The sequence below is a fragment of the Ammodytes marinus genome (genome assembly GCF_949987685.1).
Source record: "Ammodytes marinus genome assembly, chromosome: 11".
NCBI classification, from domain to species: domain Eukaryota; kingdom Metazoa; phylum Chordata; class Actinopteri; order Uranoscopiformes; family Ammodytidae; genus Ammodytes; species Ammodytes marinus.
Window position 1 is genome coordinate 8,921,000 of NC_137215.1, and position 109,567 is coordinate 9,030,566.

The window sequence follows — 109,567 nt, forward strand, 5'->3', positions numbered from 1 at the left end:
TCAAAACAATTAGTGCAAACAGCAAAACCTAGTGGATAACCTGCAAAAGTACGTCACTTGCTCAAAATGGATAGTCTATTCCTCAAAAGCAAGTATTCATGTCAATGAAACTGCCAGTGTCATCAAAATGAGAAGTCTTGACACCATCGTTTATGAACAAGATAGTCAAATGGCTTTGTCATGTTTTCATTATGACAGTTTTATTGTCAGTGTTTTCCAATGCAAAAAAAGGTCAGAACTCGGTGACACTACCTGAAAATGCTCAAGACAGCACTATACACTACTTGTATAGCCATTTGAAAACTACAGTAAAGTTACACATTGCTGTAGTTAGGGGAGTAAGTGTGTACAAGACACTGAATACGTATGTTTCACATTTTTACTGTATATGCTCTTTGCAATTCTACAGCATTGTGCAAAATAAAAATACACTTCCGTCACTTATTTAGAACAAACATAAAAAAACACCCTTTTGGTAGAGCTGTGCACAAATGTGAACAATATAACAGGACATATTGTAACTGAACATATATAGGTAAATCATTCTGGCACATCCAGACGTTCCTGTCTGTCTGGCCACATATTTTCATCTACATCACAACGGATATTATCCCTTGCAATGCAGCGAGGAAAGTATCTATGATAAAGAAAAGGTATAAAATGTGCTTGACAGAATTTGGTAACTAGTTCAACAATTTTGTATGTAATGACTCAAGCAATGAAATGAAGACTATTAGTTTTATTGGGAACGACTATTCAGCATCCATAAGTATAGTTCATTTTGACTGACATGACATAAGCAAATTACAATGTTATAAAACAGCAGAGAATTGTATGAAAGCAACTACATGTCCAAAAGCATTTGCAATTAGTTCAGAGGAAGGAGAAATTGCTACTATGATGTGCTCAAATGACTAAATGTTGCGGAGGTTGAACTAATAGTTATGAGAATTTTCATTCTGATCTGAGAAAAGTGAAAAACTGTATTTGCTGGAAGCTATTAGGGATTCATTTAGGGCCAAGGTCTTCGAGTGTCTTTCCAAAAGGAAAAAAGATGAGTCAAGCTTCTCACAACCACACTGGAATTAAATAGATTCCGACACATTATCCTCCTGTCTTATTATCTCCAAAATGTGGCAGCCAATTTCTCCATACTCACATCCATTTCCTCTATTCTCCCTCGTCTTGAAAATCAGCGGGTAAGAAATCACAGAATAAATTGGGCAAACTGGGAACATCTGCGTAAATGGCTTTGATAGAATAAATGAGACGCAGGAAAAGAATGTTCTAATTTATAGTCATTTCCGAGTGCCATTCTCGTTATGGAAGCCACAAGACGGGACGGAATAATTCATTGTGTCAATTTGGTTCGTCTAGAAATGGGTCATCTAGGGGCCTAATTTGTGATGTTTGAGAGAGATTTTCGCACATAACACTAGGGGGTTTCATATAACTACATCTCCGAAAAAGCTTTTGTAGAAAACAGCATAAAATAATAATGCTATAACAATGTGCTTTAAACAAAATGTTGAAAGTGCAACAAATTAGGGGCTCTGTGTTTTGCACATTATAAAGTTTCGCTTTGAAGTAAAACATGGTACAACATCTAGGATGCTGCTGACATTAGTAATGTTCACAGTCCAGTCTGATATGTATTTTTCTATCTTTATCTAATTTTATGTCTAATAATAATTGGAAAAATAAATCAAATGCCCTTTACTTGCATCCAATGTCCCAGAATCATAAATGTGTTAGGGATTTACAACACACATACTCACACACACTGCTTTTCCCCCCCCAATCTTTCTCATGTATGCATGCCTGCACATACGTCCCACAGCCAAAGGCTATGTGTTGCATATGTGCCACACTCTGTCGGAGGAGCCAATTCATTCCCTAGTGTTAACAAGCTGACAGTGTCGGCACCTGTTCCCCACTCCACCCCACTGGGCGAGTCACATTCACTCACAGAGACCCATCCTGCAGCTCTATGCTGCAAGGCATGCTGTGCGTACGGGTCAGCGCTCAGGCCACTGCCTATCTGTCATCTCCTGGCAGCTACACCATACACACCATATAGCCTCAGGAAATGAATGAGCAGAAGTGGAATGTAGAAAATATTATTTTTAAATGGCACGGTTAAATGAAAAAGTGATGAATTTGATCTATATTGTTTTGCTGTACTGCTGAAGAGAAAATAGACTTAGCTAAAAGAAAGAAAAATATAACAGAACTGAATCTGTTGACATTGTTTGTATTGCAGTGTGCTCTTCTGACCAACAGAGGGAATTGATAACAAAACTTAGCAGAGGAAGCAATTAGGGCCCGACCGATATATCGTTTTTTAAGCAATCATGTTGAGTGAGATGCATTGCTGCCCCGGAAGTAGCCTACATGCATAGCATTGACCTTATAGCCTATCAACAGCAGCAGCAGGTGTGTTGTAATACATTGGATTCATTCACACTTGACAGTTCCCCCTGACACCAATAGCAGAGTCATTGGTCATCTTTTGACTGTTAATAGTAATTGATAGAATTTATATAGTGCTTTATTGGAGGTCATTCAAGGACACTTATCATACAGAATATCATACTTGTAGAAAAAGAAAACAACATACAGTCAAATTAAAGATAAGGTTTGGAATGGAGTCAGGTGTAATTATGCTTTCTTAAAGAGGCGAGTTTTGAGTTGACTTTTGAATGAGTTTATCTTGTCTGAGATGCTGATGTTTGGAGGGAGGGAGTTCCAGAGGGTTGGGTGCAGTTACATAAAATGCTTAATGTCTGAGTTTAAAAATGCGTCATGTCACTTTAGACATTTTTGTAACACTTTTTTTTTTATAGACAATGCACATTTCAATAAATAAAAAGTTCCTGTACACCTATCGACATTAACAAGTATTTATATATATGTAAGGGTTCAAAAAGTAATTTTTTTCAATATATATTTTGGGGATTTTTAAAAATAAATAATCGGCCGATTTAATCGTTATCGTAATTTTTCTCTGAAAATAATCGGTATCGGCATCGGCACTCAAAAATCCATATCGGTCGGGCCCTAGAAGCAATAGTCAACATCGTATTGCATAAAGGCAGCGTAGGCCAGAAGATGTCCATACATTTGTTTAACATACATACAAATGTCTTTTATTGTTAGCTCAAAGGGAAGAAGGTTTTTCCGGTTGTGGATGAAAGTATCTTGTATGTAAAGCTCTTCAGTTTCATCCAACAAAAAAGTCCTTTATTATAAACACAATTTGTATACCTTCAGCCTGCATACAGGGCTTAGAATTGCTGCAATTCTTCTGTTGCTGTATTACATAAAAAATTAACCAAGTCATGGTGACATTCACTGGACATGACTTGAACTGTTCTCTCTTATTAAATCGTCATGATCATATATTAATTTTCATGAGATGTCATGTACTATTATCTATTTATATATCTCAATGATGTCATCTGACCCTCTTATTAAGACATGATTTGCTGCTTTGACCCATTTTTAAACAAAAATACGCTACGGCATAATTGGCCTTTCCACCAGCTATTGCATCATTCATTCCAGATCCCTACTTCACGTCTCATATAACAACAATGCGATGACTTCAACCTCCAGCACCTGTTTGACATTAATGTTCCCCTATATAATTCAATTATACTGCATCACTTGAGTTGGGAGCGCAGAAGAAAAAGTCTTCCCATCCATGCGTGATGCAACGCTACCATTCGGTATGCGTGACATGCTGGTTGAACCTGGAGGGTAATGTTAATATTTTGAGCACGAATATGCCTTATTCAACAATCGATTCTGCTATGCTTTATGCTTGCAAACAGAGATGAGATGGAGATCAGCACACAAATGTGCATTAAATGTGAGACAGCTGTAGAAAAAGACATACTAGTGATATATATATATATGTGAAAGTACTGTTCATCTCTCAAATCGACTCTCAGCACCCTAAAATGAATCTGTCATGCTTGACTTCCACATCTCCCTCACCTTCGCTCTCACACGAAAACCATAAAATGAGACTAACAGAAAATAGACATCGGAAATAGAAACTCCAACCACGGGAATGTCTATCTTTCCCCGTGGGCGACCTGCAGCCTGGCCTGCTCACTCATCTTCATCATTAATTCAAACCACACTGTGCACGAGGAAGGTGATGCATTATCCATTTCCAACCACACACATATAAAGGTGAATGACCCAGGTGAGAGGTGTTTTCTTGTGTTGTTTATAAAATGACTGTCCTTACAGATTTGAACCCAGCTGCAGACGTGACCAGAAGACAGATTCCCCCCTTTTGCAATAAATCAAGAATCTGTTGGATTAAAAAAATGCAAGCACATCTGGGTTGCTGCGAAAAAATGCAAACATCGGTGCAGAATTATAAAACACTTTAAAACCTAATCGAATGAGTCAATGTCAACCTCCTGGCCATAGTTAATTGTCTCATATAAATAATGAATGATATGCCGGCTTCACTCAGAACAATGCATCATGATGTGTGCATGTGTAAGACATGCTGTATGGGCTACGGTGCAAGTATATCAATTCGTAAATGCACCTGATAAAATGTTAAGTACATAGCAGCATTAAATCAACGATAGATCTCTTAATAAATAGCTTTTTTAGATACTAACAGATCCTATGCTGGTAACAGTAGCTTCAAAGTGATTTGGCTCTTGTGTTATCTAGTCAAACCTGTAGGGCTTATCGTCCCTTCATGAGAGAGTTTGCTGATGAAATAGTCTCACAGGCTACGGCAGATTAAATCTAATGTCACGGTTAAGAATGGTTGTGTGTATCCTGATGGTAAGTCACAGAGATAACAAATGTATTCTGTGATAAACACATCCAACCTTGACTCTGGGCTCCTCCATCCCTCTCTTTAACAGATTGAGCGCTGAATTTGGAAAAAGCACACCGCAGTACTCTTGTGGAATGGAAACTGATGCTGTAGATTAAGGAGAACTCACGCTTTATCGTTGTGTTTCACTGCTGCTGAAGCTGCTCCTGCGATGCCGGGGCTAGCACAGCGCATATTAAAATTGTACAACTCATACGTGCTATTTTCCTCCTCCTTGTAGTCTGTCCCCGTGTTTCAGCTTCATGTTCTTTTAATACATGTGCTGTCACGGTCCATTTGGTTATATAAAAGACAATACATTATAGCTCTGTGTTTGTGTGCAATCCAATTCAGCTTCACAGCCAGGAACGTCAAGGGTTAGCTTAGCTTTCTAATATTTCTTTATATCTATTAACCTATAAAGCATACAGACAAAACATGGAACACCCACGAGATAGTTTTAGTCATTTGAAAAAGATAGACTTAAAATCAGCACAATGTAGAAAACAAAACACTGCCAATCATGCCTGTATCATATAAGTACTTTAAATGGCACAATCACTGACCCATGTAATGCCATACGTGTTTGTTTTCTGTTTGATGTGTCATATTTGTTAACAATCAAACTCTACCCTGAATCCCAACCTGCTTAAATCTGCTTTTTTTTTTTTTTTCAAAGGTTTTTTTATTAAATCACAAAGTGTCAAACAGCTGCAATACAATGGATTATTTAAATCTGCTTTTTCGTTTACATTATATCCATTATCATATCACTGCTGATCCTGCTTAGGGTTATGGGTTGCATGTAGCCTATCCCAGCATGCACTGTGTTTTACATTGCACATTTGAGTTAATGAAAGGGTTATGTAAAACTACATTTAGACACAGGCAACGCCAACAGTTGATTGCTATGTCATCTGATCTACATGAATGACAACTGTCTGACATAAATCTGGTTAAAAAACTGATCTTCTGCACTTCTGTCCATTTACTACACAGTTTTACGTTGTGCTAGTAGACACAGTGCAATAGAGTAAGAGTCTACAGCCACACTGATGCTTGGCAGGTATGTTTACCGTGTTCATTGGTATAGCATCTTAGAATGCTAATTAGGACTAACTATAAGGTAGGCAGCTTAAGTTTGATATAATAATTTTGCAGGTTTTTGGTAATAATCCAAAGTACTGAATCATTTGAAATTTTGACCTTATGATGGAGGTAAATTAAAGTCTAATATGGATATATATCTTTGACATTATTTAAAACATGGATAGCATTTGTACTGCAGGATAGCGATTTGCTCTCTGACAAAGGTAAATAATGTTCTGTTTCTAGAGGTATCTCAAACAGCAACAGAATATATCAAATAGATAGCGGTAATCCATCATGTCCCAGATCCCTCACAGATCAATACAGCCTCAAAGACGGATCCACGTTTTGTGCTTGGCACAGAATAGATGGCATGTCTTGTACACAAAAAATACCAAATATTATTTTTCTTTTGTATCTCGGGAGAGACAGAACAAAGGCAGTGAAAGAGAGAGAGAGAGAAAAAAAGGGAACACCAAATACAGCCACCACTTCCGCTGTCAAGTGCCAGGAAAAGAATGGAAGGAGTGCACACACACACATGTCAGTAAAGCATGGCAGCATAGAGGAAAGATAAGAGAGGAGATGAGATGACAAGAGAGGGGGGAAAGGAGTGAGCTGGGGGAGATAAATGTCTAGATTCTGGGTTCAGAGATAACAGCCATAATGGTACACAGACATCCATAGTACACAGAGGCAGTCAAAAGGAAGCTGTACAGTGTGGTACGACACTGTTATATCTTCAAATGCACTTCTCTATATTTCACATATGACAGAGGCTTTCGCAACAAGGCTGCCTTTCAAAATACACATGTCATACAATTAACAAAACATTGTTTGGCAACACATCCTATACAATAGACAAGATACCGAACACTAGGGATGCTTTTGCCTATCTCATCCTCAAGCCTTTCTCCGTCGGCTGGATTGTTAAGGTTAGAATAATCAATGTGGAGAAATGCTTAGAACTCCAGTTCCTCTCGAAAGTAGATGCCGCAATTATTGGGTAATTTACCCATTAATGGATTGGATTTCAATTGATCTCCCCCTGAAAGAGGATTGACCTGGTGTGTGGTCACATGGGTTATTAAAAGACTTACACTTCCAAGCAAAGCCGGTGCGATCCCGTATCAGTTGACCCGTCGGTTCATAGCAGCCATGTGGTCCCGATTCCTTTCACTTATTGGGGTTTCTACCCTCTCCCTCTCCTACTCACATCTTCTTTGAAAAAATCAATAACGGCACTGGACTGGATGGAGTGATGACTGAGGATGGCAGCGGTGTGTGAGCTCGTCGTGAGGTGTGTCAGAGCTGTAGATTGGGATCAAGGCGGAGATCATGGAAATCTGAAAGAATAAAGCAAAATACAAAGTTTAGAAATGTACAAAAGTTAAACCAAGGCCAAAAGCTATTCTACAGTTACTATTCTGTTGTAAAGCAGCAAGAGGCACATTTTCCCTGACTCACTGTTTGAGGCTGAAATGTAAAATCATTGAAATGCATGAATATACACACAAAAAAAGAGAAGTGGAATGAGTGGGAGTTTGCATCCGTGCAGACTATAGAGTATGTCTGAGAAGAGGACTCTGCGTTATGAAATATACATGAAACCATTTGTGCCATACACTTGCCCAATGTTTGCATTATCTTATCTCCACATTAAAACATTAACACTCTATTTACTTCCAACCATACAAAAACTTATACAAGTCTTGAGAAACATTGTTTGAGGCCTACATCCACAGCTTGCTTGCAACAATATAATTGTAAGAATCCGCTTTTCTGTCTAATAGAAGAAAACTAAAAAGAAGGGTAATCACAAACACTGTGGCTTAACTAAAGTAACTACTATGTACAAGCGCAATTCTGTCCATGAAATATGGCTGTAATATTAGACCAATGAATTGGGTATGTTTTGGAATTATTCATCACTATTTACACAAAGACTTTACTGTGATGTTATTATATGGCCTTGCTTGAGTCTGAGAAAGAAAGCCTGCCCATTTTGCCCCTGACTCCCACTCTCACAGAGACCCACTGCCCACAGGTGTGTGACACAAAGCCATATTGTTAACACTTGGCCGCTGTGACGCAGCCGAGCAGAAAGTAGAGAAGAAGAGGCAAATTAGTCACTGGGCCCAGCTGGAGTAGTCCCACTCAGTCTGGGGAAAAAGAATGAACAAGGTATGGAAAACACTTCTATTCCCCCGTACTTTGGGAGCCGTGCTCAACTTTTCCTAATGTCCTAAAGTCTTTGGCATTTGAACATAAACATGTTTGCCATTAAAGGCACCACCTTATTTAACCCATGCACTGTAAACCTGGTCAAAAAGATCCTTCATAAATGAGGCTTTAAAGGAAATGGTTAAGTACTGCCTCTCGTAAAAAGTTGCAAGAAACAGGTTACTATTTAGAGACAAAGGCCAGGTTTTGAGAGTAAGAGACAAAAACATCAAAATAGTCTGTGGGCTTGACATGATTTTGGTAGCAATTCTTGTGGCAAAATCTAGTTAACACTTTAAAAAACAAAAACAAAAACATGTCTTTGTGATAAAAATTGTGAATGGCAGCTTTGTCCGTGAAACAAGCTCTTGAATTTACCAATCCACCTTTATATTTTGACTTTTAACGCTGGTGGCACTTTGGCCAACTGTCATTTTAAAATGTGCTACGGTATATAAATAAACTTGTTTGATTTAAAACTTGATTTCTTCCTCAAGGCTTCATATATTTACCTTTATTAAACTAACACTAAACTATTCAATATTTTTACATTAGAAGATTGTGTTTCTCAAATATATGTCAAATAGTTTTGAAAATAATTGTATTAATAATGGGCTGTTATAATAATAATAATAATAAATAATAAACCTGCAGTCATTTAGTGGTGATAAGTTAAAATAAAAAAACTAATATTTTAAGTCTCCCTGACTTTAAGCAACAGATTAGGGTCCAAAAACACTGCATTGTACAGCTCAAGTCCCGGCCTGGTTAACACCCTCGTCATGAAAACTCCACACCCAAGCGAAGATGACTCAAGAGAGATGTAATTTCAGTAATTTTCTCAGACTTCACAAAGCTCCTCCATTGTACAGCTATTTCCACAGGCTGGAGAGCACTCCCTGTGATTAGTGAGATGACATTGACGGAGCGTTTCTTTAAGATAACATGTCTCCAACGTGGAAACTCAACAGCAGAGTAATGAGTTACACTCCGGTGCATTTTATATTATATGTGGCACTGATGAATCTACCAATGATACAAGAAGGTCAAGCTAAATGTATACACTAAGGTTGCGTTCCGAATCGCATACTTTCTACTATATAGTATGTAGAAAAAAGATTTAGGATGTCCCGATTCTTGTGGCCAGATTTAGGATGGTTAGAATACCCGGATGGTATACTTCATGCGGCCAAGATTGTTAGTGTTGAAAAGTGCATCCTATTTGGGCGATTCTGACCCACAATCCAGTGCGCACGTGAAGTGACGTAACATCGACGAAGCCTATAGGTCCATGTTATGAAAACAAACGGGGATGCGACGGATATAAAAGCAAGAGGCAAGATCAAGGCGCAATGTTATGATGAAATAAGAGAGTAAAGTATATCCCAATAGTATGCCTACTGCATCCTAACTAGATTCTTTTTATCGTCGGATGTAGTATGTAGAATAGAAAAAAGAAAGAGTATGCGATTCGGAACGCAACCCAAGAAAAAAAAACGTTACTGCGTACCTCATATGACCTTTGACCTGGCCCGTTAACATTAATCTCATTATTGAACCTGTCAATCAAAGATGAATCGGAGTAAAGAGGCCGAAATGGCACTGGTCTCCGGATCTGAGTACAATGCAGCTCCAAGTTGGAACTAGCTTCTAGTTTTTGTATAGTGGGTTTAAGAAAATATTAAATAACAAGCAGTGCTACCAAGGTATTTATAATAGGTGAAATATATAATGTGCTACTCTGAATAACACTTTTCGGAGAACTAGGCTAGGCTTTCTTCAATTTTAATATATTATCATTAATGGTAAAAAGCCTGGGCTGAACGATAATAGATATAAATAATGTAAAAAGTATGCTAAGTTATTCATACTGCGGTTCACTTGGCTAAAAGTCTTTTGGGAGACTTTTCTGAAACCATCTTCATCTTTTCGAGTATTGTTCCTCTCTCTCAGCCCTGCAGTGCAAATTCAGTCCAAAGAAGAAGTTAGACTTGCTCACGGCATACGATTACTTCAGGCACAAGCACTTCCTTTCTGTGCCACTCTGCCCATTGAGTAAGAGGGGAAACATGCAGGCCATTAAAGCTTTATGGGAGCGCAATCATCACCCAGAACTCTGTGGTTCAATGATTAATGCATATACCCAAACAGACAACACTGAGCTCATAGCTAAGCATGGCTATATATATTACTATTACCACTGATACTTTTTTGGGAAAAAATATTTTAATCATGGTTTACTTTGGTCAACATATTTGAAATACATGCCCAAAACAGTGCTATTTACACATGCCACATTCAATGAGTTAACTTAAATCTAAAGTTTGCTTTTCACGCTATTCACATGCTGCACTCCTGACACATAAATCCAATATCGTAAGTGGTTTCCTGAGACGACTCAGACAGGGTTTCATGCTTAATGGGGTAAACAAATGTAGGTCTTCAGAGAGAACAGATGCATGTAGTAACCTTCCTTCATGATGTCAACAGAAAGCTAAGACTGTATTATGTTAGTCAGGTTGGAAAGTTTGCCTAACGGATTCAATCAGCCTCAGCTGAAAAAAATACGTGCACACCAAGACGAAATGCCGCTATTTAAAGGTAGATTACAGTGATTCTGGAGAATGCTCTGTCAAGTGTTTTTTAGACAAAGGTTATGTAAACAAATCATGAGGAGATAATCACTGATTTTGATAAAAAGTGATTTTGACAACAAGCATTCCTCCGGAATCGCTAACTCCACCTATAAAGCACGAGATGTCAACATGCCATGCTGTAAATGTGGAGCAGTCGTGTCTTTTACAAAATATATTATAGTTCCGTGTTCTGACTGCTCTACTGAGCATGTCAAAGCCAGAGCCTTAAACACCCACTCAATGACACGAGTGACTATCGCCAGGGGAAAAAGCTGAAAAGTATTATTTGCCTGCCTTCGTATCGAAAGAGGAGCAGAGTAATCCAAAGCCTCAAGTTTGAGGACCCTGAAAATGACACTTTTGTTGCACAGTATAGGTGAAAACATGGGCACGAGATAATAATCACTGCAATTACAGCTCCACCACACGATCTACTGGAGCTCAACCAAGAGTAACAAGCTTGTTCCTTACACCAGTCCAGTTAAAGAAGGTTGAAACTTGATAGACTGTGAATCAAGCAAACAGTGCTACACTCAGTCCAATCCGGACTCTTAAACTTAAATATATGATATTATAAATGTTTTATTGGGTTGCAAATATTTAAAAAGTTTCGTGGCTCCAGTCTAATCTGACAAACCATTGTGCTTATTAATACGGTTATGTTAAGGTTGCGGTTTGCTACAGCTGCAAATCTCTGTGTCCTTCCCTGTGAGGGTTTTCCTGAAACAGCTCTTTGTTCATTTTAATGAGAGCTATACTGCCCTTAGACACAGTCACTTTCTTCCCTCTTCTCTCAGACACAGTGACAACACAAGCACTTCCTCTTCTCACATCCAGTTACACCATCATGGTTTACTTATGAAACACTGAGCTAGCACGCCAGGCAGCTAAGCTTCAAATGGATACTGTGCATTAATTAAATATGATACACAAGTGCCCGTCTCAAGCCAGGGGTTAAATGCAAGCATGAAACTTTTTGAATTGGATTGTGGTGGCAGTGCAGTGGCAGTATAACAAAGCAAGAGCATCCATGGTCTCGAGTCACATGTTTAAAGGGACACAATTATTTTTATCCGAAATGCTTTGTCATTATCAAGACTGCAGATACAGAGTGCAGTCCAAGAAAAAATAACGTCAGTGTTTGTAAATGTAAAACACTTTGACATTGACTCAATGTTAGTCATTTATTCAGTGTAATCCATATGTTTTGACTCCATGCAAACTATTTTCTGAAAGAAACAAAACAAATACTGTATTTCAAGTTTGAAAAAAATAGTTGTCTCAATTGACTGAAGTCCTTCCTCTTGTTTGGTGACAACTCACAACGCAACAGTCATCTGTTTACACAAGCACATAATAAGAATTGTGTACAGCAAAATTAATCTCTGATTAGCACACATGACTGAATGTGTCAGCCACGATAAAAGGAGTGGAATTAACATATTAAATGCTTGTAGTGAAGACTTGCTTTCCCAAACTGTACAACTCTTCCTTGACCTAAATACGTATGTGTCTGCCCGAATGACTAACTCTCAAAACCATCTTCAACTGTGACACAAATCGACAATGCAAATTTGAACCTTCTAACCCTGAAAACAAAACTCGAGGAGTGAAAAATTAATTCCCATCACTGCTTGTTTTGAAATGCATACTGCAGTTGAGGGGACATGATTAGAGTCGCACTGACCTACACATAAAACTTTTAAAGCAGTCACACCGACACTGCTTTTAGTTGCTGGATATCTTCCACCGCCAAACTCTCATTTCCCCCTCGTTGCTCTTTCTCCATTCCTCTTTCAGCCCAGGTATTCAACACCAATCTTACTTGAAGACGCCAATGGAAGCACTGAATCAGGTTTTATGACCGGCATGTGAAAGATTACCTGTTGCAACCTCATGATGAGTTAGCCCTCAAGCGGGCAGCTATCTTTCTGAGCAAGAGAAATGGTCATGTTGAATCAAAAATTACTCACCACTTTCTACACAGGCCGTTGTCATATCAGTCAGTGCGTTTCCATGGCACAACTAGATTGGATTAAGACATTTACCGAACTAGACACTCGAACGGACCGTGTTACTTGTCTGAGTATACATGGCCCTTCAGTAATCGGATAAATGTCCGATGCATGACTGTCTCCACTATGCTAGGTGGCGCTGTAGCCCTTTCAACAAGTGGTTAAGAGCCACGTCCGGTTCCCTTCCGGCAATCGTTTATATATATATATATATATATATTATTATATATATATTATTATATATAGGGGAGAGTGGCCTAAGTTGTGCAACTTTTCACTCAAAGTGACTTTAAAGTAAGGCCTTGACAGTAAAGTCTCCAACTCAAATATGTACATATAGTTCAGGGTGTTGTGCATCCCTGGCAATACGAACTTTGGATCTGGAATAAACTGTTCTGGAAAAAAAGTTGTCTTGTTGCACAACTTGCCCCCGGTGTGGTGTAAGTTGTGCGGTTGGAGAGAATACCATGGGGTAAATTGTGCCATTGCTATATATCTCATAAACTGTAATGCAAGACAAATCCATTAGACAATCACTTATTTAAGATGTATTTAAAGTAAATAAAGTAAATAGTTGACAAAGATTAAAGGACAATTTTCTTAAACAAGGCCTAGCAGATCTAATGGTTTTACCTGCAAAGCTCACAATGACAAAGTCACCATCATCATCTTTCTGGCCATCTGAACTCTCATCAGTGGTGTCGTTAAGTGGAATTGAGATGTCACTCTCTTCTGAGCTACTGTAGACAATCACTTTCTTTTGGTGACCAGCGTATACAGCCAAGCCACTGGCACAACTCTCAGAAATGTACTTTGCACTAGTTGCTCCGTGCTTGTGGAACCAACTGCTCCTGACAAATGTGATTCCCTCTACATTACTGCCTTTAAATCAAGGCTCAAAACCCATATGTACACCCTGGTGTTTCCTCCCCATTAACTATCTTACCTCTGCACTACTATCTGTGTTTATGTGGATGTATGGGCTTTACGTCTTTTATTTTGGTTATTGTTATTTTACCTTCATTGTTTACCTACTGAATGCACTATGTACAGCACTTTGGACAGTGCAAACTGTCATAAATGTGCTTTTATAAATACATTTTACTTACTTACTTACTTATAACTCACCTAGGCCCTTTGGCACAAATCACCCCAATCCCAGAAATTTGGATAATAAGCATGATGCAGCAATTTAGGGCTGACATCGTGCTAACTGTATAGACTCAAAATGTAGCACCAAAGCACTAAAACATGTGTCAAATGTGTTCAAACTTGTCTATAAGTGTTCAGACACAATAATCAAAAAACCTTGATCATGGAAATTTTACTTTGAAAGGCAAAACACAGTTTTTTGAGCTTAAATGTGCTTATATCTTATTCCTTGTGTCTCCCTTCTTTACAGGATGAGTCAAATGGATGGCTCTCCTTAAATATGTGGTCACATTTCCAATTTCTTCCACGGTTTTCTAGAAACAAGGGGTGGCACAACTTCCAAAATGCTCAACTTAGGCCACTCTCCCCTATATATAAATATTTATTTATATATTTTTTATTTTTTTCTATGCAATAACCCTACTATTTTTTTTATGTTGTCTCCTTCCACTTCCTTGTGAAATCCTCTGCAGGGATTCTCGAGCAGGCGCAGAAGCAAACTCCGATATGCGATGTCCGATCCCTGTATACATGCAGAGAGAATGCCGACTATGAACTAGTTATCTAGGTGTTCTTATCCGACTTGTCCGTTATTATGCCGATTTGTGTGCGAAGTAGATCGGATAAATGTGTTTACATGCAGTTTAAAAGTCCTGTTGAAGTCTTATTCGTTTAGTTACCCGATTATGAGCCTGCATGTAAACGCACTGACTATCAATGTTTAAATGGACTGCCCTTCTATTTCTGTGCAATATACAAAGCTGAACTTCTATGTTAATCCAGTCTAATGTAGGCCAGAGTGGATGCATCAGCATCGTTCTTACTGTAGGATATTGAAAAGTCATCATCAGGGAATTAAATTTTGTGTTAACAGCATGTGTCTAAATATAGCATGTGTATTCCCAAGGAGAAAAAAAAGTGGGCTATAAAGCCCCATATTCAGATCACAGATGGCTAATCTGAGGCAATTCTAAAATTAACATCAGCTTTTATTAGGCCATTTAATCAGGGATGGAAGGGAAGGTGAAGTTATGGTGGAGGAGTTTATGGTGAATGAGGGACATGTGTAAATCATGTATGAACACAATATTGCAACATACTGCAACAATTATGACAGAGCATCGTGATTGTCAAATTATGATCCTACTAAGATCAGAGTCTGAACCAATCAATCACAGCCATTAAAATGAAATGGCTTTACATATCGCTGACAGTGGTTGCCATTAGTGCCACGTAGCCTACACATGTTAAACTGAACATGTGTGGAAGGGAAATGTGTGTTTTAAAGATTTTATTTTGAAAAACCAGAAGATTTATGTAAATATGCCCCTCTATCTATATAAAATAAAGTGACACGTTGTTATCTATTCGGAAAACAACCCATATAGTGCATGCTTCAGCATCCAGGGTGATCGTTGAGTATGCAGCGTACAGGCCTGTCTACTACTACGAGTACTCGCCCCCCTTGCATTATCTGTCTAGACCAGAGAGGATGGATGCTGCATATCCAATGCGCACCTTTCCCATAAAATCTGGTCGGAATGAATATAAAATCATCACTTTCTAAAATTGCTTTAGAGGTTGATGTTAATAGAATGATGGGTGAAACAATCACACGGCGCATCCTGGGGGTCGGAGGGGGTGTGATTTGCTCCACTAACCCATATTTTGCTCTATGCAGTCCATGTTGTCTATGTTGAGGAATGGTAGCTTAGACAAAATAGAAATATCACGTCTAATCCCCGTGGCCTGCATTCGTTTTTCTTCGCCTCTCGGGAGAGGTGTTGTAGCAAAAAGCATTTTCTGCTTTCAGCGGAACGCATTGTGGTCTAATTATAGGAGAGAAGCGTGGCGCCTAATGCATCAAAGCTACACTGAGCGCCAGGGAGAGGTTTAGAAAATGAGGCATGGGTGTATAAGCAACAGAAAACAGTCGGTGTTTACGCATAGAAACCCAGATGGAGAAGCACCTTCTTTTTATTCTATCTTACCGTGGTACTCTGCGGTGACCTCGCCTCACACGGCGCATTGGCTGATGATGTCGGTTCGCGGTCTTTCATGCACGGACACGGACGCCTTCGTGTTCTGTTATGTCCTTTGGAGGATATCACCAAATCGAATCATCTGACCAGAGCCGAAGGATGTGTTTATGTTCCCCTGATGATCATGTTGCCGGCAGGTCTCTCTGAGGATGCGCGTACCCCTGCCTGTCTGCCTGCGCTTAGCCGAGCCGTATTATGGCAGCCAGAGTGTGTAGAGTATGGAAGGAGACCCTCCCCCGGGTGCAAAGCAGTGTATCAGGTGGACACTCAGCATCCCTCACATTCCTGCATCACTGGCCTATAAAGGGCAGGCCTGTGCATTTTAAAGCTCAGTTTGTTCTTGTTTTATCTCCCTCATGATAGTTTTTTTTCTTTTTTCCAACAGATGACATTTTAGCTAGTGATGTTTGTTCAATAGCCTGCATAAAGAAAAGCTTTTTTTTTGTACCGTGTTCCCATGGGAGGTACATTATGAATCGACATTGCTCGTATGTTATCACAGTATGTTGCAAACTTGCATTTACTGTAGTGGCCTACTATGTTAAAAAAAACTTGTTAATGTGTTTAAGTATCCTATCATATTTTCATATAAAAAAGAAAGATACACAATGAAGTTCAGAGTTATAGGTCAGTGCATGACAATATGGACACACCTTCACAGTAAAATATGAAGAACTGGCCAAAGGTTTTACTTTTAGGCCATTCATGTATGTAGAGCCATCTACTGGTAATGATGAACCTGTCATGCTTCATGCTCCCACACAAAGGTGTAAATAGGATGAGCAAACAGTAAAATTAGGTTTAAATGCTACCTATACATTTTATGGAAATATACATTTTATGAATCAAGAAATGAAATATTAGGTTTTGGTATATCTGTTTGGCATAGTTGGAGAGAATACAAATGACATGTATTTTATGTATTTGCTTCTTAACAATTACATTTTTGTTTTTAATGAATCATATGGATCATACGCACTTTGTCCACACAATGCCAGCTTGATTCTGCTGCTGCATCACAGGGAATGTGTACAATCACGTTTTGTCACCACTAAATACTTGTGCACAGCAAGTGGAATTTGCATGCGTGATTCATGAGTCAGACATAGTATGCCCTCAGCTTTTCTATCCAGAAAAGCTGAGGGCAGTTCTGTTAAAGGGCAGCTGTTAAAAGCTCCTCTGTTCCCTGGATGTGTAGCCATACAGGCCCATTTCAAGTATGCACAGGCGAGCGCATGCCACAATGAATACATTTTTAATGCGTTGCTAATCACTGTTGGAACACGCAATAAACAATTTGCTTCTTATAATGCATATGGGATCATCCTCTGTGGTTATTATTGACTTTTCAGAGACATGACAACAAATCGTTTAGTTTTGCCGACCTCTTTTGGAAGCTACAGTGAGCTAATGGAGTGGTTCAATCTTTATTTGGGGGGGGGTTGGGGAGAGGGGCGGGGGTAATCCGCTGTCAAATAAATACAAATACAAGAGGTGGAACGAATCATTTACAAACGACTGGGTAATGTCTTTGTAAGATCTGATAAAGCATTTAACATGCAGCATTTAAAGCTGCATTGATCCTGAATGGGATTTTTTAGTTCAGTGGAAATTAGTTCATAATAATTCACAAGTTCAAATGAGGTCCAGGGACTAATTACAAAATCAGTAATCGCATAAGGAACTCAGACCCTCTTTGAGTTTTGACTATGCATTTCTGACCACGTTTGAGTCCTAAAAGTGAATACAATACGAGTGTATGATATTCCTAAAGCAGGTTGTCCTTTCTTTGCTGTTTTTCAAGTCTGAATACTTTGTAAAAACTGAGATGGCCTTTAGGGGACTGAGCAGTTTGGTAGTTCAATTCATTTTTAATGACTAAAACAATCTAAAATATGATTCAGACAAGACAAAAAATTAATTGAGATTGATAAATAAACAGTGATTTAAAGGGTATGCATATGTTATTGAGAGTAATAAAATAGCGATAACACTGGTTCTATCACATTTCACTAAGAATTCAGCTAAGACTATTGCATTTACTATACACACATCTTAACATCTCTCCATAGCGGAGATAGTTTCAGACACATTTCCTTGGAATTGGACCATTAAGACTAAGAGAGTTTTAATTTTCTTTTAATGTCGTCCAGAGCCTCATGGATGGATGCCTGTGGGAAAATAAAGTTCATTTTGAGGGTGAACTGAATAACTGAGGCACACTCATAAAGGCTTTATATAAAATATAATAAAAACAAAGCTGAGCCCTTCAAAAAGAATACATAATAAAGTCGGGGTCATTTTAACATTTTATTGGAGGACTAACTATAAAGATGAATAAACTATAGACTGATTAGGTTTTCAGTTATAAAGAGTTAGCAAGATAACTGATTGTGTGAAAATGTGCATATTTTATTACTTGAACAGAATAGATCTATAATTCAGATGACTTTACGTTGATTCATACGGGTAATTTAATGTTTTCGGTTCCCACATGATTTCACACAAAATATTGTAACCACAACATCAATGTGTCATAGTCAAATGAAGTTAACCAAATACTGGAGCAATCAAAATAATTACAGTCAGACAATGTCGAATATTCACACAACAAACTGAAAATAATTTACAGAACAGTAAATATTTGTAAGCACCACGTGTTTGCATAAATATGCATTTTAAAGTAGTGTCTAAGGGTCTGTTACTTCTGCAGTTCCTTTTTCTTTGCAGCATATGCACTCCATTGAACTTGCAGCACCATGCAGCAGCACATACCACATTTCAGCTGGGGGCAGTGTTGCTCTATATATGCTGCTTGGAAGTCTACGAATGCTGCATACTGCTTAATGATTCATACAGTTCCATGTGTGTGCATGACTGTGCAACAATGACCCAAATCACTTACCTAATTTACCTCGTCATAAAATTGAATTGTTTTAGTTTACCCCCCATATTGAAGTCAAAAGAGATCCAGCCGTCATGCTCGGCACTAATTAACCAAAATGCATTGAGAGTGAATCATGTGGATTGCTCACCCAGCTGAAGTTGATTGCTTCAGAACAAACACTTGAGCAGGCTAAAATGATATCCTAAATACATCTTCTTCAAAGAGCATGTTTGTCCTTATCACTGTAGTGACAATTTGTGTGTTTTAATTGTGTCAGGATTAAATCATCAGTGTTTTTTGTGCGGAAAACACGTGTTTTATTCCAGATTGACATGAGGCATTTGTGTGTCAAAACTGTCCCTCATTTATGTGGTCCTCAGCGACCCAATACATTTACGTGGTTTCCAGATTGTATTCAAACTTGCTGGTTGCATAGGGAAAAAGCACTAAAGCTTTAAGCAAAGGGCATTTCATAGATGGACAATGTGGCACTAGGTTGTAAGTACTTTCGCTTCCTCAAGGCTCAGGAGACCTTTAGGGAGGAAAATGTTTTCCACCTGCATGTCAAATAGACTTCTGGCCTGAAAAATGATCCAAGCTGACCTTCATAACTTATTTTATCACATCTGAGAGAGGGAATGTTTCATTGTGCTTTTCAGCATTTTATAAGAACTGTTTTCCCATATCTTTTACAATGCAGGGATTGATTACACTACTTTGATTTATTAATGCTTACCACAGAGCAGAAATATCCGGTCTGCGATCAATGACAAACCCGCCCTACACATTGAACGATGTGCCCTTGTACTTGAAACATCCTTAGCTTGGCACTAGCAGGTATATTGTTCTGAAATAGGCCATGGTGACAAGTTGTTCACTATTGACCGCTGGCAGTGATATATATTTTTCTTTCCCTCCTGCCTGTTGGCGCTAATGCCAGACCAAGAGAAAAAGGTGCCACCGTGAGCTCAATGACTAAATGCTTTATCCCCCATTAACCTTCAAAGAGTGGATATCAGGAGGGGATTTCGGGGGGGTGGGAGGGGGGGAGCACCAGTGTCAATAGACAGGTGTGTCACCATACCGCGCTCAAAGGGGTCGACAGGCTAGCACAAGACGCCCTGCCTCCTTTATTTATCCTCTTTCTTTTGGGGTCATTCCTTAGCTGGGCTCAGACAGCAACGCCTGATAAGAAAATGATTAAGTATCACCGACTGAACGGAAATCCAATTCACGTTCCTGGTTGCTCTGAAGACTACAAAAAAAGCTGTGCCAGAAGCTTTTTTTCTAATCAAGAACTCCTAACAGCTTTTTGATAACTCTTTGTGTAAGCCATATCTGTGTGTAAGGCTGCCTGACTTACAGCGTGAAATTTCATTTACAGTACATTGTGTTCCCAAATGTAAGGTAACGTCATATTTTCGAGATTTCCAACATGGGTGAGTCAGTGTGAACGTGGACTCGACAAACTCAAGGTTAGAGTTAGGCTCAACTGTATATAAAATGTATCGGTCTGAGTTTGCATACTGTAAAACAAACCTATAAGTGAACAGACACACACAATCGAGCGGCCGCAGCCTACAAAGGCTGCATTTGAAGACCGATTGCGTCATAGCGGCGCGCAAAGGCTTGTTCCATTTGGAAGGCTCCTTCATATGCGGCCGAGAAATGCAACCTTCGTTTCACGGTTTTGAAGGGTCCAACAGATGTATCCTTCGCAGCCCAACATATCCCAAGATTCATTGCGTTTTTTTCAGAGATAAAATAAAATAAATAACAAAACAGCAACATGTTGCTCCATCTTCTTAACTTTTATCTTCCTTTCTTTTTTTCTTGTACTTTTTTTTCTTTTTCGTCTGGTAGGCAACTTATTTTTCTTTTTTCCTCCGTTGACAAGGCTGTTTCCGTTGGCAGCAATCAGGGTTGCTAGGCAGCACAGGAGCAGGGGGGTCATCACGCAAGGTAACGGCTTGTTACGCAAACCGGAAATGCTCGTAAACCGAGACCTGCGAAGAGCGTCTCGTTTAACAATGCTCGTCCAGCCTTCGAATCGGCCTTCACATTCTATGGCCTTCATAGACCACGTCCTTAGAAGGATGCGGCCTCTGGAATGGGATACGGCTTGAATGTGCAAAGGCCAATTTGGTCAACAGGGATCAGCAGTCGAAAATGGAAATGGCAGTTGCTGATCTGTCGATGGGGACCAATCCACCTCCTCATCAGGGCTTTTCATTAAAGTCAAGCACCGTCCATTAGATCGTGTAATCTTCCTCACCCAGGACCATTCTTGACCTTGAGGTGTAACAGTATACACTTACCACTCCAGCGTTCCCACAGAGTTAATGTCGGAGGCGCTTTGGCAGCAAGCTTTTCTTAGTAAAAAAGTCGCCTTTAATATATTTCTTTCTCAACCATTCCTCCAAGACTTTCAGTCAAATTACAACCACTCATAACCATAGTCATTAGTCTTAGATGCTGTAGTCTCACAGTTGTAATTTTTTTCAATACTTCTACTACAGAATGTGATCATTCCTTACTCACCATAGTAGCTGCTTAATTGAGCTGGATGCTCGTCAATGATTTCACTTTGAGGGGATCATCAAGATTCAGACAACCACCTGGTCTTTTATGTGCATGTAAAAGGCTGGCAGGAAAAACGATTACCAGCCTCATTTGTTCTCTATAGACAGTTGTGACCTTTCCAATTGGCACATCATCTTACGAATGTGACAGCTTTTCTTTCCTGAAACCAGGAGTGATACTGCATTTAATATGTGCATAAATTGCATTTTTTCTAGTTTTGGGCCCTCGGAGCCAGAACATATGTACAGTATGGAGGTGCTTTTTCACATTGGATGTGTCGGTCGTCTGTGAAACTTTGTAGAGGTCCCATTCTGGCCGTCTTTCAGCTACATTCTCTGAGTTCTCTGAAAAAAAGGTTGCCTCCCTCAGGCGAATGATTTCTATAGGTGGCTGTGCATTTCCAGAAATATGACTAAAATAATGATGAGAGTTATGTAATATCAACACTGTATAGTGGGGTTTTAAAAATAGCCACAACCCTATTTCAATTCAAACAGCATGTAGAACAAGTACTTTACCATGGCCATGCACAGCAATTCAATAGATGTGGTATGGATAACAATATATTGAAGTATTTATTTTCTATTAAATATGTTATATGCCAAATTGCTGGGCCTTTACCACATACAGTATACTCTTAAAATATAAATGCAAGACCAAGTACACAGATAGGAGATACATTCCAAAATATTAGAGTTCACAGTGCATACCAATCGAATCCCCAGTCTCCCTTTGTTCAATGTGATTAGATTGTATCATAAAATGCATTGCTGTGGAGGTGTTGGGGGAAGAAGCACACGGACTGATTGTGGAAATAACTGTTTACTTGGATGGATTACCTTACAGTGGAACTGTCAGGATGTGCAATCACTACGAAATATCAGCAGAAAGATCCAGCAGGACAATCAAAACAAAAAAGCTTGAGTGGATTGTTGATTTGGATCTGGTATCTCACCAGGACTGGAGCCACAGGATTTACAGTAAATTATGCTTTTATCCCTGACTAGCAATGGCTTGGTTACTTTACTTTACAATAATTAACAATTTATTTTAATTTGTTCAAACCTTTGAATTGCATTGTCCAGGCCTTTTAGTAAAACCTGTTATAGTGTGCATGTATTGGTTTAAATACATGTGTGTCATTCTTCAAACCTTTTTCTTAGTCTCAACAAAGTGTAATAAAAACTGAATGCCAATGCCAGAGCCTGGAAAATGTGGTGTGGCAGCGCTGACCCACAGAGCACAGGTGACAACTGGAATTACAAACATGATGCAAAGGCAAAGACTTGAGGGAATGTTTTCTCATTTTTGCATGACACAAAGGGAATAATTCAATTTGAGTAAAGGTTAGAGTTAGGGATTCGTCTTTTGACTGCAAAGAGACGGATAGAGAAAAGACGGAGATAAATACATTCCAGGCTCTCTCTCTCTCTAAGGGAGAGCTATGGGAGTGTTAATGTTTTTTGTTGTTGCATTTGTTTGTTGTTTAGTGCCAGGGTCGATCAGTGTCTGCCGCTGTGGAGGACATCTCTAGTGATGGGATCGTACGAATGCCCACACATACTGTCATACACAAATGCAGGAATGCCCACACAAAACAATTACTTTGTGGACTAACACAAGGACATCCTTAAACACACACACACACACACACACACACACACACACACACACACACACACACACTGGGTTTCTATGTCACACTTTTTCATCATTGCTTCTGTTTCAAGGTTTAAGCCGTGGGTCTTTTGAGTGAGTATTTTATCCGGGGGCTATTCTGTCCATCACTGCTTTCATATATCTTCAACAGGATTGGAGCTCAGTCTCAACCTGGACCCTTTGTAATGATGACCACCGGCACAACAGCCATCTGTAATGTGTCTGCGCCTCCCTTCCGGCAGCTGGAGAAGGATCTGCTGTCACTCTGGCAGGGGGAAACATCTGTTCCTGTTAAATTGCTGTGGCCCTGCCATGAAAGTTATCTCTACCGCATTCCATTTTACTACCGGAGTCCCATGCCTGTCGCCATTGGGATGAAACAAGATTAGTTAAATGACTGGCAACTGGAGAACTACGGGAGGGACGTGGGGGGAAGCCGGAGTCGGGAGACGTCTCTTCCCTTGTCGTCTGCTCTCCTATACCAATTAGAATCTGAGGACTGTCCTCGAGTGAAGAAAAAGAGGGATATAATCACCTCCATCCATCAGCTAACTTGTCACCACGCGGCCTAAACCCGCGGCCTAATTACATGAGTAACACCGTGAGTGGCCTGTGAGAAGACGCTCGACCACTTAGAAGATCCCTCAGCTTTTCAGATTTTGCGGTGACTGCGTGTATGAGCGTTGTTATGACATGTTCTCTTTCATAAGTGGTAATATTCTCAGGGTCAGAACTTTGTGTTTTACCTTCAAACTTGAATCCATGAAACTTGAAAACTTTAATTGAGTAGCACCCAGAAGGCAGCTGCTGCTTTTGCTCGAGGTGGGAATAATGTTAAATGAGTGTGCATCAAGCACCCACATCACTGTACATTAAGATATAAACTTGCAGCTGGGCATATGGCACACAACCCCAAACAGCTGTTATCTGATTGTAGCTGATGAAAGAGCTGTGACTGTGTCCCATCCAATTTTTGTTCTTTTTCTTTCACAAGACACATAAATAAACAACGTGCAACATCGTTTTGGCGGTTTAATACAGTCAGCATGAAATAAATATAGCAGAGAAAGGTTTGTGTGTGTGTGTGTGTGTGTGTTCATGTGTGGCTATGTGAGTGCTGTGTGGTACTGTAACCTTTGTATCACATTTTGTTGCAGTTCTGACATTTTCCTGTGACAACTAGCAAAAAGGCAGAACAATCTTGATATTTATGCATCTAACATACACTGCTTGAAGAGAAAAAGGTAGACTATTTTAGCGGCATCTGCTTTTGTTATGGAAACCTGTTTCTTGATTCTTCACACAAGGTGCACTCATTTGGTATTCCAACACTTGCGGATGTGAGCCAAATTAAAGGCGTCTGTAAGCTCACAATGTAACATGCCCCTTCAAAGCCCTTGCTCAAACGCTCACTCGTAAAAAGATCCCTGTGCTCTTGCCACAGGAAAAGACGCAGTGTTTTTTCAACACTTGCTAAACATCATAACGTATGAGCATATGTGCAGACATTGGCTGCTGATATGCATTGCAAACCACAACTCAAAGAATACGCTATCATGTGTATTGCATTTAAAAATAAATAAAATTTCTTTAGATGTCTGGAAAATAGAACAGCTTCCTTTATATCCCCTGTCATGTTGCAATAAAGACACAGTACAGAAAATGCTGTTAAATGAAAGTCTGTGAAAGATCAAAGATGTGTCTTTTAGTTTTAGCTATACATGGCTGCAAGTTAAGTTATTCTGTTTCAGCCTGACATGTGAAGAGTGCAGGTGAGGGTTGTGTGCAGGAAGGGGATGGGTTGATAAATGCAGGACAAGCCAGATAAAAAGAAGAAGAAGATATATCTGGAGGGCAAAACAGCAGGGGACGAGAGAAGTAATGAGGGATATTTGCTGAGAGAAAACCCTGCTGAGTGTCATGACAAAGTGAGGCGGCAACGACATTGGCTAAAAATAGACAATAGCCTCAAATGCAAGGACATAAACAAAATAAAGAAATCAAGTGACTTTTTTGCATACAACCCACAACACCCTGAACACACACAAACACATACACATCAGATGGCATACGTGTCTTTGACAAAAGAGAAACCAAGCACGACGGAAGTCAGAGATTGCCTCAAGGAGTACAGAAAAGGGCAATCTATAGATAAAAAACTTAAAATAATTTTGAAGGCTGGAGAGTCAATCCTTATTCAATATGTGGTACAGCCTGAGAGCAAATGCTGTAGTTTAATGGAGTAGTTCAATACTTTGAGAAATATTTGTTCTCTGAAGGAAAGTCAGAGGACGGATCAATACCACTCTCATATCTGTCATATACGCAGCTACAGCCAGAAGCAGGGCAAAGCTGTTTCCCTCTGCTTTCAGTTTTTATGCCAAGATATGCTAACTATGGTTGTTTAATATTTAATGGACATATATTAGAGTGGTATCATAGACTTACTGTCCTCCAGGAAAGAAAATAAGCGCGTTTCCTGAAAATAATCCTTTAAACTGTGGAAATGTAGTTTTTTTTAGGGTTTTATGTAAACTTCACTGTGTATATCCTTAAAAAATATTACAGCATTACTTTTTTTTAAACAATCTATTCCAAATCGGAGAAGCACCAGCACTGCTCCTACTGACCACACACATACACACACACACACACTAAAACTTACTGTTTATATCGTGAGGCTTTTAAAGTTTTCCTTTGTGTGCTGGTGTTATGGGTTGTATATGAAGGACAAAAACTGTCTTATTAACATAATTTTGTTCTGCTCCAAAATCAATAAAGTACAGGCACAAGACCTCTCAGTCTCAGTCTGGAAGAAGCGAGTGGTCCAGAAAACTGAAAAAATAATAACTCAACCCGACCATGCACATTCCAGAGAATTCTTAGTTAAGCCATCAGGCCAGCGCTATTATGAGCCTGCACGGAAAACAAATCGTTATTCCAATTGCTTCATTCCTCCAGCTATCAGGCTATTAAAAGGCAAACCGTTGACCTGTGAACTTGTATCACTGGCATGTTGATGTTTGATTGCTGTTAGTTATGTATTTGTTATTCATTTGATCTTCATAGATAGGATAGACTGTAAAAAATTAATTGCCCCTTTGGGATAATAAAGTATTTTGATTCTGGTTGACTTACTTTTGTACACACGTTTACTTATTTAATCGCCTGCTATTTATTTGCTATACATTTGTTACTTAATTTGTTAAATATTTTACCTAACTTTTAATAAAGGAACATGTTTTCTTATCTCATCTTATCTTTGGTAACATCTATACCATACAGCGGATGGAAAGAATGGTAGAATATTAATAAATAAGCCTTTTAATTATTCAGTGGAGATCAGTGGGTGTCATGAAGCTCATAGTAAAAAAAAAGCAGTGCCTATAATATTTCACCCGGATAGTTTAATTCTTAGCACTGCCAAAGTCTGATTAAAGCTCTGCAGCTCATTGCTATGCTTTACAATACAATATGTGGGAGCTGTGATAAACAACTTTTTAATTGCAAATGCCTGAAGTGTGACCAGTGTCAAGAGTTTGCATTTTACATCAGCGCTCTGTTTCCGTTCCAGTGAAACTCACCTCGCCTAAAAGATGGTGAAATGCATACACATTAAATAAGTGCTGCATTAGTAATTTACATGAGCGATTCAGTTTGATGTATCTTTTACGTATTTTACTCTTCTTCCCTCAATGTGATTTTTTTTAGTACTGTACATACTGTATACTTTACATACCTTAAGGCAAATACAACATAATTAAGATATAATAGGTACCCTTTTCTGCAAGTGCAAATGTAACAATTATTAATCTCTGAATATTCATTACAGAAGTATTTCCATCTTCAACATGTTATATGGCACACATCTTTCTTCTGACATCATTGTATAACACTGTATAAACAGTTGTGGGCTTCAAGAGATTCTCCATCTTCGCTCACAAAATAACGATTCACTCTTGGTATTGGACAAGGATAATCGATGGGTAATTATTCTTTCAACGAGAAACCAAATGAATATTCAACAACTAAAACACAGGGGGCTCAATCTTTCTGTCGAGTTTTAATCACTCTGATGAAATACTGTTTTGCCCCCGTTTCCATGTGTGAATACATCAATGACATGAAAAGAAGAAGAGGATCTCTCTTTTTTCCAAGAACCCTCCCCCCCCCGCCTTCCCTCCCTCTAGTCTATAATAAATATACTGGCCTATGACTCCCATCATCATTTAGATCCACATTACACTAAACTTTAACAATCAAGATATCTTGGCCTGTGACAAATATAGATTTTTACAGGTTTATAGTGTGTGGCAGGCCTCCTTCCCCGTCTGTGATAAACAACATTTTCTTATATGCATTTCACCTTGATTTTTTTTTTGCTACATCATCACCATACCTAAGAAATGATAACCCAGTCTGAAGCGGTCTTATCATTTCTCTTCATAAACAAAATCAAAGAAACAAAACAAGGATATGAATATAAATACAAAAAAAGGGAAACTGAAACACAGGTATCTTGATAATAAAGCAGCAACAGCTTTCAGATTTCATCCATATTAATTCACTAACAAACATGCTGTATCACGTTTGTGTAATACAGGCACATAATGGAATTGCTTTCAAAGCAAACAGCACGTATACCTTTGTGCCCTCGATGGCCATTGGTACAGTATAAGACATTTATCTTGCAAACAAACACATCAGCAGCATATATTTTAAAACATGTGCGCACACACACAGACACGCACTATCACATGAGCACTCTTTTTTTCAGTAATAAATCTCAGGGAGGGCAAACAGAGGGCAACCTAACCTGTGATGTGGCGAGTCTTTATAAATTGTTCCCTTTAAATTATTAATTACCTACATAGTTGCTAGAGCCTCATGTGTTGTTAAGGGTTTTAAATATTGAATAGATTTTCACATCTAATAACACCGGTCTACAAACTAACTATCAGGCAATGCATGTCTCATATACAGGATGTGCCGCAGGAGAGAATCCCGCTGCATATGTCAGCATCAGCATGATGAACAGTACACAGTGTGAGCAATACCATTGAATGTGCCTCCCACTCTAATTATCTCTGCCTTGTTTGCTGACCCTGTGCTGGTGCGAAACAGGGGGGTGGGGGGAGGGGGGGTTGGTCAGAGACACACTGACACTGGCACTTAAGAGGCCCCGAGGACTGGGTCTAATTGTAGCTTTTGAGAAAGGGGGGTTTTGACCTTTTTCGATGTATTAACAAACAAACATCCTAATCATTAGAGAAGGGGCTGGTCATTTTCCCTGTGAGGGATCCCTGGATCCAGTTCCAAATATACCTTATTTGTACAGGGCAAAGTGAGGATGAAATAAATAAACTAGTTTGAAGTTGCTTTAAACTTGCAATCTTTCTCAAGAGAACATTTTCCTCCAGACTTTGGTAATGTTTGCATTTTATGCAGGGCTAAAGATAACATTGTTCCACTAGACACTCCTGTGAATATATTGAAGTGTGTAGAGCACTCGATAAATAACTTTCAAAGTAATGTTCGTCTGATGGTATCCCCCCAAATAGAAACTTTAATTTCCGTTTCAAAGTTTGCTTCAACTAATTTGTGTTCTTTGTTTAATTTTACCCAATAAAAATTATTAGATTAGTTCCTTTCATCATGTTACCGTATATGACAACAAATGATAAAACCATTGTATTCCATTGCAGTAATATTAAATGAATCATGGCATCTATTAAAGAGATACCCCCTTAAAGTAAGAGGAAAAAATTTAAAAAGAAGCACAAGTCAGCATTTTTTTTATAGCAGCAGCATTGTTTACATTACAACATAACTCTGCTACAGCTTGCTCTTGATAATCAGTCATTACAAGTGAAAAAATCGTTGTTTACTGCTGTTAGATTGCAATGCATTGTATGTCATTTTGATGTCCTGACACCAGTTATGTCCTTGGTTGCCGATGTACGCATTTCCAACCAGAAACACATTACTAGATGGATTGGCGGTAGCCATTAATTGGAAGACAACAATAATCGATTAAAACTGTCCACTGGTTATATTAGAATGTGATGTTGTGGCAGGATGACAACATCATTTAACGTTGCACGGTTTCATGGAACATTCTCTCTGTAAACTCAATATGTGCTTTAAGGACATCCATATCCTTTCTTTCTCATGTTAAGGTTGACACTTTAATGTCAACATTACATTTGCATATAATAATTTTCCCTGCAGGACGTAGTGAAAACCTGATAAATCGGATTTCTGGAATTATTGTACTTATCCTCTTTGTAGACACTGAATCATATTTAAAGACTGTGTGGCGACATGAAAACTGATCAAGAGTTATGCCAAGATGATACATTGAATACTGGTCATGCAACGAACAATTTTATTGGATCAGGTAGATATGTTGCAAAAATTATTCATTCATTAAATTACAGCACATAATTAGATACAGAGGAAAACCATTGTGTGCTGATAAATGCCGGCAATAGTCTAATTACACACATATAACAATCTTGCTCAGAGCAATAATTGTGTGTCATCTCAAACTATTTGCCATCAGTGAGATGAATATTTAATCACTAGAGATCTAACTTGCAAAATATTACACTGAGATACCAGCAATGAGTTATATTGCCTGTTGGAGTTAGAGAAGAGTCACACATTGTCATAGAAGCAAAAGGCCTTTTGATCTGTCACCTGTAGGAACCCTGCTCATATAAATTAAATTTTAATTACCTGGTTTGCCTTTTATGTTGTGAAACTAATTTGTGATATGTAAAAGTAATAACCAAACTATGTCATGTTGGGAAGCATACTGCTGTAGCAGAAGCACTTTTTATGCTCATGTTTAAATACAGAAAAAGTAACAGTAAAATGTTCTTGTGGTTTAAGTCACTGTCTATTATCGGTAAAAACAAAACACCAATGTCAGAGAACATGTTACTGAGGAGTACCAACATACTGTGACTTTATGGTAATTGATGTGTCCTCAATGTTTCTGATTTAAGAACAGGCAACAGTACATTTCTTTCAAATGAATAGTGCTGTATATAGACATAATGCCCTTTCATACCATAGAATAGTCCATACAGGGCTTAAAGTTGACCATGAATGACTTGATCAACTGATGTCTTCACTGGCTGGTTATTATAAAGCTTGAACTCAAAATAAATCATTGGAAAATGTGTTCTTGATAACGGGCGGTCTATCCCTGTGAGACATAACCCGAACAGATCAAATTAACAGGCAGTATTCTGAGGCTTTCTCTGGCGTTGCTCCCCCACTATGTGTGGAGCTGCCACAAGGGACAAAGTGAACAGCAATAAAAGAAGATGAGTGAGAGATTTGGATAAGTCACCCAGGATCACCACATTATATGAGCTATTTCTTTTTAAACCCTCATCAGCATAGCAGGGCTTTACTACAGCTTGGGCAAGACTACCGTCTCCCAAGAGGGGGAGAAATATGTTATGTCTGCATGAATCATTTGTCACTTAGCAGCTCATACAAATAAAGGCCTATACACATTTGCAATTAAATACATTCCTCAAGCATCAGGATATATTAAGGTGAAATCTACAAAAACGTCCAACGTGAGATGGAACGCTCAATGTCCTTTAATGTGCCATCCGTGCAGTGAGAGGTGTTTTAGTAACTTGTTGAAGAAATTCAATAGGTCTTCCCTCGAACAGTGTCAAAAAGCTTTCAGTGACAAGAGTATCTAAACTAGGGAAAACAACTCAGAGGGCAATGGGGTCAAGTGTTTTTGTCAGACAGTGTCAAGTGAACAAGCTTTGGAGGTCAGAAAGTGACAAAGTTACTGTGTAAAGGGTGTACAAAACAAAATGATGCTGCTCTAGGTAGAAAAAAAATATATTAGCCTGTACTTTCTCTCCTCTGTTCTCATCTGAAGCCAATAGGTTTTTCAAAACATGTGTCCATCAATGTGAAAGTGCACCCTCCCCTTTCCCCCAACTCCCTCCCCCACACTTCGCCACTTTCCCCTTAAGCTACACTATGCACTTTATTGATCACAAGGCTGTTACTTGGATTGCTGCTGTAGTTAGATGTCATTGCTTGGGTCAGCCGGAGCAGCCTCACAAACAATAAAAAAAAAGAAAGAAGCACACTATACTGTAGCTGCATGAACATTCTCATTTTGCAGGGTGTCCAAAATGCAGTCCATTATGGCAGTATTGTGAGTTATAAGCCGGTATAAGTACGTCTGTGTTGTTCACTTAAAATAGGATGTCTTAGTAAAGAGGGTTTGCATTATACTGACTGTATACCTAAATAGTGGTATTGCTCACTTTGGAAAAAGGAGACTTCATGCCCAGACAAGAGTCCTTGACATGTAATTGAGGTGAACTTAAAACATGTAAGACAAAAGAGAAATGCAATTAAATATTGATTGTCTTCTTCAAAAGGAAATGGATGTAGTTGAATGTTGTCAGCAGAACAAAACATGCAGATACATTTTGCATGTTTCCTTTAATAAAGTCAAAAACAATTAAATAAAGCAAGCCATCAGTAGAGGGATGTCTTCATTTAATTCCACATGAATAACCTATGAACTGATCCATTGCCAAGTCTGTAAAGTAGAAGTGTCTCTCTGCTGTCTTGAATTAAAACTAAAAGTCAATGAAAAGTAGCCTACTGATCTTGACCACTGCCTGTTTTGGAAACTGGCCAATTACACATCCAAGCAAACTGATATGTTTTGTTGGATTTTGTTCTACACCCACGACAGATTGCCATTTTCTGTATGTTTATGGTCCTGACACAGAGGTTTGATAGGAAAATATCTACAAGTTGACTTTGTTATTCAACAATTCACCTTTAACTGTTGCTACGCCTGCCAAAATGTTCATTATGGCACTGAACATGTGCACTTAACAATAATAAGTGGCAGGTTCCCCACTTGAAATTCATGGTCATTTCTACAACAACAGGTCCTTGATTTCAGACAGTGATAGACATACGCTGGTTTTTCACTTCTAGCTGGCGGCTGTTGATTTTTTCCTGCTGTCGCTAGCCAGAAAATTAAGCTAATGTTAATTCCATGAGTTAGTTGAAAGCGCTGTCAATGGCTGGCTACTTATCGTGTCTAGCTGACTCAATAATCTTGTAAAGTAATACATAAAATGGTGCTAAAATACTAAGACTAAAGCTGTATGTCCCCTGCTAAAGGTCTACATCCTCACCATTAAAAAGTGAAAAGGTTTTTAGAAAGTGCTTGGCAAACGGGACACGTCCTCTGACATCCTCTCTAATTTTGGCTGGGGTTGCTGAAGATGAGATTTGCAAGACAGAGCTGCTAAAGTAAGCCTATTCTGATGTAGTATGATCCAGTGCCAGCATACCTACACTGGGGAAATACTACACTGTGGATGTGCTGGTTGTGACATCATTTACATAATGTATAACCCCACAAACTAATGTAAAACAAATGTGTTACTCTGCTTTAGAAGTAGCCTACACTCGATTACTCGGTAGTAGACAAGTTAGCATATGCTAACAATCTGCACACTACATTAGGAAAGAATGTCATTCCTCCCACTTCTGCTCTGTCTTTTTGGGTTTCGAATGGCTTCAAAAGGAAAAAACCCTCCTAACTATCTTGCTTCAGCGTGTGTAGAAAAACAATACTTGACAGACCTGTGTGCCTACATCTGTTAAGCTGTGATTGGACAATATTTCCTCAGGGGTGGGATATAATGAGCTTATATTTACATAGATCACTTGAATAAATAAATAAACTAGTTCCACGTGGTACTCTTTCTGATAGATTTGCCTCAAATGTGAGAATGTGAATTAGATAGGTAGGTGTCATTCTGACAGGCAGCACAGTGAGGAACAGGAGTAGCAGGGCTGGGATCTTAAAGCACCTGCTGCTCCCACAACAGCTCCTCAGCATGAAATGCGGAGAAACGAAACATTAAACACTTGCTATGCGGCGAACATATTTTTGCCTAGGCGCTTCGGGTAGAAAGCCTAATAATGGCATTAGATGTGTTTCCAATTCCATCTCTTCTGAGACGGTTATCATATTATGCATATGGCCTTTTCCCATCTAAATACAACTGGCTCTTTTACCTGCAAAGCGGGACATCACATTGTATGAGGCTCATTTTGCACACATCAATCCTGCTCTTCTCTCTCAACCCAGGGTAACCTACACACAAACACGGTAACATATATTTTTGTGCAGTATTACATTACATGTAGTTGCAAATAGCAAGGGCATGGGATACTGCAAAGTCAGACTATTTAAACCATGTTAGCCCTATGTTTGAGTGAGATAAACAACACAGCATAGGATACACCTCCAGAGTGAGCTCACACGGTTGATGACCGACAGACGCATTAAGGGCATTTTCTCCTCATTGTGTGACCCTCCCACAGTACTGTACGTGTTTGTTATGCACCCTAGGCACATCACTTTAGTGGGAAAATTGCCACCGATTCCTCAGGATCATCACCCGCAACCACTTTGTTTTAAACTGTGCCACCGCCCATGCATCACAGCTGCTGCATTAATCAAAGGGGAATGACTGTAGGGCTTGTGCGGAATCCCTAAATGTTACATTAGTACTTCTTTCAAGTCTGCCTCTCTAAAAAATTTGAGAAATAATGCTGATTGCTGATTTGAAGCTGAAAATGATTTCAGCCATAGCATAACATGTCAGTTTCCGTATGAATAAAATATGTTTGGGTAGACCATTCTTAATTTAACAATTATATATGAATGTAAACAACATAAAATCTAGTTTCTTTAGGCAAATGTAGAGGCATCTAAAAGGGAGCAGCCTTATTTCACAAAATATCACATCACATGAAAACCCTTCTTGGTTATTTGTGTGAGTTCAGTGACCATAAGGCAAAATGAGGGTCTGAAATGCACCATGAACCTCCAGTTAATAGACTCCCATACTCAAAAAATTACACACACACACACACAGTTTACACAAGTGAAGCTCCGGCTCGTCAGTGAGCGGACTGATTTTGTCAGTTTGGTGAACAGTCAGAGTGATGTTGTTCGCTCATATCAGCACTCCTTCAGAACGCATAGAAGGTCTCTCGTCCAATCAAATCACTCGCTCAGAACCACTGCTGTATAATACTAAATTATCAAGTCCTGCCAGGTATTGATACGACTTAAAACATAAAATTAAGAAATTAAAACATCCTTCAACCTCATCCCGCTGATAGGATTTAACAGTGGAAGCGTTCGCATTCACTGTATCCAAGGCAGTGATAAATTCCAAATTAAAGTCTTTTTCGGAATATGCTTGCACATTAGGTTCATTCCATTCAACATACCATCCCCAGGAGAATGGCTTGACAACAGAGAACGGCAGCATTATTCTGTGTACTGTACATACCCCACTATCCGAGCTTATGCTAATACATCAATGCAATAATATTATAGCTTCTCAAAACTGAGATTAACTAAACTCAGAATATAATCACAAGGACCAATTCAAATATTGAATGTGTAGACTCAGACTGTGATAATATTTGTTAACAACAATCAGCACAACTTGAACATCTTTATAACACAAGTTAAGTTATGCATTTCGTGTGGTTCTTGTTTGACTTTAAAAGCAAAAAAGTTTTACAAATGAGGATCCAAAAAAAACTGTGGTAACACTTTAAAATAAAAGTACATTAATTAACTGTTAGTTAATGATTAGTAAATGCATACTTAATATTAACTCATCATTAACTAAATATTAATGAATGCTTAGGAAATGCTTGATAAGCCTTAATTAAGCACTAACTAACTGTTCATTAATGTACCCTTTTTGTGAAGTGTTACCAAAAAAAGTTTGGACTTCAGGGAAGTTCAGCCCAGATATCGCCAATTCATAATTGATGTGAATAAACATAATGTCCATATCAATTAGAGTCAAATGATTCTCACATCAGCTTCACTGTATTAATTCACTGCAGTCACTAAATGCTCTCGGGGTGTTTGTCATGTGGCAGCTTTCCAAATGGCCCCTTTGAAACAATGGCAAGAGGAAGTCACTGATGGTTTTAATGAAGTGAACGCTCCGATCGCAGTTTTAAAGATGTCATCGACAAAGACTTGCCAATTGTTTCTGAATAGCTTTTTTAAACTAAGTTGAAAGCACAGAGACAATTAACGCTACTCACATGTCATTTGAATAAAATTGGGGACAATCAATTCCCCTCTGTGATGCCTCAATGGTTAATGAGAACCCCACCATGGGTTTGACTAGTCAATTTTATGATCGCTGCAAAAGTGCAACAAAGAAAAAAATTAAAGTTAAGGTTTTAACCAGTTCATATAGTTTTTGTGACTACATACAATTCATTTTATACTATAAAACCGTTTTAGTTAGGGTGAAAAGCAAGTTAAAGAAGTTGTATTTGAAAGTGATATTCATTTGCCTCATCAATAGAAGACATTGGAGTTATGGATGTAACTCATTTCAGCTGGGATGTGCTTCAACAAACCATTAACAGGCCTGCAGTTCAAAACATCCCTTGTGAAATGTTCTACATTTAACAATTGCTTAATCTTGTACATCAGTATTTGTGTGTGAAGTGATTTTATTAATAACAGTCGACTGTTTTTTTACAGGTAGTCTACTCACTAATTAAATAGCTTAAAATGTCAGTTTTCTCAAATAAAGAATTGATAGATAAAATCACAAGGTGAAATGATGGGATACAAAATGTATTCATATTGGATGGACTGGCTATATTTGGTTGTTCAGCCATCACACTGAGATATATAGGATTATTGATATATTTAGCAAACTAGCCTTGGCCTGGTTTTTAATCATGCCTGACTATGAGCTGCTGAGATCTGTAGCACTGTGCATTTCCACTGGGACTGTGCTGTGTATCGACCCTGCGCACTGGCTCTGAACACACCCATGACTAAGTCTTGCTTGTTTATTTTCCCACTAGCCATTCAACACTCCATGCTTCATTGCTTCCTACAGGATGTAAAAGATTATTTACTCAAATTTGAAAAAGAAAACAATTTCCTCATCCAATATAACTAATACATATGTTTAATTGACCCATGCATTTTATTATGTATTATACTAAAAACACACTTTTCTCTATTTTAAAAAACAATGTATGACCAGAATATCAAGTATGAGAATAATGGCCTAAATTTTCACTTTGAAAATAACATTTTGCATTTTAGTGTTCGAGGTTCCGGTGTGCCGGACCGTGATAGCCACGGCCAGAAAATGGGTCAGAGCCACGGAGCTGGCCGCACATAGCTCGTGCCATTGTGGCAGCGGGATACGGTGTAGCCCGCTGAATAATTTAATGATTATTTCCAACTTAACAAATGAAAATGCACAATTTTTACATTTTCTGATTGTCTCATTTCCCACAGTCTTTGTGTTAAGGGAGAAATGGAAAATAAGAAAAAATAAATGGCAATCAATTCATGTTTTACAGCCATATGTTGAATAAAAGAGTCATTTTTTGTAATTTTCTTTTAAGAAAAAAATTATTAAAAAATTCAATCAAACTTGTTTTGATTTCCAAACGGATATGGATTGAAGGGAAGATACACATAGTTACCAGTATGAGCCCTGTCCCATTTTCATATGCAAAATATGATACAGTTAGCAGACAGCAGGTTTTGTACTTTGTACTTTTGACTTAGATCAAGGTCCCCCCGAATTATTTGGCGTAAGGAAACCAGACAATTTCAACATTATACTGATAGTAACAAATGATTTGACTGATTACGCAGAGCAGCACAAGTACTCAATGTATGCACCCTGAGTTTCTAGTGAGTGGGTTGTTCAGTTGCCCCCGTAAAATTCCATTGTGGGTTTTGCTTGTTGGATGTTCATTTCAACCCACGTGTAAATCTATATAATAATAATAATAATAAAATTTTATTTGACAGGGACAATACATACAACATTGCCACAAAAAAATGGGAAAATGTGATGCATATAAGACGTCTAGCTTCAGCTAATTTGCAGTCTTTGTCCCTGGGTCAGGCTTTAAAATACAATCAAAGACACTAAATACAATAAATGCAGTGATAGAGATACAGTGAATAATACAATTAATAGGTACCATGAGTCAATACACACAGCTGTAGTTATACATTTCAGATTAAAACATAATTAAATTTAGCATTAAACATTAGTAAAGTGCTCTATTAAAATAACTTGAGAGACGTTAATGTTCACATATGGACTTTCTGAGGTTTATTCTTTCACTGTATAACTTACCTCACCTCAGGGACTGACTCCTCTGTTTCCTCCTCTGTGATCTCTTTGTCTCAAGTCAAACACATCTTATCTTTGAAAATGACGTGTCTGTGCCGAAATAAAATAGGCCACATATCTGAATCCATATTTATCTGAAAATAGCCTCAACTTAAATGAACATCAGCATAGACCTGATTCCAAATGACCATGTGTATTTTGCATGCACTTTGCACTTTGTGTGTACCTTTGCACGCAATAGCTGACCAAATGCTGCAAGGTGTCAAGAAACACCAGCCTCATTTTGACGATACTGAAAAGGAGCTTCTGTTGGGGCATTGGTTATAAACTATAAGGACATGTTTGGATAAGTGTCTTGTCTCAACCTTATAACATTTCCAAAGAGAATTATATCAGTTTACCAGAATTACTAAACCCTACTCTGTTACCGAAGCAAAACACAGTGGCTGAAAAGAGAGGCACTTAAATATGTGGCACCTTTGGCTTGCCCAATTTTTTAAAGTGTATTAATAAGGGCAAGAAGCTCTTCCTCTGGATGCACAAGTTATTAGGGTCGAGGGAGAGTGGTCAGCTATTTTTGATCCACTTGGAAGACCCAAAGTTCAACACTGCAGCTGTTCATATAACCTGATAGTAGTGGCCACAAACGACAGTGTAGCTTTCAGGTTAGTGGCCTAGTATCGGGAATGCATTGAGCGAAATAATTACCAGAGCGTATTAGATATGTGAGTAGCCTATGTCATGTTAGGGTCGCAGCAGACTGGTGTTGCGCTGCCTGAACTGGCTTGCAGGTTTCGCTTCATTTCAGTGAGCCAGCTTTATAGATTATTTATGTAATTATAGACTACTGTACATCATTAATATTTGATGAATAGGCTTTGACCTCATAGCTGCCCACAAGGTAACATAAGCCTATAAGGATGCAATTTACTAACTTCGCCCCAAAACCAGCCCAGCCACTTCAACTGACTCATGAACTGGGGTTATGTGATCCGCTGACATTCGAATTTTGAACTAGAGAAGACTGCGTGTTCGTAACAGAAGTGTTACAAAGAAAAGCACGCATATTACTTGCTTTAACCTGACATACATGCTTATCTTTGGCCTGTTGAGTTCCTAAGAGAATACATGGTCCCTCCTGACATCTGGTTTGTCCCTATTTACACGCCGTTACTGCCACGTGCATCTGAACTCACAGACACAAGCACAACTGTGTCCAAATAAGGTCATAGTTCAGTGACATCTCTCTCTCTCTCCCTCCCTCATCTGGGCCATATTTGATCCGTGTTACCTGAGCCCATATATTTCAAGAATAATTTTCTCCATTTAACATCTTACAGTGACATGCTGTAAGGAAGCAAATTAAATGGTACAAATGGTAAGAAGATGAATGACATGAATGATGGATGACTGCAGTATAATTTATTTTTGAACATGTTTAAATATGATTACCTGATCACATAAATCACTAATTATTGTGTTAATTGTATTGTCCTTCCTGGATTAGTGACAAAATTATGGAAACGTTACATTACAAACATTGCCATGAGTGTCAAATTATTTTGTAAAAATGCTGCTGAATTGCCGCCACCACGTTTCACATACAATCTCCATTGATCTTGTAATTTTAACTGCTCAGAGTGTCACCCATGCGATATAAGTGTGTTTGCCAGGTTTTTTCAGATGGAGAATGAAAGCGCAAGATAAGGCGGATTCCTGACTTGATTACAGTTTTTCTCAGTCGCTTTGGTGCTTTTCTCAGATCAGAATGAAAATTCTCATAACTATTAGTTCAACCTCCGCAACATTTAGTCATTTGAGCACATCATAGTAGCAATTTCTCCTTCCTCTGAACAAATTGCAAATGCTTTTGGACATGTATCAGTTGCTTTCATACAATTCTCTGCTGTTTTATAACATTGTCATTTGCTTATGTCATGTCAGTCAAAATGAACTATACTTATGGATGCTGAATAGTCATTCCCAATAAAACTAATAGTCTTCATTTCATTGCTTGAGTCATTACAAACAAAATTGTGGAACTAGTTATCAAATTCTGTCAAGCAAATGTTATACCTTTTCTTTATCATAGATACTTTCCTCGCTGCATTGCAAGGGATACTATCCGTTGTGATGTAGATGAAAATATGTGGCCAGACAGACAGGAACGTCTGGATGTGCTAGAATGATTTACCTATATATGTTCAGTTACAATTTGTCCTGTTATATTGTTCACATGTGTGCACAGCTCTACCAAAAGGGTGTTTTTTTATGTTTGTTCTAAATAAGTGACTGAAGTGTATTTTTCTTTTGCACAATGCTGTAGAATTGCAAAGAGCATATAGAGTAAAAATGTGAAACATACATATTCAGTGTCTTGTACTCACTTACTTCCCTAACTACAGCAATGTGTAACTTTACTGTAGTTTTCAAATGGCTGTACAAGTAGCGTATAGTGCTGTCTTGAGCATTTTCAGGTAGTGTCACCGAGTTCTGACCTTTTTCTTTTGCATTGGAAAACACTGAGAGAATAAACTGTCATAATGAAAACATGATAAAGCCATTTGACTATCTTGTTCATAAACGATGGTATCAAGACTTCTCATTTTAATGACACTGGCAGTTTCATTGACATGAATACTTGCTTTTGAGGAATAGACTATCCATTTTGAGCAAGTGACATACTTTTAAAGGTTATCCACCAGGTTTTGCAGTTTGCACTAATTGTTTTGAGAAATGCACTAACTGCTGTGCAAATGTTAATAGTGATGTGAGAAAAGCACCAATGCGACTGAGAAAAACTGTAAGTTGACAGCAAGAAAATTTACTTTTACATGCAAAATACCTATTTTGGTGAAAAAAACATGCTTACCACAGCACCATGAGGGCCTCTCTTTCAGGGCCATGGGGAAATGAGAGGGGCTTGAAAACATATATCTTACATGAGCACAAATGTTTTCCGTTGCCTAGATACAGGGGGTGGCTCACATTACCCGATTTCCCCCGTTCTCCCCTATATATATATATATATATATATATATATATATATATATATATATATATATATATATATATATATATATATCCACAGCCTAATATAAGCTTGGCATTTTAGTGTGGTGAAGCTGCAGAACAATGAACGATGTAGTTTTCCATTGAGAAATACCTTTTTTGGTATTAAGAACACACCCTCTGGGTGGTACAACAGGCACTGCCAGCACTCAAGGAGGACAGTTATGGAAAGTTTACCGACAACTGGCCAATTCACGACAGTTTGTGCAGGCCAAAACCACCACAGGTCAGACTCATCCCTGGAATATTTCAAGGACTCAAACAGGGAACATGAACTCAGGGATTACAATACCAAAGGAAATGTGTTAATTCAAAAAAAAATTTAAGCTGTTGACGTGCCAATTTTGATACAAGAAAAGAAGAAACTCCAACAGGAACTGTTTACGCAGATCAGGACGCTATTTAATCTTTTTTTCAAATCTAAAAAAACGGACAACCCTGATATTGATTGCAGTTTGCATTAAGAGAGTTTGCATGCCTTCAAAGTGCACATGTCTTTGGTTGACTTCTACCCTTAGCTAATCTCTAGAAAGCAGAGAGGTCACTAACACACTCATGTACACGTATGGTTGGAATAATAACTTTTCAGACCAGCTCATCTGAAAATCATCTGTTGATGCTTACCATTCCTTTTGGGTTTCCATTTGCTGTTGAACGGGCCGAGCAAACTTTGAAGGCAACGGTCTTCTGAAGAGGAACTTTTTAACATGACAAAAGCTAGAAAGCTTTTAACTGTGACAAACACATCCAGCCAAGTAGAGGTTAGCAAAGATGTTATCAGTCTGCTGACTGCTGACAGAGACAGAGTGCAGGCCAATTTGCGCTGAGAGGCATCAACTCAGACAGAATCGCCACGCTGGAGCTAGTATTTCTGAAGATGCCCAAGACCTCCAGACACAAGGGCCAGTGTTGATTCACTTCTCCCTCTCCCATCAATATAGTCATGATCATGAATTTCTTCAGTGAATTTCACAATATGTAAAAGCTACCAAACATTAGTTACACTAATGTGTTTCCTCAAGTTAATTAATCTTCACAATCATTAATCAATTCATTGTTCATCGCATTTATTCATGGTTGCATTATACATTTGTTGTAGGCTAGCTCAAATGTGCAAATAAGCACTAAACACAAACTACAGCGAGGGCTGATGGGATTGTTATTGGGTTTACAGCTGTCTTGTCATAAATCAAAATACTGCCTACTGAGTATCACATGCACAAAAATCAGACAGTTTAACCTTTTTTCCCCATGCAATTTCTTCAATAACCCATCATCAAGATGTTGATATATGTCTCTGAGTACATTTGACCCACTGGTGAAGCTGGAGTAATAGTCAGTGGATCACCTAAGTCGGAATAGGATATATCCTCTAGGTATCACCGATTTCTGTTTGAAATTCATGGCAATCCACAACAGTTGTGGAGACATTTCACTAGAAAAAACTAAAATGTTAACACTATGGTGTTGCCATAGAAAAAAAACAGTTTGATTTTGTGCATGTAGTGTATACTGGATATCCAATGCTGCCAACATCAAAAATGTGTAACAAAAGCGAGCATTGCATTCTTGGAAATTGAACTAAAAATTGTATTGTCAAAATATTTGGAAAGGTTACTTTTGTTAAACCTTGAAGCAGCAGAAGATGAATATGATTACTGAAAGTTCAAGGTAAAAAAACAGTGCCTATTTAAAGCAAGGGTTGAATATTTGTTTCGAGCTGCCTGTTTGCGATGGAGCTCTCAAATGAATCATACACAAAAACAAAGATGGCCTAATGTGTGGCATCGACTGTAAGTTGTAATTAAATTAAATGTACATTTGTTTGGAAATGCCTGTTCAACTTTGCTTTCTAAAAGCTATCAGAGGGTCCCGTATTTTGGAGCGAAGCTGGTGGAAGGGGAACAAATATTCTATTGGACATTTTGAAACAGATTATCACAACCACAGAGTTGTCTAGTGTGAAATTGCAGAGTGGTATAGTTTGAACGATTCGGCAACTGAAAAGCCCTTCACTCAAATCCACTCGCCTTCTTATCCTATAGAGTTGCTGAAAGTAAAATGTTGGCAGATGCTTTAGAAAATGAGTTCTAAAATATATGAAAGCATAATGAAGCGCAAAAGACATCACTCATTTTAAAACTAAGAGTAAAACCTGTTTCACTGATCCTCAGTTGTATTTCTCATACCTAGAAAAGGGCAGGGTCCTCAGGGACAAAAATCACCAGAAAATTATTTAAATGCCGATTACATTTTTATTTTTTCCTAATTTTAAAATTATGCAAAATTGCAAATGCAAAAATAATATATAATCATTTGGACCTCAAATAGGACTTGTGACATGCTACATGGAATATTTCGTTTTCCAGTTGCATTAGAATAATGGAACACAGAGTTGTCTTATTACTTTGTCATTAGTTTGCTTAATTATTCGTAGAAATATAACTAAACAAAACATGTACGTTCCACTAGGGCCAAACTTTCTGATGAAGACATTAAACTGGCGTCTGTCCAGCAATTCCTTTTTTGTCCCTTTGAAATATACACCTGCATCAGTGCACTTTACAAAGAGTGAAAGAGCAAACCAAAGTATTGCATACTTTTCATACCTCAACGTCCCGCTATCTTCTTTGTTCTTTTCTTCCCTCTGTACAGTTATTTGAGTGTTCAATTTTATGCTTGTCTGCATTTGACAGAAAAGCCAGCCTTGAAATGCACAGATAAAGACTACGAAATCTGATGTCCTATCGTCATTGCCAGAAGAGTGTGTAAAACATTGGTAGAACTTAAGTGAAAACCCTCTCAGCTGCCACAATTTTTGAAGACTTTTGAGTTAAGTGTCAATTGTTGAGTAGAACCAATACAAACATATAGACGTCCATGATGTGTCACTGAATAACCGGTAAATGCTTTATCTGTAGTCTTTCCACACGTTAACTGACAAAGTCATAGTATGTAATAGTCAATGGGGATACCAAAATGTTTATCTTTGTATGAGTTAATTGGTGCTTCTAGTAAATGTGGACTATTGAAGACCATTGTTTGAAACTAGAAAACACACTTATTTATATTGGAGATAAAATGTAATTCATATTTGAGAAAAGGATGAACGGAATTAATTTCATTTATATTGGTAGTTTCATAACTTGATCTGTAATTTAAGGTAGAAACTTGAACATCAAATTATTGTTGTTTCATATGGTCATAATATGTAGGCCTATGTCAATGCCACGTTATGTGGCCGATATCCTACGATGTGAAATATAATTTTTACTGTATTTTTGCTGCTGGACGCGTGGCTCGCAAGAAAAATAGGGTCAGTTCAGCGCGGCTCAGCTCCGAACTGACACGGGGAAAGTATTGACGGTCCCTCTCCTTCAACAATTGCGACAACACCACTTTCCCATAGCCTAATGAGAAGCTGACGGTGAAAATAAAAGAATGAAAAGGCACAGTGCTTCCTGCATTTGGGTCGGATCGTGTTCGGCAAAATTCACACCACAAATGAACTGCAGCAGAGTGAATTTGGTAGCGCACCGAGACCACCTCTTGGGTCTCGGTGCGCTTATATATATATTTGTGTGTGTGTGTGTGTGTGTGTGTGTGTGTGTGTGTGTGTGTATTTCGTACAATGCTTTAAGGCTGATGATATTAACTTCTACCTAGCTGGTTGCATATTTTTGCCTTATTTTTGCTAGAATAGGAGATTGCAGCATGGACTTGAACTTAATTAGTGCCTTTAACCAAGCGCTGAACAATTTAACAAACACAATTAACCCTGTGCTTTTCATATAGTTCACTTTATTGCTAAGTAATTGATGATAAGACCAAGAGAGCTTTTTATAGCCTGCTTAATGTTAATTATAGTTGTAGACCAGAATCAAAAGTCATCAGGGAAAGGCAAATGAAGACAGACAAAAATCCTAATTTTCCAGAGTAGTATTGTTGTATGAGTATAGCTTGACATGTATGGCATAAGTAACCTCTCAAAAACAGTGTTGTACCATTCATTAGTCATGAACTTGATTGTATTGGGGAAAACATGGCTTTTTTTTACTGTGTCATGTTGCAGGTTGCATTTATATTTCTACAATTTTGCTTCTTCCTTGTATCAAAGAGTAAGTGTTTTAATATAGCGGTTATTATCAATTCATATTCAAGGTGTCCTGTATGCACACACATCTATCAACATCCACAGGCAGGCTTTTTGCCCAGGTCCCTATGGATGCATTGTCCTTGTAATTGCCTCGGGTGGAGTCAAAAACAATATGGCAATCATCAATTTTCCATTACAATTTTGATGCCAAGAAACATAGTTGAGTGGCTGCATTCATACCAGTGCACACCAGCTGGTGCCTTACACAGAATAAGCATTAAACCATAGACAATCAGTCCATCAACAGACTCAGGACTCTCTGGCCTGTATATTAGCATTACATAGAACATGAGGCAAATAATCCAACTTGATGAAAGCAATGTGAAAAGAGCCACCGTTATCAAGAAATATTAATAATTTAATCAAACATCTAAAACTCACAAAAAAATGCTTACATTTCTCCAATATCTAAGTTTATTGCTCATCTGAAAATAACTTCAGAGATGATTATGTGACATTGTAAAGTAATACAATTCACCATACATAAAAGATTAATATACCCATCTCTCAATGTACAGTATATGTTAATGGGAAGGCAAATGGGTCGCCTTTAAAGAAGTGGTTTTACCATTCTGAAATATCAAAGACTAATGCATGATTAATGTCTGTCAGAATAAAATTATTGTGACTTGTTTAATACAGTCAGCTTGGCAGCACAACATTCACTGTCTGTATGTGGTGTGTACTTTAAAAAGTAATTAGTTATAGTTACTCACTACTTGTTCCAAACAGTAACTGAGTTAGTAACTGAATTACTTTATAATAGAAGTAACTAGTTACCAGGGAAAGTAATTATTTGCGTTAGCCTACTGTAAAAAAAAAAAGGTTGCTATAGCCTAAGTCAACAAATTTGGATTTTTCACAAGTCAGTTGAAATGAGTAGAACACAGGTAGGCCTACTTGTAGGCTACATAACCGTCAATATGTATTGCACATCAAGAGACAGCAAGAGGTTTATCTTGCACTTCAAGAATTTTGTTCTCAACAAAAGTAGTAGAGGAAACTGCTGAAAATAGCCTACTGTGCTGATCTGCTATATCACTGGATTCACTTCAGGTGTGTCGGCTAAAACACCACTTAAGGCCAAAAACGTCAGACTATGAAGCATGAGACGATGAGGAGGAGTAAGGATTTATCCTATGTTTATTTCCTTCTTTAACATGCACAGCAGCATACAGATCCCAGGAAAAGTACAACAGCAATATTCGGCTCGTGATGACACACGGCCGTTTAATAACATGCATAAATTATAATTTATAGAGATCGGGAAACTCAATGCACTTACTCACAAGAGCGATGCAAACAAACTCAGGGAAAGCACATTTCAACCGTGGATTGATAGGTGGTTACTGCGGCAACGTGCACGCTCACACAACAGAGAGAAAGAAAAAGAAACTTCACTAAACAGGCACTCCGTCTGACTGACGTGATGGCGCTAACTGACAGTTATAATGTCATCCACACTGAATAAAACACAACTTAAAACACACCGGTCTCCGCCATAATAACTTTTGCGTTATACGCAAACTTGAAAAGCACTTTGTATTCTCTGGAAGGTAAAAAACGGTATTGCATAAACAGACAAAGTACTACAAAGTGGTGCTTTATGTTATAAGTATACATATTGAATAATTTTTTGCCTCTGAATAATGTATATGCATTGATCATGGTTTACTGTATTGCAGCCCGTTTGTCCAACAGGATTAAACAGGTTAATCAAATATGGAATATCTGTCAAATTGTATTATGCACATTCTGCACATTATTGATGCTATACAACTAGGGCTGTCAAGCGATTAAAACAATCTAATTAATTACAGGCTCTGTGATTAATTAATCTAAATTAATTAATATCTTGCGGGCCGTGTCCGCAAGATACAGGTGCAGCTCCGCTATCATCTCACCTCTTTTGCACCGGGTCAAAGGGCAATATAGAAGTGCGATTAATCGCGTTAATTTTTCTGTGATTAATTAATCGAAATTAACGCGTTAATTTGACAGCCCTATATACAACGCAGTCGTGGTGTGGACTGTGTTGCCTGTATGGAATATAAGGCCAACTACTGAGCTTTAATAGCTAGGTAAGTAGCTTTTCCTGTTTTGATTTTGTTTCAAAGAAATAAGTCTTTTGTTCTCTTTTTTTCCAGGGCCTTTGTGACTTTGGGAAATTATTAGTTTTACCTGAGCAAATCCATTACAAAAAAAATATCTAAATACCCCTGGGGAGGCTGATATGACCGCCATTGCTCTTAAGAGACCCCAGAGCTCCAATGTTGATGCTGCTCAACTCTTTGCTCTTTTTATTTAAGCAGTATCTTGAAGGTATCTTTAAGATAATGCAGGTCATACCAATTTTTTGTTGGTGTTTATATTTTTATTTCACTTGGCGGTTAGTGATGAGTTTCAACCCAGCAGCTAAAACACCAACTTCAACATCATCAGAAAAGGCATCCAATAGCTTTGTTCACAATTGCATCAAACATACTTGAAATTGAGTCATTCAGCTCTCTTTGGCTGTCCAAGCACATGCCTGTCTCCAGGAGATGGTTTAAGGGGATTTTTAGAAGTTGTTCTACCATTTGGTATATAATGATAAAAAGTAGGCTCAAGTTTGCAGCAGCTTATAAAAAACAAGCACATTGAGTAGGAAAGCTGTAATGAGAAGACTAGCAGATACAGTTATCCATCCTGGTTGTCCAAACTAAAAGGTAATAGCTTAAGTGTTTGGAAGAGAAAAACTGACCTGCCACAAACTGTCTGGGGCAGCCCACGGCCTAACTTAATTTCCTGGCTTCTAATCAGGATGTGATTGGATCAAAGTAATTTATTGTAGGTCAAGAGAATAGCAATTTAGGGCCAGTGGTCTTTATTAGACCCCACCTATAAAGGTGCAATCCCACATGGTTCCATTATTTAGATATTTGTTTCCTATCCGATTATTGTTTTGAAATATAATTAGGAATCACTGATCATTCATATTCAAGCAGTACTTTCACACATATAGTCAAGGAGACTGTTGATTTTGGGGGTGTATTATGATTTCCAGCGAGGCTTAGCCCTTTGTTAGACTTTGTATACTTTACATTGCAGCAAGCTGTAAATCAAATATTTGGTTCTTAATAATTAACATGCCGCTCTTCATTTACTGTTCCAATTTTATCTTTAGAAATTTCAGCATGACTAAAGACATGATGACATTCCTAATTAACTTGAATTATTCATAGTAAATATGTATCATGTCGTTTGAAATTATGCTCTATATCGATACAAATATTTAAACATGCATAGTTGTGTTTTTGTTGCTTATTCATGGACATAGGCCATTATTATGCCTTATTGTTAAGTTTCATGTGAATACATTTGTAAGAACATACTAAGCAAATTGGTGTGTTTGCCACATCACTACCACTGGGTTAGGTAAGAGATAACTGGCACGTACAGGCTGTCAGGAAAGGGTTATGGTTAAGTTGCAGCCCTATTAAGCATTATATGGCTCCCTCCTACTTAATAGTGTTGTACCTAATAGGATTATACAATAAGAGTCTACATGTGATGGAGAGGAGGGGAGACGCCATGATTTACAATCCTGACAGTAACAATTAAGAGGTTACGCTCAGTGTGCTATTTCTCAACACAGACTAAATGAAAAGCCTGCTTTTCCTTTACATCAATGCAGCCATCGGGAGAGCAAGGATAGCTGAAATAAATGCTCTTTGTTTGCAACTAGAGAGCCTATTAAAAGCTAAAAGCCCCTGTGTTCATATTTTGCATGATACAGTCAAGCATGTTTGGCACAGACATGACCACTGCATATCATGATGCAAGTGTAAAAGTTAAACAAATAAATGTTCTGTTAATTTCTGAATGTGTGTTATTTTACTTTGCACTATAAATACAACTTGTGGGATGATACACTGCCTTTTCGGTGAATTTTAAAGCATTTGGAATAATACACTGGATTTTAAGTAAAATACTTAAAATCTGATCTAATTTAAATTTAAATACTTAAAATGAGATGAGAGGAGTGTACTCATGCTAGAGAATGATTATTAATTTAAAATGATTCTGTATTCACATATTTTAGCATCCTTTCTATACAACTTTGTTTTGGCAGTTTTGATTTCTGCTTGAGTGAGGGCAGGTAAATGAAAATCTTCAAACAGGACAGCACAGCAAGAGGCAATTAGAGCAGCTGCAGTATTTCTAGGCTGGCCTAATGGGTCACGTGTGTATGCAGCAACGAGGGAATACCTGCGGCTCCCGTCCCCACATCTGCTGAATAAATAAACTGTTATCTCCAAAAAAGCACAATGTTCGTTGACAGCTGATCATGTCTGTATATGAATATGTGTGTGCCTGTGCCTCTGCTTGCTGGCAACCTACACTCAACAAAAATATAAATGCAACACTTTTGTTTTTGCTCCCATTTTTCATGAGATGGACTTAAAGATCTAAAATTCATTCCAGATACACAATATTACCATTTCTCTCAAACATTGTTCACAAATCTGTCTAAATGTGTGATAGTGAGCACTTCTGCTTTGCTGAGATAATCCATCCCACCTCACAGGTGTGCCACATCAAGATGCTGATCTGACATCATGATTAGTGCACAGGTGTGCCTTAGACTGTCCACAATAAAAGGCCACTCTGAAATGTGAATTTTTTTGCTTTATTGGGGGGTCTGGGGACTCAGAACCAGTCAGTATCTGGTGTGACCACCATTTGCCTCATGCAGTGCAACACATCTTCTTCGCATAGAGTTTATCAGATTGTCAATTGTGGCCTGTGGAATGTTGGTCCACTCCTCTTCAATGGCTGTGCGAAGTTGCTGGATATTAGTGGGAAGTGGTGCACGCTGTCGTATACGCCGGTCAAGCACATCCCAAACATGCTCAATGGGTGACATGTCCGGTGAGTATGCTGGCCATGCAAGAACTGGGACATTTTCAGCTTCCAAGAATTGTGTACAGATCCTTGCAACATGGGGCCGTGCATTATCTTGCTGAAACGTGAGGTGATGTTCATGGATGTATGGCACAACAATGGGCCTCAGGATCTCATCACGGTATCTCTGTGCATTCAAAATGCCATCAATAAAATGCACCTGTGTTCTTCGTCCATAACAGATGCCTGCCCATACCATAACCCCACCACCACCATGGGCCACTCGATCCACAACATTGACATCAGCAAAGCGCTCACCCACACGACGCCACACACGCTGTCTGCCATCTGCCCTGAACAATGTAAACCGAGATTCATCCGTGAAGGGAACACCTCTCCAACATGCCAGACGCCATTGAATGTGAGCATTTGCCCACTCAAGTCTGTTACGGCGACGAGCTGGAGTCAGGTCAAGACCCCGATGAGGACGACGAGCATGCAGTTGAGCTTCCCTGAGACGGTTTCTGACAGTTTGTGCAGAAATTGTTTGGTTATGCAAACCAATTGTTTCAGCAGCTGTCTCAGTGGCTGGTCTCAGACGATCTTGGAGGTGAACCTGCTGGATGTGGAGGTCCTGGGCTGGTGTGGTTACACGTGGTCTGCGGTTGTGAGGCCGGTTGGATGTACTGCCATATTCTCTGAAACGCCTTTGGAGACGGCTTATGGTGGAGAAACATGATGATGAACATTCAATGCACGAGCAACAGATCTGGTTGACATTCCTGCTGTCAGCATGCCAATTGCACGCTCCCTCAATGCTTGTGGCATCTGTGGCATTTTGCTGTGAGACAAAACTGCACATTTCAGGGTGGCCTTTTATTGTGGAAAGTCTAAGGCACACCTGTGCACTAATCATGATGTCAGATCAGCATCTTGATGTGGCACACCTGTGAGGTGGGATGGATTATCTCAGCAAAGCAGAAGTGCTCACTATCACACATTTAGACAGATTTGTGAACAATGTTTGAGAGAAATGGTAATATTGTGTATCTGGAATGAATTTTAGATCTTTAAGTCCATCTCATGAAAAATGGGAGCAAAAACAAAAGTGTTGCATTTATATTTTTGTTGAGTGTATGTTATACAAAGACCTGGGCATACTGATCAGAAGTCAGTGCACGCATTCCTGTTAGTCATACTGTAAATAGAGGAGATAGTAGTTTAATCAGGACGTGTTTTGTTTAATCCCACGCCCACTTGCTACTGCAGGATTTTGGACTATTACTTCCTGCTCTTGCAGAAGCCCCATTCCATTACCACATGTTCTTGCTGAGATTTTGATCACTGACACCTTGAAAGGGTTTTGATCAAAATAAGATAGTCTTCATGGATTGTATTTATATTTATAAATTATACAATATTTTAGTTAATGAGTTGTTTAACAAGTGACCTTTAAAAGATGTGAACTTAAAATAAGCCTAAGCAGTAGTGAGAAAATAGAAAAATAAAGTGGACCTGTAGGCCTACATCATGAATCAATTCCTACTGGGTCTTGTATTACTACAAGATACTAAATATTTTGTAATAACATTCATGTTTCACATAGTCATCCTTTTTAATATTCAACATCATACAGTCAATATAAAAATACTTTGGATGTAATACAATAGCAATAACTAGCAAAATTCCCATCTTCTTCGAAATGTTAGCATGCGAACATGGTAAACTTAGAGTAAACAAGGTATAGGCTATTCATTATACCTGCTAATCATCAACATGTTAGCATTATCATTCTGATCATGTTCAGCATGCTGACATTAGACTTTTGCTCAAAGCACTGCTCTGCTTAAATATAGCCTTACAGAACTGCTAGCATGACTGTAGTCTCTTGCCTTGTTTTATCATTGGACAGAGCAGGGTTCTGTTTAATCCTGCCTTCACTCCTTATATGAAGTTAAACTTCCTGTCTCCTGGCTGTAGTTTGATATATTTTCATCTAACTCTAACTAATGATTATTCCTTTGAAGTATGGTTAGGTTTAGGCGACCAGGTAGGTAGGAGATTACATGAAACACGCAGAGTACGGTGTCATCGCATCAAACATCCTCCCTAACAGATTTTGCAGTTGTATGCTAGTGTCACTCTTCTTACATCTTAACAACTAAAAGAGAAAGTCATTACTCATACGCAACAAGTCACTTAAGAAAATGGCAAGATAGGTTGTTTGAATAAAACGATGAGAGCCTTCAGGGAGTGGGAAAGGAAATTAGTGAAGCGCATGCAGAGGGCGCTGCAAGTGGGACCTAGGGAGAGTTAGGAGATATGCAGGAGCTGGAGAGAACGCTCCAGCATAACAACATACGGGATGTGGGCATAGGAATGAAAAACGATCACATGCTTTGTTGAAGGGGAAGTAGGTTAGGGACAGAGCCAATGAGCTGAACAATAGATTAAATAGAACAATAGATACAGCAATGTACCCTCAGCATGCCTGCTAGCAAGCCACACAGACCCAACACCCTCCTCTATGTCCCCACAGCTCCTTCACTCACATACCTAACAAGTGATCAGGTATATGGACTTATACTGTACCTCAACTCCATATACCCGACATGGACTTCAATACAGCCTTGTCAGTGGACACAGGGCGCCAAACTCTTTCCCTGTTGGTTTCCCGCAGTCAGCTGAAGAGGCAGCTGGAGATACTGCACCTGAAAAAGGCCGCAGGGCAGGATGTTGTAAACCCAATGGCCCTGAAGGTCTGCACGGACCAGCTATGTGGGACATTACAGTGCCTCTTTACTGTAACTTGAGTCTAAGCCAGGAAAAGGTTCCAGTGGTGTGGTAAACTTCATGCCTTGTTCCAATACCTGAAGGTATTTCCCATCTGCCCTTGTTGACTATAGACTTGTTGCTCTAACATCCCACATCATGAAACTCCTTGAGAGACTCGTACAACCAACATCTCACATCTCAAATGGGCACCTCTCTAAACCCATTGCAGTTTGCCTATGGTTGCAGTAGACGGTGCAATAATCTATCTGCATTAGTGAACCCAATCTCACTTGAAAAATGTAAAGAAAATATTTCTCTAGTGCCTTTAACACAATCCAGCTGACCATGATCTGTGGAAAGCTCCAAAGTATGCAGTTGTGGGATGGGATCAACCACCTCCTCTTAAATGTAAGCAAGACAAGGGTGATGTTGGGGGACTAAGCTGGACATTATATGCATGCATTCTGAGTGAAGAGGTTGAAGTGGAGGACTGCACATACCTGGGCTTTGACATTGACAACAGACTTGACTGGAAATGTAACATGGAGGCTGTGCAGAAGGCACAGAGAGGACTTTACTTCTTGAAGAAGCTTAGGTCCTTCAATGAGTCCATGTTTTACCACATCTTCTACCAATATGCAAGTATATTTTCTTTTGTGCAGCCATGTGTTGGGACAGCAACATCAGAGCCTCTCTCTCTCTGTCTGTCTGAGTACCGGGCCCAAGTTTACCGATAATGATTGATCGTTCTCTAAGTGTTTTTGCGGATGCTTTTAAATTTCTACATTTGTTTGTGAAAACGGTACCAAAGAGAGTGTGTAATTGTACGCTGTTAAGAGCACCATGAAACATTGCTTTAAACTTTTTAAAGATTTTCTTGCATAAAAAAGTGCTGCCATTGATGACCTGTGATGCGAATTGAAAGAGAGTATATCCTTTAATTGTGATTAAATTTGCTTATGCCTTTTCTATATAAAAGGTCATTTAAATTATGGATGTAAAACTCTGTGAAAGCTAATAAGTAAATATAATTCAACTAAATCTACAATGCGGACAAGCATCAAGCATTGTTAAATGGGGAAGTTAATAGTCTGAAGCACTGACATTTGATGTGCAGTACCTGACAGCTATAAAACACCAGCTAAACTAATCGGATTATCTTGTTGAAGGATTAACATTATCTCTCTTTCCTCAACTTTTCACTCAATGACCTGCTGTGACAAACAACCATATTCCCTGCATGGCAGAGCTGGAGCATATTATTAATAATTTGCAAGGTGATTTAATTTTAGTTTTGTGTGTGTGATTTGAATTGTATATTTTTAAATATCTGTGCCATCTTTGCCAAAGCTCAGAAAGATCAAATCGTGTTTTTTGTAAAAGAGAGCAAGACCTAAATCTGCATGCACAAGGATCAGCTATACGGGTTATAAAACGTTTGACGATGATATCAGTTTTTCAAAAGAACGGCCGAATCTATAATGTTGTTACAAACGTTTTAATTTATTAGGTTTGAATTACCATAATTATACTTATTTAATTTTTTTCACTAGAATTAATATCCACAAAGTATGCTTTGTAACGTAGTCTATAATGAACTCAATCAATACATCAGTGTTATATTTTTTGGGATTTATTTTTTTACCAAGCTACAGTATATATTTATTTTGTTCTCTATATCCGCACACTCTCCCATCCCAGAAGCGCAAGAGCAATACTTCAAATCGGTATGACAGCAAAGATGCTATAATTTATCTACTTGCAATCTGCCTGCAGATTTAATATACAGTATAACTTAATCTTTTAAAAAAAGCCATCATTGCTGAAATCCAACTTGCAACAACTATCATTGCCTCTCTAACAAATGTTATTTTTAGATACATCAATATTTGTATACAGGCTGAAGCTCACACCTCCCCGGTTTATATCTCTGTTAGAACAAAGCTTACCTGAAGCACCTGTTAGCAAGACTCTGATCTCTTCTGCTTTTTCAAACTGATATTTCATCAATCAGGAAAACCTGAAAACTTCTCAATAGTGTATACTGTATTCTTTCTCTTACTTGATCAATATTGTGTGACAGACACTGTCTAAAGTTATTGGTTAGAATATATTAGCAAAATTGTAAATACACATTCGGGTAATGGGGGGGGGGGGGGGGCTAGAATAAAGAAGCAAAGGCTGGGGAAAACACTGCATTTATAGTTGCATAATTGGAAACCTCCTGCTTCTCGTGCCGAAACAACCAATTTACCCGTGACCTGTGTCACATAGCTATAATTACCTCTGTCCAATTAGAGGCTGATATTTAGCTCAGCCTACAGCCTCTACCTTGAATTTACTTTTGCCAGGAATATTCCCTTTTGATTTTAGATCTCCTTGCATCTAAATTGCACTTCTATAAAAATCATGGTCGCTGAGCACAAAAAAAACAATTGGTGAATTTCTGCTGAGTCACAGCAGCTGGAAGAGAAACGCGTACAGCATGTGTGTGTACATGTCTTGTTTGCAAGAGATGTGAAGCCAAATAATTATTACTTAAGTATTAGAATTAGAATTATTTGTTACTTGTTATTGACATGAATATCTAATACTGGCTGCTTTTCCTCTGTGCAGACGTGGCAAACAAACTACATACAGTTAGGCATCCTAAACTGCCATAGAGTGTACATATGTTCGCAAAATAAGTCAATGGGCATTTGGATGAAGCATTCAACGAGCAGTAGCCTTTATGTCCAGTCTGTAGAGGGTTCAGCAATGGGTGTTTAAGGGCACAGTGTGTAAACTTAGTGATGAGTAAGCACATCGCTAATGCTCTTGACAGATCTGACAGCTTCTCTCCAGTAATACCCAGCTGCAGCTTCATCTCAAGGGTGTATTGAATTGAGACAGATTATTTGGAAAGTTATTCAAAACGGCCATTATTAAGTCCTCAATGCAGTCTGCTGAGATTCAGCGGTACCACCTTGAACAGTGGGCAAGATAAGTCCAAAATGCAGTTGCCTAATAGCATTTCCAGGAAAAGCTGATGTTCCACTACATATGGTAGGGGATAGTGCGTTGTAGTACACAGAGAAAGCGATCAAGCGAGTTGGGTGGATTAGAAAATAAAATTAAGAAATGTAAAGTGAGTTGAAGATGTGGCGGGGAAGTGGTTTGAACACCTAACGCAGCTGATCTTTATTCATATCACTGTGATTAGAATTTCTATTGTGCTGTCTTCTGTTCCAGGTAATAGTTTGTTTAAAGGTCTGTGCATGAATGTGAATCATTTACTGCATACAGTGTATAAAGTACACAGTGTGTGTGTGTGTGTGTGTGTGTGTGTGTGTGATGTTCACCACGTCTTAATGGCTGTGGAGAAATATCACATTGGAACATACATTTCCAAATATCACATTGCAACATACATTTTGAGTGTATTTTGAGTATGTATTATTATTTGAGAGCCATCTGCTTCAACACAATATGGTGCCACTCTCAACACTCCATTGACTTTAGTTGTTGTCTATTTTACAATGGACAATGGATAAGCTAAGAAGCTAAACTTCCTTAACGGTATAATCTACCTCTAATGTGATTGGCCTGCTTTATGTCAGTGAACAGTAATGGCGATTTGCAAACACATAATTTAAAATGAAAGAGAACTTTTGCACACAAGATATAGATCAGTACTGGGTCCATGCTAGATAACAGTAAACATAACAACTGATCAAGAAAAAATATAGCTGAAATAAGTCAAAATACAGATAAATAATGTTTAAAGAAATACATAAAATCATTAAATATAGGCATAACTACTGTTTAACATTTTTTTTAAAGAGATGTTAGAATGTACATTAATTTAAAGGTTTGACAAAGAAAACTGTAGAGGTTTCAAAACTCAATTTCTGAAACCTACTGTATATATTACATATTCATTACATTAGTTTAAATATATGACAAAAAACTGAAAAGAAAATGCCTGAAATGTGTGTATTGTTTTGTGTGATGTGCAGATTGAAATACAGATGCTCATGTCACCTTCATTGTTAAAAACAAGAGTTGTATAGGAATCATAAAATATTGCATTCTTTATTCATATTCTTCTTTCACCTCTTTTTACTAATTCTACTCAATATGTTCTGTTCATCACTGTGGATTAATTGTGGGGTACATAGAGAATATAGGATAAAACCATTGCAAAATGACTTCATATGTGAAAATATCTGATTAGTCACAACAATATCGGCTGCCATGAAAACAAACATATTCAGCCCTGCTGCAGAGACTAAACCAAATATAAGTTACTATCAAGACCATTATAGGCATAACATGCACATAATGTGGCTGCTATGGATTGCCATTTAATAAACTAACATTTGTCATCTACTGAAAATGCTGGCGCATTACAATTACAAGACAATTAATCATTCAAAAAAATCAAACCTCAAGAGTAGCAGCAGTAAATATGTCAATCTGTTAATCATGTTATGGCACTAGGGATTACAAAGTTCGTTTATCAGTCTGTCTGTCACTTTATTGATCCAGACAACAGCAATTCTATGCATGTTTTGATGAAATTGTGTACATATATGTATGGCCCCCACAGGCTGTACTAATATTTATGGTCTGAAAATAAATTCTAAAAGCTTTGAATCTTTAATTTAACGGTATCATCAGAATCGCCGAAAAAACGCTTCAGTTTGTGCAGTGTTTTTTTTATATATATATCTGCAAAACTCAGTCCTCAATGCCTCAGCTTTGTGTTTAGTGCTAATAAGCACAGAAAGACAGCATTATCACTGTAAGCATGCATTAAGTGTAGGTCAAATGACCACTTTGCCTAAGTACGTCCTCACATAGCAACTATAGCCGTAATCTCTAGTCTTGTTTATGTGTATTAAATCTGAATTGAATGGTTATCCGTGTATGTATGCTTTGAGAATGTGAAACCCACTGACTCCCTATAAATTAAAGTGTTCCTGAAATAAATGCTTTTTTAATAGTGTGCCCGAAATCGCCCCAAATTATTTTAAAGTAAAAACAATCTTGAAAGCTAGTATTTAAATACATCTGTACTGGTGTGCACATATTAGAAATCTCTCTGAGCGTCTCAGAGTTACAGTGTTACAAATAGGCTTGTCCTTACTAACAATGAACATCATAAAGATAACGGGTCCTCATTCCCTGTATGTCGTTTTGTTGATCCAATGAAAGCATGCTGCTCTCAGTCCCCAGCGCCAGATTAGTTGTGTTTGAATGTGGCCTCTGGAGGGCTGGGTGCACTGTGGATATGCAAGTAAGATTTCAGACAACTAATTACACTGAAAACTCTTCAAACAAAAGTAAGAGACAAAGAACAGACCTTTTATTTCTGGACACGCATAGACAATGCATAAAGAACTAAAAGACTGAAGCTGGGAGTCAGAGTCGCAGTGAGAAGAAATTCTCATTATAAGGGTTGGATAAGATTATAAATTGGATTATATTCTGCTTGACTGGTGGCTCTGGGATTGGCGAGAAGGACATTGAGACTACACTTCAAAACACCACTATATGATTAATTTGTAATTATGTTTTTACCAGTTAAAAAATAGTTACCCAGTGATCATACACTGCCAATAATGCAATTAAATGGAATAGAACAATTCCATATTACACTGATTATTTGTTTACGTGCCTGTGTTGTGTAATGGGAATGAGTGAAACCGCATTAGCGTTGGCTTTAATGTGGGAGGTTTTACAGATAGTTGAGCCAATGTTCCGCGGACATTTATAGTGATTAATGGTGTTGTTTTTAATGCTGTTTACTAGGATAAACTGGAGTTGCAGTGAAAGATGACTAAAATAGAGCAGGAGTAAGTAAATAAAGAACTGTTAGGACATACAGTATCATCTATGGCAGTTTTGAGAATGACCTGTGTGTGTGTGTGTGTGTGTGTGTGTGTGTGTGTGTGTGTGTGCATTCATGACTGCTTGTGTTTTAAATTATGTCATTTACATTCTGTACAAACTCATTTAGCCAATAGCTGATGAGATTTTAGTCTACACCAAAGGGATTGACCTTCATTGCCATCATTTTGCTGACCACTAGCATAACAAAGAACTAAAAAATCTACTACTATCATAGTGCTAATTGTCTTCGAAGTGTACGTTTATGTTCAATTTGTCCCACAGGCTTCAAATCGTCCGCCAAACAACATTTTGAGCAGGTGCAGCCAGCATGTGTGATAATGAAAGTCCCTGTTTATTCACGGCTGTATCCAGTGATCTCACTTGTTCCGATACCTGTGTTTTTGCTGTGTACAGTGGGAAAATACTCATTAATAAGTTAGATAAAATATAAAAATGTGTGTTTATCGCAGTGGCTGTTTCATATGCTAATGCCAACAGTTCTCATTCACCTAGGGGTGCTCTGTGGATCTGAAAGAAACATTTGCCACTTTAAAGTCCCTGCATGTACAGTGGCCCAGAGACTCAAACTGTCATCGGTGATCCAACCATAATGAATGGCTAAGCTGACAGTCATCGTTGAGAAGTGAGGGCTTTTTTGCATAAATCTGGACACTCCCATCACAGCCTTTGGCAGGTCAATAAACGGTGAATAGTAGAGAAGGGATTGAGGGAAAGTGCTGGAGTGGGAGGGGATTTTCCCTTGTCAACTAAGTGAAGTTCCACTCATTAAGCACAGTGAGATAAAGCTGGTGTTGAGACTGAGGGGGAGCTGTGGTTTGTGGTGGGTTGGATCAGTATGCATGCAGTGGGCACAGTCAGAAGCTAGTCATAGCCCTAAGAACGGGGTTGGGAGGAGAACAGACAATTAAATCAATAAAACACCAGTAAGCAGATCACTATGCCCGCTACCTCTACACCTAGCCGTTTTATAAGAAATGGCGAATTTGCAAAAACTGTCTCCCATTCTAATTATGGTTGCTCGCATAAGCAAATAATGGTTCAACTTTGTTCATATGTTGGATTCATCTTGTGATATGTTTTATCCGAACGTCAGTGTATAACTCCAAAGTAATCAAAGTTAATTAAAGCTGAATAGAAATGACAAGATGGGTTTTTAAACGTATAACTGACTTTGAAAACGTCAAGGTTTTAGAGCTCCATAATCTTCCTTCTGCAGTGAATGACTAAATTAGAATTTGTTCTTGTATAAACTATTACTGTGTAAGGGTACATTGGCAATATTTAAATCTATAACAGGCTTCAATCTCTAGGGTGCTCTTATGAAGCAGGATGCCAAATAATTAAAATCTGTGTGACTCCCAAGGAAATTAAAAATATTTAATTTACTGCCAACTGTCTCATTACTTCTTAATTAACTTAAACTTTTAACTCAACATTCAACTTTTGAACTAAGGGTTAAAGTGTGAGTACTTTTACAAATGTATGTCCACAGACTGTGCTTCGGTATATGCATAAAGGAATATACAGTCTACAGACACAACAGTATTTATGGTGGATGCAATAAGGCTCTATTTCTTTACTTGGTTTTTGTATCCAGTCAGTCATCTCATTAGAATATCGAAGTTTCTTTGGTTAAATAGTTGACTTTCTTCACCAGCCAAAAGAGTTATAAGACTTTTGGGATTTCATCAATACTAATACAGTTTTTCTGCCGTGGATCTTAGCAAAACTTTTATTTGAACACCTTTGCATTAGTTTGCTACATTTGAAAAACAATCAGCAACAATTTAAAGACGTGTGTTTGTCTTTAAATGTACCCGTGCCCCCTTCTGTGGAATGTCTATGCAATTTAAGTATCTCAAATTAATGTCCTGGCATATCATATTATTTTTCCCACTAAAACTGGTAGGGGAGAACGGGGTAAGTAGGCACACTTTTTACTCTAGTGAGAATTGCTCATCACCAAAACATCTGTCAATAGCCATTCCTACATTAAATTGAAGCTTAAGGTGTTGGCTAGAAATGTGTGTCTCTCTTTTTTTCCAACTTATTGTAATGAAGAAGTAATTTACCATCAAAGACACTCTGACACATTGTGACAACCAACCCCATCAAGGGGTCGGTTGTCACACACTATGGGGTTGTTTGTCACAATGTTATCTTAATGGGAAAAATCTTAAAAAGAAGGCAAGGAGGCAGAACCAAATTTGAATGTTTAATTGCATTGTCAAGTTGACAAATAGGCCTACATAACGTTCTGTAGCCTTGGCAGCTGGTCTAGTTTGGGATGCACTGGGTTGTTTTGATTTTGTTGCCCTTTTTTCTTTTGCTTGCTAGCTGCCTTTTCCTGCTCTATTCTTTCCCTCTCTGGGGTGTCAGTGAGGATACAGCTTGACAATTTATTTCGTTATTGGGTTCCTTTTCTGGCTGCAGCCTTGAGATAACATGTGACAACCAACCCCCCAAAAAATTTGACGACCAACCCCAACTTGAATTTCTTGCTAGCATCAAGGCCAACAACCATCTGACAACTAATTAGCTTGCTAACCACAATCTAAACTATAGTTTACCCTTCACACTTTCTGAGGGTAACAAGTGTTTTGTTATAAACCCATTGTGTAAAAGCCTAGAAGAAAAATACTGAGAAGCAAAATATTTTGAATTTGACATGAAAAACACAAAACATCCTCTCACCTGAAATGCAGCTGTCTTCCTCCAAGGAAGTCTATGTATGTGACCTCTGATCCCAATTCTGGACCTTTTTTATATCAACATTTCAGAGCTAGCGCGCTCTGGTGGCGAGATATAGCGAATGTGACATCCAACCCATGTGACAAATTACCCCGTTCTCCCCTACTATGTAGTTGCACATTTCGGGAATAGATAAATAACAGAAAAAAAGAATATTCATAGACGAGCAAAGATCAAAACAAACTCATTTCGGCTTCAGGTCAGTGGTGTTAGCTACACACACGAATGTATTGACTTTTGAAAAAAAGGCTATATTAACCTAATATGACATCAAATAAGCTTCTTATCACAATCTGATTATTTGTTTGTTAAACTAACAAACAAAGCCTAATACACACAAGATAATTGCTTTTAGGATCGATTATTATGTCAATTCCCTGTAATACTTGACTTTATTGAGTGACAAACTTCTACGCAAGAGGCAGAATATTAGAAATTCAACTTGTGCGCAAAATCAATATTCCCTGTTTTCCAGTGAAGGACATTCCTCTCTGCGAGTCTCTCTCCGTATCGGTGTCTCCATTACTCCCTCTCGTCATTTCATTTTCTCTCTAATCAAAGATTCTCATTAACACGGCTGCCCTGTTGGCTCTTCGCCTCCCTCATTCCCCCTTTTGTGCTGCTACAGAGCCACTTCTCTTCTCCTCCTTTGCGCGATTCAGCCCTCTTCACCACCTCTCATAAACAATGTGAAAGATGTATCTAAACGGGGGCCGGAGACATCCAATTAAAAGCACAATGCATTATTATTTCACAGCTCCCCCTCCCTGCCGTCTCCCGGAGCCCTTCGGATTATATAACATCTCAGTGTAAACAGAGCCAGCCTCTGGATGGCAAGTTGAGGGGGTCTTCGCCGATGATGCAGCTCAGCGACTCTGGACTTTCCCCAGCAGCTTGCGTACAACCATCATCCCTCCTCCTTCTATCCTTCCTCCTCCTCCTTTCGACCCCTTTGCTATATCCACCCACCCATCCACCCACCAGCCCACCCTCTCTCTGCCTTCCCTACACACACATACACACTCAATCACGAATGCACAGGGATTGCAGCAACGGCAGCAGCACCACGAGATGGAGATCTCCACTGCGTGTGTGAGTGCCTGTTCCCGGTGAGTGCAGGGACAACAAGAGCGAATGAGTGTCATTGATGCTTGAATGAGGTGTACACTGGCGAAGAGGGGGGAGAGAGCAGAGTAAAGGCAAGAGTGGGATATATCTGAGGAACCAATGAGGTTTTGAGGCAATGTCTTTCTGCTTTTTTCCCTCTCCCTCTCCCATCCCGATAACCTGAATCTTTGCCGGATGTGCCACAACTACTCCAGCTGTCACTGCACCGGCCGCCTGTCTTTCTGTCCTCCTGCTGCCTGCCAGAGCTGCTCCAGTGGCTGGACGCTACCCTGGCGCCCCCCGTATACATGGATGAACACTGGCTCCGCAGGGGATCAGTGCTTTCTTGTCCTTTGCACCTCTGAGCTGTCTCTCAAGGTAAGTTAAGCTTCCTCTTTTTGGAGTTGCACACATACACACAGGTATTGCAAGAAAGAGTATGGGGCTCATCCTGTCTGCATTTTAGAATCTCAACTGAATCAAAGCAGATATCAGAAGCAAGCAAGAATTCTGATAAAACTACTGTTAGAAGTCTTAGGTTGGTTACTGAGGCGTGCATGTGTACGATCCCTCCATGCATCAGATGTGGATAAATGAGGGAGGGGGCAAATCTGCATCAAAGCATTGAAAGGTTCAATGACTAATCAGGAAGATATATCAAAGGTTTTTCTTCAATATTTAAATGAAGACGAAAGGTGATGTCATTTGCACTTTGATTTATACACCTAAAATAATGTGTGTCTTTGCAGCCTTTGACAGACGTGCAGTATTTATCTGATGAGGCACAGGCTGATTATCGACATGGCTGTACCTGTGAATTGCCTGGGCTTAATAGTGAAGATTATTTAGGAGCGCTCACTAATAGACTATTGTATATTATACAGTAATTGACTGTTCGAAGGAAGATAATTCACTGCAAAAACATCCATCGTATTGAGCACCGTAGACTATATGACAAATTCATATGCGATGAGGGATGTCCTCCTCAAGGCTGAATTTTCATAAAAGGTGGATTCAAACTCATCAAGGCTAATGACATGTGTGATCTGGGAAGCTCTAGGGTACTGCATCACGTAGAAAGCTTCACTTATAGTCATTGCCGCCCCCCCATCCTCTCTCACAGGAAACACACATAGGCTACATCTCCCAGGTGCCAAAAAACACTGTGGCGTGTCTATCTCAGTATCTTTTTCACTTATAAATCATCTTCTAAATTCCACCCCAGTTAATCATCAGATCGACCTGGGTACACATGTATTCCCGTAGCCCAACCCCTAATTAATCAATGAACTCATCAGGGTGATGCACTATGTAAGGTGTAAAGTGCCTGCCTGTCTTCTCCATTTTTTTCAGCAAGACCACACACACACACACGCACACACACACACACACAGCGTAATGCCCTTCTGCATATCAGCTTCTCAAACTTACTCTTCCTGAAGATCCATTTCACAGCCAGTGCTCTCAAACAGGAGATACAGGGATGGGAGCTTTTTTAATCCTCCAACTTTACCCCACAACTGCAAGTGCTGCTAAGTGATAAATCTTTTAAGCCAATGTCATAAAGCAAACTTTCACAGGTGGAGCCGGAAAAGATAGCTGTGAACGACAACTGGACTAAGATGGTGTGTGTGTGTGTGTGTGTGTGTGTGTGTGTGTGTGTGTGTGTGTGTGTGTGTGTGTGTGTGTGTGTGTGTGTGTGTGTGTGTGTGTGTGTGTGTGTGTGTGTGTGTGTGTGTGTGTGTGTGTGTGTGTGTGTGTGTGACTTTGTGCGTGCAGGGCTGGGATCGATTTCAAATATTGAACAAAAGACAATGTAAGAATTGTGGACTACAGGGGGCTTACGTTGTTGCAGGGAACAAGTTGCTGATGCTGTATTGGGAACAAGATTACTGCAACACAGAGTTTGTAAGGGCAGACTCATACTGTACCACCCTGCTATAGGAATGTATTACTTCACGCACCCGCAACCTTATGGATTGGACAACAGCAGTGATATCTCATCCTTTGCCTCGTACATATAAAGACACTGTTGGTGGTGCAATGTCACATGTATGCAATATCACTTGCTCAAACTAATTCCTCATTAAACATGGATGAAATGCACAGTAACAACGCATACATTCAAATGCATGGTGGATTCTGTGCACAGCATGAACCCGTATCATTGGTTGTGATGCATTTACTTGCATTACTAAAATGCTGAGTTACAGCAGTGTAGAGCATCTCATGTTTATGATGTAATCAGGCCACTGAAATAACATTACTTAACCATTAACGAGAGTGGCTAGACAGTGTTAGCCATGTAAAAATCCCACAGATGCACTTCAGTAATTATTGCGTTGACGTCAACGGGGATGTAAGGCAATCTAAGGAAAGCCATCTTTCTCTCCGCTTTGCGACGAGGGCTTAAATCATGAGTCAGCAGTGTTTTAGAACAGCTTTTGCATGGGAAAAGAGATCCTCCATCAAAAAAATTTACAAACCGCCACGTTTCCACAAGATTGTGGTCATAGTATATCAATCAAGATAGTGTTAGCTAAAGGTGTTGTATTTGTTCTCATACACGCAGCATTTTAGCTGCAAGAAATGAAGGGCAATTGGAATAGACAACATGGTCTACCATGGTACATAAGGAGATTTCAGAGGATTACTTTTGCAATTTTAGAGTCAATGCATTATTTATAATCCTTTGGATAGCTGAGGCCAAATCAGGGAAGGACTTCAGGTCATTAGCAGAGATATAGCTTGCTTTGACAAGAGGCAGAGGAGATTCTCGTTTACCTATCTGAAATCATCCATGAGACCCATGAGCCTCTCTGTCACTCTCTGTGTATCTGACTACCAGCAATAATAGGTCATTGAGGAGCTTATCCTGATTCCTGGTGTGTGAATTACCATTTAGCTGCTTTACATGCCTTACATGGCTGTATAGGAAATTGTATGCTATAAGCAAAGACTTCCTGCAGATGCGATTACCTTTTCAGTGGTGTGAGATTGGTATTTCTGAGTGTGAAGCAGTGGGATCCCATTTCAATCAGCCTAGAAAAAAATCGTTTTTATCTGTGGAACCTCTTCTGACAAACAACTCACGCTAAAATCAGAGCTATGTATTGGAAGAAATACTGTACCACCCCACAAAGAAATGTAACCGCTCCAAATTCCAAAACAACTGTGTATGAATTCATGACACATCATACCATATTGCTTGTGTATAATGAGATTAGGCTAGCTGCTTGTGAAGTGACACTAGAAGCTGTTGGCATGCAGTGTAAGGAAGTAAGATGAAACATATAGTTGCCTCAATATATTCCATTTCATCAACAGTTTGAGCTGAGGGGTTAGTATAGGTTACAGTGGACAGTCTGTAAGGTGAAACACATGACAGGACTGTGTGTGTGTGTGTGTGTGTGTGTGTGTGTGTGTGTGTGTGTGTGTGTGTGTGTGTGTGTGTGTGTGTGTGTGTGTGTGTGTGTGTGTGTGTGTGTGTGTGTGTGTGTGTGTGTGTGTGTGTGTGTGTGTGTGTGTGCGTGTGTGTGTGCGTGTGTGCGTGCACACACGCTTATTAAGATCCTGACAAAGGCCTTTCTTTGAAAATATGACAAAAAGGCCCCCACACACTAATCATAATACACAGAATCATCATACAGTAAGTACATAGAGAGATAGACAACTATGAAGTTCCCATATGCATGTATGTACAGTACACTGACACACTCAAAAAACAAAACACATTTCATAGTCACGTCACTGGAACTCTGCACTGCAGATGAAGATCAATGTCACACCAGAAATTACTATTAATCTAATCTAGATAACTTTCCTTTTGCAGATTTAATGGGAGTAGTGAAATTGATAGTAAGGAAATGTCTATTCAGTATAAATTCCCCACCAGAACAATCACGTTGATGGATTTACAGTGTATCCAAATGATAAAACATTGATTACTTTCAGAAAAGCTGCAGCACCATGAATAGCTTGCTTTTGTGCAGTGATAAATGATTCATTGTAGCTTATTTATTGCATGGTGTCTTGTCATATGAAAATTATTAACTAGCTCTTTCTGATGTTTCCTTTCAACCATATCAGTCATAATTTAATTTCCTTGTGATGATTGATATAGCTTGTGCTCTAGCTATGTGTTTCATCAGGCAATATTTGATGTTATAGACCTTAATTTGAAACTCTGCATGGGGAGTGACTATAATCAAGCAGCACTTTGTTGTGTTGTGAAAGTGTCACATTAGGAGGTCCTGTGTGTGATCAGAGCAGTTTGAGGTTAACAACATAATCCAAACAAATCAAGCTATGACTTTGGATATGTGTAAAAATTAAGGAAATACTTTCTACTTTCTTATAAAAAATAATAAATTGTAGCTCACCATACATGGTATTTATTTAAGTAAGGATTTTAATTAAGGATCTATGAATGCTGTGCTAATCATAAACATCTATAGTTTGATTTATTCAAAGCAATTCTCCCAATTTATATCATTAAACCATTTGCTTAAACATTTGTTAGAACAGAGGCATATCATACTTTTTGGAAACTCCTAGTGAAAACTGTTTATCATTTACAATTATGTTCAAATGATTTCAAAGCATTAATGAAGTCATTCTGACACTTTTGGTTAAGTGCAAATGTTCTTGTGAACTGTTATAAAAGCCCTTAAATTGTAACAGACAGTAATATAAACATTTAAAGTTGAATTTCCGTTTAGTGAGCCAACTCACATGGAACAGATTTATGATCTGGACGCAGAGTACAGTATACAGGGTTTATAATGGGTGTCTATACTCTGACCTCATCACTCCACTCAGCGCAGCGGAAAAACCTATTTCTTTGAGTTGGAATGTTTCCCTAATGCATAGCTAAATATGATCAGTGTGAATAAAATATACAGTAAATGAGAATCCCCTATGTGCTATAAAATAGACTCTCCCATGGAATAAATACATTTCAAAACATTTTATTTGAGGGTACACCACTTGAGATGTAGCATCTCATTTTCGAGGGGGTCCTCAGAAAAACATACAGTACCAATACATTACACAAAACAAACTATTAAAGACAAACACATACAGTACACAGGCTCTCACAATTATCTCCAAAAATAGAAAAAATAATAAAACAAATAAATATGTACATTCAAAAACAAGAGCAAGGTGATTTAAGATAAACAAGCAAAGAAGTATTGAAGCTTTGTGAAGAAGTGATTGCTCTGAGTAAAAAAGGCAACTTCAATTTGAAGGTGCTTTAAACTTAAATGCTCATCTCCCAACGTTTTAGAATATTCTAGAAACAACAAAAAAGGGTTGTTGAGTGTGTCTAAGTGAATATGATGAAGTAAATGGAACTAGAAGCTGCTTGAGGTAAAAAGGCAACCAATGAAAATTACTCCTCGAGTCAGGGGGAAGCCACTTAAGTCGACCATACATGAAACACTGATGTGTTTGATAAGGACACCTCAGAACATGTTGATGGGCTCTGTGCAGGACAGCACTCTTGTTTGAATCACAAAAGATGATGTACACTGCTTCTCTCTGAGAGAGACCTGAGTGTGCAGTGATCCAATGGGAAACCTAAAAAAAAATGACATAAGCCAAAGGGGAAATAAGCTAAAAGAGAATGGTGCCCAAAACACCTATAATACTGAAACTCAAGTATTGCTATTTCACCACTTCACAAATCAACAGCACAAATGTGTCATAATGCATTTGTAAGACAATAAAAATAAGGTCTGCTTCTCAATGTTATCTTTCACAACATAGCACATGTAAAATAAAGCAATAACAGCCAACAGCCTTGGATATACTGTAGTTCAAGAATATTGTCAAGCACACAAATATTTCATGCAAATGAAAATGTATTAAATTCATGTACAAAAGCATAACTAGCTAATATTTGGCTTGATGAGATAAGATCTGCCATCTCAACAATGATACCATCCAAGTTACAATGAAACTGTGTTTCTAGGTTGATGTGTATATATGAACCCAACAGCTGATACAATTAACAGTTTGTCAATGTTTAAATAACAACAAATGAAAAACCTAACTACAAGTTGCAAGTTTCAGTAGAGTAGGCTAGGCAATGTAAGCAATGGGCCATGAGGCAGAAATGCTTGCAAAACAAAAAAGTGGTCAAATTATACAGTTCGAATGTGGAAGGAGCTATTTCATGGGGCCCTGGTTCTGGAAGTTCCATTCACTTTTTCCATAGACAATGTCTAGGTTTCAGTTTGAGCACCTTCACACCTTTGATGCAAATTAAACTCAGGATGAGTCATCAGCACAGAAAACGAGCAACAGGAGCAGGAAACTGACTTGTCAAGGCATAGTTTTTTCAATAAAGTCAAATACCAAAATGATTGCCCAGTTAGCTTTATACGGGACTTCTGTGTCACTGACAACTACTTGTAACACATGTCTAGTGCATCATTTGTAGCATGACAGTGAAACAACATATCACAGCAGCGTTTAGAGAATTCCTCCTACTGATCCAATCATCATACCAATAACCATTATTTTAACCTTGAATTCAAATGTTCTGTTGAATCACAATACAACCGTTTTTGTCATCTGAAATGTTTTGGCATCTTAAATGTTATTGTTTTGTGATATGTCGTGTTTTTTAAATGTTCTAATCTATGTTGTAATTTGACCCTCACGCCACTGTTTGCAATGATTAAACCTAAAAGCTAGTTACATAATCAAGGAGAGTCTTGTATTACTATCATCCCCTTCTGTCAGTAATCAACATTTTAAATGGGAATACAGAATTTGGACAAATACATCAATAACATCCTAATCAATCATTTGTGTGGGAAAGATATATAGGGGAGAACGGGGTAATCCGAGCCACTTTTTACATTTGCTCCCCTCTAAGTGAGCTAAAATGATTTATCACTCAAATGTACACATTTCCCATTAATTCAGGATGTTTCCTAGACATGGGCATTAGCAGATTTTTTTCAAGACAAAGGGCAGTGAAAATATGATTGTTTTAAAAAAAGTTGTCATGTGGCTCACTTTACCCCAGCTGTGGGGTAAACTGATCCACTTACTTTTTCCACTCTGAAACTACCATAACAACACATATTGTAACAGTAAGAATCCTGAAAGCTAGCCACACATTCCAGAACTAATGTCGGACTAGTAAAAGAATGATGGGGTTTGGTCAATTAAGCAAAGCAAATTTTCTAAACACTTGAATGTAACTCTGAACAAAATCAAATACAACATATTATAATTCAAAAGGTTTTAATAAGATTCAAATGAAAGATAGAACCAGTTAGATTAGAACACAGTCTGGGGGTCAGAACACAGGACCCTTAGAGCCAGCTAGTGTCTGGGGGCCAAAGCATAGGAAAATCAGAACCAGCGAGAACAGCCTGGGACTCAGAACACAGGAGAAGACCCAACTGGATTATAACATCAGCCTGTCATACTCTACAACTAGGCCTACTCTACATTCCAGCCCTGAAGGTTACAGGGACAGATGAGAAGGTGCTCTTTCCGTGTGGTTGCCCCAGGTCGTCTTCCTGGTGTATTTCCTTGGCATGATGGCTTTTCTACAATGTGTATGACATTAAAATAAAGGATACGTCATGTAATATTAAGAAAAAACTACCTCTCTTAGCATTCCAGGCTAATCTTCAATTATCAGCATCACATGGTTTCATTTGTTGGTAGTTCATCAACACGTATGATAGAAGTTTTTCTACGTGAATACATTTGCTTTGGCACAACAGTTGATTAAGTTGACAGCAGGAAAATTTACTTTTACATGCAAAATACCTATTTTGGTGAAAAAAAACATGCTTACCACAGCACCATGAGGTCCTCTTTTTCAGGGCCATGGGGAAATGAGAGGGGCTTGAAATCATATATCTCACATGATCACAAATGTTTTCCGTTGCCTAGATACAGGGGGTGGCTCACATTACCCGATGCCTCAGATTCCCCCGTTCTCCCCTACACGTTTTTTTTTTCACACACATCATTGGAGGGTTGTGAATCACAGATCATGCCTTTTATAGAGACGTATGGTGTATTACCAGAATGTAAAGTTATGCTCCCAGACCAATAAAATAACCCAAACTTCTGCTACAGTATCTTATTGGATGGATGGTAAATCAAATGTTTTCCCACTACATAACACAGTAAAGAACAATAATTGCTTTCTCTTTTGCCTTTTTCAGGAAATATGGTGAGCAAAGAGGACACAAAATGTGTTATTTCAAACTCAGATGAATCAGATTCAGACGCAGGCCCATCACAAAATATTGATGAACAGTCCGGACAAGGCAAGCAGCAGGTGAAGAAGAGAAACAAGGCCTTACAAGTGCGTTTTAAGGATATCTGCGAAGCTCAGAATGATCTTCGAGGAAGGCGTTCAAGATCCATTTCCTGCAAAGTGACACACAGAAAGTACATGACCATGCCTGCCAGACGCTCTATTCCAAACGTGACCAAGAGCACTGGTGTGCAGACCTCGCCAGACCTCACTAAGCGATACAAAACCTTCCCTTTTGAGAGGAAAAAAGGACACACGTTTAAACATACTGCCTTGGTGGAGGATTACAGAGGACAAAACAATGGGTTTTTAAGTGATATGAAAGCTGGAGGAGAGGACGGACATCCTATCGGGGAGTCCTCTAAGTACAAGGGTAAGATTGTGGGACAGACAAAAGCCTTGCTTCACCACACTGATGATAGCAGTGACACAGATGATTTGCTTTCCAGTGCCAACTGTTTGGATGGAGTGTCTTGTCCAGACTCAGAAGACTGTCATCCACGCAGCCCTGTTTCCAAAAAAGAACCAGAGTACCAGGTTTGTGGGACAAGGACTAGACACAAAGGATTACCCAAAGAGGGCATGGATGCTGGCACGTCGTCAAAGCGCCAGCTGGCTTATTCAGAATTTTCACAGGACAAGTCAAAGGGCACAGGCCCTGTTGCGTGGAACTCTTTGACACAGGTGGAGTCTTTAGGCAGCCCGTCTGTGAGCTGTAAACGGAAAAAGGGTACACAGCTACACGAACAACAGTCACAGACTCTTCCCCATAGTGCCAAATGTTCTGTACAGTCACAAGGGCAGTGTCGGGCAAGGCATGTGTCAGCCTCCTCTAAACTCCAGCAAACAGTTGGGGGGGATGAGAGATTGCCTTTAGGAGACACACGAGCCCCAGGCATGGGCAGAAGCCAGCAGATAATGCCCTTATCTGGAGACAAGGATATCAAAGCACAGCTGCAGGCCATGGAGGGCCTCATCAGCTCAAGCCAGGAGACTATCAAAGTCCTACTTGGAGTTATTCAGGAATTGGAGAAAGGGGAAGCTCACAGAGAGGGGTGAGTACAAAAAGTTTTTAAGCGCATCCTTTTATACATTTAACCAAACATACATTATACTGTACACTATAGAGTGTGCCTTCACCCGCAATCCCAGCTTTGGCCATCATTTGTGTTTATGATAACGTTCTCACCAAAGTACAAGTAATTGCTAATATCTGGGAACATGGCAAAACCAGACTTCAATGCCGAGAAATACAAGCAGAAAATCTGGTTGTAACTGGTTGTAAAATTAAGATAAAACCAAAAGTGTAGGCACATGTTGGAAATAATGGATTGGATATATATATATACCTTTTTTAGGAAATAGTAAAGGTATATAATGTGAATTTCACAATATGGTATTTTTAATTGTTTATTATTAATCAGAATGATTTTAAAATGTGCTGTCCTCCAGATAAGTTTGGCTATAACCCTTAACTAATATATGTCTGATTGTTGATGTGAATTGCCTCGTCAGTTTTCTTTTAAGCAATACAGTATCTGAATTTCAGCAATTACCTTGGTAAGTGAAATCCAATGCACAACTCTAATGATAGGACTAAAGTTGTAAAAGATAGGGATTTTCCTCTATGAAAACATTGCAACTGTGAGGCTGCACAGCGATGTGTTGATCTATAAATGCTCACATCAGCATGCACAATGACAATTCCAGGACCTTGATGTTTTGCAGGTATAATGTTAACCATCTTAGTTTAGTATGTAAGAATGCAAAAATGTGCTACTTATCTCCAAAAACAAACTAATCGGTTATGCCGGTATTAGGTAACCAAAGTATTGGACAAACAGAACATTTGACCTCATGATGGAGCTAAATTCATGGTCAGGGGATTCATTATTTTCTTTCATCATACCATGAATGTCAGTCCAAAACTGAACAAGTGAAAACTTTGATCCACTGGTGGCACAAAATGAAATTCATAGGTTATCCATCCTGTGAAAGTGTGAAATGATAATTACCTATCAAGGTCTAATGGGGCATTTCAAATACACAGTACATTACAAGTGCTGTCTCTTTGTGTAATTTGAAGGCAAAAGCAAACGTGCTTACAACAATTCTTTATGTGTCAGATTTCATTAAATATGTACGTCACAGGAGAAAAAACATTTTATGCAAGCGTCTTAAAATGGAATTGTCAGAAGCAATCTACTCCATCTCTAAAACCCATAGCAACACAAAGCAAATTGTATTTTATTGCTTTCCTTAGCCAGTGGAGAACAGGGCATCCTAGAGTGGCTCTGTAAAATGTGGTCTTAAAGGCCCAATTAGTTCAGCCTCATAGCATTTTGCCTTTCATCTTGGCAAAACAGCACTATGGTGCCTCCACTGTTCCATCAGCATTAGCAGAGAGTTGCAGTTACAACAAGGAAAGCCAGCCTTCCATTGTACACTCCCAAATACTCCTCCCTTTATTTGCATGGCTGGATAGTGAGATAGCATTTACTTGGAATGAACAGAAAAACACCTAAAAGCCTCCCTGTTTCGAATGTATATATTAACATACATACAGTGACAAAGGATACAATACTTGTTTTGGCCCAGCAAAGGTAAAGGCCAAAGTTTATCGAGAAGGCCATTGTGCATACGGTATGAGTTATCTCAGTTCACAGTTTACATTGGAAATAACATTATCTTACTAATCAATTCAATTGAATTGTAAATGCTTTCCCTCACATATGACATGAGCCAATTTCAAACATGACAAATATTTCCTTCCAAAGTCCAACAGGAACTCAAAATAATGTATGAGCTTGTCATTTGTTTCACATCCCCAATGGTTTTCCAAACGTAAGCAAAAGTAATTCGGTGACATTTGATAATGTGTAATGTTAGGGGCGATTATTCACATGCCAATATTACAGCTCTAGTTTCCTACACAGACACAGCATAACTTAATATCTCACAACCAACCCAACCATCTTTTATGCATTGAATAAACTATGGTGTGTGTTGCAAGTGATAAGACAGAAAACAATTTTCAGTTAAACATGTGACCTCCTAACAACAGTCAATAGTGTATGCGTCTCATTTCTACGTTACATTACGTCATATTGATACAATTGCAATAATGCAAATAATATGAAGGTCTCTATCGACGCTTGTCATGTTCCCGCATCATTAAGCCAGTTATTGTTACTCACAAAATAACGATTTGAAGTTCTCTTCTGTATCTTTTATAAACAAAATACAGTATGTGTACAACAAAATTATGACATACAGAATTAACCCTAAATATAAAGCATATAATGCCACTTGAGATGCTGTGGCATAATCTGACTGTAGCTTTTGTTGACATGGATATTAGTAAATCCAAAACACTACGCAGTGTTCAGGCAGGCAGGCAGAGCAGCAGGCACGTAGGCAGGGGGGTGTGGACAGTGGAACCAGAAATGACGAGAGCAGGACATATCCCAGGACAGCTGACGTTTGCAAACATCACAGCAGTGAATCTGTGCCAACAAACATTTAGCTTAGAGAAAGACTTTCAGAAGAGCAGCTTTCTCTGCTCTCCATGAAGCCTCTACAAAATCATCCTCTGTGACGTTCTCTGCTTTAATACAGTGCCACTATATCGGATCATGAATTGTTTTTCTTGAGTGGGGAAAGACAGTGTTTTCCTACATTAAATACAGTACACACACTGATTGTCAATTGAGATGAATACGCTTATATTATCAGATCACAGCTCTTTCGATTACAGGGATACATGACAAGCCAGACAGCAGCACAGCACTAGTGTAGATGCCTGCAGATGGGTATGTGCATTGAGCTACTGTCCTTGCACACAGCTGTTCATAGAGACTTCATTTGAGAACAGGGCTCGAAGGATGAACTGGCTGACCTTGAGCTCACATCAGCATTTTCGATCCACACTGAGGCTGTTCTCTCCCCCAATGAGGTCAACTTTTATGTCATGGTAGACAGTTGAGGTCCGACCTCCACATGTCATCCAACAGGGTGAAGGGCTTCCATGACAGCAAGCAATTACATGTGCAGCTCTAACACATCCCCTCCTATCATCTAACATACCACTGCAGTCTGCCAGTGCATGCAGTGACATATAACACACATTATGCACACTTCCATGATTATGTTCATTTGGAAATGTGCATGGAAAACTGATTATATGATAGACGGGAACGCTACAACCAACAAAAGCCATTGTATACTAGTGTTTCCCCCAGTGCTTTATGGCTAAGGCAGCTGCCTTCACAACTGCAGCCCCCTGCCTTGACAACTGACAAATAAAATTTATATATATACAGTGGAGGAAATAAGTATTTGATCCTTCACTGATTTTGTAAATTTGCCCACTTACAAAGAAATTAACGGTCTATAATTTTAAAGCTAGGTTTATTTTAACAGTGATAGACAGAATATCAAAAAGAAAATCCAGAAAATCACATAAAAAAAAATATATAAATTATTTTGCATTTCTTCGAGTGAAAAAAGTATTTGATCCCCTACCAATTATAAAGAATTCTGGCTCCCACAGATTAGCCCTCGTGTTTTAAAAAAGTATTCCTAATCTCAACTAGTTTCCTCTATAAAAACACACCTGTCTCAACTTGTTAGCTGTATAAAAGACACCTGTCCACAGAGTCAATAAATCAAACTCCAACATCTCCATCATGGGCAAGACCAAAGAGCTGTCTAAGGACATCAGGGACGAGATTGTAAACCTGCACAAGGCCAGAATAGACTACAAGACCATTGGCGAGAAGCTGGGTGAGAAGGAAACAACTGTTGGTGCGATTATTCGAAAATTAAAGAAACACAAAATGACCATCAATCTCCCTCGGTCTGGGGCTCCATGCAAGATCTCACCTTGTGGGGTATCAATGATCATGAGAAAGGTGAGGGATCAGCCCAGATCTACACGGGAGGAGCTTGTTTATGATCCCAAGGCAGCTGGGACCACAGTCACCAAGAAAACCATTGGTAACACACTATGCCGTAATGGATTGAAATCCTGTAGTGCCCGTAAGGTCCCCCTGTTCAAGAAGGGACATGTACAGAACCGTCTGAAGTTTGCCAATGAACACCTGAACGACTCAGAGAATGCTTGGGAGAAGGTGATCTTTCAGCAAAATACCCCCACAAATTTTTAAAAAATTATGTCATGGCAAATCGAATTGATCCTATTATGTAAAATCAACAGGTCTACACACTTTATTAACATCTCAGAGAATGGCAGGATCAGAGGTCCTGCTCCACTTTCCACTGTGAGAAATAAACAACACGAATTAAAACATTTTAAAAATAAAGAAAAACTGAACAAATCTGGCAGATAGCTTATGCCTGCATGTGTTGAAATGTGTAGCTAAAACCTGCCACTGGAGATCACATATATCTTTTCATCTCTCTGTTCACAGGCTCTCCTATCGAACAGGACAAGACACAGCAAATTGTGACACTTGTCGAAACAGCGCATGCATCATTTACAGGTGGGCCCCTTTCAGTGCTGCATTTAATGCCGCTTTCTGCATGATAATCTGGTTCGATGTGAAACACAAGAGATGTTTGGTTCGGTGATGCTTTTCTGTACTGAATGTATAATGCAATGTGGTATATGGAGAGTATTGTATTTGCAGTGATCTGATAAGACAAGAGAGCGATTTAAAAAAACTAAAAAGATAATAAAAAAGTTGAATAAAATGTCAAAATTAAAGCTATTGATAGAATCCAAAAGAAAAAGAAACTGGGGAAAAGTAAAAAAAGTGCGACCTTCGGCAGTACTGTGTTTCACTAAAGTCTTTTTTTTTACAAATGGATGATGATACATTTGCAAGGGTTTATGGGGTGTGAAATGTAATCGCAAACAGCAGTGGGAAGTGACAGGATAGACAGGATAGGAAACACCCACCGTCACGGAGTTTCAACTGGCAACTCGCAACACAATAATCGTTTTATTACGATTATCTTCTTTTCATGATCGAGGAAAGCCAAAATCGTAATCGAAATTGAATTTCAATTAATCGCCCGGCCCCAATTTGCGCTGTACTTAAAGATCTCCTATTATACTACTTTCCTGGTCTTAATTTCTTGTTAAAAACTGCTATAGAGCAACCTGACACGAATCACATCACAAAAAACAATGTAGATTTTCGGGAAACGTTTCCTCTCATCTGGGCGATTCAGCATGCTCTGTCAACACTGCGCTTCGGCCATCTCCGCCCCCTCCCCCTCCTGCAAACCCCACTCCATTGTGATTGGTTACCTTCCTTCCGGAACACTTTCAGCAGCGCATGGGCAGATTTGAGAGCAGGAAGGTAGGGGCATGGCCGGAGCGCGCTACCACGTTGCAGCATTACCATACATGGAAAAATCCAGGAAAGTGACGACACGATGGCAGGAAATTTGAACAAGTGAATTCTTGACCGGCTGCCCTAGTGTTTAGCGCTCTGCACAGGCACCCCAGACGGTCAGCAGGGAATACGTCTAAATGCATGTACGTAATTATTTGATACGCTAGTATGGTTAAACATGACTATAAATCATTATAACAACATTTATAGGTCATCAAAGTTGAAAAAGTATAATAGGTCCTCTTTAAATTTAAAATTATTATTATTTATTTTTTAAAGAAACGTACATATACCAGACAACCATTTGTGTGGTGTCAGTTAGGGATGGGAATTGATAAGAATTTAACGATTCCGATTCTGCTTATCGATCCGATTCCTTATCGATTCTCATTGGGTGAGAGAATAAGTACAAATGAGTTTGTTTGTATTAAAGCAGCTCCGAGTAACATTTAAATATCTTTTAAACAGCCTCATGTTTCCTCTGATAATCATAAATTACCTTTAACAGCAAACAAGATCATCAGTGCAAAGAAAGACGTTTTTATATAGTTTGTATTACTGCGTTTGGTCTGGTCGCACACCCAGTCCGATTTTCGGCTCGCGCGTGCAGGCTCTTTGGTCACATATCCGTATTGGTCGCAGATTTCAGTGTGGCGCAACAACGCGATTTGAGAAGCCTATCCCTCCAGATGAGGGAAGGGGAGCGGGAGCCTTGTTTGAGACAGTTGTTTGTTGTCATAATGACTGATAACGGGGCTGAACCATCAAAGAAAAAAAAGAAAATGCAATGAAGAAAAGCTAAAAGGGAGAGTGGTAGACGAGCGGGAGGGCGTTGCCAAGCAACGTATACACAATTTCACGGGAGCGAACTGCAGTGTTTACTCCTAAATGAATGAGCGATAGCCTACTAAAACAAAGTTTACTTTGCCTCACCATCAGCGCTGCCAAGTCTCACTCTTTGGCCGTGAGACACACGCAAATCAACCAGTTCACACTCTCACACGCCACACCTCAAATTTCTCACGCGGAGAAATTAATCCCCAAAATAACATTTGTTTTGCGGGACTTTTATTTTAATTCTTAATTCTTATTTTGAAAAGCTAACAGACATGAGTGCCGTGACTTCCTCTTTCTGAACGCGCATTCGAAGCGGGAGGCGAGCCCCCCTACCTGCACCTTTTCTTCCGAGGTGTGTGTAGCCTGCCAAGTTACCGTTGATAAGAATTGTGTCCCCGCCGGCCGGTGAGCGGGCGTGCATCAAACATATTAATCATCATCAGATGAGTCGGCCATTATTCATCTGAAATAGTCATTATTTACAACAACATAAACACATTACCTCATTGTGATCCATACTAACTGCAGTCTCTCGTGCATTCGCTTTCTGTGAGGACACGGAGTCTTTCAGCTCCGTGAGAGTACTTTGGTGACACTGCATCAACGCAATCAGGTGTGTGTAGCACTTACTGGCATTAGTTGATGCTGTGTCACTAACCACTCTCACGGAGCGGAAAAGAGTCCGGTGCACTCACACTTTCAACACACGGACATACACTATATTGCTTCCTGATCATTTGAATCTTGCACGCCCGGCACGAGCTAGAAAACAGCTTCACGACAGCTGGCGTCGTAAAAATACTACCGCTTTTGTCCAAAGGGGCCGCCAAGGGACCAAGTTACTCGTAGTGGCTTTAACTCTCTTTAATATCTGATCAGAAGTGTGTCTAGTGTGTGCCTTGAACGGTTATCAAGAGTAGGCCTATTTTAGGATTAGGAAATTGTCAATTTTCACATTAATTGGTCCAGACAAAAAAATATATTGTTTGGCTTTTAAGCCCAAATTCCATTATGTGCATTAAAAACTAAAAACACAGACTTAAAACAGTCAAGGAAGTGCCTTTTGGAATATTAACAGTGCTCATTTGCACTTGAAACAAAATTCAACTGACATAAAAAAATACAAACAAGTATTTTATGCAGAAAAATCATCATGTTTGCCCTCTCAGGAAGGATACGAGATCTTTAATGTATGTTAAGTGTTATTATATGATTGCGCCCTTACTCTGAAAGGGCAACGTGATGATGTCACTACGTTCCATGGAAGAAACGCCTCAGGTCAAACTGTCATGGTGTACGTTGTTGTTGAACTGACTGCACAGTATAGTCAGTCATGTAGGTTATTCAAGAAGAGAATAAATACGTCATAAAGGCTAAAAGAGAATGTATCGCTTTGCTTATTCTTCACCACGCCAGTGACGAGGAGTCACCGCTCCATCTCAGCTTTACGCAGTTCTTGTGTGCAGCGCGCTGTTTATTATTAATATAATGGCCCGTCATCAGACACACGTAGCGGATGGTTTTATACACATCGATCGCTCCATCAAGTAATCCAAGGCAGAGCTTTTTGTATCGGGCAGAGAGCGTTATTTTAAGTGTGTCTTACTGTCTTTAGAAAGTGTCTTGTTAAATGTTTCCTTATCACTGGACCGCCGAGTCCCGCTGTGTGTTGTTTTGGGTTTGTCTCCACCGCCGTGCGTAAAGGCAGCATGATAACAGCTGATGAACGAGAGAAAACAGCGGGCCTTAAGGCAGCGGTCACAAAAACGTTTTTGCTTTGCTTTATGCTGCTCTCGCCTTTTTAGGTATCTCCCTCTTTTATTAGCCCACACTTAGGCTTACACACACGTTAATTCTCATACATTTTATGTTCAAATCCAAGTGATGGGCAATTCTGGTGCCGACTAGTAAGACAGCGGACGCTTAAACGTTTAATCGTCAGGATCGCAGTCTGTGCGCTTGCTTGTGCGTGTGTCGTTTGACAAAATAAATCATTTACAATTGTTGCAAGTGGCCGTATTCGCCTTTTCGTTTGAATTACAACCAACATTTAGAGCGCTTCTGCCTCAACGCCATGTTTGCTGCGTGAGTGTCAAGTCATGATGCATTTGTAACGAGCGGAACCGTGAAACAGAACCGTTAAGCCGGCATGTTAACGATTCCAAGGAATTGGTTCACTAGGCACCGAACCGGTTCTCCATTCCCATCTCAAGTGTCAGTGTTGTCATATGCTTTGAGCTGAACAATTACTTACAAACCTTGTGTCATATTTGTCACATCCATCCAAAAGCCTGTATTGCTGAACCTGCTTGTTACCCCATTCTCTAAAACAGGAAACAGCTGTTTGGAGAATTCTCTCAAGCTCAGGTTATACACTCAGTGGGATTGTTCAGGTGTTTACACTTAGGCCTGAGTGAAAGTAAAACACAACAAGTAAAGTTATAAAACACATTATCACAAATAATATTATTTCTGAATGAGTGGTTGCTATATGCTTCCCCTTTTCACAAATTAGCAACTCAAATATACTAGAGAGTATTTTGTACATCAAGATAGTATCCACAAATACTTTACAAAAACATTTATTCACTGCTGAAAAACTTTGAATGTCTGAGAGCATTACATTAAATTCCTCAATTACGCTAATGGTCAAATGATAAACGCACCTACAAAGGCATTATTAATCCTGTTAAAACTTGGAACCATTGTATGAGCAAGTCTGAGTGAATTGTTCTTGCATGAGGCCCATTGAATAAGGTTCACAGAATCCTGTGCTGTGGAAACTGAAGGGGATACACTTAAAAATCACAAAACAACTGACATCAAAGGTTTGACTTTTACCCTGACTCGGGCAGCACACTTATCAGGACCCACTGGATATGAAGACTTCAACTGACCCCAAACATCAACAAATAGATTGTACCGTCTAGTGCATCAAAACAGTAGGTTGGTCTGAAATTGGTTTATGTAGAGGCGAAAATAGAACCAAATACGCTGCCAATCAATATCTCTTCAAAAATACAACAGGATAAAAAAGACAGGATGCTGCAAACCGACAGCCTCACTTAGTCCTCCATACCATGAAATACAGAGAGCAACTCTGGACTAGACTGGCAAAACGCAGACGACCTGTCATCAGCAAGATAGGAAAAACTGACATCACACCACACTGTTGGTAAGGCAAATCAAACATACAGGTCTGTAGAAGATGCAGTAAACATGGTCCTCCACAACGTCCTGCAGCAACTGGACTTCTTCATGTTTTTGGATTGGCTCCACTTTCATCCAGGCTTTCCAGGATAACAACATACTTCCTGTCTGACAGGAAGCAGCCTATGAAGCTGGGAAAACATGTCTCAGACTCCCGGACCTTCAGCACTGGTTTTCAGGGCTGAATCATTTCTCCTAGACTATTCTCCAAGTTGACACAGCACATTCATTCATCAGCCTATCAAGCTCAAGAAGTTTTCTGACATCGATTGTGGTGGGACATTGACCATTTGATGAAGTGGTGTAGACAGAACCCTTTGGAGCTCAATACTCAATGGAGATGGCAAGGATGAATCCAGCCCCACGCACCTACTTCCTTCTGTCTGATTTCCCAGTCAACACTTTGGAGTCCTCCGACTTTCTGGGCACCATCATCAACAAAAAACCTCAAGTGGGACATAAACATCAGCGTGAAGAAACCGATATGTATCCAGCAGCAGCTGAAGAAGTTTGACCAAGTTACTGATGGTGCACTTGTACACCAACATCATTAAGTCAAACCCACCTCCTCCATCACCATCTAGAAGCTGCTGCCAATGCCAAGGACAAGGGCATACTGCAGTATATCATTCACTCTGCAGAGAAGGTGATTGGCCGTAATCTGCCATTGCCCAAGGACCTGTATGCCTCCAGGACCCTGAGGTGTGCAGGGAAGATTGTGGCTAAATCTTCCCACCCTGTTCACAAACTCTTTGGGATACATCCCTCTTGCAGGAGGCCACGGTCAACCAGGGCCAAAACCTCTGTCACAACAGTTTCTCCCCGTCAGTAGCCACTGACACTCGTATACCCTCCCATAGACATGTGATATTTATCTTCACATATGTCTCAATGTGTACATTAATGCTCATATGTTGGATCAATCATCTCTTTAAACTCCACATATTCTTTAAACATCATGTTGCACAAACTGTACATATTTTCATTTTTAAAAACAGATAATTGCCCATTTATTTTACAATATTTTTCATCGTAAATATTTTTTTAATTTTCTGTTTATAACCTTGATTTTGCAATGTACCAAGGGAAATTCCCTGTATGCAACAACCTACTTCGCAATAAATGTAATTACTTATTTCAGATTATTTTCTTTCTTAGTCCCAAGGACTTCACTTAGCCAGAAAATTGCAGAGGACAGAACTGAAAGGGATCTCCTTTAAAGGCAGCTCTCCTTAAAGCAGTAAATTGCATCAGAATGGAAAGAACAGCTATCATAGCACTTCTTGATTTCATTCCAGCATTGGGTGCAGTTTAGCCTAATCTCCTTGACACAGATCATGACTCATTAGGTCAAAAGGATACTACTTTGTCTCCCATGGGGACATCATTTTGAGTAAATATTGATTGTATTGTTCCCCAAGATTTAATCCTGGCGCCATGTTTTTATGTTAGTACATTATCACATTATATTATTATATTTTTCAGGACTCATGCAAAGATTGTGTGTTTTTTTTAAAATGTATAGTAGCTAAGCTATTGTAGCTGCTTTCTTGTGTTTCAGCAAAAAAGGTTAACATTCTTTTTGGCCTAGCAGTTTGTTGAATTGTGTCTCTATCGATCCAACATGCTTTTTCATTGATTTTCTCCATGGTTGTATAGGTGATGTCAATATGGTAGATTAAGCACAGTGGGTATGTAAGAACATTTATAACCATGCAAACAAATGGATTTGAACTGGTCCCATTGTTTTAATTATTCCTTACTGCAGATAAAGGGATCATCTAACATGATACTGTAGATGCAATTGTGATATCAATTTTAGGACTGAGGCAAGAAGAAAACTGCATCGAGGAGCAAAACAGTCTGAAAGCTTATAACCAAGTTTCCTTTTGTATCACTGATTTTATCTTAATAAGACAAAGTGTGCCAGCCAACTCTGTATGTTGTTGAAGCGACTTGGCTTAATTAACAAATTCTGAACAAATTATTTTGGCAAAATAAGTTATCTCAGTGTGTTGTCAGATCTATCAGTCTGTTCTCACTAAACCAAAGCATGTGGTATGGTAAGATGCACTCTACAGAGAAATATAAATGAGACAATAATCATTTCATCTGTGCTCTGTGTCATTAAATAGTAATTTATTTCAGTTCTCCCAACTGGTTTTTAACAGTCACTGAATAGAGCAGGGCGGTAGCTGGCAAGCAGGGTTGTAATCCATCATGGTCCTATCTAACTCTGCCAAAGCAGTTGTCATAAATATCCTAAATTCTGCAAATAGTACTGTTTGATATTTTTCAGCATATCTGCTGCACACCGAATGTTTTTAGATGAAATAAATACAGCTCTTTTAATTAGTGCTGTCAGTTAAACGCATTATTAACGGCGTTAACACAAACGGCGTAAATCTTTTTTTTTATTGCGAGATTAACATTCTTTTTGGCCTAGCAAACTTTGTTTCTTTTTCACATGCTGTTGCAATAACTAGTATCATTAGACAAACAACAACACCACAAAGTATACATGAAGCTCGCAGTTAAGTTATTGTAAATTCAAACTCAACATTTCCTACAGCGTAACTTCACATTAAAATCATTTAACTAGCAAAACGTCAAGTACATTTTTACTTTTATTTTGAAGCAGAAACCAGAACCTAGTGCTTCCTAGCCTGGCTGCACTTCGATCACTGGTAGCGTCTTCCGTGTGTGACTCTGGAACTATGCGGTGAAAGAACAGAAAAGAAAGCCTGTCATTTGCAATAAGACTACTTGTTAGACTACTTACACCGAAAGCTTCATGAACATTGGTGACAGCCGGCAGTCGTTCATTTTCACTTTATTTTTTTCGCTATGAAGGGTGACTAAAGTGCCTCGGCTGCAGCAGTGTCATAGCAACCACCAGAGTGCACAGATGCATTGAGTCCACACAGAGTCTGAAATAAGCCGTGGATGTACAACTCCCAAAACATGTAGGCATACAACAACCAGTTTAATCTAGCCTTAATATGTTATACTAATTTGTTTTATATAGCCTATGTTTTTTATAGTTTGTTTTTTTAAATAAAAAAGGAAGTTCCACTTAAAGCGGCTACGAGTAACATTTAAATATCTTTTAAACAGCCTCATGTTTCCTCTCATAATCATAAATTACCTTTAACAGCAAACGAGACCATCAGTGCAAAGAAAGACGTTTTTATATAGTTTTTATTACTGCATTTGATCTGGTCGTACACCCAGTCCGATTTTCGGTTCGCTCGTGCATGCTCTATGGTCACATATCCGTATTGGTCGCAGATTTCAGTATGGCGCAGGAACGCGATTTGAGAAGCCTATCACTCCAAGTGAGGGAAGGGGATAGGGAGACCAGATCCCAATTCACCAGATGTGGGACAAAGACTACGTTTGTGCGGGACAATGCGGGACAAAGTGCCATTTTTTTAGCAAAATAAACTTGTGTCACCACCGGTAATGCCAGAGACACGGCTTTCTATATTAAAAAAAACACTATCTTTAGATCAGCGCGCAGCAGTTAAGTTAGCTACTGTTAAACAAATAGAGCATTAAGGCTGCGGCTTCACATTAAAAGCATTTCACTGGCTTCACATTAGCATTTCACTTGACAAACGTGAGTTGGCTTTTATTTTGAAGTAACAGGAAAGTAAACGCTGAAGCACTGCAGGCAGCACCTTCACAGAGCCACTGAGCCCAGCAGCCCGATACACACACTGACAACCACACACACAGACAAACGGAGACTGCTGTCTCCTCACAGCTATCGGATAAATGCCAGATTATAAAACACGCATTTAAAAAGGGGGGCTCACTTTTAATAACAATGCGGGACAACGTCTCAATTTGCGGGACGTGTGAAAAGTAATGGAAATGCGATCTGGTCACCCTAGAAGGGGAGCTGAAACCTTGTTTGAGACAGTTAGGCTATTTGTCGTCATAATGACTGATAACGGGGCTGAACCATCAAAGAAAAAAAAGAAAATGCAATGAAGAAAAGGTAAAAGGGAGAGTGATAGGCGGGCGGGAGGGCGTTGCCAAGCAACGTATACACAATTTCACGGAGCGAACCTAGACTGCAGTGTTTACTCCTAAATGAATGAGCGGTAGCCTACTAAAACAAAGTTTACTTTGCCTCACCAGCATCATCAGATGACCATTATTCATCTGAAATAGTCATTATTTACAACAACATAAACACATTACCTCATCGTGATCCATAACTAACTGCCGTCTCTCGTTCATTCGCTTTGTGTGGGGACACATAGCCTACTCGTTTAGCTCCGTGAGAGGTGACAATGGATCAACTCATTGCAATCAGGTGTAGTTGATGCTTTGTCACTAACCACTCTCACTGAGCCGAAAAGAGTCCGGTGCCCTCACACTTTCAACACACGGACACGCACTATATTGCTTCCTGATTATTTGAATCTTGAGGCCCTGCACGAGCTAGAAAACAGCTTCACGACAGCTGGCGTCGTAAAAATACTACCGCTTTTGTTCAAAGGTGTCACCAACGTGCCGACTTACTCGTAGTGGCTTTAAGTATGTGTATGCTTTATTGGAAAGTATGATATTTTAGAAAAATACACTGAATTACAATGGTGTAGAGCAGGGGTTTTCAAAGTGTGAGAGAGTGAGCCCCCCCTCAGAGAACAAATTTCAGCGGAGCCCCCCCCCCCCCAAAAAATGTTTTCAAAATCCCTGTGTGTTTTGAAAGATCTTATAATTATTTTACACATTTTTGAAACATTCTAAACATCTTTGTGCGTTTTTAAACACATTTCTTTAAACATTTTAACATCTTTATCGAAGTATGTTTTTGTTTAGCTTTTTTAAAATACATTTGAACTTTATCCAGTGGTTTAATCCTGCTTCCTTTAAGCATGGATAGTAGTGACTGAGTGTGCAATGGAGTGAGAGATAGGCAGAAAGACTTTTGTTAAATGTCATTCACCCACCCAGTGTTTTTTCACTAGTGCCTCCAATGTCCTGCTGGGTGAAATTAGTAGCCAGCAGAGATCCTGATCCTCCTATGGGGGTCCGGGGGGTATGCCCCCCCGGGAGATTTTTTTATCTTTTTGAAGTGAAATGCATGAATCTGGTGCACTTTCAGAGGAAAATAGAGGCTAAATCTGAGGAATTTTGTGTGAACAAATATTTTGGAGACACTGGGTCGGATGAATTAGAAGCTATTGAAGAAAGACACATGGATTTTCCCTAAAAATATTTATTTAAAATAAAATATTATGCAGGGTCCTCTGGGTTGGGCTTGGAGCTCTTTTTCTTTAACGAGACATATTTCTCTGTAATATAGTGAATGCATTTAAATGCAGTGAGAGGAACTAAGCAGAAGAACTCTTGTCCAGCTATCTTTATTTCCACAGACAAGGCTGAAATAGGCTATAGACTATACACAGTGCATGGGAAACTGAGGGCAGCCCCATTTCCAAATGTTTTAAAATCAACTCAATACACACTGTGCATGGACGATTGGACGTGAATGTGACGTGATCAGTTAACCTCGGATTATCTCCCAGATGATCTGATTTAATTATTAGGCTATTAACTATCTAGACCAAAACATTGTATTCCTTTTTTGTAAGATAACTTACATTTGCTTAATATTATGTTAATATCAAAAACACAAACAACATATTTTTTTATTTTTTTTCACATATTCATCCGCACCCCCCCTGCCACAACGCCCCACAGTTTGAAAACCACTGGTGTAGAGAATGTGTGTGATAAGAGCATTAAAATGTGAAAAAATAATGGGACAAAAGGAAATCAAGGGACAATTAGAATAGATAAAAATGTGCGATTAATTGCGAGTTAACTATGACACTAATGCGATTAATCACGATTAAATATTTTATTTGTTTGGCATCACTACTTTTAATGTTAATATCTGTGCTTTATGTAAAATTTACATTTAACTGTCATGTAAAACTGCCTCACCTCTCAAATTTAAATCCGACAACCAGCATCCTGTTCATTATATTAGTTAATTAATCCAGACAATTAGGGCAACACTTATCACCCTACTGGACACACAACTCTGTGTGACACCTTGAGGTGGAGGCCTGAGAACAGTGAACCAAATTAAAATCATCAATAGTATCAAGTTTGGACCAAAGGACCAATTACGCCTCCTCAGTAACTGCATATTGCCCGAGAGATACAGTCCTTAATTTCCGAGCAGTCCAGCATCCCCACTACTGTGTGTCAGAACTTTGGCAGCGGCGGAGCGCAGGTAGTCAATATGTGGGTCTTATCAAGACTGCAGCTCTCCCCTGCCAGTCTCCGATCACCCTCAGGATAGTTCAGCATTTCATACTTAAAAAAAATATATAGGGCAATTGTTCAGTAAAAGAGGGAAAGAGAGGCTGAAAGTATGGACGATACACTGAGGGATGTTATACTGTCCATCATGTTATATTTCAATGCAAATAGTTTTGGGTTTATCTGCAGATTCAAAGACAGTCGAGATCAATGTCTTTCCAGAGATTCCAAAATGGAACAAGCTATAATGTTGCTTCATATCTAGCTGGCAGTAAGCTAGTTTGCTAGATAACATGAGTTGCAAATAATGTGTAGTCTAATGAAAGGAAGCTCAGTTTACAAAACATGGTCATATGAAAGCATTCAAGGAATTTATTCCATTCATTATGTTTTGAATAAGAACCAGCATTTGAATCAAAGTATACAATGTGGTGTTTCTAACTTGGAACTAAGAACGACTTTGAATAACAGTTAAGTTCAAGGAAAGGAAATGCAATGCAACATGATGAGAAGCAAGCAGCTAATTAGTACTTGAGTCCCATGCTGAGATGGCAGGGCTATGGTTGTTTTGGTGAACAAGTGTCATGATTGCCTATTCTGTTTTTCTCTCATTAATGAGATTGGGTTTAACTTTGTGTTTGTGATGCATCAGCCATGTAATAAACTACATCGATGGCTTTTATATCAGAGATACACAACAGGGAAGAATTATTCGCATTCGATTTACATAACCTGTGGAGACGTTCTGCTTCAACTGTTGCCTGTCAGTGGAGGAAATCAGTCACTCTCTGGTGATTTAATCTGCTATGCCCCGTCATGTAGTTCTAAAGATGTAACAATATACTGGGCCTGAACCACTCTTCTTGTCAGACAGACAGTTTGAACTATGATTGGCCAAAGGGGAAAGCATGGGAAGGGAGGTGACTTTACACTGAACGGTGCCAGTAGCAAAAGGAACAGAGAATAATAGCGAGCAGGTATACACTAGGAAGGAATAGGATGTACCATGCTAAAAAGACATGTCACAGCAGCAGAATCCCTCCCAGGAGCAACAATCATTGAATGGTGCCCAGCACACCACGACCACAGATGAACAAAGGGCACACCACTGATCACGGTAACGGCTACTCACACTGCATAGCTAAAGAGATAATTAATCCGCTCTGCTTAGAAAAGCCTCCCTGTCTCCAGCCGCTTCAATCGGTTTGTGCGCAGAGATGATCTTAGATATAGGACTTTTGTTTGCCGAAGCACCTGCTCCCCAGTGCCACCCGCATAGTACAATGCTGCCGCTAGCTTCCCACTGAGGCATTTGTCCACATCGTACAGTAATTGCAGTGATTTACCAAGTGATTAATTGCTTAATAATTGCTGAGGCTATTCTGTTGTACCATGCTGATGTGATTCCACTCTGCTTTTTGTCAAGTCAAAAAAAATGAAAAACAGCCATTGTTAAAGACACAGCGTTTTTAACATAAAACAAAAGATACACATAGTGATAAAAAAGCAGGACAGAATGAAACAATGGACGAATAAGAGATGTAAAACAAGTGCATCACATACTGCAGGAAACAGCAGTTCTGCCAAGATAAAAGCTTCAGTGTTCTAAAATCTGAGCTCCTCTTTGTAAAGACTTTCAGTGTTCAGAAGACCTGCATGAAGAAATAAGAAAATGGCACATAAGAAATGACGAATGAGTGAAGCAATGTGCATTCAGCAAAACATGATTCAACATCCCCTTTTATATCAATAATGATGTTTATGTCTCAAGCAGCCACAAATGCGACCCCTGTAATGTGTGACTTACTTCTCATGTAATCTAACACATTGATTAATTGGCAAACCCAGCCTGCAAAACTACTTTCCAGCCTTCCATCTGGTATCTCCCTTTAAGGCTTTAATAGAGCTCTACTCTTAACTGACACTTATCTTAAGGGTGAGGACAGTTCCTAGGATTCATTATGTCACTTTGAGTACAGCATATCCTTCAGCGGACTAATTACACTGCCCATCAAAGCTTCCGCCTATCAGGCCAAGCTTTGGACCATAACCTTTATTTGGGTGTTTGCAGACACAAAAGGAAGGCTCTGTGTTTGACCTTGACATGTCCGATGTCATCTCTTTTGGCAGCACCCATTCACCGTCTTTTTAATCCTCTAGATTTTAAATGACAGATATTAGCTTTACAAGTCGTACTATTCACTGTGGTATTCGAATACAATGTGTGAGGTAATTTTGGCAAATAAAAAAGTGAGGGTGAATCATAAATAATCCCATACCAAATCGCAATAGAATATTTTCAGAACATTTCTTTATCAAGTTTGCCTTGAGGACTGTCATTTTGGCAGGTTAAAAGCAGATGATTCATTCTCTATTATTTCCACTGTGAAGCTTTCAAAATGTATTGCACACTTCAGGCATAAATACATTAACAGAGCACTAGAAATCAATAGCAATAAAGTGTAGGGAGATGGTGTATTATAATGCATTTATCCCTTGCTTGAATACAAGCAGTTAATCAGGGTCTGCTTGGCCCCTCAATGGTTTCATTTGGATGGGATTAAGCCCCACATCTCTCCCAGGCCTGAGAGATTTAATCAGAGAGAGTTCAGCTACGGTGCCGGAACAAAATCAGACGATGACCAGCCCGGGATTATACTGGCGCATGTGCAAGTCTGATGTCAGGAGTAACCCACATTTTGGCTCTGCTTTGATACAAATAATAATAATCTATGCAGGAAAAGCCCTCTTACTGCATGCATAACAAATACAGAGATGATGCAATGCAACTCTATTACCCAGAGGAGTCTCTAAAATGTCGATATGTGCGGCAAGAGGTATGTACTGCCAGGGTGTATGTCGGTGCAGTTGAACCATGTGCCCCCACCCCCCCATCAGTCTCCATCTGGAGTCCAGTCGATTAATAACCTAGAAAAGAAAAAGTCTAAAATGTGGTCCTTAATGACCACCCAAAAGAGAAATTGCTAGTTTTAATAAAATTCAGATTAATGTATATAATCTTATGGGCAGTCAAGAAATGTGAAATCCACAATCAGATTTATGTTCTGTCAATATTTTACCTAATATTCTAAAATTCTACTTCACATGCTTCTTTGCAGTGTCGAGCTGGACTTCAAGCAGCAGGAGGACAAGCTACAGCCACTGATGAAGATACTTTGTCCCCTGGACAGCCAACAATGCCCAGCTCTGCCTTACTCCAATGAAGTGTTCACATCCACCCCGAAACGCAAGTCCAAGACGGAGTCCAAAAAGCATGCTCGGTGGAAACTCTGGTTCCTTTGAATAAAACATGAAGGCTTTTGAAAACTGCCTTTTTCTTGGGCACATTAATACCCCTGTTATTCCCTAAATGGATAAAGGAGTATTCTGAGGGGGCAATCAACCTAGGAAAATGGATAACGACAGGAACTAGCCCATTTGGGGTTCTGAGTTGAGACTGCATTTCAAGTCAGCTGGGAGACAGCAGAGACAAAAAACTAAAACAATTCAAACTTATCTCACAACTTTTTCTGGCATGTTTGCTGAAGAGGATCGACACACACCTGCAAAAAACAAGGTGAGCTTTGGGATTCATTTTTGTACATTGTATTTGTTTAAGCTGTGTACTGGTGGATGTTATCAATATACTGGGAAAATGCACCTCTCACTTTATATTTATGTATTTGTATTGCATTCTCCAATGCAATGCGCCTTCGCGTGTCCCCCATCACCCCAGAGCATATTGCTTGGTAACAAGACGAGGCGCCATGTGGAGGGCCTATTCATGAATCAAGCTATAGTCTTTGAATGGACGTCAACCTCACCTCCAGCAAAGCACAAACATTTGACTTTTTGAGAGGAACACGCGTAAAAGACTTTAACACAGTAAAGTACATGGCAGTGTGTCAGTGCTGCTCCTATAACCCTGCTACTCTCTCCTATGCCTCCTTATCTGTTAACATCCTGCTCAGTTTGTCTGTGACTGAATGTCTGCCTGCCTTTGTTAATAACCTGTCTCCTCCCTCTCTTTGTAACTCTGTCCCTTTATCTCCCTCTGTCTTTTATTCTTTCTCTCCATTTAGCTTTCCGTGCAACCAACCAACTAGCCAGCCGAATTTGCTTCAGTCGTTCCCTCCTTTTCTGTTGGATACACTGACACATAATGTTCAGAAACTATTTTGGACTTTTTCCATCTCTTTTGCAAAGTACTGTGAAAGGATAAAATAAAATACACGTCCAGGCCACTCGTCTTGAAGCAGGTACAAGAGTTGAAAATAATTCTGGGTTGGGTCAGATTTTTACAACATATATAAAGTTTTGACTTCTTCTAAGGCAGAATATTTCTTATTATAACTCATGTGTTTGAAAAAATAAATTGTAAAGGCTATTTTGACATTTCTCTGACTCCACCAAGAGTTTGCCATGCCTCGCAGTAAGTGCAGTCTTTTTAAGTCATTTGTTTTGTAATTTGGATTAATCTTAAACTTTAAATGTACAGTGTGTAAAGGGAATAGGCATTTTTTTAGAACAGACCTGGTAGAAATGGAATATAATATTCATAAGTGTGTTTAAATTAGTGTATAATCGCTTGAAAGAAATGGGTGTGTTGCACCGTAATGTTTCTACAGTAGCACAGAACGAACAAACTTAACAGCCTTAAGGCCAGGACACCGGTCCGACTACCAAACGTCGCCAGAAAATGGAGTCTGCCGATGCAGGCAGCTTCATTCTCCCTGACGCGGTCAAAAAAATGCGAAGAACACACGGAGCTGACTACCGACTTGCCATAGGCTACGTTTTGCGCTTGCGCCGGATGACATTAAGTAGCTGTTATCATAATGTAGGCTGTCATTATAATTGAGAGAATGTATGCTGCAGACACACACAGACACACACACACACACCCGTGGCCACTCCTCGCCCAAACTACCTTGACTATTTCTGAAAACATGTGAAAACGTCATGCACGGACAATCTAATGCTATGTGCTGATTGTGTTTAGCCTACATAACAATCCGAACATTCTCCGATTTTATCGATAGCTTCCTAAATCATGTTTGACAAAAGTGAAACTAATATCTGCTCCGCTGCCATGGCAGAGCAGAGACGGGCGAGCCCTCCACCTATCAGATTGCTCCGGCTGAAAGACTGCCCGACGCCGATTGAACATGTTGAATCGGCTGAAAAAAAGCCCTACGACATCTATGACGGCCGACTTTACCGAACACACCAAACAGATGTGTGTCCCCGCCCCCTCCAGACTCTCCGACCATGTCCGACGCCCGATTATCGGGCCGGTGTGTCCTAGCCTTTACACGTTTTTAAATATTGTGGGTGTCCACTGGAAATGCACCCGTTGGAAGATGAAGAATAAGTATTACAGAATAAATAACTCCACCTCATCACTTGATATTTTGGAAAGACTTGAGACAGTGGTGGATGATGCCATTTTAAGAAACTACATTCTTGTCCTTGAAGGCCACCATAACTCCCTGCTTATTACACACTGTACCTTTAACTGAAAGTTGCATGGTGTAAAAATCTTTTTTTCTTTTTCGCTTGAGAGAATTGCAGAACATCAAACATCTGTCTACCAACCCACACAAACAACTGTGCACTGAACTTGAGAACTTGAAGAGTAGAAGGGCTATACACAGTGCTAAAGGAGTATGGTAGCAATCTTACAGCAGTGAAGTAGCCACCAGCTTTGGTTAAGTTAAAAACAATGATGATTTAGCAATGATACTCAACTTGCACATTGTTAAAAAAACAGGTATAATGAATTATCAGAGTAATTTTATAACAGCAGCTCTTATGTAGATTATGGTATTGTTACGTCCAAAAAATGTCAGGAAGGCACATACTGGCCTCCCATCATTAGAATAGGCAGTATATTACATAATTAAGTTCATCAATGTCCATGCAAAGATATGTTCCTTGAGAAAGTGCAATTTAGTGATTACGTGCAATAATATGCATTTTCTACTGTTTCTACTACATCACAATTAAAACATTTTCAACTGCATATGATTTTGTGTGCTGCTATGTCTATTACTAAATGCTACAGGTTGTAGAGTTTTGATATGGAGGGATCTATTATGGGCTCTCCTGTTCCCAGAATTTTCATTCCTTTCAGTTTTCCTATATACAATGTTACCGGACACTTCTACAGTTATAGCCGGTATTAAACTCTCCTAGTTGAATCATCAGTACAAGAGATTTATAACAAATGGGTACATGGTACTCCTGCTCCTTTCTAATGTGATAAGTCCTCAACAGCAAGAAGAGACACAACCTTCAAGAGAAGACCAGTAGTGGGGAGTGTGGGTTCCAGTCCATCAAACGGAGTGACCCGATCCCAGATCCATCCCTCTCCCCTGATTACCCCTATTGTGTCACTTTCGTTCTCCTCAGCTGGTTCTCTGTCACTTTTATTTGACCAATGTCCTGTATCATTTGATTCCTACAGCATTTCCTTTCTCTATTTTTCCGAAGCTCATGGCTCTCTCCACATTTATCTCGCCCCTCTGCCATCTGCTTCTCACTGTCAGGCACGTAGGAGTTCACTTTTTCAGTTCTTGTTAAGAAAAAGACAACATTGGTCTATTGATCAAATGCAGTTTAGAAAATAAACTTTTCTTCAATTGTGGGCATTATTTGTATGATTTTATCAATTCATAAATATGTACTCATTATACATTTGTTCAATGTTCAAATACGCTGTACTGTAATAGTAGCTGATAAGAAAAATCATATAACTATTTATTAAGGTGTTTTCAGAATGTAATCAGTCATTTATCTCAAAAATAATATTCAAGGTATACAGATAGCTGTCTCCATAGCATGGCCTGTATTAAATCAAACCACATACTTTTATATAGTCTTACATCAAAGTAAAGTGCAGTTTATCTAGATATCGGCAAAAGCTACTTTTTCAGTTGGTATTCCCTCTGGATTTATCTAAAGGTCGTTTTACTAAAGAGCAACATTTACCAAGAACTACAGTACAGTAAGTTGCAGAGATGTGCCAGTGAATTTAATTCAGACAAATACAAAATGTTTTGTAACTTTTTGGGATATTGTGCATATTATAATATATACCATATATTACAATTCAGTTTCTGTTGACATAGATGGCCTTTCTAAAATCAGTGCTTTTTGTGTGGTGTTACGGACACTCTTGAGGAAGACCATTGGGTTGGACCCACCGGTCCCTATCACACCTCTAAGCGGGCAGCCCATGGCGCGAACGTGATTACCGGGCACAACTATGTACTTTGTCACAGTATTAAGGTGGTAGTTTCGTAAATCCACCAGCGCTGAGACACAGGAGTTGTATGCGTGGCAGAGATCAGAGCTGGAGTGGGACAGTATAAATTCTCGCAGAGATGGACCGACACTCAGGGTGTTTATCAGCTGACGGTGGCCAGGAGGCATGTAATCCCTCATGCGTCTCAGGAAGGCTCCTAGATGAATTTAAATTGATGTAGAGAACACAAAATAGGCTTTGAAAGAAACAGACAACACAACATTTCCAGGAAACATTTTCTGTCAGAGCAATCAACTGACTGAACAGACAGGATGATTCATTCAAATGACGCATCTGAATGGGTCACAGGTGAAGGATATGCATCTTTACCTGTCTCAGCCTCATGCTGGACGCACAGCAAGGCATCGAAACACTGAATGGATGAACTCTGGGCTGCACTGCCGCCGGATAACAACATTGGCTCATTGCTCACACCTTCATACAACAGCCCCCTTGGGAGCATGGGGTTGTCTCGCCAACTAAAACAATTTAAACCACATGCAAGTAAGATAAACCTCCCTTTTTATAAATACACATTTGCATATTGTACAATTAACATGTTATCCAGTCAAACATAGAGTGCATCAATTGAAAACAAAATGGTATCTTAAGGGAATTTTGATGCCTTAGTGAATTAAATCTGCACAAGATGAAATACATTTTAAAAACATTAATAACTTCAGTGTGCAAGACATTGTCATGGCCCTAAGACTCACCCTGAGACAAAAATCCTCATTGTACCATGAAACACCGTTGGATCCACATGATCTGGAAAGAGCACCAATTAATTTTCTCAAATATTCTTGCATTTCTTTACCTTCATAAAAGACACAGCATGTAAATTGATTATAATAGGATTGGGGCTAGGTTTAATTTAAATTTACTGTGCATGAGTTTAAAAGTTTCCTTCATCTTCTTCAAAGACTGGGTTACTTTGACGAGACCTCTCTGAATGCTGACGAGGTCCATGTTTTTCAAAGAATGCGTCACCTCCAGAGCCCCCTGGTTAGAGCAAAAGGTTTAAAATCCATTACTGAGTAAAAGGGAACAAAGATACACATGGTATGTAGATGGGAGGCAAAAAAGGAAGGGGATAGACAGACAGATAGCATGTGAGCAACTGAGTTTTAGAAACAGTTAACATGAAAAGAGGAACAGTGTGGGCAGCCAGTACTGACCGTTATGCCTGAACTGGCAGCCATCTCGACCAACAATGACACTATAAAAAATCCCCTGCAACTCTCCCCACCAGGAAAGGAGAATATCAAGTCCATGTTCCTATTTTTGAAAAGGATGTTTTGAAAAAATATGAGCTGAAAATCACATGAACATCAGACTTTGGAAATCATGTGAAAGAGAGAATCACTTTCATTTTCCTTCTACTCACCCAATTTCCATATCCCTAAAATCAAAATAAAATAAAAGAGTAGCAAGTGTTTTTATTTGAAAGATAAATACCCAGCAATTTAAAGTAAATGACTAAGATTAAGACAAAGTTTTATTGTCACTATAAAGCGCCAAAACAACACTAATCACCCTTTGGGATCCCTTAATTTCCAGTTGGCTAAGACTGAATCTGCATAAGTGAGGATGGGTGGAATGCCGAGCCGGCGAGATACCAGCCAAAAGGGCCAGGCCAGGGCTTTCGGGAGAATCTGTTCAATCAAACAATGATAATAGTAAAGTTTCAATCCAGTAGTGTTGCCTTACTGAGTTTCAAAGGAATGCATTTTAACAATCTAAACTAAGATGTCCAGCACAATAAATATTATACCTTTATATCATTATTTTGTTAGCATGTTGATATGAGCATTTAGCTGAAAAGCATTGCTGTGCTTAAGTACAGCCTCACAGAAATCTGATCTTGTGTTACATGTTGTAGTTTTTTTGTTGTTGTTTTTATACAATTCCGCATTTCATTGCACCGTTGTGTTTTACCTGAGCAGGTGAATGTTTTCCTTCCTGCCAAACATAACCCATGCTGATGTATCCAAGTGCTAGGTGAGCCAGTCTCAGCTCCCGATGGTTGTTCAAGAGATTTGGACTCAAGACGGTCATCTGGGATGTGATCAAAAAACGCATTTTTTTATTTACCTTTTTATTGTCAACATTTACCTGTATGCGTTCTGAACTCACTGATTGCACTAAGTAGTTGCATTGGTAAGGCTTTGCTCAATCTCACCTTATGGACCAGATTGCGTAGTTTCTGTGACTCTATCAGATGTGTGAGATTATTTGCCAGGTCCAACCACACCCGATAATGCTCTGGAAGGTTAGTCTAGAGATAATAAGAATACAATGACATGCTCATTGAATGTAGATGTTTTATTGTAATCAGTCCCACCATCAACTCATGTCTGCTACGGTGCCTGACCAGCATGTCAGTGAATGACTGGAGCTATCAATCAGAGAGAGAAAGCAATTTAAAAAAGAAGGCGGTAAAAAAAAATATGAAAAATTGGCTGAGCAGAAAGCAGGGGATGCCCAGACGGTAAATTACAGTGTAAACAGATGAATAGACTGTGCTTAATGACACATTTTAGTTCTTCAGGTAGAAAATTATATTATAAATGTTAATGTAGATGTTTCTTAACATTTACAAATCTATCATTCTCAAGGGTTGTCAACAGGTTTTTCAAATTGGAACGATAAGTACAATTTTATTGTCTCGTTAGACATAAAATAGTAATTAGCTATTAATAGTACAGTGCTGAACAGTCAAAAGGCCTATAGTCATGTGAATGGCGCGATAGACACTTGAAAAGACACCTTTCACCAGATCAATAACCCGATATTATCTTACTCAAAAACAACAATAATGATCTGTTTATGTGTGCTGCTGACAAATATTTAAACATAGTTATTGTTGTAATCACATCTTGTAGCCTTGTATCAAATCTGTTTTGAAAGAAACAATCATGTCTGCTGTATATGCAAAGAAAAGACACAACAATGAAACCTACCAGTGGCTTTTCAAGGAGAAATCCTAGCTCCTCAGAAATATTAAATTTATCAAAGTCTGCCTGCAATGTATCTCCGCTGTTAGTCTCCATATGCTCTGCCCTGTACTCCACTGCAGTAGTTTGGCTTTGAGAGAAGAAGAACATCTGTTGGTCTGACGGACAGATATTAGTCGTTCAACTAGCCCTGAGCCTGCCTTCCCTACTTTTGTCACATCCCTTTTTCGCACACACTCAACAACAAAGAGTGAATCAGATGTATTGCACGGTAGTGTCAGGAGTTCACATAGCACAGTTGAAATTCCCTGTATTTCCCCATATGCAATATTACATTTTAATGAAACTGAAAACAAAAGTAACCTTTGCAATAGTGTTTATTCGTGTGGGTTATTTAGACAAATACGAAAACATTTAATTATACACACATCAGCTGATTGTTCCAACTGAAAGTAAAAATTTGCCCATTATAAGTCCTCACCACTAACAAAAAAGTAAGTTATCACAAAAAAGTAGATGTGGATAGAGGTTGTATTACATTATTTTTTCGCCCCATTAGTGTTTATATTGTGTTAATATTAAGACAGCTGTCATTATTCTAAAAATCCACAATAAGGACAGCTATAATTATAGTCCCAGACATAGACTATTTTTGCAAACCTAACCCCAATTCATTCAGTCTATGTTTATGATTAAATAAAGAACATACAACATATTAATATATACCTTTTTTTTACATGAAACACCTTATACATTTGCTCTGCTTTGATGGAAGCGATGTTGTCAACTATCGTAAAGGAATGTGTATATTGTGTTGTAGTAGCCTGGTTGTCCCACTACAGCACGTTAATCGTGTTCCTTTGCACTGCACTCTTTAATTAATTTAGTAAGTTAAACAAATTAAAATGTTGATCTCCAGTAACATTTGTTTGTGATTTTATAATCAATACAACAGCCTTGTTCCACTCTCTCCTTGGCACACTGCTTTCTCTTTTTGAAATTCATGTATTTCATGGACTCAAGTGCATCTGCAGAAGTTCTACAATTAAGGCCCGGTGGGGTTCATTGAGATGCCAAGTGAAATTTGTAATGTTGAAACAATTGTAACATTTGAGAACGTTTTGCCAGTTTCCTTTGTGTGTACCTAGTCAAAGAAATATTTTTTTCATCATCATCACCATTTCATGTCCATCAAAAAATACCATGGAGAATATTGATTGTATTGCTAATATATAGATTTCTGTCCAAAGTGGAATGATTTCCCCCAAAATACTATGTTATTAATACCTCTGAAACGTGGGATCAAATATATGGGTACACTGTAGATTGTATCTAAAATTATAATATAATGCATTATGCATGAGTTGGAACTCATCTTATCATACATATAAAAGGATTTTTGTCCATCGGCTTTGTCAAACGACTGCATCACAGCAAAATCACCCCAGCCCCCATAGTGGGCATGCTTTACTGCCACTGCAAGCAATCTCTCTTACCATTTAACCCTCCAAAGCGACAGGAGCAGGAGGGATGAAAGCTGTGGTGCTAAAATTAATTTCAAGACCACTTACCAAGTCATCAGACACAGGTGGTGCAGAGGGACACTACATTTACTCTGCAAGGGAGAAGTTGATAAATTGTTACAAGGGAGAGTTAAAAAAGAAAAGAAAAGGAAAACCAGGAAAGTACCTGCAAAATGTTTTACTTGAATGTGGGAAAAGGGGTTTCAGAGCTGCGCACATTTTGGAGCTGAGGTTCATGGTGTAAATCTCCATACTGCCCCTTGCCCTGCCATTCCTAGGTTCTATCTATTTATCACTCACTGTCTGCTACTCCACACTACATCGGCAAGGGCAAAAAGAACGATGTCCACCTGGTGCATTTATATGCTTGGAATAATGCTTCCCCTCCTTTCACATACAGTATTTTAATGTTACATAGTTGTGTGACAATATGTATAAGAATGACATTGAGGCAATGAAAAGTATTTAATATATTCCATTGCCATATGTTTACTTGGATTTGGGGGGGGGGGGGGTAAGTTTCTAATTAATAACTTTTCTGCATGTAATTCATCAAACAGTGTGGCAATGAGATGGGCAACATGTGAACCTCTTTTCAACAAAATAATCCACACATTCATTTGATTATAATGCATTTTGATTTCTTTGAAATTATGTCACACTTCATTTAATCCCAATGTATTTAAAGATAAAACACTGCTTGTTATTATCAAAAAATATCTAAAGATTGTATCATCTTATTTGGTGAGTTTTGCAAGTTGCCTTATTAGGCATTCTTTGTCATTCTTTCAAAAGAATTCCCCATGCAAAATCATCCTATCTTTAGGCAAGCTAAACAATGAAATTATAAGGTTAAGGACTTGTCTAAATGTTTTCTGAAAGATGTCAAATTATGCCCCATCCAAGTGACAAACATAATCCTGTGTAAATCTGACAGTCCCCGGGGGAACCTTTTCAAATGCAGCCTAATTCTAGTTTTTATTTACCCACAGTTGGAGTCATTTTCACAGCAACTTCCTCCTACACACCGCTCCACTTGACTTTATCCATGTTATGTGAAAGTTGTTAGTGCCTAAGAAAGTGTTGCACCACCCCGTTTAAAAAAGCCTTTGAGAACTATCACATCCTGGGATTTAAAGATTAAACTTTTCAGAGATACGCTTAATTGGGGCAACACTGGGTCAAAGTTGAATTTTGTTCAAATAAAACATTATGGTTAATTTCAGAAAATACTAAAATTACAAAAATTAACAGTCAATCAAGTACCTTTGTAAAAGTGTATTTATTTATTTATTGCTGCATATTGTAAAGCAATTATATTAATGTGAGATATGTAGTAAAGGGTAATGTCACATGTAGCCTACAGTTCAAAAGTAGCATTATTAATTGTAATTAAATGTATCACATAAGTGTAATTGTACAGGTGTTCACACATTTCTGAAACAGTGGGTACCTGATGTCAAAAAGAGACAGTTAAAGCAGGTTTTTAATTTCCAGCCAGCTAACAGCATTTTTGCCAAATTATTGTCTCATTTAATCAGCTGTAGCTAGGTAGCTAATTAAGCTAACATAAACTCTGTTGTGGTTTACAGCTGATTTGTTCGAAGGTTATTTATCTGATATCATGCTGAAAGGTAATGCTGCATGTCCCAGGCAAACAGTCAGCATCCTGACCAGATATTTGATGCACACTGTTGTTCTTGTATTTGCGTGTAAAATTAAGGTCAGACTTTTATTTAATTCTTGGCAACTTAGCTGATAGTAGTTACATGTTCATATTTTCAAACAGTATTTTTTCAATTGTATCTTAAGAACAAAAGAAAGCTTTTCAAATGAGGACTAACCAACAGCCTAATTGGTACACCTTCTAAGTTCTCTCTGACAGGGATTTTTAATAGTTTTTACATTACCTAAACTGTAACCTCACAAACAAATATGGAATGATTAATTACAATAAGTTATTGTTATTGTGTCAAGAGCAAAATTAGAAATTGTTAAATAATTTAAATACCTTGGCATTATTCTAGACTCCAACTTTAATTTCAAGGAACATGTAAGAACTGCCTGTAAACGGATCAAATTCAATCTTGCCAATTTCGTACAGGTCCTTCTCATATAATTAGCATATTGTGATAAAGTTCAATATTTTCTGTAATGTACTGATAAACATTAGACTTTCATATATTTTAGATTCATTACACACAACTGAAGTAGTTCAAACCTTTTATTGTTTTAATATTGATGATTTTGGCAAAAAAGTAAAGAAAAACCAAAAATCCCTATCTCAAAAAATTTGCTTATTTCATCCGACCAATAAAAGAAAAGTGTTTTTAATACAAAAAAGTCAACCTTCAAATAATTACGTTCAGTTATGCACTCAATACTTGGTCGGGAATCCTTTCGCAGAAATGACTGCTTCAATGCGGCGTGGCATGGAGGCAATCAGCCTGTGGCACTGCTGAGGTGTTATGGAGGCCCAGGATGCTTCGATAGCGGCCTTAAGCTCATCCACAGTGTTGGGTCTGGTGTCTCTCAACTTCCTCTTCACAATATCCCACAGATTCTCTATGGGCTTCAGGTCAGGAGAGTTGGCAGGCCAATTGAGCACAGTAATACCATGGTCAGTAAACCATTTACCAGTGGTTTTGGCACTGTGAGCAGGTGCCAGGTCTCGTTGAAAAATGAAATCTCCATAAAGCTTTTCAGCAGATGGAAGCATGAAGTGCTGAAATCTCCTGATAGCTAGCTGCATTGACCCTGCCTTTGATAAAACACAGTGGACCAACACCAGCAGCTGACATGGCACCCCAGACCATCACTGACTGTGGGTACTTGACACTGGACTTCAGGCATTTTTTGACATGCAAAATTTGCTTTCATCCGAAAAAAGTACTTTGGACCACTGAGCAACAGTCCAGTGCTGCTTCTCTGTAGCCCAGGTCAGGCGCTTCTGCCGCTGTTTCTGGTTCAAAAGTGGCTTGACCTGGGGAATGCGGCACCTGTAGCCCATTTCCTGCACACGCCTGTGCACGGTGGCTCTGGATGTTTCTACTCCAGACTCAGTCCACTGCTTCCGCAGGTCCCCCAAGGTCTGGAATCGGCCCTTCTCCACAATCCTCCTCAGGGTCCGGTCACCTCTTCTGGTTGTGCAGCGTTTTCTGCCACACTTTTTCTTTCCCACAGACTTCCCACTGAGGTGCCTTGATACAGCACTCTGCTAACAGCCTATTCGCTCAGAAATTTCTTTCTGTGTCTTACCCTCTTGCTTGAGGGTGTCAATGATGGCCTTCTGGACAGCAGTCAGGTCGGCAGTCTTACCCATGATTGCGGTTTTGAGTAATGAACCAGGCTGGGAGTTTTTAAAGCCTCAGGAATCTTTTGCAGGTGTTTAGAGTTAATTAGTTGATTCAGATGATTAGGTTAAGAGCTCGTTTAGAGTACCTTTTCATGATATGCTAATTTTTTTAGATAGGAATTTGGGGTTTTCATGAGCTGTATGCCAAAATCATCAGTATTAAAACAACAAAAGACCTGAAATATTTCAGTTGGTGTGCAATGAATCTAAAATATATGAAAGTTCAATTATTATCATTACATTATGGAAAATAATCAACTTTATCACGATATGCTAATTATATGAGAAGGACCTGTATAAGAAACTCCATGTCCACTCAGGCAGCCATGATGTACATGCATTCAATGATATTCTCTCACATGATTTACTGTCTGACGAGCTGGTCTCAGGCTACTCACACAACACTTAAACCACTACAGTCTTTGTATAAACACTGAAAAGTTCTGGACAAAAAACCAAGGCAATTCCATCACTGTGCAATTTTAAGAACATGCAAAATACTGAGCTGATGATGATTAAGAACAAAATCTTACATGGCATGGCCCCTCCTCCACTCAGAGAATGTGTTAACATAAGAACAAATCAACATCGGATCACAAGATGAGTCACAAGAGGGGACTGCATTATTCCATTTAGGAAAAGTGTCTTTAGTCAGTCAGCATTCTCTGTTGCAATCTCACGTGAATGGAATAACATCCCAACATCAGTGTTTCCCCTACCATTATACAGGCCTGGCGGGCCCACCAGGCCAACGGGACCCCCCGCCAGGCCAACAGCTGCCCAAAAAAAAAAAAAGAAAAAAAAAATCTGCGTGTGCATCCGGAGCGCACATGTCAAACAGGGAAACTGACGAGAAATAACCTTCCTTTATAGGTCCATGGCAGGAGCATGACTAGCCAGCAGACATTACACTGGAGATATTTAGGACTCAGTAACAGGGAGTTGAACAGGTAAAAGTGCTGAGCAAAACTTAGAAAGCTAAAGTCGCTACGTTGCCGTGGCAACCAATCTGTATCAACAGCTGAGACAGCGCAGCAAGTTATCTTGAAAACAGCAGGCTATTGTAGCCCGACAAGTTGAATTTTTTGGTATTTTCAATGCTACTTTATTTTTATGTTTTAAATTGAGAACTAGGCTACATGAAATATAATGGTTGGAATACGAAATTTGGCTTACTTTGCACATATTTTGATTGACAGGCTAATCATGATGTGTAGCCTAGGTTAATTCATTTATTTTAAATTAATATTTGATAAATTAAAGGAAATGTTTCATGATCCAGATTATTCCAGAAATTAATACTGGACATGACATACCTGTCTATATTAGGTCTTAGTGTTTATTGTATTTTATTTTCATATCCATGTGTTTTTCTTCAATAGTTTATATGGCTTGTGTCTCCAAATTATTCCAGAAAATTGTTTTAGGCAGGACATATATGACAGCTGTTTACAGAGCAAAAAAAATAAAATCAGATTTAGCTTCTCAAAGTGCACCAGATTGATGCATTTAACTTTAAAAAGTTAAATGTTTTCTCCCGCAGGGGCATGCCCCAAGACCCCACTAGAAGGTCCATTCTCCCCCAGCAGTCTCCAAAAATCCTGAGGGAAACACAAAATGTACAAACGTACCGAATGTGAAGGCATAACCCTATGCCCTAATTTGTAGCGGGCTGTCAAAAGAGGCTCATCCATAATACGGTTACTTTTGGTCAATTTCTACTAGAAATTTGGTACGCACGCATACTCTTTATCAGCTTTTACCACCGGGCCTAAAAAAAATTCTAGGGGAAACACTGCCAACATGTATCAGAGACCTAAACACATATCGGTCATTTAGTCCCAATTTGAAGCAGGGGTTCATTGATAATATGACTTGCCAGCAAGACTTGACCCGCCTGCTCTTTCCTCCTGCAGTGTGTCTGAATTTGTCCTGCGTGTTGCAACTTTCTTACTATGCTTGCTTGGTTGTATGCTTCTGTGTAGCTCATTCTGTCTCTCATGTGCTGCTTCATATGTACTATTGTCATGTCGACTCTTTGTTTGTTTGTTGTGCATGTACTGTCTGCTTTGGTGGGCTACTGCCTCGATGTCTAACACATCTGATGTTGCTATAAGTCCTAGTCTACCCTTTTTATTTTGTATTTGTCTGATGCTGACTCTTGTTTGTCCAGCATGCTTTATGTGTTTTAATGCTTGAACTACTGAATACCTGTATGTTGTTATAATTAATCTGTTGCTTTTATATGTTATTTTTTAACTCTTCCTGTTATTTCCTTGTTATTTGCTTTTTAGGGAGCCTATTGTTACATCTGGCTAAGGACTGCTGATGGAAACTAGCCTTCTGGCTAAATCTGACATATTTACAAAAATGTGTATTAATATGCACTGTCCCTGTCAAATAAACAAATAAATAAATTGATGTGCTTCTTGACATTGGAAGTAGTTCATGCTCAGATGCTTTCATGTAAGCTAATTGATCAGTCATGCTAACAATTGCAACTCAATGAAGCATTACACTCTCCCTTTTTAATTATATAAAAAATTTAATATAAAGAATAAAACAATAACATATATTGTTTTCAAGTAGCTATATCAATAATGTATGTTTTTAAATATAGGGTATTGTTCTTAAAATATTTTTAAGCCTCTAGGCCAATAATTCATTAAACATTAACCATGTTCTTGCATTATTCAATCCATATCAATGAGTTTAGATTATTATCTTAAAAAGCTTTAAAATGGCATTATTTTGCATGTAGGTTCTCTTTCTCCGTTGTGAAAACTATGACTCCGCTGAACAATGAGATTTCTGACACCTTATGACAGCCTATTTATCAGGATCCTCCCTGTAATCCAATGTGCTCCTGAAGATGTCACATACAAGTACAGAATTAATTCTGCTCTTAGTCATGCCTCTAACATATGGAACATATCAACAGAGGAAGACAACAACGACTAAATGCATTGGATAAAGAACACAGCCATTTGTTGTTCTCATCATCTGTAATTTCAGGTTCCAGATTTCACCACACAAGAACACGCTCAAACCAGATTAAACTGCCCTCTCTATCACTCTCAACACCCACTTGCTGCATAGACGGACAAAGTCATGGGTGGGTCATCAGTCAAAGCTAGAGGATGACTTGGTCAGGGCATGTGCGCTATCCATTCAGACTACAAAGCATGCTGAGATAGACAGAGAATCCTGCCCTTTTCTGTCCCTCTTGAACTATATCCATATTTAACTGTCACAGAGCCCCAAGCTGATGGGCACCACTGGAAGCAGAGTGAATTTTCCCACTGCTGCTGCTTCTATGAAAAGGAAGTGAAGTGTAACCACCAACTGAGTTAAATAAAGATGATGCAATTTGAGAGTATAAAGGTGCGAACACACTACACGCGTTACACGCGTACAGACGCGTATAAAATCGGCTATTTTTCCATAGGGAACCATTGGTTTACACGCGTACATGGCGTGTAGATGCGTCACTCGCGCTAAAGCAACATTTTAGCCGCGTATGAGCCGCGTATATACGCACCTACGCGTGGAGTTCAAAAAATTTAACTTTTTACACTCCTACGCGTGCCGATTAGCCGCGTTGGCCAAACAGCGTTGGGCTTGACCCGACGTCACATACATTGGCACGGTCGGAGAACAGTGTACTGTACACAGAGGCTGATGAGAGACACCGAGGAGGAAAATGTATTGCAGGAAGCCGAGCCGGTGCTGTATGACAGCAGCTCGGGAATAGAAGACGTGGGGAGAGTAAACCAGGAGAATGGACTTCCTGGTTAATTCAGTGAATATGTGCGGCTGTGCTTTAGCCGATAAAACAAGTTAGCGCCGTATAGCATTAGTTAACTCACCCGGTTGTGTGCGGGCGGCTAGCGCCTCATATTATGAACCCAAACATGACAGCTATGTCCGGGGGACTTTCACAGCAAGTACAGCGAAGCACCGGTGTTGATCTACGCCAGCCACGGTCCCCTGTCACAGCCAGGTAGGGTAATGTTGGCTAATTGGCTTTATGTTGTGCCGCCGTGCACTGATGCTGCTGTAACTGTGTTTGTTATGTAGCTGCCGTGAATATGCAATGCTGTTTTAATGCTAGGCTATTTGTGCTGTTCAGTTTGTCTTTTGGCACAGTTGTTGGCCGTGTTGTTGTTGTTTTTGTGCGGACATGCACGCTGTTGTGTCGGGTCGGGTCTGATCGCAGCCATGGTTAATTAGGGGAAATACAATATCGGGAGGGAGACTACGCACGCACGTTACGCGCGTAGAACCATTTTTGACACAAAATGATCAAGCAACATTTTAGCTGCGTTATGCACGTAAATCTTACGTGGGTAACGCGTGTAGTGTGTTCGCACCTTAATATTTTAAAGTTATGATACCACTAGAAAACAATACATACTAAGATTTGATCTCAGTAAATAAATTATGTTTCTAGACAGGGTGACGGTTACTGAAACTCACATTGGGCCTCAATTGACACTGTGTTACATTTTTTTATGCAATCTTTTTGTTTTATGTATGTTTTGGCTTCACGTTTTATACACTATGATCTGTCTAGTGTAACCTTGCAGAAAGGTTTTGGTTTATAGGAATTATGGGAAAAGATTTAGGAAGACAAAAGAAAACTTAAAAGAAAATTACATCTCTCTTGCATGATTGTTTAAAATCACTTACCGTGCTAATGGCTGAGAAGTCTCGCTCACAATTTACAGTGGAAACGGGGATGACCGGGGCCACTGCAGCCAGAAGATTTAAACAAGGGTAGGTGTCTGCACAATTCACTGGCCAACTGCCCCATAATGGCTCCTCAGTTTTTGTCCTTCCAGGATAGAATAATAAAAACAAAAATCAGAAAAATTAAAAATAGTATCCCTCAATCATTCTTTCCAGAGAAATCACATCCATGCAATTTGATTTATTAAGTGCAGTTTAACATAATGTTTGAAACAAATACAGACAAAAGCACAACAATTATAAATGTTAACAGGATTAAAAGAATTATAACTTTTAATACTCCTCCTTACAGTCTGACATTTTCGTTGTTAAGAGTTGGCATCCTATGGTGCAATTAAAAGAATATTAAAAAAAACCTGTGGTGCCATTTGGCTCCCTTCATCTTCCTGGCACATTCTTTCTAGCTGAAAAGATGAATCAATGAGCTTGATGGCTGAAAGAAGGAAAACTTCTCAGTCAGTCTGGTTATGTTGGTCCAGATTTTCATAATGTCACACACCAAAGTGTTGTTAGTTGTACCCTTGTTATCTAAGCTGTTTTCAGGGTGCTGCTGAAATGGTCTTTGACACATTTTAAGGCTGTATAATATCGATATTTTTTTCAAAGATTGTAAAAAACTTTTAAACATTTATTACGATTTTCTTTGAGTAGCTATGTCCATCAGCTTTTAACAGGGCTAAATGAGGCTGCAGGTCTTTAAATAAACAGCTTTTTCCTCTCCTCCTCCTGCTCACTGCTGCGGACGGGCATAGGTCTGAAGTTTATTCAACTAATTTTCAGATACATAGCTAATTAGACTCAAACATTAAATACCGTGAACAACTGTTTAGAGCTTGTTCATATCAATTCTGTTCTTCTTGTCTCTTCTGTATGTAGCTTAGCACCACAAGAGATGGAGAATGCAGCTACATTAGTGCTACATTAGAAGGCTACATTTAGATTTTAAGCAGCGTTTCGAAACATCCACACACAATCAACAATCTCCATACATAGATGCCATACACAGATAAATTAGGCTAACCCTAACCGTAACCCAAGACAACGTTAACTCTAAACACATTAAACATAATAAGGCATTATTTTTAGACATCCAATACAAAATCAATTAAGGGGAAAATGTTTACTTACCTCAGTCTGATGTGATTCGCTGACGCTGTGTCATGCACGTGTGAATTGACGCGGGGGCTGGAGCTGGCTGGTTTGTGTGTGCTATAAAATGACAAATCGTCGATTTTTTACGGGAAATAATGGAACATGGGTTCATGGAACAAGAGGCCAAAATACTCTACCTGGGCAGTTCTCATCAAGTAGAGCCGATTGGGAAACACTGATATAAAAACAACACAATGAAGGATGTAGATATTAATGTGAACCCTTCCTGGCGTAGCCTGGCATCGCCCGCCTACCTACTTCCGCTCAATTTTCATTTCCCTTCAGTAGTCAGTCTGGGTCCGCGGTATATTCGAGGGTTTTCTGAGTCAAGATTTGTGACGGTCCAATCAGCGAACAGAGGGAGTGGCTGAGAACAAAGACGTTGAGGTTGTTCTCCAGTTTCAGTTGTAGCGCATGACATACGTCACGACCAAACGTTATGCGATTAGTTGGCAGATCCAGAGTGGGACTGGGCAGATCCAATAGTTTTAAAGTTCAAGAGACACCCTCCTTCAAGTGAGTTAACGTTTGTCAATTGAGCGATTCCAGACCTTCTGTACAAATGAAATTAAGTAAGATGGTATGGTAGGACTAGGCTATTCCTGTCGCAGGAAGTGTAATAAATGAGATAAAGTTACTATTTAAATTTGTATGCTGACGACACTGTACTGTATTGCATTTCTGATTCAGTGCAACAATCTGTTCAGAACCTACAGAGCTCTTTTAACACCCTGCAGAACTGTCTAGTGGATCTCAGGCTTGTCCTTAATATAGAAAAAACAAAATATATGTGCTTTTCCAGAGCAAGAATTACACATTTTAATGATCTTATTATTCACACAAATAATGGATCTCATATTGAAAGAGTCACTGAATATAAATATCTTGGCATCTGGATAGATGAAAAACTCTCTTTTACATTTCACATAAAAAATCTTGTCTGTCGTCTCCGACAAAAGATTGGCTATTTTTATAGGAATAAAGCCACCTTCCCGTTGTTCAGTAGGAAAAGGATTATTGAGGCAGTTTTTATGTCTGTCCTTGATTACGGTGATGTGGTTTATCGGCATGCATCTCGTTCATGCCTTAAACTCCTAGACTCTGTATTTCACTCTGCTTTGAGATTCATTACAGGAGATGCTTATGATACACACCATTGTGTTTTATATGAAAAGGTTGGGTGGTCCTCCCTTAAGGAGAGACGTGATGCACATTGGCATATTTTTATATATAAAGCTCTGACTGGAAAGCTACCACTATATTTGACAGAAATGCTGCTTATTTCAGATGGGCTTTATCAAACCCGCTCAACTGACATGCTCATGTTATATGTCCCCTATGCCCGGTCTGAGCTTGGTAAAACCGCTTTTAGCCATAGTGCCCCTGACTCCTGGAACAGCCTACAACATACAATTAAAATAAATACACTCATAACTGTTAACCAATTTAAAATTATTATTTTGAATCAGCCCCTCTAC

General features: G+C 39.0%; 3 protein-coding genes across 3 annotated transcripts in view; 1 reads left to right on the forward strand and 2 right to left on the reverse strand.

Annotated features, from left to right (window-relative positions):
* The window catches only part of LOC307257362 (receptor-type tyrosine-protein phosphatase epsilon-like), a 19,854-nt gene extending 12,724 nt beyond the window's left edge, over positions 1 to 7,130 (reverse strand). The window contains exon 1 of the mRNA XM_080036585.1: positions 7,045 to 7,130. The gene's annotated coding sequence lies outside the window, so the exon portion shown is untranslated. The remainder of the gene's footprint in view (positions 1 to 7,044) is intronic.
* Positions 7,131 to 70,248: 63,118 nt separating this feature from the next.
* Positions 70,249 to 90,344, forward strand: insyn2ab (inhibitory synaptic factor 2Ab; the record flags this gene model as incomplete). The annotated part of the gene is made up of 3 exons (XM_080036245.1): positions 70,249 to 71,393; positions 75,771 to 75,842; positions 90,161 to 90,344. 3 exons carry the CDS (start codon positions 70,249 to 70,251, stop codon positions 90,342 to 90,344), a joined length of 1,401 nt encoding a protein of 466 aa, XP_079892371.1.
* A 3,804-nt stretch (positions 90,345 to 94,148) lies between these two features.
* On the reverse strand, positions 94,149 to 97,426 carry LOC307257593 (indoleamine 2,3-dioxygenase 2-like; the record flags this gene model as incomplete). The annotated part of the gene is made up of 10 exons (XM_080036851.1): positions 97,314 to 97,426; positions 96,533 to 96,628; positions 96,289 to 96,408; positions 95,887 to 96,005; positions 95,738 to 95,752; positions 95,529 to 95,628; positions 95,235 to 95,352; positions 95,067 to 95,118; positions 94,681 to 94,829; positions 94,149 to 94,507 (listed from the first exon to the last, which is right to left on the reverse strand). Exons 1-10 carry the CDS (start codon positions 97,401 to 97,403, stop codon positions 94,149 to 94,151), a joined length of 1,218 nt encoding a protein of 405 aa, XP_079892977.1. The 5' UTR covers positions 97,404 to 97,426.
* Between the last annotated feature and the right edge of the window lie 12,141 nt (positions 97,427 to 109,567).